We start from the raw sequence: 103,652 nt of genomic DNA on the forward strand, positions 1-103,652 counted from the left end.
GACGCCAATTAGTATTGAAAGGATTCGATTTGACAGCTACATAACGTATACGTCTGCATGTTTAGCACAATGAACATGCAGCATAATGAACTTTCTCTTACTGGAAGAAGCGTTTACATATGAAATTAGACGTAGATAGCAACCGACATTACTATGGGGCTACATCTTTAGAAGCCAATTAGCAGTGCAGTACTCGTCTTAACAAGTTACCATCGACTTAACAATCTATTTACAATCCATAGGTACTCTCAAGCGAAGACTGTATCAAATTAAGTCGCCGTGTAAAATTTTCCGGTTGAATTTAATGGCAGTAGGCAAACTTTCAGAAGTGGTAAAACTATCGGACTGATACATGTTGCCGTTGGAACAAGACCAGCGATAAAACAGGAGGGAGAGCAACTTGGTATGAAAAATAGTGAGATAAAAAATTCTGACCTGCGCCCAGCGTGGTACTTGATCAGCTTCCAAGCAAGACCATCCATCCCACTCGCTTTCTGGTCTCTCCTCTCTCTTTCTCTTTCTCTCTTTCTCTCTTCTTCGATCTGGCTACAGGGTCACGCGTCGATACATACACACGTAATAATATCCGCGGGCAGCACGCGATAGTCGGAGGAATGAGTCAAGAGGACAGCGAAGGGAGTGACGTCGTCATTAAATCGTTACCGCGTAAAGGGGACTCGAAGAGAGTGGATAACTGGTTGGTTGACCGTACATCTGGCAAGTGACGTAAACGTACCAACCAAGTAAGAGATGACGCGCTTGTCGGGTTCTGTTTACTCCAGTGACGTTACATGTTATACTTATATGTATACATGCACAGCCTCACCGATCTCAATTTATTTATTACTCAACGGATGACTCGCTCGGTGACACAAATTGTCACGAGACTTGAAACGTGCGGAAATTTTTACCATTCACGTAATATATAAACTAGGGAATCTGCAAGCGGGATGATTTCGATTCTGATTCTAGACCGTTTCGCAAATTTTCGATCTGGTTGCTGGGAGAACCCTCTATGGTTTCAATTTCAACCATTGGAACCTGATGCTGAACCGTGCGATAGCCGCATTCAAAAAATAATCAAAACTTAATCATAAAATAAATTTTTTAACTATCACAGGATTCTTATTTTTTAATCCTGACAGCATTTCCTTCGGGGCATTCATCTCTAATTATGTTTTATTCGGGTAAAAATTTATGGAATTTTGGAGTATACGATCTATCCTGCAGACTTTTTTGGTAACATAATTACCTTTTCCATTGCCGAGATTCTAGAATGTTCTTTCAACCGCGCTTTTCCTTTCCGCGCTTAATATGCGGCATAAGCATATGAGTCACAGCTCGTTGCTACGAAGTGTGGATTGCGAAGCATGATCGATAGTAGTGGACGGGTAAATAACGATTGAGGCTTTTTGGAATCCACTATGTTCACCTGAAACGTTGAATATTACATTCAGACGGCTTGAATATCGATGCTGCAGGCGGTAACTTGACCAATTGGATACGTAATAACGAAATCCAGGTTACACAATTCCGTCAAAACGATCAGCCGGGAATGAGGCGATAAATTGCGGTACTTTTTCCCACGACAATATAAAATCGTCAAAATTACGGTGACTGTACAGTTTGGAAATTGGCTTGATTGCATCAATTTCCTCGTAATCGATGAAATTCGAGTCCGCCCCGAGCGATTCCATTACGCACTGCAGGTTCCTTACATTTCCTCGCGAATAGTTCCACAAACCGGTCGCTACTTCAGAAAAACGAATGCCAAACTTCACGGTAATGCCCAAAGCGCGTTTCTTGGACCTCGTCCTCCTGGAGGCGAGCATTTTTGGTGTAAATCAAGGCTACACTGGAAAGTACATCGGTCCACGCTCAGCCTGGACACTGGGCATCCTTAATCTTTGCTACAGCCTTACGTTATCGTATTTAGTGATAACTGGGAAGAATTCCACCGACCTGTGTGCCAATGTAGTAAACTGCGTAGTGAATCTGATTTTCTTTGACGCGGCTGTATTAGTAACGCTGTTCATTCAACTTCGCTGCCTGTTTAGAAGAAGTAAAATGGAAACCGTATATCGAGAAGTAAGCGGAGCTGAACTTCAAGTTCCCATTGTGTTTCATTCCTACTAACGACACAGCATATAATCAGAAATGGTCTCAATCGTGGCCTCAGAATCACATTCATTAACCGGCCAACGTTCCATGACTCGAATTGGCCACGTTTCGATGTATCACTGAGGCGAAATATTGCCGATAGATCTTAATAAATTTCTTACTTATCGGTAGCTGGCTCGTTTGGATCAATCGTCCACTTGGGGTGGTGATATATGTGGAACCGTTGGACGGATATTGCTGCACGTAGTGGCTGCCACCCTCCATCAAAGTGCATCCTCGTATCGGAGCGACTGGGAGGTGCGTAATTGGCATTAGAAATAAGTTTATACAATCCATAAATTGCCTCGTGTTTCAGGGCTTTCGTGGTCTAATGATAGCATTTTATTGGCTGAACTTCGTTCCGACAGCAGCCATGGAATTTCTCGGTCAAGCGATGTTGCTCTTTCGGCACGAGTTGAAGGAGCTTCGCCACATACTCCGTGGATACACAGCAAGAAGAAGAGGCTTCGGTGAGGGCGAAAAGATCGAACTGCCATTATTTTATCTGTTTGATCATTACGTTTGGCAATTATGTGCGTTCCTAATTCAGGGGTCGCTGAATTGAGGAGGTTAAACCGTCGCCACGCATCTCTGTTCGCCATTTCTCATAGGGTGGCCGAATTCACGGGCCTCGACAGTATGATAATGATCGAAACCGAAACCCTTATTATCCTAGCAAACTTGTTTCTCATGGTAAATTCTACCAGTCTAAATTCGATCGATTGGCGCAAGGAGTTTTACGACGTTGTGCTGAACATATACAGGTATCAAGTTCCTGATCGTAATCTACGTGTTCCATTGTAAACAATTCTGTGTCGTATAGTTAGTTTATTTATTCAGTACAACTTATCCGAAGTACTCATAATTACCGTGTCGGAATAGAGGAAGCGAAAACAGATAAGCTTTGTAAATAGCTTGTAAATCTGAGGTTTTGACCGAGCGAAAGAAACAGGGAAATTACAAAGTGTTGATGAGGAATTAACTAGCGAGAATCATAGTGGATATGGTTTTACGATGACAATGAGTCAGCCTTATCGATTACACAGTTTGTCGTAAGATTCTTTCACTCCAGAATTGAAATCCTGAAATTCTCGCAAGGCTATACTTTCCATACTCTTCTGCCTTTTACTCGCACAATTCACCAAAATTGGCTCTACGTACACAGTTTCAATTCAAAGTGAGTTGCAATTAGTTGATCCTTACAAATCACTCATTTCCTCTTCCAGAGTGGAAAGAATCACGCAGTATTGCGTTAAAGGATACAAAATTCAGGTGGAAGCTGATCGATTTGTTGCGGCGATAGACGAAATCGATCCACTGGATTTTGAGAAAGACGAATCTTTCACGGAGGTAACAATTGAGTTCCGATTTTGATGTTTGCGATTCTCAAGGTATTCTAACACTTTACCAACTTTCGAACCTCTAGTTCCAGATTTTTCGGAGACAGGTCAGGCTCAGGATGCTACGTTTCGACTGCCATCGTTTCCTGAAGTTAGACGCGAATCTGATTATTCGGGTAACTTATTCAAGTTTCAACATATATATTCTTTTTCCACGATCGGTAGCACGCATTTATCCCGTATGCATTTCCGACCGATTTTCAAATGCAGAAACTGAAGTACGTCATCGCAGTGGTTTTGATACTCGTTCAATTCACGAATCCCGTTGAAAATCGAGTATCATCGGAAACAGCCAACGCAACCGAGGCGGTCAATCTCACTCTTAAAATCCTCGATCACATTTAGGTAACGTATCGTGTGCGTGATAAAATTTTGATCACCCTTTCTTCTCGCCTCTATAAATTACTGGACGATGATAGCCGTCGAAAGTGTAAAGTTGAATGAATTTTTTTACAACTCTGGTGTTTCATTAAAGAAAAAGAAAAATTCGTGTATATCGCGAGGAAGCAAGCTACCGGTGACTCACTCGCTGTATTTATATGTCACCGAACCTCGTGAATCACTTGCTCCAACAACCCAGTAACAGACCTGCAACGAATAAACTAATAGCTTCAGTAGCCTTAGGAAATCCAAAAATCCTAGTCTGAACTTTACATAATACTTTACTTATGATTTGCCTTTTCGTATCCATCCAACAATAAGTGTCAGAAAGCTGCGTTTTAATATAGGTTTGAATCTTAAAAATAAATTGGAAAAAGATTTTATGTTGTAGAAAAATTGCAAACATTCCTTTTATTTTTGTTATATAAATTTATAGCAAAATCCGAACAACATATTATATATTCATTCAACCATTCGCTCACAATGTAAACAAATTATCGATCAACAGGTGAAACAGATTAAAATTGTAAATATAAATCGTCTTTCTTTCATTAAAATTGTTTATCTAACTTTTCTTTATTCATTTTTAAATATTCTCTTCTTCTTCATTCATTTTCAAATAGTCTCTCACTTTAATTTATATTTGTTTCTTTGAACCTTTGTTCTTTTAACGTCTCGAATTGTTTTGTTAACAATTATTCACTCATCTTTTATTACCGAAAGAGCAGATCAATCGATGTTACCCACGAAAAAGAAAATAAAAGACACATATTAGGAAAAGCAATTTTAGACGTGGTGCTCTGCCGATGGTTTCGCAGTGAATGAGCTCGTTTCTGAGAAGAAAAGTGTACACTTACGAAGGCAATTTCAACCAACTACTTGTTTTGGTTTAAGGCGGGGATATTCAAATCGTTAAACTCGTTGATTTGATACCGGTAGCATTTGAATTTCTGTTATAACTACGATGAAAAGAAGGTTTTCCTGTCAAGAAAATTAAGATGCTAAAAATTTAAGATGCTTGGAGCACTATACCCGGCGGCAAAATTGTTGGTATATGAATATGTTTACCGCGAGGTTGAAATTTCCGTAAAAAAAATCGAAACGTATCGAAAAATGATTCGATTACAAAGAGATGACGGTTGCGAAGAAGCTAAATAATTACACATGCGGCGACAATAACAATAATAATATCCCCGTAACGTATAATGGATGCGAGTGATTCATCGAACAAATATCGCGTGGAGCCGGAACTAAAAGTGATCGTTGAATACGCAGAGTGGCGAAGCAGGAATTGTAAATCCTTAAACTCGTGAATGAACTTTCTCAGAATTCCTAGTAAGACTTTGCAATTACCTGACTCGCCTTGTTCACCCGTATGAATGAAACAACCGCAGACAGACTCTTCCCCGAAGATCTCGAGGGACCGGAAATTACCAATTTGAAGTTCTGCGGATGCTTTACCAAATATAATATCACTTGATACATACATGTGTATATTATATACGTAGCTACGCGACACATACATGCAAAATTTACTATCGCACGTGACAAGCCCGCTAAAATTTATGTACGGCGAAGCGTGCCTTTTGTAATATAGTACAGCTAGTGTATAACTTCTGTATAATTTTCACCATGTACTTGTCCGCGTGTGACTCACGAACATTATACCCGTAGAATTATATAATACATGTTGTTGCGGCTAATCGCGATGCAGATTAATTTTTTTCCCGCATATTCTTCTTCTTGCTCGTTTTGTTTTTTATGTTGTTTTCTCTTTTACCGATTGAACTTTAAGCTGGTCGTTCCATTGACGGCGACAATATTTATTAAAAGAAGGAGACAAGTGCTGTAAATCGGGTCTCCTATTCAGGAGGTTTGAAAATTCAGATGCGGCACAACTCGAAGGAGTAAATTACTGAATTTATCGTATTATACCTATTATATCGTACTCCGATAGGTGTGGCATAACTTGTAAAAGAAGTATCCAGACTGCGTACCGTTATTCCATTTAAATGATAATAAGGTCTGATTTATGCACATACTATCACGTGACTTGTAACTAAACTGTTAGTATTAATCACTGGCTATCGATGATGTCGACAATGGATTATACGTTCGTCTGCCATAAAATACCCGCATTCAATACCTCGAGCACATACAATTTCATGTATACTATATAATTCTTCGTTCCCAACTTTTCCCGTCCATTGAATTCAAGCTAAATTTTACAACCCTCAAAAGTATTAAAATAACATATTCTCGATGAATCATCGTAAATGAGTTTCGGAAAGTCTGAACCATTTACAGAAGGTCATAAACACGCATGTGTGTGTATGTGAAAAGGGAGGAATTAAATAGACGCTACCATCGTCAATTAGGAACACATTGTCATTGATGCAATCTAGGTATATAGGTAAATAAATGCATAAACAAAGAGCTGTCAAAGCTTGATTAAATTCGAACAGATTCTCCGCCTTTTCGAGGAGAATCAGTCAAGCTGAGGTTCGGGGCCCAGGAGGTTTCCTCGATCTGATAAAGCCAATCTCCGTTTCCTCATCCTCTCCCCCACCCTTGGTTCTCGGGTGAGAGAAAAACGAGCCTAGAGGGCAAGGTGCGAGGGATGCGGAGGATTCGGCGGATCAACAGGTGGGTGGAAAAGAGGGTTGCTTCACGCTCCCGTGGCGTCCGATGAGTCACGACGTGCACGGAGTTCCACCAAGAATGTTTATCGCTGGCCGGCTTGTACCTGGATGACTCATTCTATCGTCGGTAAGAACAGTTACGGGTGTAAGTCTAGCCCTCGAGGCGCGAAGGGAATCGAGTATACAGCGAGTCGAACATGCCTGTGCCTGCTGCTTGACACCTGATTGCGAGTATGCGTTATTATAACTACACTGAGAAAAATGTGATTTGTTATGGTAACTTTAAAAATTCGGTAAAACAGGTATTGTTAAAAAAAACTGTTTGAATATTGTTGGAATTACGAAAAACGAGGTACGCCTAACCATTTTACGCTATCGTCGATCCTTTTTTGGCAATTGCAACGCAAAATCAGTTTCTGAGGTTTACTCGACTTTTTTTAGTTAAACAAGGCTTTAACGTCAATTTATCGTCGCACGAGTGTTAAATTTTCGCAACGGTTGCAAGAAAATATAGCAACAGCGATCGTAATGAGAAAGAACAGTAACGGATAGAAAAGTAATTTTCATTTTCTACCTCGAACTATATTTTTCGATTGTGGTAAAAAATGAAAAATAGTTAAGGACTCTGTGGTAACCGGAACTAAAAATTTCTCTCAATGTACAGATGCTAAGTATTAGTTACGAGCAGGAAGCTAAAAGTTCAACGTTAAAACCGATTAAGACGTTGATACACGATCAGGACATGCGAGCTCGATTATTGAGTAGAATGAAATCCTTGGACTTATTGTTAGAAATCAAAGAATGACGACGTTGGTCGGATCGAAATGCCGTTCGCTATAGGAAATCATGAATTTTATGGTTGGGAATAAAAATTTACAAGTCTAAGAAATTCGAATGAATTAAATATTCTTGCAAATAATTACAGGAGGCATTTGGCATGGCTGAAATCATTGGCTATCATTGGCCAATCATTAGTAATCGAATCTACGGATAGCGCTAAAGTAATCGGTACAATCGTTAAATCGTTTGTTTGTTATAAGCGATTTTCATTAAATTTGAATGATTTCCTAACGGTTTAGATTATTTACAATTACTTGATTCCAGTGGCTTATTATGACCTGTGATTCTAATACAGTACGGAAATCGATGGAAATCGTATAACTTGGTTTGCTGGGAATCGTCGATAAATCAATGGAAATAATATCATAGGGTGGAGAGTTGGTCAGAAAATATTATAAATCAATATTAACGAATCGCAATCATTCTATTAATTTCGAAGCGAACGACTGACTCCTCGCTTTATTCCTTTTCCTCAGCACGCTGATCGTGACGCAGATTTCTCGTTGCATGCATGCTATATTATGCCGTACTGATACATTTCGCCAATGATGTTATTGGGCAACAACGTCGAATTCTCCAACAACAACATCGTATTTTCTGATACGTCTTTATATACACTCGCATTCTGTTCTTGGATGAGAGACTTAATCAAACTGGCAAGAACAAGGAGGATGATAATATTAATCGAATTTTCAATTGCGTTCTTCTGTTTATTCACCGTCTATGTATGTATATTATACCTATGTAGACTAATATTGCTTTTTTCTGGGAACCCGAGCGGTGACGTGGTTCACGGGACAAAGGGTCAAGGGTCAAGGTCAAAAGATCGAACTTTGCGATAAATCGCGTAGTTATACATATGGTATATGTATGTACAATATGATTTCCCGCCATTAAAGGTGTTTATCTAGTAAATTATATACTCGTTTATCTGTCAATTTATTCTTCATAGGTAAATTTTCAGTTGTTATTTTCAGTTTCTCACCGTTTCGAACTCACCAAATGAACAGAAGGTGCTCCTTTCGATTTTTAATAATGTCTGTACACGCATGACACGTATACGATAATATATATATATATATATATATTTATTTTTTAAACGTAGGTTGAAGATATATAATTATTTGTTTGGTATATTCTTGTCGGAAATCTTGCGTTTATTCGGAGTTGACCTTGAGTATCTACGTAGGTTATACAAATTTTTTTCTTCTTCCACCATGTATTTATCCTGCACGGCACTTAAGCGTATAGAAAACAGCTTACTCTCGCCTGATAAAAGGCATTGCAGATCTTTTGATCAGCGCCTTTTCAAAGCCTCGTGTCTTATTGAGTACCGCACAGCAGCATAAATTTTCAAGGATCGATATACACGCACGCGGACACGTATACATGCATAACAGTAAGACGTAAACAGGTATGCATCGATTTCCGGTTCTGAAAGAAATAGCTGCTGGATATTTACTTGATTCTTTCACTCAATTATAGATAGCGGCATTAGAGATTCTCGGAATCTGTTTTTTCGTACACGCTGCAGTTTAATCGTATTTTAACTACACCGTGACGTGAGTTGGAAACTACCTGTCGCGCAAACTAGGGACGGTACGATACGACACATTCGAATACCGTGCGATCAGGTGGCTTAGTCACTCCAGGAGATTCGAAAAGCTTTCCAGGAAACTCTTCGCTGCAGTAATTCGCCACCGCCGCTACCAATAAGTTTTATACCCTCGGCTGCACAGTGACGCCGAAATCCGATTAGATCTCGTTTTCCGGAATCGGTTACGAGAAACCAACGCTTCGAGGAAAATCCTTGAGCGCTCACGGAGAACGGTTCTGAATCGGTGTCGATCGATCGATTTTAGTTCTCTCAGCCAGTAATGTCGCGGAAAAATAGACGCACTCAACAAACATTCGCAGAGGATTAATATCTTGTTCTATCGATGCACGAAAGTTTCTCATTAATTTCACGATACGTGCAGAATTACTTTTGTAACGAAGCTCAAGTTACTCTAACATTAAACTTTCAAACTCTGTACTCGGATTCTGTATCGAACTTTTACCGACCGAATTCGAGAAACCGGGAAACTACTTGGGTAGAACGAGATTAGATTAGGGAACCTGTCGAATAACGTTATTGGCATTGATTTAGCACGAGAAAAGGCTCCAGAATTAAATTGCATCGTTTGTTTCAGGGGTTTTTCAATTGAGGACAACTTTCAGGTATTGGTACATAATAAACTGAGAATGAATGAAAGTTTTCAAGATAATTGAAACATCGATATACCGATACACAGAGATTTTTGCCCACACTCGCGGACATAAGTTTTGTTTTCATGTCATGGTTACATACGAACTACATATAATAACAGCTGCTGAATCCAAATCGATGGATCGTTCCGATGACCAATACACTTTTAATTCTCAACCCGTTCGTAAAGTTATACACATAAAATCTTAAACGTTGCCAGCATTGCGATTAGATTTATGGACAGCCTGCTGTACACCTATCTACATTTTATACCCGTGTATATATTTATACACCGATCGGCTGCAAGCGATATTCCGCAATTCATATCTCATTTGGGCCAAATCCGGGTTGAACGGATTTAACCGTTCACCTTTCTACGGACACTTTGCGAAAGAATTGTGTATAATATTGTAGAGATCGGTTACTTGTGTAAGTTTTGGAAATCTCCAAAGGTCGATCTAGTAGCTACAATCGCGATACATGCCACCGTACACACGTTTTATACACTATATGTCATACATTCGAAGAGCATTCACCCTACACGGTTGTCTTTATGTAAGCATCGCGAACCTCCTAATTGAAAAATTGAACGCCGATACAGTTCGGCAGAGTTCAAAAGTAAGCCGAAGACACGAGTTGTTATCTATAAATGATCTGATAACAGTAATAATCATTAACTATTATCGTAAAAACAGTGGTCAGAGACCGCATGGCAAGTATTTCCTTCTCTCTCATTCTCTCATTCTATCTCTCTCTCTCGAAAAAAAAGTAATGGATCAAAGTCCGAATCGAAACAGGTGATAAAATTTGGCAAAATTTAATCAATTTTCGTCATTGGTGAGATAAAGTGATAGTGAAAGATTGTCGTTCGAGTTGCGAGGCACATAAGCCAATTACTAAGATTTCTGTAGCAAACAAACGATCCAGTTGAGCAAAGGGGAAGATAAATAGTTTTTTGAAGCGCGATATCGATATTTAATACGCATAATTGTAAAAATTTCTTTCCCACACTGGACCTATGAACAGGTGTTATATCAATATATCATATGTTCAACATTGTACTATGTGGCTGAAATAAATAAATAAATCAATAAGTATAGGCGTCGTTCTTAACTTACCGTAGAAACGTAAATACAACAAACACGCTGTTTGCCTGTAGAAAGATTTGATTAACCAAATGTAAAAATAAAACAGTCAAAAATGCGGTTTGTCCGCTTTTCTCATTATCATAACTCCGCATCAAAAAATTCAAAGCCAGTTTGCGGCATCTGTGGTTTGCGAAATCGCCACTGTGAACGGCATAAATTGATCAAGTTCCTAGCGGCATCTTACAGATAAATTTATAACTACGATCCCATGCTTGAACCGAGGTGCAAATGGTTAAACACAAAATTACCGACTAATGTTCATAACTTTACAGGATAGTATCCGTCGACTTTTTATATACATGCACTCTTAAACGATCAACAATACAAGCAGACAAACATTTTTCTGCAGGAAACAGTGTGGATGTACAAATATTTAAACAGAAGTAAAAATTTAATCGATTTCACGTGAAATCTAGAGGTCCTATATTTTATTCCATACAAAAGAATTCGATATCAAAAGAATAATCAATTTCACGTTCTCTGTTAGCGGTAAATTCGAGAAACTGAAGGAAGAATTGTTTCGGTCGATAATGAAGGCATGCCGCTGAAAGGGTGTCGGCTAACTAAATAGCTAGACAGTGGAAACTCATCTAATGGCGGGATTTTTTTTTCGTGTTACGCAGTCGCCCAACTCGGTATGCAAGTAATCATCGCACAGTGCTGAATTAATGGCCGCCTTGTTCCGAGAGTGCATATTCTGTTTTTCTCTGTTTAATTTATCGTTACACAGTGACTCGTGAGTGAAAAACCGAATACTTGAAGACATACGGTGAGTATCGGTTCAACGAAGAAAAATCACTCGACCGCAAACGCCGAGCGCCCGTAGCTCGAGACGTGGGCAATAATAAACGGTTTTCGAAACGTGGTCAAATATTCACGGCCGGTGATTTGTTTTCGTCAATTCAATCCAGCGCGTTCCTTCTTTGTACAAAAATTCTACTAATCACCCAACGGAAATTACCACGATTGAACCAGCATGCCCGACGAAAAATAGCCACGACGCTTGATCGGCACACGTTTTCACCCTGGAACCTCTTGTCAATGATCGGCTGCATCTTACTCCGAAAAAGAAGAACAGAAGAAAGACAAGAAATTACATGCACATAGATTTACGCTATTTTTTCCTCCACGCCGCTCGTTCCTTCGAGTCACTTTCCTCGGCGATCTTTCGTTTTTGTCACGATATTCCGTCGAGACTCCGTATTGTTACAAAATGCGTAAACACGGAATTGGCCACATTTTTCCGCGAATTTTTACCACCACACATTCCACCATCGGCTATGTGTGCGTGAAACTTTTTAGGACGATACCGCGCTCGCCGCGGATTTTCCGAGTATAACAGAAACAAAGCAGAAGAAAACCGACTGGTAAAAGTAGCGAAATTGACGAGACCTCACCTAATCGATATGTCATTCGATTCGAAATTTATCAGTGGAGCAATATTGTCTATGATAAGGCCGACTCTATTCCAGGGACACAATTGTGATAACCTATTGAGCCACAGCTGGTTATCTGATAATGAATATTGTGACTTTTATTAGTTTCATTCACTCCTGACTGACATAGTAAATCTCACGTTTATATATGTGCCATTCAAAATACATTTCACATCCAAGCAGAGTCATTCGTTTAATTTATTAATGTTATAAACTTTTCGTATGATTTTTTACTAAGTAACCGATACTTGGGAACAACGTCAAATGATACCAACATAATTTGTTGCTCGTGTACTTACAGCACTGCATCTCGGTTGAAGATTCAAGTTGCTTAATAATAGCAACTGTGCCGCAAGCTTTCTCGCAAGTCTATTTTTGGACTAGTTAGAGGTAGTATGACGTTTGGTCGGAGTGTCGGAGTTTGACAGGTGTTGAAGAAAATTGCAATTCACTCTAGATTATCCACCTATTAAATTTCTTTAAAAACTACTTGGCTTGGTTGTTTCTCTTTTGTTCTCGTTCACGCCATATTTATTCCAAAACATCACATGAGCAAGAATTTTTCAACACGAATCATGCCCAGGGTTGTGAATATATTTGTCGAGGAATGTCTGTCGGTATTTATTTATTAATACACTCTTCATGTTTGTCGTTCCTTACTTTAAACTCGCGTCAAAGTTTCAACACTTGTAATTGCACCGAACGAATTAATTATCATCAGAATTACTTCTGTCGTTATCATTGATTATATACAGCAGTCCAAATTTATATTATTTTTCTATTGACTTAGAAACCTGCAGGGGAATGTTTCTTTCACAATTTAGAGTAAGATAGTAAGACAAATGCACCGAGTGAAATGAAAGCGAGATATAGTTTGTCAACTCATTTGTCTATTTTCTGAGTGATCACTGTAGTCTAGATTAGCAAGTACTATCATTGAAATCTAATCTGAAAACCCAAGCATTTGATGCCGATGATAAGTGGTAGTAAAGTCAGTATCGAAGCATCACATGCTCAAGTGGGGTGTGACATCAGTTTGTCTACAAAAATGCATTTTAAAAATTTGAATAAAGTAAAGTTTCTCGTATCAAACGGATGAAATTCATTCAACCAGAGATAACAATGCAACGAGCAATGCACAAGTGCTATATTCTGGTATAATAACGGATGAATTATGGGAAAAAATCCCAATTTCATCATATTTTAGAGGATATTTCGTAACTTGCAAAATGATTTCCAACTGCTCGAAATTGTATATACATCATTTTTTACACACTAGTATTTACGCTTTGGTTATAGTGCTGCTGTGGCGATAGCAATAGCGATACCAACAGCGGCAACACCGGCATGGAAAAAAGCGCAGATGGGCTGTTGATTCGCACAGAGAGAAACAACGGAGTCGACGACGGCGTTATGGGGGTGGTGGGGTTTGACGAACGAGTTGCTATTCTCGACGCGGGTGCTCAGTATGGGAAGGTGATCGATCGCAAAGTTCGGGAGCTCTGTGTTCATAGCGAAATAATGCCGCTTGACACGCCTGCATTCACCCTTAAGGAAAAAGGATACAAGTAAGTATCCGCTGCATTCTGTCCACTTTATACTTTGTACCAAATTTGATACGATACCGACCACCAATTATACATTTTTAGCATTTGCGTTTTTCATACACCAATTGGATTTTTCAGAGCTATTATTATCTCTGGTGGACCGAGTTCTGTTTATGCCGAAGATGCGCCTCGGTACGATGCGGACATCTTTCGAATAGGTATTCCTGTATTGGGTATATGCTATGGTATGCAGATGATGAATAAAGAATTTGGTGGAACCGTTATTAGAAAAGAGGGACGAGAAGATGGTCAATATTCCATTGAAGTCGATAGCAAGTGCCTTTTGTTCAAGTAAGTATTGGGAGTTCTAAATTTTGTAGCATTTTCTACTATGCTGATTATAAAATATGATGATTCACTATTCGTTTTTTCAGGGGGCTGGAAAAGGAACAAATGGTATTACTCACGCATGGAGATAGCATAGACCGAGTGGCAGACTGCTTCCGATCGACTGCTGTATCGGGAAACGTTGTGGCGAGTATTGCGAGCGACAAGATGAACTTGTATGGCGTGCAGTTCCATCCCGAGGTAGATTTAACACCAAATGGAAAAACTATGCTGCACAACTTTTTATTTGGAATTGCCGGCCTCACAGGGAATTATACTCTTCGAGGTCGCGAAGCGGAGTGCATTCAGTACATCAGGGATACTGTCGGCAACAACAAAGTCTTGGTAAACATACAATAATGCGATTTCGTACGTAATCGAAGAAATTGATTTGGACACTTTGTACTCAAATGAATTTATCTTACTCTTTGCAGTTGCTTGTGAGCGGTGGTGTTGATTCGACGGTGTGTGCGGCGCTACTTCACAAGGCTTTGCGTAAGGAGCAGGTCATCGCTGTGCACATAGACAATGGGTTTATGCGAAAGGGTGAAACACCATTCGTAGAGCAAAGTTTAGCTGAGTTGGGACTTAAGTTAAGAGTAATAAATGCCGCACATCAGTTTTTTGAGGGTACAACGACGGTACCAATGGATAATGTCAATCTAACCAACAGCAGTGCTTCCACTAACAAAGTCTGCTTAGGAGGACCAAGAACCAGACTAACTAAGATGCTGTGCGCCACTGCACAACCTGAAGAGAAACGTAAAATAATTGGCGACGTTTTCGTAAGGGTTGCTAATGAAGCAATGATGGAAATGGGGCTTAAACCTGAGGAGGTTTTTCTAGGCCAAGGCACTCTCAGGCCCGACCTTATAGAAAGCGCCAGTAGTCTAGTAAGCGGTGAGTTGAAAAAAATAGCCTAAAAATTCCTCAATTTTACAGCTTTTGTCAGCTACCGCTTAGTTTAGTTTTATATCTCATTGGTAAATATATGATTTTTAAAAAAATTATTCACAGGTAAAGCAGACACGATAAAAACCCATCACAACGATAGTGAATTAGTAAGAGCCTTGAGGACGCAAGGCCGCGTAGTCGAACCCCTAAAGGACTTTCATAAAGACGAAGTTAGGCAGTTAGGATGTGATTTAGGATTACCGTCACCGCTTGTTACACGGCATCCCTTTCCCGGACCAGGATTAGCAATACGAATTCTTTGCACCGACGAACCCTTCATGGATAAAGATTTCTCAGAAACGCAGGTATCATGGCTTGTTTGTGTAACAAAACAATTAGGTATATCTCATTACCTTTCTACTTTGATGGGAGTGCTATAATCTGATTAAATTTTGTACAACGTTACCCAGGTAATAGTGAAAATAATGGCGGAATACGAGCAAATGCTACAAAAAAAACATGCACTGCTTAATCGTGTTGAAGGAGCAACAGGCGAGGCTGAGCGCCAACACTTGAGACGCGTTTCAAGTCGGCATCATGTCGCCGCAACGCTCCTACCTGTTCGTAGCGTTGGCGTTCAGGTATGTTACATAAACAATTGATTATATTCCTTAAAATGATCTATTAAAATGATGAAAAACTTTTAATTTCGTGATTCATTCATGCGAAAGCAATTCAATTTCTGCCCATGTAGTCCATAACTTATTCGATACCTCAGAAACATCTTTTTTTTTTTTTTTGTTTTAGTCTTTATATAGAAGAAAAGTAAGACACATTTTCCGAACTTGGTTTTCTTAACCTAACTACAATTTGGATATCCTGAAACGGGTTCATTACTAATTTCCACAAATTAAAAATATTTAGGGAGACCGACGAAGTTATAGCTACGTAGTTGGATTATCAGTAAAAGAGACTGCTGGAGAAGGAGTAAACTGGGAGGACATGTTATTTTTGGCAAGACTTATACCGCGCGTTTGTCACAATGTGAATCGTGTTTGCTACATATTTGGTGAGTTGGTTCATCACCCGGTGACAGACATTACCCCAACGTACCTGACTGCCAACGTCGTCGCTACTTTACGACAGGCCGACCACCTAGCCAATCAAATTTTGGCTTCTAACGGATGTTTACAAGCCATCAGTCAGATGCCAGTCGTTCTGATCCCGGTACATTTCGATCGGGATCTCGCACTTCGAGCACCTTCATGCCAGCGCTCCATAGTCTTAAGGCCATTCTGTTCCAACGATTTTATGACTGGCCATCCAGCAATTCCTGGCAACGAGTTACCCATGCATGTAAGTTCGTCGATTTTAAATATTCATTCGTTACATTGGGATTTTGTAAAACTATATTCTGATCTGGAAACTTAAGAAACAAAAGATAGCAATTTTAACAGAAAAATGATGCAGATCGGTTCCAACATATCAGACCTAAAGAAGAAAGAACTCAATCTTGGAATTGAATTCTTCCCCAAAATCTAGTTTTCCTTTATACAAAATGAAACAGCCAAATAAATATAATGTTTTCTTTTTCTAGGTGGTGAATAAAATGGTAACAGAAATATTAAACGTGCCTGGTATTTCACGAGTTCTTTATGATCTGACGTCTAAACCACCAGCTACAACCGAGTGGGAGTAGCAACGTTGATTCGACTTGAACTTCTACCCCTTTCTATTTTTTCACCACCCTTGCGCGTAACAACAAGAAAAGCAACAAAGAAAGAAAAAAGAAAAAAAAATACTAAGAAAAGAAAGAAATGAAAAAAATCCTATATTTAAAAAAAAAATATATATATTACAAAAACATATATACGAAGTTAACAACTTCCTGCCAATACATAGCAAGCAATTCCCGTTTTTCTTTTTTTTGTCTTTTAAATTAATATACATGTATAAAAATATCGTTCATTACAATAACTTATGGCTGACAGAATAACGTTATCGCGTTACCTTGAAATTCGTACAGTATTCTGCAAAAATATGCCAGGTAAGTGTTTCTTATGTATATGTTTATATCAAATTTGACTTTCTTTATTAAGATGTATAAGCTACTTTGATTGATCTAATGATAATTCACCTATATTTGACATAATGTTATGTGTCTTCACCGTTACTGCAAGCAACATGTTCGCACTCGATTGATGGTACCATTAAACTGCTGTCATAAGTAGCCAACATGTGATGCTGGACATGTTCGACAGTTTTTCTGTATGCTCGGTGCCAAACACAAAGTTTGCTTTTGCTGATGAATCTATGTAAACAAATAGAAGTTTAATCGTTCTAATACATTTTTTTAAATAACTGGACAAAGTTAGTAAATAATATCAAGGCTTAACAGTTTTATCGACAGCAAATTCTTATAGCAACTAAACGCATCGAAATATTTGTAATCTAGATCGGGTGTATCGGAAAAATGTTTGAAATTTCTTTTCAATTGTTAATTTTTTATCCATTTGTTTTTATTTACCTGTGCATGGTCTTCAATAAAACGTGCAAATCTTCAATACGTTTTTCCTTGGGTAGACTGCTGAGAAACGTGGTAAACGCTAAAAAATCTACCTCGTTTACGGAATCTGATTCAGATATCCAATTTTGAATCTGGATCTTGACCTGAAAGATTTTTCTGAATTAGTAATCATCAATAAGTTGAATTAATATTCGATGTTTTACATCATCAAATAATCTGATTGATAAAACGTAAAAGAAATCATCAATAAATGTTGATCATTGGATTAGTCAACTAGATGATGTTTTCATATATCTATTTTTTCCATTTGTGGAGATATTGATTGAAATTTTAAGTTCACGAGCTAAGATGGTGACAAGAAGACTCTAGCAATGAGTGAATTGAGTATTTTATGATGATAACATATTTTTCTCATGTTTTTAAATTTATTTATCGGTTGCTTTACGTTTCCTAGCTAGATCTATGACCGTAATACGGTAATATATAAAGTTTTGTGATAAATTTTTTGGATTTAATATTATAAATGTGTAGATCGTCAAAGTACGTTTTCCTTTTAGCTTACTAGTTAATTTATATCAATAAAACTGAGTAAGAAATATTTTCACTCAAGCAGTTTCTCTCTTACACACTTACAGAAAAAGCCAGCTGTGTATTGACAGTCGCTTTGATTTTCTTCGAAAACTGTGTTAATAATAAAATAGATAATTGTATGCATGGATGCCTTGATACTTGTATTGCTATTATTACGAAATTATATATTCAACATAGATATTGAACGAGACTTCGAGATGAAAGAAAAAAAACTTGAATATACTACAAATATCTGATAATCCAGTGTAAATATGTAGAAATTGAAGGAAAAAAAAAAATAATAATATTTATTATACTGCAACGTAATCCCATTGAATACTGATATAGTCAGGCCAATATTAGAAAAAACAATTTTAACTTATTAATTATTATCTATCACATCACAATTATTGTACCAATATTATTTTTTTTCTGTCATAATGCATTAAACATATTAAAAATAGATGATTATTACTCTTTGTCTAGCCAAGTGTATCTTCTTGTTTACCTCTAAATATCTATCTCCTAAAAAATCTAAAAAATTTAGTTTGAGAAGTTCCTAATGAAAATTTTGAAATTCCTTGAAACAATGCTATTCAAGTTTGAAAAATATTCCCAATAGATACATACTAGTTGAATTATACCTATTCTTATATTATTCATAGCTACCTCTTTTAATGACAAATCCATTAATTCCTCGACTAAAAGTTTCAGCAATGCTTTCTGATCTTCAGGATCTCCAGATTTTGCTGCCATGCTCAATGACATAATATTATCAGTCGCATTTTCCTTAATCTTACTCTCAATGTCCGGTGTATCAAGTTTTAGCAGCTCTGCTGCAGGGCCAGGATCATTATCTAAAACTTGCTGTTTTGGCTCGGGAGACTTTTTCAAACTTTTAGTATTATTTACTAAGATGTTTTTCTTATTTTTACTAGTCTTACTGCTCTTTCCATTATCACTAACTTTAGATTTAATTGACCGTGTGGCTTTCTGATTCACTGTTGATTTGCTTGTTGCCGTTCCAAACCGTTTAGGAATCAAAACATTCTTGTTATTCATTTGTGCAGACGTCGTATTTTTCTCCAGCTTCTTGGAAGCGCAGTAATCTTTAACGTCATTCTGTATATCTTTTGGCAATGCTGCTAGAACGTCTGGATCAACTTGTGAAATCGATAGATTAGCCTCATCGATTGGTGATTTATCACGAACTTCGTTATTGATTGCATTTGCACTGCACCCTGGAATTGCAAGTTGTTTAGATTCGTTTGCCTTAGCACGATATTCGTTCAATATTTCATTTCTAATTTCATCTGGAAGCTCAAGCAGGACAGCAAGATCAACTTCTTGAATTGGAGGCATCTCAGATTTCTTCGGTTTTTCTATATTCGGTTTCGACTGCTTAAAATAAGCATCCTGTTTTTTCTGAATTAGAGGAGGATTTTCCCGACTTTTTGGAATCGCGGGTGGATGTTTCTGGATGGGAGGTAAAATCTCTTGCTTATTCTTTACCTTCTTTACAACTCGAGACTTGGCAGCATCTGTTATCTCCCTTCGAATTTCTTCAGGCAGTTCTGCCAGCACAGACTCGTCGATCTCCTGCATCAGCAGATGATCTTCAATATTATTAGGTTTACTTTCAGGCTTACTAGATCTTAACTGTTGATCAATAAACTGATTGTCATTTTCACTGATACTAGAAGTTGCTTGTCGCAGACTTTTATTTTCTTTACTGATCGCAGATCCTCCACTTTCAACTGAGTTGGAAGTTGTAACTGCCTTTTTTTCACTAGAAATTGATGGAGTACTCTGCAAAGAACTAGCTAAGCTTGTTGAATTGACCGTACTCTTAGCAATTGGCGTGCATTGCTTAGAAGTAAGGAGAAAGCCATGCAATCTTCCAAGTTTAGATTCTTTTGGGACGTTTTGTATACTCAAAATCTCTGGTTTGTTTTTGGAACCAGGCTGTTGCGTTTTATTAATGAATGCCATTAGATTAGATTTTTCACTACTTTTTGTGGATTCTAATCGAGAAATTTGTATTCCAACTCCCCGAACATCCTCTGGTATTTGTTGAAGTTGATTCCATAGAGTGAGAACTTCTCTACAATAAGAAATATAAAGCTTAATTAGATTCGGGCGGTTTATTACCACGGATTAAATGAAAATTATTTTAAACTTACTTAGCAATGATGGATAAGTCATTAACAGGTGAAATGAGATTTTTAGACCTAGTTATATGATCACAAATTCCATGGCCCATATATTTTGCCGTTTCAACGGGCGCGTTCTTCGATCTAATCATTAGCTTCAAAGTGACGCATCTACCCTTTACATTGGCTTTTATAAGCCTATTGCAAACTTCTTCAGATAATTGTTTCAAAAATTTATCAGCATCTGTCGTACTTTCAAATCTTATTCCGTAATTGACTTCGGCAGAAACTGACTTTCTTACATGCTCCAAATTCAATTTTGTATTATCTATACCACGGCACATATTGTAAACCATTTCTCCAGTTTTTTTACCCAGCTCTTTCTGTAACTCCCGTATGGCTACGCTCTGTAACTCGGCACATGTGAAGACACCCATTCCATTCAATTTGTGGGTCATTGTGGCGCCGACACCTGAGTGAAAAAAATAAATAAAATAGTGTTGTTATGGTTTTGAAAGATAGAAAGTCACGCTGCATCGTTTTAATACATGCCTGGCAAGTCTCTGATATTAATGGTGCTCATGTATCGTCGAACATCTTTATGCTCTAGGTAAAATTGTCCATTGGGTTTAGCTTTCTTTGTTGCTAGTCTAGCCTGTAATTTATTTCCACCAAATCCAGTAGAAACGGGACATCCAGTTTTTTCAGTAATCTGTTTTCTTATAATCTCAGCAAACTCCAACGGTCGCAGGCCGGACTCAGAGATGATTTTTGTGCAATCGGCATACATTTCATCGCAACTCACCGCCTCGATGTCCAAAGTGTAAGTTGCCACTATGTCGTACAAAGCGTAAGAGACTTCTTTGTAGCCTTCGAAGTCATAAGGAATAGTTTTAAGATCTGGACAGAGTTTTAATGCTTGTCCCAAGAACATTCCATTCTTGAGACCAGCTTTCCTTGCTTCGTAAGAACATGACGCAATTTCAGATAGAGAAGCATTTTCGTAATGTTTATCGGCCACAGTGCTCGACTCCTGATCCTTCTCTTCTACCTTCTGCCCCTTGTTCAATTTCTCTTTAAATCTCTCCTTGTACATTTTCATTTCTATCTCACGCGAGCTTGCATTCTGGGGAGCTTTGTTGCCCTTTGCATGCGTCACGGCCACAGGGAGACCCTTTAATTCAGGCCTATTTCTCAGCCCAACAGAAACAAAGAAGCAGTCCATATCAATGTGCATTATGACTGGTTCCTGCTTCGCAAATTTCTCATCTAAGGATGAGTCGATCAGATCTTCATCAGAGTCTGAATTCATTGGATCCAAAGTCTCTGGTGTTCGATTAGGTCTTTTCAATTTCTTGAGACTCTCAAGTCCCGGGAATGACTTGTCACTCTTATCTCTGAGCTCGTTAATGTAATCCTTAAAGACGGCCCCCATTGTAGAAATATGATGCAGCCTTGAATTATTGTAAAACTCTGATAAGAACTCAGGATTTTTAGTGGAGTTGACGGACCGACTTCCGCCCTCTTTTGTAGGAGAGACTTGTTTAGAAACTGTATTTGGTTTAGAACTCTCTGGACCTACCTCCTTACTCTTCGTACTATTATCATCCAGAATTGCTTTGTCTTTGTCGGTTTCCAATTCTGGTGCCAATTTGGCAGAAGTTGCTGCAAAGGCCAACTTGGGCTGGGTTTTAGTGTGATTAGAGTACAGGAGATAATCCTGGTAGTTGAGCAGTTTGCCAGCCTTAATGCTGTCTGTAATCCACTCAGGTTTGCAAATTGGCAACGGGTTTTGGCTTTTTTTATACATCATGATCTTTGAATACGGCAAATTTGATGCTATTATATGCGTCGTTATGCGTGGGCGCATGTAGTGGTGATAGACACCGTTGTGCTCCATCATAAGAAGCCGCAGTTCATCAGCAGACGGCTTCGTATAGCCATTAACGAATATGCAAAGTCCTTGGAAAAGCGTTGAGTTATTTTTGAACTCGACTGCTGCTCTTTCCTGAAACTGTTCTTCCAGCTTCGCCTTTTTAGCCGCCATGTACCCACCCTGAAAAATGTTTGCAAATAATAGATGAATGGAAATGTGAAAGGGTTTTTATCAAATAACTGAAAAAATTGACAAAGAATTAGTTTGCTCACCCATTCTTCGAAACCTGTGGGAGCCCAGGCATCCCTATTTTTTCGCTTTGAAGTCATATTCTCGTTCCCAGTGTGATCTAACATGATCCAGCATAACCATAAGCCTGACGGTACATTCTAGTTTTACGAATAATTACAGGATTTGATTAACTTTCCACTCATTCTGTGTGGGTTTATTTATAGCTACGATATTTAATAATTTTAAAGCGTTAATTGCACTAGCGGGAGTAGTTTTATGGTTAGTGGACCTGACCAAACCTGACTTGTTGAAACTAAATTATCTACATAACCTCTTTATTTACAAAGTTTCAGAAACTGGTTATAATACGTCAGGAGGCACAATCCTCAGACGTATTTACACGTGTAGGTGATAATTCGAGTAACTTAGCGCTGAATTCCATCATGCGATAGATTAAATAACATAAATATAACGTACGCATACTTCATTTCTAGACGCATGACACCTGACAAACTGACGTTTCACGTCTCACTCTGTTCTCACCCTCAGGCAGCTGTTCGTGAAATGAATAACACGACGTAGGAATATGGATCACAATTCTTTTGGGATATCTAATATTTGTTCCTCCGTTTTCCACACCACGTAGAGCAGATCAAAGAGGATGAGGGAGCAGATACCTAATGGAGTTTGATAAATTGATTTATCCACATTTGTCATTCTATTTTATCAAGTGATAAAAAATCGTCCGTAGGATGGAGTAATTGGTAGAAATATGTTAACTTTATCAGTTTACATTCACCCATCATACATTTTAAAGACTTTCTTTACAATTCATAATTTTATTTACGTGGTTGCGCGCCAAATATTAGCATTCACGAGGTTTTCTAAATGAAATATTTATTATATCTTTAACATCCTCCAACATATATGAACATCATGTGTATGCACGCATATAATATATCTGTATATGTACAACAAATGGAAGCCACACGTCTCCCGACTTTTCTTACAACATTGAAATATTTAACAATACATAATATAACGATGAACTAAAAAAATAATCATATACAAAAATTATATCATCGCGTTTTACGCGATATAAATTCTGAGTGGGTAACATTATCACGGGTATATATGTATACATCTAGGCGTTTCTAACACCTAGGCAGTAGCTTATGGTTACAGAATGTATTTGCTTGAAATATATGTGTGCTATAGGATAACAAACATTATATCAGTGTACTGTATATAAATTCAATATGTGTTCACGGAATATAATTGCAACGGGCTTGGAAAATAGTGGATATAAGACGAGTGTGCAACCTTTACCTCCCACCATTCACATCTATGTTGTCAATTGATAAATATATTTGACACTGATTATAAAATCATTGTGTAACTGTATATTATAAAATTCTATTTTTGTGCATAGGAAGTGCAATCTGTATATATATATACAGAGAATAGGAGATGATATTGCAAGAAATTAGAATGGAAATCGAAAATCGAGACTTCTTTGTTTCCGTTTTGGTTGTACATCAAATGATCACTTTGAAAAAGGTAATTACAAATGTCATATGGATGTAATGACATGAAACAATCAGCAAAGAAAGACATGATATTTAAAAACATACGAATTTCAATGTTCTACTCGTTCAGTGTGATCGATAATAACAGGTGAAGAGGAACCGGAGTTTCTAATTTCTGAGTATGTACGATGCACACATACTCAGCTATTAAACACTAAATTACGATAATCTAGATTTGTAGGCAGCAGTCATTTGTTCTAGGAAAATAAACGTTAGAACCGTGTGTGGTCCTAGCCGAGCGTAGTAAGGAAAGAAGCCTTTCCAAAGTGCCAAAGGGCCTTCATTTCGTACAACTTTACCAAGGACATCTAGCGCACCTTTGAATTCCGGCTTGCCATCCACAATCTTCATGTTTTGAATTCTAGAAATAAAAAAATATTAAATAGGTTCTGTAAATAACATTAATTAATGTTCATAAATATATCACAGCAAGTAAACTATTGTTACAAGTTCGCCAAAGATTAGATAGATTTTTAACCTGGTTTTCGCTATGTCGACAGGCATCGATGCGGCTGTGGTGACGAGTCCAGAAATCATTGAACTAGCAAAATGAAGCGTAATATTTTCTTGGAAGTAGCCTGGAAAGATTGGGAGAATAAATAAACGTTATTCAATTTATAGTGGTAAAAAAAAAAAAAAAAAAAGTTTTGAAAAACATAAAGAAATTTGAGAAGTATTACATAATGAAAAAAACAGATTAACTAAAAATAACGTTTCAGGCATTCAACGAGTAGAAGACAAAACTAAAATTAGATTGCCTGAACGTTTCATTCAGCAGACACAATATACTTAAGGTCAAATACTAGTTGAGATAAGTAAATTGATTGGGTAAACTTAAGTTGAACACCTTTGTCAATATAAATATAAATATTGAACCGAATCGCGAAATATCAACACAAAGTGTAAATACACATATGTATTTGCAACGACAGCAAGATCTCTTACCAGTGTCTAGTAAAGCCTGTTTGGCTTGTGAATATGATGCCAGTTGAGCTGCATTTACAACCATAGCTCGCCCCATTGTTGGAATAGCTCCACGCCATAGAGTCAAAATACCTTCGTCCCTGATTATCCGAAACAGAGCATGGAAGACGTTTTTGTAGTTACGTCTTTCGGCTAATGAAAATTTAAGATAGTAAAACAATTATAAATACAACCTAGAATAAAACACTTCAGAAATATATTAATATTACTCTTTTCAACATATATCTCAGTATTACAATTTGAGTCAGGTGCAACATGGACAATTCTAAATCTGTTTCAGGTGATATGATATCAAATTGATATTGAACTTGGAACAGCATTTTGAATCATAGCCTGGGAATCGTTACCAAAGAATTACCTAATGGTAACCTTCCATCAGCAGTCATCCTGATTAAAGCTACTTCAGCAGGTGTTCCAACAAAGGCACCTACGCACCCAGCAGCCATACCCAACGCAGCTTTTGTTACAAAATTTGGTTGGCCATCTTTTCTGCAATAGGACGATATTTTTGCTGAGTTGAAAGTCAAAGTTTGTTTAAATGAAAATACTAATATTCCCGCCAAGTGTACTTTGATACAATTATACTTCGATTAAAATACTGAAAAACAGAAAGCTAAGGCGTGAACTACTGTACTAGAAATAGTTTGCAGAGTAGAATGCTGAAAAAAAAGTCATTGAAATAAAGGAAAACAAATAGAATCTAGCACAGCTGATTATCAATAAAAACTTCATTGCAAGTTGTGAGTATATGATTTGTCATTGAGCGTAGACAACAAGTTTTCTGTATCTTTTACTCTCGTGATTAATCAAGCCAGGTATCTTTTATTATCTAACGTTAATCCATCAAGTTTTAATCTCTACACTTACGAGGCTAGTTCAAAAAGCCATGTGTATATACCAAGCCTGGTAGTAGTATAAGTGGCCTGTCTCATTAAACCGGCGGACAGGCCTGCATAGAATGAGAAAAAACCTTCGTTCTTTATAATTCCAGTCACAACTGACATCGTGGAAACTTTTGTGCCGCTTAGCTGCATACGATTTTTAATCAAGTCTAACGGCTGCACAAAACACGTGGCACCCATTCTGAAATATCAAAATATTACTCAATTTTCTGCATGAACATTCATTTATTATATGAAAATTCAATTAAAGAATTCGAAAAATGAGAAGATGGATTTTAAAACCGAAAAAACAGTTGTTGAATAACAGATAATAAGAATAACGATTCCAAATTTTCATAAATATTACGTAAAAACTGAAAATATACATATAGGATTTATGTTCTGTCCTTGAAAGAAAAAAAAAAGAGTACTGGTTTACAGTAGTTTTTCAAACATAATATCTTCTTTAGTTCTGTCCAGTCAATTTAAAGTTAAAAAGTTCTTGGCACAGTATTTCATATCAACATAATTGCGTTAACTGAAGCAAAAAACGGTTCTTAGAATATTGTGTAACGTGGAACAGACATATCTGTAGCATTTTGAAGAATACATATTACGTATGAAAAGTTACGAAATCGTACGACGACGATTTGATCTTATAGTTACACGTCACGAGATAATAAAACGTAAGAAGAAAAGATAAGCAGAGAAGCCAAAAAATGAATAAAAGCTAACCCAGAGACACCACCGATTAGGAACTTTACTCCATTCGGTATAGTCTTCTGATCGCCCATATTGATGTGTGAGGTGAAGTATCTCGCTTTAAAAAGGCGAAAACGACGAGTCGCGCAGTAGCGGGAATGCCAAAATAATGCTCGATGGGCACACTCTGTATGTCAATGTGACGTCGGTGGGCAAGACGGAGACGAGACGAAAGGGCCAGGGCCGAGACTCTCACAATCAGGTGCACGGAATTTCTTGTGGAGAAATATTCGATGTGTGAATGTGTAGGTATATGGCAGGGCTATCGGACCGTCGCCTTGACTTTCGACACACTCAAAACTACCGGCTGACTGGCTACAAAGCCCGCCCACAACTACTTGCTCGGTAACCGGCAGCACGCGGCTTGCCCACTGAAGTTACGCACACATGCGCAAGCTGATGTGGAAATATGGAATTCAGACCGCCGAGTGGCGCCAGCTTGTTAATACTTTGAGAACTAAAAAAAAAAAAAAACAACTGCCAATTTGAAACGTTCTATTTTCAACGACTCTCATGAATATATGCTTAAATTTTCATTGAATTGAATGTATAATTTGTAGGAAGGAAAATAATAATTAAAGATACAAATAGGTTCCTTCTTTATCTATGTATTATTTCTTTTATTGTTTACCACTACCATTTAACCTTTGTAAATTATTGTACAACATAATGTAGACGCAATAAAAATCTATCTATCTATCTATCTATTCGTACTCAGAGAGCCAGAACCGTTGCGAATTAACTTGTATCAGGAAAAAAAATTTTTTCACTAGGCTATGCAGGTTATTCTAGAAGGTATTGTACTGAGGAAAAAAAAATCGTTAAGTATCAACGAAGGTTCGGACCTTCTGAAACTAATTTTAGTTGATTGTCCTTCAATTGCTCCATAACCTACTTTTTTGATTATGTACTTGAATAGTTCGTGAAAAAATAATAGCTGATGCGTTGGGTAGAAAAAAAACGAGTTTGTGACGTCACCTATGCTAAGAAACATGATCTATTCAGTCGCCTATTGTTACATTCGCAATTGCAACTTTTAACAAAGAAGAAAAGATATGACATATCATTATTTCAACTTGCTCCACCAGATACGCATATTTTCATACATTTTAGGATAAAGGAAAATTAAGTATGAGAAATGTATTTTTTTAAAGATAAAATCCATTACAGGTTATTGCGCAAAAAAAGACGTATTCATTTCACTCGTTTATTTATCCCTGGTCTACATGCATAGACTTGACGTTTCACAAACGTAATTTGCATGTATTTCCAGTAACGTATTTAATCTACCGTAAGTGATATGTCTGCTGTTTACCGGAACTGTTTCATTGTTTCATATTGCGTTTATAAAAGGCTAAAGTTCATGGCTGTCGGAAACATCACAACTGCAGAGTGCATTTGTTCACTTGGCGAAAATCATTAACCTACTTTACCCTTAACACCGTGTTGGCAAATATATAATTTCGAAATAAAATAATTTTTTTCCCTTTGCTTATTATTTTCCGAGTTTTGAGACCGTGCACTTGAAATTTGTAGACAATGTTCCGAGATCACGATCGTATCGATGTAACCGAGCTGGAAACGAACGCGGTAGAAATGTTGCTGCAAGTTCTGGAGGTGCTAGATACAGAATTCGTATCATCAAAACAGAACGCGATGGGCCAATGCAAAAAAATGTGCGAAGACTACGAAAAGAGGTGAGTCGATTGGCTTGTAGGCAAAAAAGTCACGAAGAAACCGCTTTTGTATAGTCGCAATATCGCTACACGAATCGACTGATTAAATTTTCTCCCACTTGGCAATAGTTGTGAACTTGGCGAGCCTAACACTGCGGTGTACAACACCATCCAAAGATTTTATCGCCAAATAATAAACGATCTCACGGAGATACAGAAATTGTGTGCAGAGTACAAAATCCACGAACAGTTAGACTTGGGTAAGGAGTTAGATCTGCGTCAGAAACCGGTCGGCTACAAGGAATACATCAAAGATCTGAAGAAAATTGGTAGATGCTGGAAACCGCCTGACGAAGATGAAGGGGAATCGATTGGAGAACCTAAAACTTATCAAGCATGTAATTGCAAGTGGACCAACGTCCCGGAATCCGAATTAGAACCCACTCAGGATATTCTGAAGAGACCGATCGTACCGCGAAAAACGGCTTTCGATCTAAGCGATTTGAGATTCAAACAGGAAATGACGGTACTTCGAACGAAATTGTTCACCTTGCCTGAGATGATTCCAAAACGAAGGTAGAGTTAATTGTAATACGCGAAACGTGAAACACATCTCGTTAATTACATCATTTATAATTAGTTATAATTCATCTCTTTCAGAAGGATGAGTGGATTCGATCGAGCTTCTTCGCTGCTGGCAGGAATCAAGTCGATGGGTAGTAAGATAGAGTTCAAGGATTCTATCGAGGAATCGGCACCGTGGACAATAGCTAGTGTTGAAGAGGAAGCGGCGAGGATAGGAAGTTTGAAATTCGTCGACGGACAATTTACGCATTGCGAATTATGGAGGAAGCTTCTCGACGTAAGCGGCAATCAACTCAGATCAAAATGGCTTCTGGTACTCTGCCCACAGATGGAAGCGAGGCTAAAAAAGCATATCGTGCCCTCGGCTCACTTCAGTCCCAAAAAAGTCTTCGCTCTGCTCTCTCGGATCCCCGAAAACGGTTCAAAGTACACCCTGTCAAAGGAGGAGATGATCCACATGCTTCACGACGAATCGGAGGTAGCCGAATGGCTCTACGGATGGAAAGTCCAATTCAAACTACTCGCCGGAATACAGATCGCCGCCACAACGATACAGCGATACTGGAGAGGCTACGCGGTGAATGAGACCAAAAATATTCACCGCCGAGAATATCGAGTAAACGTGTTGATTTCAAACCGCAGGTTCGGAGGGACATCCGCAAATCCGAGTGCAGGTACGTAGCAGCGAGCATAATCTGGATGGCCTGGATGTGCGTGAAAAAACGACGAGACATGCATGCAAAGTACTTGAAAAAGATGTTGGTGACGCTGAACGAGACTGAAGAACTTAACGCGAAACTGGCTGCTGACTATTACGAAATAGTGAAAGAGGCACACGTGGTAATCCACTTGCCATCCATCGGTCATCCGCCTGACGTGAGAAACTCAATATCACCGCCGATATTCCGCATATATCAGAACATCCTGGCGCTGAAGATGTCGTTTCTGAAAAACCGTCACGCCGAGGTGATTTACATCCTGCCCGTGGAGCCCTCGGACAGTCTTCTTCGAATGTATTTTGACATACTAGAATCCGTTAGGCCAAACGAAGGTATACAGAACCGCGTGACTTTCCTCGCGTTGTCAATGAGGCGGGCCTTCGATCAGTGCTCGTTCAATACCGCGAGGACTTTGTACTACTCGAACACCACCGTGACTGCTCTGAAGCAGGCGATCGCTGGAAAACCTGCCTACCTTTTGCCCTGGGTCATGGACGAGTGCGACGTGTGGGCCGCTGGTACCCTTCGCGTGCCTTGGCTCGGTTCGTCCATGAGCCTCCAGTCGCGGCTGTTTAACAAATCGGCGAACGCTGAGCTCTTGACGAGTTTGGGTATCGATCAGCCCCCTTACAGTCCGTACGTAAAGGACTACACGACCCTCTGCACGAAGCTGGCGGATCTGATCTGCATGCACAGCGAAGTCTGCTTGTGGCTGATAAAGCTGAACGTTGGTATCGACGGAAATCAGACGGGAGTTTTCTTGATCAATAATGTAAGCGTGCCGTTCATGCTCGAGCTTAGAAACGAGCGAATGAAGTGCGGCGAAGCCTGGACCACTACCGAGGAGCTGAGGAAACCCTACCTCGATCTACTTCTCGAACATCTGCCCAAGGTCGTTTTCACATTGACCAGATTGGCCCCGAACTACAAATGCTGGAAAGACTTTTACGGCAGTCTGACCAAACATGGATGTCTTCTTCAAGCTGTTCCTGACAAAAAGACTTACTCCATACTCAGCGCTGCCATTTTTATCCCGGGACTTCAGTCTCGCCGAAAACCTGTTTGGGTTGGAACCGCGGATCAAATGCACCTGGGTTATAATTCACGCTTGTTTCTTAACCAGCTTCCAGGGATTTTAAACTGGTATCGGTCTTTTTTCTGCAGAAACCCAGTTCACGGCTTTCGGTTTCATGATACCGCAGACTTCTTTTCCCCACGAAAAACTTCGAACGGTTGTCACGACTCTCGCCGAAGCGTTGCAAGAAATGGGGTACTTCGGATACGCGAGTTTCGACCTATTTTGCTACGTTCGAAAGTTCGATGACGTTCCTGTAGCTTTGATCCTTGATCTCGATGCCTATTACGGGAAGGTTCACAACTTTCTGGACTGGTTCTCATTCACGATTAACGGGAAGTATGATCCCGAGAAAAATATCTTCCAAAGCGACGTTAACGTGTCCTCTCAGGCTCGGAAGAAATTTCGACATCCACAGTCGCGAATTGTTCTCTGGGACGAAACGAAGGAAAGATTCGGTATCGCTATGGGACGGCTTCATCATACTGAACTTTATCGCCATCGGTGGCCGAAGTTATATTATTTTTGCAAAAAATGCAAGGTACGCGCCATTCGATCTTTTACATTGCCGTTCTCTTCTTCCTTCACCACAAGGTTGTTAGCTTCAGAGACAAGTCCCTCTTCCAGATCACCTACGACGCGAAAACGAGAGTTGGATCGCACGTTCTTTTCCACGACGGAGAAAGTCGCGCTCACGTAATGATGAGCAATTGTAACGTCACGATGAAACAGTGTCTGGAAATGGTCACAGCGAACTTGAAGAATCTAAGTCAGGCATTGACCATCAGGTACAAAGGTGTTGCCGAGACTAACATATGCGCAGCGGCTTCGTACCTAGCAACATTAACTGCCACTTATCGACCAATGCATAAAGAGATATGTAATCGGTCAAAAATAAATTAACCCATTTGCAAAACTCCGTTCGGTCTTACCGATGTGTCAAATTCATACTAGATGCCTTCCAGGCTACTGCAAGTATCTAAAAAACAGATGAAGCTTAATTCGGTATTTCGTAACGTCAGAAACCAGCGCTAGGTAGGGTAATTTATGATTCCTGTGTCGGTAGAAAGGTCATTTTGTCAACGGGTATGTCGACAGATGAAAAATCACCTTTGGTCAGGCACCAGGTACCAGTCTACGTAAAATTCGGTATTGGAGGTTTGGCTGGGTGAGTGCAAAGCGAAGGGAAGGCTCGAAGTCTAATTGTTTACTTCTTATTTGTCTAGTTACGAAAAACGGTTTATTTAGAGATTTATATGCGCTTTTCGTCGCAACCACGATTCCTTAAATTCATCACCTCAAGCTGCGTTTCATTGTTCCGTTGAAAAATCAAAGAACCAATTCATTACTTTGGCTCTGAAGCTAGACTGGATAACCTTGCGGCAACCTTATTCACACTATCGTGGAATTATGAAATCTGACATTTGCATGATGTCCAAGCTAGCGTGACAGGCCAAGCCCTGACGCATCCAATGGACGTCCTAAAGGTTCGGATGCAAGTCTATAAATCTGAATTATTGAGCACGATGAAGCAAACCACCAGAGCGCAAGGCCTTCTTGGACTTTACACAGGATTGTCAGCCTCGCTGTTGAGACAGATCACCTACACCACCACAAGGCTTGGCATTTTCAACACCATGTCAGAAATATGCGAGTAAGTGAAGTTTGTAACGATCGCCTATTTAATCGACCAACAGTTGTATACTCTTATTTTCCTCCCAGAAAACGCTTTGGGCGTCTGAACTACCCGACTCTTATATCCCTGGGGATGTTGGCTGGAATGATTGGAGCTCTAGTTGGAACACCCACGGACGTTGTGATGGTTCGGATGATCGCAGACGTTGGACTGCCACTTGGTTGTTACGATATCGAATTCCACCTTGCACGATCCAAATAATTCATTACACCGATAAGCGTTCTCACAAATATCGAGATGACATTCGTATTTGCCCAGAGAAACGTCGGAGCTACAAACACGCGATTGATGGACTGTTCAGAGTCTTCAAAGAGGAAGGAATTCACACTCTATGGGCCGGAGCAATGGCAACGGTTTGCAGAGCTGCGATTGCTAATGGAGCTCAATTGGGAACGTACTCAAGGTCCAAGACGATGCTCAAGGACACTGGTAAGCCGGAATTCCAGTGGTATTCGGATCTCTCAAGTACTCCTCAGTGCGTGGTTAACTACTACAGCATTTGTGGTTTGAAAAGGACACTTCGAGGATGGTCTTCCCATGCAATTCGTCGCTGGACTGATGTCCGGGGTAGTAGCAGCGACAGCTTCGTTACCGATGGACATCGCGAAGACGAGGTTGGTGTTTACCGATTGTTAGGAATAATAAAAATCACTGAAATATCCTTTACCCACATTCCATAGAATTCAAAATTGGAAAGAGTCCGACAAACCCCCGGGCACTGGAAAAATGCTTCTCACGATATCCAGGTCCGAAGGTTTCCGATCTCTCTGGCGTGGATTTCTTCCTTATTATGCAAGACTGGCTCCGAATACCGTTATCACCATGGTCGCTATGGACCAATTGACTAGGTTCTACTTAACGCACTTCCAGAGTTGAATCTGTCTTTCTCGTCTTAACATTATGTGAATATATTACATATACCGTTTTACCAAGCCTGAATCTTGTTTACACTGATTTCCACCACTGATACCATCGCGGAAGTATGGAACGAAGTATTAATTTAAGGAGATGAAATTATTTTTCTCGTTCCTTGTACGCATGTATAAGAAAAACGCAAAAACAAGTATAAGCTGAGTATAAATGTGTGTATACTATACACGTATAATATAAAAAGGGTCAAGATTCGTGTTCCGCATTGAACGACTGTTCGGTTGTACGCGGAAAAAACATATCAGACAAAATATTGCCTCGATAGTTTGGTCAGCTGTTCGTTTATCATGAACGTAAGGACAGTGTGAGGTCCAATCCTGCAGTAGGTTGGCACGAATCCTTTCCACAGAGCAGTTATTCCTTCCTGCTGTGCGGTCTTGGTTATTACACTCATCATTGACGGGGGTTTCACCGATACCTTGAGATTTTGTATTCTAAAAAAGGAGATAAAACAAGAGGCATATTTTAATTAAGACCCATTAATACGCAATCACGTCGTCAACTACCTGGTTTTCGCAATATCGAAAGGCATGGAGTTGAACGATGTAAGAAGTCCAGATACCATGGAAGCCCAAAAATGTAGAGGAATTCCCTCCTTAACGTTCCCTGTGCAATTGAATTACATGGCAACGTTCTTCCTTGAATACTCCAGACTGGATATCCTATTTTTAGTCTCTGCATATTAACAAGAATGATACAAACATGTTTTCACTATCATTTTCTTTGCTTGGCTGTAAGTCGCCAATTGCGATACATTTACAACAGCTGCCCTGCCCATTGTCGGGATGCAGCCTCTCCACAGCGCAGTGATACCTTCATCCTTGTAAATCCTGAAGAACGCGTCGAAGACGTGTTTGTAGTTTCTCCTGTGATCTATTCTTCAGTAAAAAAAAGCCATTGAAGTAGCTTTGAACCTCACAGTTCTTCACTCAGACTTGTACGAATTGTCGAAACTTGAATAAACTCATACCTGGTGGCAGTCTTCCATCAGCCGACATTCTCACCAGCGCTATTTCGGCCGGAGTTCCTACGAAGGCTCCGCAAACTCCAGCAGTCATTCCCATTGTACAGAGGACCATAAAACTGGGTGGGGATGCCTTATTCGCTCTGAAAAATTTTCATGCGTGATTGTAGGCATAATTTCAGCTCATTTCCAGTTCTCCATTTACGTACGTACTTCCACATATCCAGCAGATGATTGTAAATCCCTAGTCTTGTGGTGGTGTAAGTCGCTTGTCGAACCAGGCCGGCAGTCAAACCTCGATAAAATTTAGTCAACCCTTCCTCAGCCATGATAGATTTGATCAACATCACGATGGAAGTTCCGTCACGGTTCAATTGCATACGATTTTTCAGCACGTCCATCGGATGCACGACACATGTGGCTAGCATTCTATAATTGAAATGTAGCATAAAGTTGAGAGGATTGATAAAGATGCAAGCATTTACTTTTTATCTACAAACCTTACCCTGATAGTCCTCCATTGATAAAGTTGAATACAGGAGGTACAGACTTTTGCTTCGGTGTCGAGGGTTGAGTTGAATTTTTTTGTTCAGTCATTTTCAATCGTCATACGATTATACTTGTCTTCCAACAAATTTGTTTTTTATTTATTTATTTATTTTTATGTCATCTTTGGCAGAGAGTAAAATTGTTCTTACCAAAGCTCGTGAAGAAATAATATCATCACTGTATTGAAATTAATCACTTCTACTGCCGAAGGACAAGTTTTCTAGAAAGTCAATTACGTTATTCAAACCTCTCGAAAACCGAGCGTGTAACGATATTTTATCGGGATGACGTTTGAAGTCGATTCTACGATCTTGTTATTACGAAAATTTACGGACAACTTCATACACCAATATCAAAATATGTGTCGGTCGATTTCCAGCTGAGTGAAGAAATTTGTACGTTTTATTAGTAACTCTAAATTATCTGGTAAGAGCAGGCAATGTCCTGGACTTCTTTGGACGAAGATGGGACGACATCCTCGAGTGACGAGGAAGAAGATCTCGCGAAAGGAGATAATAATCCCGCACGACGTATGAATAGAATGATCGAAAATATAGAGAAGGAAGGTAAAAAGTTACCGGATTCCGGGCTTGGAGAAGGATCGCAGGTCAAAGAATCTCACAGTTATTTCTCTCAGAACCAGGGCCCGAACCCTTTGATCCAAGTATATTATACGTATTACAAATTTAATTCGTAATCTAACCACGAGAACTTAAAAGCAACCACTTCGAAGTCTCGGCACTATCTAATTCACTGTTGGAACAGAACTCGGACAATGAGATTCTCTCGGAAAAAGCGGCCAGATCCCAGCTGGAATTTCAGACGATTTTGACTAGCAAAGACGAGCATATTCGTACCTTGCAGAAACTTGTAAACGGCCAAAGAGAGCAGCTTTACCATTTCCTGAACATGTCTATGAAGAAAGAAACATTACTCGAGCTAAAGAAGACCGTAAGGATCTTAAACCAGAATCTTTAAGGGCTAATACCGATGATTTGGATAATTTCTTTGATTCCAGTGTCGAGAGACGGAGGCACTGAGTCAAAACGAAAACATGTGCATGGCACTGGACAAGTTCAAATACGACAATAATTTGCCCACTGAACAAACACTGGTCCGGAAAGACGTGTCGAAAACTTTGCTCGGTCTAGAAAGACTCATGAGGCATCAGGTGTGACGTGATTTTGCTTCACAGACACGAATTCGGTCGAACGTAACCCTGCAGTTTTGAAATTTTGTGCTTAGGTAAGGCTTGTGAAAGCTATGGGATTGGGCGTGATTGACGAAGATCTCGAAGGCACGAGTAACTCCGTTCAAATTAGCTGTCTTCGTCGTGAGAACGAGGTAAGATGCATGAGTGTGCAGTCGTTGAAACCCTTTCACTATTTCTGGGACGGTCGGTTTACCTTCGGTCAATGGTCCGGTTTTAAATATACAATGAAAAGCAAACTTAACTGCAGTTCACAGACGTTCAAAGGTTGTCAAAAGGCACGAAGAATATTCAACGCAAGATACGCATGCTGAGGATACAGTTAAAGAAGTTGGCTTTGATCGAGGAAGAGCGCATCGATTTGGTGGAACGTGTTTACTCCATTCCACCTGATCAGCGACAGTATTATGCTCACCTGGCGGTGATTGAGCGTGAGAAAAGTCAGCTCCTATGTGAAATCGACAAACTCAGAGAAAATTATAGAAACCACAAACAGAAGTGTTGCTTGCTGGAAGGAACGGATATGGGCCTAAGCGGAAACAACGATAGCAAGGTGCTGGTGTGCGGCCAAATTTTCCAACAAATTTCGCTTGTAAGCGTGCAACAACTGAGAAATAAATTTCAGATCGAAGGTATTGACCAGAACAATATAAAGACTGGTTCCAGGACGCATTTGGAGCTACCGGACATGGTGAAACGGGGGGAACTGTCCATGGTCGCGATGACCAAAGTAGAGAAAGAAAAATTGAGCTCAGATTTCGTCAAGTTGTACAATGAAAACGCAGGTTTATTTTCCGAGCCACATTGCGGTTTATCGGCATTGAACACGCTGACGTTCTTTTCTAGAAATTTCCGAACGGCTGAAGAACTTCGACGAGGTAAAACAGGAGCGTGATGACTTGAAACGCGAAATCGAGGTACTCGTGGAGAATTGTCTTCGACTTCAGGGCGAAGTAAAAGCGCTTCGTATGGCCAGCAGGTCGAATGATCTACTAGAGGAACTCCGTCAGGCTTGTCTGGAAAGAGAACAGCTCAGAACGAAGCTCGACCGAGTGACGAAGGAGGGTCCGGGTGTTTTTAGAATTTTCGGTGAAACGACGAGCAAAGTTGCCGAAGAAAGAGACCAGCTTCGTCTGAAGGTTGCGGAGCTTGAGGAAGTAAGAGCAGCGCACATAGCTTTGCTGGACAAGAGTGAAAAAAATCCCAACATAGTCAGTACCCTTGACAGAGACACGTACAAATATATGTCCAAGCAATTACAGCATCTGAGGGAAACGGAAAAGCAAAGAGAGCGTTTGGTTCTCGAAGTGAGCGAATATTTATAATGCGAATTGCAGGAATCCGGCAATTTGTTCGGTTTTTTGACCGTGATTTATGCCCCATTCACCGTCTTCCTCTAGATATCTAGATACAAGTACGCTCTTCTGAGGCAAGAAGAGGAGGTCAAAGACTTGGTCGATACCGTCGACAAATTGATGGACCACATAAAGACCCTGAGAATTAACACGGATGTCAATCCTGCGAAAGGAACTCCCGAGGGACCGGAAGTAATTGCGGTATTGAACTCTGCTGAGGAAAAACGGCTCGATATGATTCGGAACAGAATACGCTATGATACTTTAAAAACTGCACCGCCAGATGAAGCAACTTTGTCGGAAAGCACTCCTGAAAAAACTACCTTTATCAATTCTTTGAAGGTAATGTTAGAACAACACTTGACGCAAATATAAACTCGTTGATTGATTATATGACTACAAGCTTGTACTTTCGTCGCAATTGTAAATTTTCAGTCTTTCCTGGGATTGGATAATAACTCGATGGCGAAAACGATCGACTAGATACTTCCTCGGTGAAGTGTTGACTGAAACAAGTTCGAGTCACTCGAGTTGTACACGTAATACTGTGCGTTGCATCAATACAGCGTTTTTTTCTTACATACTTTTGACACTTGTTGTTTTCGCACCAACTTGACGTGAATAAATTTACTACTGTGTCGTGCCGGTGGAACCGCCTTTATGGCCTTAGAGTCTTTTTTTCACGACAGAAAAAAATCGAATACCGACAAGACGTTGAAATACATGCAGAATGTCAGATATGAAAAACATATATTTATACAAGAGACGTCAGGATCTTATACAGAGCCGAAAATTCATATGTAAACAACTTCATGTTCCGGCACTGGAGCAGAGCAAACGGGCGTACGTTTCCTTGGTTTTCTGGCCGGTGCCAAAACGTTATTTTCGTCGCAAGTTTTCCTTGGTACCAGTCCGTTTTCTATCTTGAATTTCTGTAACGATAATAAAATTACGAGTCTTTAATTTCCGCAGACAAGTAACGGATTGTTAAATATTTGTAAAACTTGAAACGTTATCAAACCTCGATTGTTTTTAGTATAGGATACAGCGGTCTAACGCCTTTGGATTCGTTCAGGATTTGCTGACCGTATTCCAATACTTTTTTATTAGTTTTTTCGATAATTGCCACTGCCGAATTTTCGTCATTCTCGTATCGCTTCTCACGGTTTCGTTTCTCCTCGTTCTCGGACTTTAACCAACGAGTGAAATGAAATGAAATGAACTGATTATTGTTAAAAATAAGAATCAATCAAGAAAAGGAAGAATTAGTCAATTCTTAAAACATCATCACCATCTGCTGTCGCAGGTCTCTAGCACTGGTCATTTTCTGTTCCCACTCTCGTTTGCGTTCATTAATTTCAAACTCTTTGTTAAATTCGTCCCTCTTCAGTCTCTGCAGTGTCTCCCAATTGTTGAGCTCCTTCGTCTCGTAATCTCGTCTTCGCTTTTCATTCGCGGCTTCCTCGCCGAGTTTTATGCACTCCATTTTCAACTCCAGTGCTCGTTGCTTCTTAGCCTCAATCATTGCCAATTCTTTCGCTTCGATCTCTTCCCGGGCTTGACGCGTCAGCTCATCTTCGTTGTCCAACCGTTTTTTCGACGTTGCAGCGGCGAACTTTTTTCGTTCCGAACAAAGCTCACCCAAATATTCAGCGTGGCGCATTTTGGCCTGCAACTCCTCCTGCGCCTTGATTTTCCTAATCTGGGCAATCCGCCTTTTTGATCTCTCGAATATCTCGATGGCTCGGTCGCAAAATTCTTTCTCACGCTTCGACTCAATTTCGAATTTTTCCTTCTCTCTAATGGCGTCCGTCACTAACTTCTTCAGCTCGTTCTTGCGATTCAGCTTCTGAAAATCGAATTATGACGCTTCGATGACGAAGTGTTTACAGGCCGGAGGTGTGAAGTGTATAATTATAATTAACTCCCACCTGTTCATCCTCGCATTCTTTTATTTCTCTTATCTCTCGTGCCATATTGATCAGATCTTGTCTTCCCATTAAGTATTCCTCTCTATCAGCCCGTTTCAAATTATTCCTGTCATCGTCGATTCTGAAATCGAGTTTTCAAATTAAAAAACAAAATTCCTCGCGCAGTAATTGATTCGAAAATAGTGAATGATTACTGCTTCTTAAGCTCTTCTCCGTAAGCTCTGTTTTTCTTCTCCCTTTCGGCGGCCTTCCGACGCTCCGCTTCCTCGAAGTCCTCGGCTTCCTGTTTCAGGATTTTCGCGTACTCTTTTTCCTGCTCTTCGTCGACACCTCGAAGAGTTTTCTCAAACGCGAGTTGGGCGTCTCGTTCCCTGAAACACTGCGCGAAATTGCGACAAGTACGAGACGCGTCTTGAGTCGTTTGAAATTTTCCGGCCCATCAAATTAAGGGTTGAAGGAAAAACATTTCACCTCGGAAGTGAGAAGAGCCCCGTTAAGCAGCCTGCACAGAGGCTTTTTATACAGCAACAACCGCCTCGCTTCTTCCACAACTTTTTCCCTCTCCGCCGCGTTTTGCTCGGCAATTTCCTTCGCGAATCGCGCGCGAATTTCGTCTTCCTGTTTTCTTTTGGCCAGGAGCTCGGCCCTCCTGCGCCTCTTCACGTTCTGTCGATACGCACGGATTTCCAATTTTAGTGGATTACTAATTATCCTATCAATTATTAATTATATCATTGATAATTTCATTGGTTCTCGTCTGGGGAATACCAGAGTTTTCCACGTCATTACGAAGAATTAACAGAACCCCGGGCTGATTTGGACGGTAATTTGAGATAGGTATATACCTCGTTTGTGTTGTCCCAATGCTTCGACATTTCGTAGGTTGCCTTCCTAATTGCGGCCAGCTTAGCTCTCTCCTTTTCAGCAACGGCCGTCATTCTTTCCGATTGATTCGTGTAGTCGACGAGCCTCTTGTACTCGCTCCGGGGTGCGATAAGCATCAGCTTTCTCTCGGAGATCTTTAACGGTAAGAATTTGCGTTGCAAAGCGAGAAAAATAGAAGTCCAAGTATTTTGGCGGTTTTTTCAAACATTCGAGTGACCACCTTCGCCTATCTTTCGCAAAATTAAAATCAGATCTCACCTTCGTGCTACTCAGCTTTTGCCCGGGCTCCAGGTAGTAGAACGTACGGATTTTCGATTGAACTTGCTGATTTTTATTCACCATCTTAGAATCGATGACGGTGATGTAAACCAGAGGACGATGAGGTTGGAAAAAACGTTGTAACCCGAGCGCGCCAACTTGACGGATCGCTTGATATCTTAACCGAAATACCAGGTTAAAACGAAACGAACATTGCTACGTTTCTCAAAACGAGCGGAAGCATGGCGAGGCAATGAATCGAATCGTTGATCGTCTCTTAGTTGCCGTTAGAGATGCCCGGAATTTGTTGAATCGATATTACACGCTGCACGATGTGACTGCGTATCAAGTGACAACCATGTAGTCGATATGAAGCGATCAAACTAACGTTCTAAATTGAAAAAAAGTGATTACCGAAATCCCGGTATTTACTTTTTTTTCTCATCTTTCGGCTCATTTCGACTTTTGTCACTTGTAACTGAAATTGAGAATACGCGCCGGAGAATGAATTTGTAAAAACAAATCTTGACCATGAATCATTCACGAAAATTCGTATGACACGATCGTACGCGTCGTATTTGTGATCGTTGTTATCACCATATTCAAATAGTTTGCTCTCTAGAATTTTGAATATTGAAAACGACGATACATAACCGCGTACCCATGTATTTAAAAATCCCCCTAAGTCTATTAGATAATATTCTGTTTTTCTTATACCCATCCGGTTTTAGACCACTTTCCCCTACTCAATTACCTTATTACATCACGCACTTCGACTCAATGGCTGCTAACTATTTAGCCTTCGTCGATAGCTGACGCTGAGCTTGACATTATTATACAAAAAAATAAGAAGAGAAAAAAAAGAAAAAAAAAAAAAAACAAAGAAACAAATTAATGAATAAATAAAAATCACATCGAATCCTCATACGCGGATCGTGAAAAACAGTATAATGATTGAACATTTATTGGTAATTAACCGGAGGAAGCTAAAATCGATCTAAAATAAATGAACGCTCCGAGTTAACGATAGAAAATGGAATGAAGTAATATTCATACGCTGTCGTAAATAACAAATCTGATATTTCGCACCTAATCCCATGGTTATGCGTAGATTGCCCTCACTGTCAATTATCTATGCGTACAAATATCACATGTATGTATATATATACATATATATATATACATATATATATGCATATATATCCATTCGAACACCGTAATTTTTTCCCCTCCACGATTGGCGTACGAGAAGGTTGTATTATAGTCATGTGTACCGGCAGGTTGTTCAGTGGTTGCTGGTCCGTTTGTTAGTGTTTTGGTAGAATTGAGAACTAGTAAGTCCAGAACAAACGACATTTTGACTATCTCGATCATTTTAACGACTGTTCGATAGGTTCGTGCAGGTAGTTAAACGAAAGAGTCAACACGAAGTCAAGTCCGCAGGAAGGACGGTCTCTAGTCGTTAACGAAACCTTGCTTCGCGTCGACCCGGTGAGAAAGCTCTTCTCTGTTTGAAAATAACTGTGCCAAATCGGGTATTGGTCAGATGAGTAGCGGCACGTTTTACACGTAGAAGTGAATAACGAAAATGGTAGCGGCGATAAACGAGGGTTTCGCCAGTGCTCCGGAAGTGATAACAGTGCAGGAGAATGATTTTCGAATGTCGGCTATTCTCGAGAGTGAAAAAACGCTCGGTGAAGACGGTGAGAAAACCGAGTCCGAGGCCGAGATTAAAGTTTACAAACGCCGTTGGCTCCAGCTCGGCCTTTTTTTCATCTACGGTGCATCTAACAACATGCATTGGATACAGTTCACCATCGTTGGAAATATAATTTCCAAGTAAGAAACCCGCAATCATACACCTGCACGATTATGCATATTCAAAGACGTTCCAACCGATGGAGGATGATTTATTTCTTTTCCCTTCTCTCTCGACGCTCTGGGCATTGTAATTAAACTTCCTCGCTTACCCGCCTAACCGAGGTTCCCGGTAAACGGTTTAATACATTTTATACTTGTAAGGTGTATAATAATATCCTAGTCAAAACGTCGCGGTCGGCAAAAATTCATGAAAGAGGTGTTAACTTGCTTCCGAGAGAGAGAGGAAAAAAGAAAAAAAGAAACAAAAATATCCTCTCACTTCTCAACGTATTAACGCTTAATCGTGAATAGAAACGTTGTGAATTTTCAAATATACGCAGGTACTACGGCGTTTCACCATTGGCCGTAGATTGGACCTCGACGATCTTCCACGTGATGTACGTAGCCTTGATGCTCCCAGCTTCCTATGTGATGGACCGCGTCGGTCTCCGATGGGCCTGTCTGATCGGTTCTCTGGGTATCTCGATCGGTTCATGGATAAAATTTTTCTCCGCATCGCCGGACCGTTTCGTCGTCGCCTTTGTCGGTCAAACGATCGTCGCATCTGCTCAGGTCTTCGTCTCGACCGGCCCGGTAAGATTGTCGGCCCTCTGGTTTGGCTCTAACCAAGTGGCCACGGCAACATCGATCGGCTGCTTCGGCCCGTTGATGGGCATCAGCACGCTCTTCCTGATCACACCGATGATAGTGAGGGACCACGAGAACATCGAGGACATCGGGAACGACCTGACTCTGCTCTTCCTGGGAATGGCGATACTATCGACGATTGTAACGGTCGCGTTGTTCTTCTGTGAGTAGCCTTGCAAAGGCTGTGCGTGCATTCGTAATTTGCTTACCAAAGTCTCGCTGTTTACATCATGTTATTACCATGCCACCTCTGTGCGTATTCCATTCGTTCATTAATAATTTATGACTTTACAGTTTTTCGTGACGAACCACGCTTGCCGCCGAGTGAGGCAAGAGCCCTTCAGAAGGCCAACAGCGAAGCCGAGGCCGGACAATTCTGGCCAACGTTGAAGAGAATTCTCAGCAACAAGAGTTTTCTCATGCTGTGGAATTCGTACGGCATCAGCGGCGGGGTTCTGGACATGATATCTGCCCTGGTCAATCCATTTTTGCTATTTCACTTCAAGGTAACTTCAATTACGAATCCAACGATTCGTGTTACACGAGGTCTGTGGGGTATAAATAATCGCGGAATGTCTGGTCTCAAGTGCTACGGTTTCGCGAACGAGTTCAACGTGCGTTGGTCACCCGAAATTTTAGTTTCTAATGCCGTTACAAGTTATATGCGTAGGTATAAATAATTTGAACCCGACATTCCGTGAAAAAAACGAGAAGAAATTTTTAAAATATTCGCTCTACCTAACCGTACAAATACATCTTCGTCACTTAGAACGGGGAAGAAGACGCAGGTAGGCTCGGTCTGCTAATGTGGTTCACGGGAAGTTTCGCCTCGATAATCTTTGGTATGATATTGGACAAGACGAAAAAGTTCAAGTAAGTATCCATGTATAAAATATATATATGTGTGTGTGTGTGTGTGTACGGTGGATAAATTTGAGCAAGAGATTCGACGGTTCGGTAGATGAAACGTTACCGCACTTTACAAACGCGCGCCTTTAACGTTTACAGAGCTCTCAACATTTTCATCTACGCTTTTACTCTCGTCGGGGAAATCCTATTCGCCGTTGGACTGTTGATGGAAATAAGATGGGTGGTTTACCTCGCTATTATAGTATTGGGGTAATCGATTTGTCTACGTTAATAACGTCAATTAACCGCAGGCGATAAGAACATCCGACTAATTGTTACCGGTGCTGGGTTTTTGACGTTTACATTATGACTCTAGGGTATTCGGCGTCACCTATGGAAGCATCGGGTTTGAACTGGCTGCCGAGAGTACTTATCCAGAACCGGAGAATGTGACATCTGGACTGCTCAGAGTGGCGAACCAGTTATACGGTGCGATAATGGTCGTGATTGCCGGTGCATTACTGAGGACTTACGGGGATGTCGTAGCGCACGGTTGCCTTATCATTGTTGTTGGCGTAGGCTTAGCGCTGGTCGTATTCGTTAAGACCGATCTTAAACGGCTAAACGCCAAGGAGCACTGCGACCCTAAACGGAATCGCGTCGCGGAATCGCAAGTCGTCGAACCCGAGACTATCCAGACAAAACTGTGAGACACGGAGCGAGTGTGCTGGTTAAATTTTCTGCCAGTTTTCTGTTTTTCGTAAAAAAAAAAAAAAAAAACAAAAAAAAAACATACATCCCGACGGATACGTGCTCGATTGTCGTATTATTGTACCATGACGCTCCTACCCTCGATAATAGCCAATTGTAAGTGGAATTATCTTACGCCTCGGACTTGCAGCGTACCTGAAATGGCTCTCCATCATTGGTTATTTCTCGTCCGAAGCAGCAGCAGCAGAAGCGCGGAATTCTGCGCGCGTCGAAAGCATCCAATTCTACAGCGTATTGTTTGTTTTTTTTATTCCTCGGAAAGTTTATTGTTATTCATACGAGACATACGACTGTTTAGAGAACTTTCACGGAAGTTATTAGCTATTTCAATACCAGCTGGGCCAACAACGAACTATATAACATTTGTGAAACTCTGACGTGTTAATGAATTTAAACTCAATAAAAGAACGGCAGAACCGTGATTACTTTGCTTGAAGATAGCAGCTCGCGGCAACGTATGAGTTAATTTGTATAAGATTTAGTGAATTTAGATAAAAGTTTTGGTATATTTTTGAAACGGAGGTGGTTGTACAAAGTTTAAAAACTAACCATAATTTTACGTGCCAATATTTGTTTCTACGGTATTATATCTTACGATATAGTTTCGTCATTCGACAACTGTAATTACGGCTATGAATTTTCGGAATTAACAAAGATTGTGAGAAATAACAAGTAACAAACGAAGGAAGAAAATAAAGAAAGAAAAACATATCTGATGATAAGAATTGGAAATAAAAATTTGTCAAAGTCATATCTTGGGACTGAATTCCTGATTTCATCCGCAATCACTTTCCCGCACTCCACGTTACATTACCTGTTTAAAAATGAATTCGAACTTATCTTGATCTGTATTCGGAACACAGTATCCGAAGCGTTTTCTTAACTCCACCGCAGCCGTTCCACACTTGGTGAATATCTGAACGACCTTGATGTTCTCACTTTGCACGATGCCTGAAATATATTATCGTAAATGACATGTGAACAAAGCGCTGAGTAAACCACGCCTGTCGTTTCTCAACATTTTAATCTTCTTTACTTTTCGACGCTTGATAAACTGTTTTCAACAATCCCTTCGGTCAGAGACGTTGCGATTCCTTGTTGCCACTTTGAAATTAACTCTCAGTCAGGCAGCGTCGGCAAGAAGTAAGTTTACTCGGATAAACGAACCGAGACGAAGATCATCTTTCGTAAGATCGTCGGAGGAGCCAATTTCGTTTACAAAAATCATCGCCGAGTATCGTTAAGTTTAAAGAAGATGGTGTCAATGGACGAGGATCCCAGGGCCAGAGAGTTTTTGACAACGTACAACGGCGCTAAAATAACGCCGATTGCGAATCGCGATAAAAGCTCATTGTCGGAAAAGGACGTGGAGAAAACAAGGAAAGCTGAGGAGGACGCGACTGGAGCAAAAATTGAGCTTAAAGTGTACAAGAGACGTTGGCTCCAGTTGGGACTGTTCTTCATCTACGCATTGTCAAACGACCCGCATTGGACGCAGTTTTCATCTATCGGCAAAACGATTTCCCGGTGAGATCCAACGTCACGATTACACGGGAATTTACAAAGGATACCGATATAAGTTTTCACGCGAATCCTCCCGTCGATTTGCTCCAGGATTTATAGAACTTTGTTGTAAATTTTGGGCAGGTACTACAGCGTCTCTCCAACAACGGTCTCCTGGACCTCGTCGATCCTTCAGGTGACCTACGTCGTCATGATCATGCCGGTTTGCTGTATGATAGATCGCGTCGGTCTGCGATGGGCCTGCCTGATCGGTTCGATCGGGATCTCGATCGGCTCCTGGATCATATTCTGGTCTCTGTCACCGGATCGGTTCGTTACGGTTGTCCTCGGTCAGTTGGTGATCACCTTTTCGCAAGTCTTCAGCCTAACCGGACCGGTTAAATTGGTAGCTCTTTGGTTCGGTCCGAATCAAGTAGCCACTGCGACGTCGATCGCATTCTTTGGCGGACCGCTCGGCATTGGTCTGTCCTTTTTCGTCACACGGATGATCCTGAGGAATCACGACAACGTCGAAGACATTGGCAGGGAATTGTCGCCCGTCTTCTTGTCCGCGGCAGCTTTTTCCACCGTGGTGACGATTGCTCTGTTTTTTTGTGAGTAGGCTGATGCTCGCCCTTCGACGAACGTTAAAATGTATGCATGATCCGTCAGTTTTTCAGGACGAACCACTCGTGCCGCCCAGCAGAGCTACCGCTCTTCAAGTAACTCACAGCAAAGTCGAAGATACAAGATTCTGGTCGACTGTGAAAAGAGTCATGACCAACAAAAGTTTCTTCGCTGTTTGGAACACCTATGGCATGGGTTACGGGTTATTCAGCACCATGTGTTACATGCTAAACCCGTATTTTCTGGATCACTTTGAGGTATAACGTAAAGAGAATCTCTTCCGAATTCAGACCACTTGGGATGAAGTACTCCCGATCCTAAAGTTTGAAGTTCAATTGCTACTGAATTTCGTCTTTGGAGGGATTTGGTGCAGTTGACAAAAGTTTTCGGAAATCGCATATTTATTTAACCAATGTTGTCACTTCGTCTTCGTTTTTTTAAGAACGGGGAAGAAGACGTCGGAAGGCTTGGTATCCTGGTTGTAATCGCGGGATACTTTTGTTCCCTCACCTTTGGTATAATCTTGGACAAGACGAAGCAGTTCAAGTATGTTTTAGTAAAGACAAGAAAAAGAGATACAGATAAAACGTAGTAGTTTGTAAAATATTAACAGCAATGTAAATGATACAACGATTATCATTCTTACAGAGAACTCGGTGTCTTCGTCTACATCTTTCTTCTTGTCGGAGAAATCCTGTTTGCCGTTGGACTGAGGATGGAAATCAGATGGCTGATGTTAACAGGTTTCATGATTTTCGGGTAAGAAAATACTCGAAATTCGTCAAAAATTGATCGTTACACAAGGGGATCATTTTCTCTGCTATGGTATGATATATTTTTTTTTTATCATTTCAGTTTATTTGCGGCCAGTTATGGAAGTCTAGGTTTCGAATTGGTTGGCGAAGTTGTTTATCCTGAATTAGAAGACGCGTATGCGGGGCTTTTAATGTTCGGCAATCAGCTTTACGGCGGGATATTTTCAGTGATCATTAGTAGCTTACTGCAAAACTACGGAGAAATAGTAGTTCATGGATTTGCCATCGCTGTTCTATCTTTGGGCTTGGCAACCTCCGGATTTACCGAAATCGAGCTCAAGCGTCAAAATGTTGAAAAACACCCCAACGAAGGGTACAATGTCGATACGCCGTTGAAACCACTAAAGTCCTGACTGATACATCCGGAGACAAAGACTCACTTACGGTACCTACTATGACAATGTTCCTCTCTCTTTTTTTTTTTTTTTTTGTCTCAACTCAAATGTGCGACTTATCTGGTAATATCAGAATTCGATAAATCGTTATGTGCCCGAAAATATCCGTGATCTAATAGTTTTCGGTGCATTAATTGCATACAGATATCGAGGCCTAAGGGAATATTGTGCAACGTATTATTCTATTATTTATTAGGAAAATCAGGAGAATGGAACAAAGCACAGTGGTTTTATAAGATAATTTTTCAACACACGTTTCTTTTCTACAAATCACATCAAAACGTGAAAAAAGTGGCACGAATGATTAAGTATACGTATATGTATATTTGTATATTGTCGAAAATTGTTTTTTTTTATACGGAGTAAGAAATAAAGATTCGTGTAAGCTACGTGCTTTGATATTCGCATATTTATATTCATTGAAATCTTTTCGCCTCAATATCAGCTTTTACTTGGCATATTTTATAGCGCACATTTAGTGTTAAGCGAGGGATGGTAATGAATAAAAATGAAAAGATCATTAAAATCTTATAATCTCTACAAAAATATTTGAACTCCAATTATTGATTGTTTATTATTTTTCTTCCGTGCCGTCCCCGTTCTACTTAGCACAATACTTTACATACGGATTAAAAGCTAATAGTTTTCGGCGAATAATTAATTGCATACAGATTATCGAGGCCTAAGGGAATTTCGTGCGACGTATCATTCTGTTATTTTATCACACCGAGTGGATGTAAATTAAGAAATGTGTGTCAAAAAGAATAACTATTTGAACCGTCTTGGAGTGTATGGTTCACTTTTATCTACCAGTTTCAGCGATTCATTTCGATATACTGAATTTCCAATAGATAGTTAGGATCGAATGTTTTGATCCAGACGAAGGAGAATGGAAAAAAGCACAGTAGTTATTATTAAGATAATTTTTCAATACACATTTTCTTTTCTATAAATGACCTAAAAACGTAAAACAAGTGGCACGAGTGATTAAGTATACGTATATATATATCTGCATATTGTCGAAATTTTTTTTTCTTCACTTTTGTGGCCAATTATACATACATATTATACATATATGTACACATACACAGGAACACAATCATCGTTATACGTACGTACGAGCGATATTTCAAATTGTAGTCTCAAGTTTATGTACCTTGATGTGAAATCTTGTAATAATCTCTGTTACATGCACCGATAAATCGTGAAATCATGGAAAACCGAAGATATCTGAATAAACCGATAATATACGGAGTGAGAAAAAAGATTCGTGTAAGCTAGGAGCTTTGATATTCGTATATTTATATTTATTGAAATCTTTTCGCCTCAATACCAAATTGTACTTGGCATATTTTACAGTGCACATTTAGTGTTAAGCGATGGATAATAATCAATTAAAATGAAAAGATTATCAAAATCTTATAATCTTTAAAAAAATATTTGGACTTCAATTAGTGATTTTTTATTATTTTTTTCTCGGTGCCGTTCTCGTTCCAATTAGTACAATACTTTACATACAGAGTACAATAGGTCAAAAGTTCCGTCATTTTTACTTCAAGTCTCAAATCACATTAAGGCCATTCTCGTAGTACTTCACGTTCTGTACAATAATTACAAACGGAGAAAGGGGGATAAGGTTGAAAAAATCCGAAGGGGGCGGGACTAAAAAATTTTAATCGTCAATCTTTTTCAAACCAGCTTTCAAAAACTTATCGCATCGATGATAATTTTCTTTTGCTCCCCTAATAACTTCTTGCATAATCCGCATAGATTTTTCATACTTTAATCCAGGTATACAATATACAAACCTATACCGCATATTTGCATATATAATAATAAAGACAGCAATAATCGTAATAATAATAATATGTAACTCAGTCTTTCGTAAACATACTAAATCATACTCTCACATTTTTTTTACAAATTTTTTTTTTTTTTTCTACCATAAGTTTCTCTTCTTGAAGAATGTTAACCATGTGGTTTTCTTTTCAATTTTTTCTGATTACTCGTTACATGGGAAAAAACAAAAAAAAAAAAAAAAAAAAATTAAAAAAAATAAATAAATATGATTTACGATCCAACACGTATATTTTTTAAGGTGGAGTCAGACAGAAATTATTAAACCTAATTCGTAGAAGTTCGATTACTATGCTATAAGCTTCAAAGTTGCGCTTTTATCATTTGGTTCTTAATTTTAATCACCGTTTTTCACGATTATTTTCATATAAATTGTAACCGGTTATTTGGCACCTTTCTATCTATCATGAAAATTATTATAATAACGAAATGAATATATTTCCTCGACATTTTCATATTTTTCTCTCCTTTTTTTTTTTAATAGGTACATTTTTCATTATTTAGTCTTGTTTTTGAATTCGTTTCATTATCAATGTTTTAAATTAACTAATCTCTGATAAACTAAAATCACAGATTCTCGTTCGTCTCGCTATTTATCATACAATTGTAGATAATTAGATATATGTATATATATGTATATATATATATAATATATGCTAATAATTATCTGCAACGTATGCATATAATATTACACATTTCAATTCTCGTCGATTCAACTTTTTCATTCATTTCTTTATTCATTTCAGTAATGTTTGCTCAGTTTTCTTCACTACAATTAAAAACACCTTCTACATGTAACTACGTAAATAATATTATCATTCGAGGGAACTTCGCTATTGTATCTCTTAAGTCTGATTTTTGTTTTACACAAGTACAATACTTTTAGAGAAAATAAAGCACAGCGAGTGTTTCGGGCAGTCGAGGGAGAAAATGCAAAAGAACCAATTCAATATCTGTATAACAAAAACCAGCAAATCATTTTAGGCAACGATTTTGATGTATTTAATTCATATACGATGGATTCATTATCAATTGATGACTTTTACATAGCTACAAACTGCTTTTTCTTTTTCTCCCCGAGTCGCCGTACATCAGTTTTTGCAGAATATATTTTTCGCCGCAGATGCATGCTGTATGGTGGGTATATGTACACGTTGTATGTACACAAAGTATACTTATCGATATTGTATTTAACTTTTTTTTTTTTTCTTTTTCTAGTTTATTGTGTTTCTCGTTTCACGATTACACAGACTATAACAGGATATAATTTTTATAATCATTACAAGTCTACGTTACAAATTATTCGATTTTATTTACAAACGGAGATCCATACGTTGGTAGCTTTCTATTTAGAAACTGTCAACGGGGAACTCAAGAGTTATCAAGTTGTGCCCAAAAACAGTCTCGAATCAAATCCAAATTTATAGAGTCAAGGGTTCAAAGTATATAAACAACCGAAGAAAAGTAAAGTGAAGATCTAATTTTAGCGGGAAAGAAAAAAAAGTAATCTGTATAGAAAATATTAATTGCTTCTAGCTCGCTAAGTCAGTACAGATTTTTTCCCTTCTATAACCGCCTGTAATAAACATTTTCAAATTGAATTTATTCTCATATACAGTCAGTTCCGACACTTTGTAACTTGAGACCCATGTAATAATTTTCCTTTTACCTATAACAGCCTAGTTAAGGAATCTATTTACTTTGCGACAGAGTTGCCGTGACACAATTTGCATTAAACTGAGGGAGAAAGTTGAGTAAAAATTCATAATTTCATATATATACATATTTATATATATATATACAAAAAAACAACAACTCATTTCCTGTCTTTCCTTTGTTTTCGTACAACTTAATAAACTCCGATGTTATTATTTTCTATCCAACGTAGCAACATTCATCGAAACGAAGTAGAGAAACTGCCATTATCTCTACGTTAAGAAATATTGTATATACTTTGAATAAAGTGAATTGTATTTTGCTAAATATTTGCAGATCTACCATGATCATCGTATATTTCATGACTCGTTGAACGATTGTCACAAAGGTACGAAAAAATAGGAAAAGAAGAAAGCATTCGAATAGAAAATGAGATGAAAATTGACTAGTGGAAATAAGTTTGGTTGGTATACATACCATAATTTATACATTATTTTACATACTCTCTTTCTCTCTCTCTCTCTCTCTCAACAGTAATTCAGCGAAATGGATGTATAATGTTCATCGTATAAAAAATTTCTTTCAATATTCATTACATTATACATTAGATGTTTGTGTCTGCGGTTCGAGTTCTCTGTCGATTAATCTCACTTTTACACCTCATCTCACCGGATATCTAGCTCCATCTAGGCTACGCACGTGAATGGCCACGCGACATGAACCCGGAGCTAAATATCAGCCCTATATTTCTGCGACGTCATTTTCGAACCGAAATTTTTTCGTACATTCGAAACAAGTCGCCGCGGATTTTGACGGTCAAAACGCAAGCCCCCGTCACTCCTGTTTCAGGATTAGTCGGGGGTAACCAGCAACTCCTAGGCAAGCTCTCTCTTAGTCTTCGCTTCCGCGTAGAATTGGGTCGTAGACGAAGGGGCCGAAGGTGCCTGGAACTGACGAGTCAACACGTAGACCACCGCTTCATACGTTGCCATCATTATGGCTGTGTTTGGAATTTGTCGCACTAGCTGAGTCGCCAAACCCCTGTACATTCCTCTGGGACCTTCCTCCGCGCACACCGTAGACAATGTCTGCCAGAATGTTCTGTACTTTGTACCTTCCTCTCGAAGACGTGTTCTCGCCACCTCTGCGTAGTCCCAGAAAAAATTTAAATTAACAAATTAGTATATGTATGACAAAGAAGATAGGTCAACAAATCAGAACGGAGCAAGAAAATCATGGGTATGATTTAAGCTTATTATATAGTTAAACTTTTTTTTTTCCACTGTTGAAGTTTATCGGTTGCTATAGAGTATACATGTGTTCAATTTTTCTCATATTTCTAATAAAAACTGTTCATGGTTCGTAAAACGTTGTATGATAAAGTGCAGAAATTGGAGAATTGGAGAACATAAAAGTTTCGTATTTGGTACCGGTAATATGACACATTTCTAACTTAAGAACCTTAGCTATCTAAAAAATGATTAAAATCCTAAATTATTGTAACCCAATTACGAAACACTGACGCAATTATTTTTATTTAATTTGTTTTTTTTTTTTCTACATCTATAATACATGCATAATCGTGAAAGATATTGCTTTTTAATTCGAATTTCCTCCTCGAAAGCAAATTACGTCTGTATATTAAATATTACAACGATTGAGAATAAAGAATGAATATTTTTCAGTCAAGTCGATAATTTCAAATTTATTTTACAATACTCTAAATGTTGTCACAGGGTTAAATGACGTAGGGTCATGTTTCGGAACTTTGCCCCCCCCCCCCCCCCCAGGCCGATCAGCAAAAACACGGGGGAAAGAAAAAAAATCAACCGATAATTTTATATACGATATATTACAGCAATATACGTAATAGTTGAGAAATAAAACATCTTTATAGTTATCAGTATAAATGTGTGTGGAAGAAAGAGCTTCTTTTCCCCCACGCGAAGACGGCGTGCTGTACAAAGAGGCATTAATTGTTTTACTGCGCTTAATAGTACGCGACTGTAAAAAAGAAACAAAAAAAAAAAACAAAAAAAAACGCGATTAAAAGTAAACGGTACCGTCATATACTTTGACCGCATCTCCAGCTGTCGGGTGCACGAATATCATATGTCTACATTGTGTTTCTTGGTCTAGACTGTGTGCGATAAGATTTGATCCACAGACGATGCAATGGTAAACATCGTTTTTGGAACGTGTGACGTTTCATCGTTTTATGCGCATATATAATTATTACGATCATAACACCGGGATTGGAAGTATCGAAAGACGCCATCTGAAGACAGAAAATATAACGCTCGCCAACTGCGTCGCATTAAATTATAAATATATCATTTTATCCCGTACTTTATCTCCGCGTTGATTCACAACGTTGAAAAATGTTTGTCTAACATCTTGCGCGGAACTGTTCGTGCATTGTTGTTAACGCATTTCACGTAAGAAAATCAGCTGATAACCCAGTTCGACGCCATCTTGCCCCTGCACACTTTGGACCCCAGCAACATTTATCCTGTTTATACCGAAGAAAACTCACGTAGAGATAAATAAATTGTTATAAAAATGTGTTACATTATTGTCACATATTCATCACGAGTTGTTTTTGCCGCGGTGAATCCTAAATTCTATTTTCAACGAGAGATGTTTGCACAGGAAATGAACTACGGACGTCTAAAAAATTTTAAATCTATATCAGGCTGAAGTCAGTGACGTTATTGTAATGATGCATCTTTAGAAAAACTCGGTCATTTTACAACTTTGGCTCTACCTGAAATTTAGTAAACCGTTAATAAAGCATCAAAAATCGACTCGGACTTTTTAAATTCAACTTTTTCGGTTATTCTAAAGGTAGAAAATAGTCGTCTTTGTTTCAACGTTCCGAAACGTTCGCGTTACTAACTTCAGCCTGGTGAATTTATCTAACAGCGTTCTTGAACTCGAATTATACATCGAATCCGTTATACGTCGCGAATTAATACTCGAAATTTTTGTCACTAGATTAGAAAAAAGAATCGTTTATAGCTAATCGAGGTAAATAATTGTCGCCCATTATGTCAGGCCGCATGAATTATGCATGAATAAATAAACCACGCGTGGAATAGTATAGTTCTGGCTAAGGCGCCACAGATAAATAGCTTAAATCTATCTTTAGATCAACCGGGCGAATATCTACAGGTCTTGTCGTAACGCAAGCCAAGCAGAAGGCATAGAAGAAGGAAGAGAGAGAAAAGACGACGTCCCAAATCATCCAAGTTCCAGTTTCACAAAAGTCATTGGAATTTCATCAACGATTGAATCTTACACAATCAACTCTCCTCCTCGGTCATCAGCTTAGCTCTACGCTAAATGTGCGAATTTTAATAGCAGCGGTTGATTGGTTCAAGGCCAAGATCAAGGTCAATGTTGAACGTGATCCACACCACGGTTATTTCTTAATTCATGGATCCTCACGTGCTGTATTTTTCGCACATTTCACAAGCGTTGTAACGTTTCGCGTGTTTGCATTGGCAGTCGGATACAGAGCAGAAATTCGGTTTTCCGGAACCAGATGGAAAATCGCACGCGGCCTTCAGGATACGCTTATTTTTTGTATTCTAAATATTTCATTCACAATCAACCTGCGAGTGAAAAATTTAGTATTCGCTATAAATTTCGACTGTCGATTTTTTTTTTCGAGAAAATGGTGTCATTGTCGATCGGCGTAGTTTTTTTTCCCAGTAAAATTGGCCAATAAGAATTCCCGAGTTATATGCGAAAGTGTTAATTTTTTTGTTGTCCGAAAAGAACTCAAAAAACCGATCGGCTGATTCAGATAAGATTTGTTCCATTGGTTCTTGGCTTAATTTAGCATGCAACTGATCAGATTTTGAATAAAATCGGCCGACGTTCAAGTTTCCCAAGAAAAAAATTAACATCTTTCGGTAATAACTTCTTATTCGCACAAATAACGTAAATATACATATCCTTCGTATTTTTCTTCTATTTCCAACCATAACAATACGGAAGTATAAAACCGATGGACGATTCGAAAAGTATCGAATTTCCCAATCATTGAAAAGCTGTGGTTGCGATGAAATTAAATTTAGTTTAAAACCGTACATAAAAATTCACTATAAATATAAAAGTACATTTTTTACTATACTCCTCTGCTATTCAATCATCGATCGTTAAGTTCGATCAACTTCTGCGGATTTGAGATGCGAATGAGATGTGATTAACGACTGATCACTATCGCACACACACACACGTGCAGATCGTTAATCGTCGATAGTTTCTTACCATGCGGATATGCGATACAGGAAGCGATGGTTTTAGAAAATGCTCCGGCAGCCATGAACTCAAGAAAGTCTCGCGACGTCTTCGAGTTGGCGTCGAAATTTCCTGATCGAGTCCGATGCGTCGTCAGCCAGGTTTTGACGGCCTCGTAAATAACGAAGTGTACAACGGTCTCGCTAATGCCCATGTAAGAGGCGGTGATTCCCTTGTAGAAGCCGATCAATCCCTGAAAAATAAACGCAAGCATTTTAGCGATGCTCATTAAGATGAAAATAATTGATTGTTTTTTATTTTTTTTTTGAAACGGAGCGTATGAAACCAAAATTTCCTAAACTTCAGTACGTAGTCTTAATAGCGGAAAAGTTTTTCGATAATTTATAGTTTCGTTAAAAATATTTTTCAATTTCAGGTGAAAATATTCATTCGTCTTTCACTCGTCATATCAAATAGGTACTCAGTAAGCAAGACAATGATGATAATTCGTACTTTAATCACATAAATTGATATTTTATCGCGTCGTTTATGGGAGTAAAAAAAAAAACCGATTGTAAGGAAGAATAATCGATCATACTCGATTGATCGTGAAAAAATATGGATTTAATCGAAAATTTTTAAAACACCGAGTTTTAGAATTTTGGAAATTTGATGTGTTCAATTTTCCGAACAAAGTCAGAGTATACTTGTAATATTTATCGGACTATTCTTTTCTTTCACCCACGTTTCGCAGATCATTGAAAATCACGTGCGAAGGCAGACAGCAAACAATTACCACGGGATTGTATAGCGTGCCGTTACGTAAATTCTAAAGATACAACCGTGCATGATATATTGTTAAATAAACAAACTATTATATGCGTCATTTGCAATATTTTCCGTTCGTTTATTAAAATAAGACCGGTTTTCAACAACACTCTTTTACGAATTTTAAGCGTTATTATAAATTACGAGCTTAAGGATTCGTTGTACTTATATTCGTATTAATAATTCATAAATTTTGCGGTCTCAGCGTTGAAAGTGCTAAATCGATAATACTTCGACTCTTATTGCGCAAACGTTCACGTGATTCAAGGCTGTGCAATTTTCTATGCATAATTTGACGATCTAAGTTAATGAGGGTTAAAAATAGATTTGGCACAGGAAATATATGTGCAATATTTCGCGAACACTGCAGTTGAATTAGGGATAAAGTATTGATTTACTCCGTCGTCCGAACGATCTTGTTACCATGTAATTATCTACCTGATAATAATAACTCTGTAGTATATTATTTCCCGAATTTAAGAATTGAGAATAAAGATAATGTAAAAAAGAAAATGTACAAATCGCAATTGAATCATTGCATTTACTTAGAACTTACTTTCTTAGCAGTTTGATTAACTTCCAACAATCGCAAAATTGTTGTGACGTGGTATGAAAACGAATTTTGTACATAGGGGTGAAAAAAAAAAAAAACAAACAATTTAAGACCGACAAATTTTAATTAGAACATCTAAATTGGAGGTGAAAAAAACGCTGCGTAATTTTTTCACGCTGGCCGTTATCTCAAATTATCGTTATTCAATTGATTTCTGAGAGTTTTTTGCAACTGTGACGTCACTTCAGCAAAAAAATATACTCGAACAAGGTACTTCTGATTTTTTTTTCTTTCGAAAAATACGAACGCCAAAATTTTCAATACTACGCCTACTTGACTTGTTAGCACCTAAAGAACGCCTAATTATGCTATAATTCACGTTTGGTAATTTTCAACTCCAGGGTGAAGTTAATACGCGTGAATTTAATTATCGCGATTTACCTTCTTACTTCGAACAAATATTTATTTTTTTTTTTTACATCAACATAGGAAAAACTCCACGTGATGTTTCGATTTGCTAATATTATTGAGCCCTTACCCATGACAGTGAGAAACATGTGAACCAAGATAAGATTGCAGCGTTTAATATTGTTGTATAGTGGCGCAGTTCAAGTTCAGAGTTATAAATATCTAAATATAGGCACATGTTATTATAGACTTTACAGAGCAACCGAATTTGCTCGATCATCAAACGCGTGTTTTTCAATTCCCCGTTATTACTGCGCGGCGTTTGTAACTACATAAAACCTTGTTATACGGTCAGCAAAACGCTTAATTTGGTATTCGGAAATCGATAACTCGCGCTACCGGGGTCAACGAAACAATATTTTTATACATTACCATATTAGCGAACTAGTGAGTCAATCTATGTAAAAATTTTCACCGTCGAGTAGATAAAAGAAATGCGAGAGTATAAAATAAAAACTTGCAACAACAGCAAAAACGACAACAATATCCTGATCGATTACTAACGATATAATTTTCACGTGACAAGCGGCTGCACAAATCTTCTTTCTGATTATAATTAATATCATGCGTGTAGAAAATGAGATAAAATAAAATAATCTCGACAGAATTGCATTCGCGTGGGATTTGCAAATTTCATTTACATACGCGTATCTGTTCCGTGTGTACGTGTGTTATACATGTGGTTATGAGATTGAAGCATGTGTGATGTACGATAGAGATAAGAGATAATTCACCTGGCGTGAAGTTCACGTGAATATACATACATAGACGATGAAAGAAAGAAAAAAAAATCGGCAACGATGATAAAAGAAATGTAAAAATTTTATCAGCGTAAATTCACCACGTAAGTATGTATGATTTTATAATGTATACGTGAAGGTAGAGATTGCGATTGACTGTTTTAATTATTATTAGTACAGGTGATCCGATATTCAACGCTGCTTCTCACTTGATCATTCATATACGTACATACATATATACCGATTAGAATAATCCATCATACTCAATCATGTTATACTTAAAAATTTTTTTTTAAGATTACAAGATCACAGTAGTATATAGTTCTAATACAAACATATCGTAGAAAATATAAGATTCATTCCGTGCCAATTTGATCATATGGTTATAAATATTATGACACAATACTATGGTGAAATCTGTAAAATGAGTAAAACAAATTGTTTCATTTATTACATTCCTCGGCGTTGTTGATAGTGAACAAATTTTGGGACGTGAGATTTTCGAGATGAAAAGAAAAAAAAAAAAAAACAAAAAGAAAAGAAACACACGAAATATGTTATAAACGAGGATTTGAGGGTGAAAAATTTGCAATAAAATGAAAATATAACATCTATAAAAAATGAAATTGTTGAAGAAATGGCAAGATGGGATAGGGTAGAAAAAAAAAAAATCCGAGAGTTCAAAATAATATTCTTAAATTAACCAGACAGAATGCCCCATATAAATGAATTGTGCATATCAGTTTCTATCGGTCCTTATATCTCGTGGTAGATTCGATAATACATCATTTCACACGTCCTCGATGCGTATGCGTGAAAAGTTTCTGATCATTCATACGTTAATCATTAAATATTATCTGTGCTCGTAATATTTCATATATATTTATACATATATATGTATATATATATACGAAGAGCGACCAAGTAAGCCAATAAAAAAAAAAATTTCACACGCGACTACCGCGTGGTTAGACCGAGGTGGCGAATTTGCGGGGTGCCGGCAGTGTGTGTCACACACGCCGCATACGAAGAAGGCACAAGCACGAGGCGACGCAACTCGGTGTACATTTCCATCGTTATACTGTCGCGAGAGCCTCGCGCTCGCCTTTGCCTCTGCAAATTGTCAGGGTATCGCGATGCGATTAGGAGCACCGACCTCGGTACAACATGCTAATTCATTTGATGACCACTTTGTACAGCAATAATAATGACAATAATAGTACCGATAAGAATACTAATTGGAATAGAAATGCAAGTACTGGCAGAAATACTAGCAACAACAACAACGACAACGACAACAACAATAATAGCTATGCTAATACTATAAGCAATGCTACTAATACCAATACTAGTACCAAATACTAGCAACAGCAATAATAATAATACAAACACTAGCAGCAATACTTCTACTACCAATACTAGTACCAAATACTAGCAGCAGCAATAATAATACTAATACTATAAGCAATATTTCTACTAACAATACTATTACAAAATACTAATAGCAGCAGCAGCAGCAGCAATAATAATAATAATGATGATGATGATGATGATGATGATGATGATGATGATGATGATGATGATGATGATAATAATAATAATAATAATAATAATAATAATAATAATACTAATAATAATAATAATAATAATAATAATAATAATAATAATAATAATAATAATAATAGCAGCAATACCAACAATGATACTAACAATACTAAGAACAATACTAGTACTAATAGTAATAATACTAATAATGATATTAATCTGCGAAGGAGACTTGATGCGGGTAAATCTTGCACGGAATGGAAAGAAAACTGTGAGACTTGATGCAGGCACGATAAGCGCGAATAAGATTTTTGGTGAAAGCGAGATGAGAATAAGAATTTTCACCAATAAGAGCTCAGGGCATTGAATGAGAAAACAAAAAGAAATCGAATCACAAACGAGAACTTGGATATCAGCGATGCTCCGTTTCGAATCGCTTCAAGTGTTGATAATTCCTAGCAGATTCGTTTAATTTCACTGTACAATTTTTCGTGTTTTACACTTAGAAGACTATTTTCTACGAAATCACAGAGTTATTTCTTTTCCATCCAGAGAGAAAAGATTCGTGGAAAATTTCTCCGCACAATTTACACAAAATGTACCGAATGTACCGATATTCAGGTTGTAAATCAGCGTCGGAGGTGAGTAAATGAAGCGAAAATTAAACACCCGTAGTGTATATTGTAATTGAAAGAAGTTGATACAGCCGACATTGTAAGCATACCTATGCCACTTGGCAGTTGAGTATATTCAGGGTAGCGCTTGTTTGCGAGCTTGAATTTCGTTTATTTTTGGAGCAAGCTTTTCTATTCGCGAAGCATTGAGTCCATCTTGGCTTCGCTGGCTGGCACGCAAAGAGTAGAGAAGAAAGAAAATTATGCAGAAAGCGATTATGCACGATCATCTTGGAACGGAAATAAAATTTCACCGTCTTTTAACAAGCCTCGAGATAAATTTTTCACGACAAAGTTTTATTCTTAAACAACTGACTCGCTGAACATACTAAATTCTTAAACTCGGGACAATTATGTCATTCGGGTACAATTTCTTCTACAACGTGAATAAGGTTTTAAACATGATCACGGTGTCTCGTTATGAGAGCGGTTGCCGGGGCTGTCAGGGAAACTTAAGATCTTAACGATAGAAACGAAATTATATATAACTTTCCTTCCTTTAACTCAACGGAACGTAATCCTTTTCACGTGGAAATAAATCCTCCTAATTCCGCAATCAATTGTACGATATTTCCAAGCTTCAGCTGTAGAAACAAGTGTTGAAGGGAAAGAAAAAAATGTACGTTGTAAAAAAGAAAGACATTGGATGAGAAATGGTGAACGAGATAAAAAAAATAAATAAAAAAAAAAAAAATTAAAAACAATATATAACGTTGTACAGAAATAAATATTATATCTATTCTTAACCTATAACGTTAGAGATAAATATACACGTAAATATATGCGCATGCTTGGTTAATCGATGAATTCATTCAGTCTTCTAGTTGCGATGTGTTCGTATAATCAACGGCGAAGATGAGAAGAAAAAAAAAAAAAAACGAAGTAGTAGAAAAATAACAAGAAGAACACGGAGTAGATGTGTAAGAAGTAGTATAACTGGTAAGAAGGTTTGCACCAAGCCAGACACAACACGCAGCACGGGGCCAACTATTTAATTACCTACACCTATGCGAAGTACGAAGCACTGTTTGTCATTGATAAGAAAGAGAAAAAAAAAACACACACACACACACACGCACGCATATACATGATACACGAAGCAATATTATCTTGCGAAACAGCGATCTATAACGTAGATCACGTTATTAGTTCGGGAACAGACGATGATAACTTAGAAATGTAATTGTCTGATCGTTGTTACAGCTTCTATAATATAGACACTATTTACAGAGTGAATTGTCAACGACCAATTGTTCAATGCGTATGCGCTAAAATTTTATAACCGGAGAGCGGTCGCTTTGTCAGGGTGACCAACATTTTTGAGGTTACACACGACGCGGCGATATGCGATATGAATTTATGAACGTTGGCCAACCTGACAAAACAAGCGCTCTCTGGCTATAGAATTTTAGCGCATGCGCGTTAAACCATTCAATCGCACATTTTTCAATTCAATATTTTCGCCTGAATTTTGTTACCAGGGGGTTTTTCGGGTCGCTGATCACGAATCTGAAGTCGGAATTTGATTATTTTCAAATCCAAGATGGCGGAGCCAATATGCCTGATATAAAATCGCAACAACTATCGAAATACGATGAATCTGGCCGAAACTTGTTGCTCGGCGGTTTTTTCGAGTTATATATACGAAGAAACGAAGATCATTTGAAATCCTAAATAAATTCTGATAAAGCTAAGAAATGGACATTTTTTAGATGGGACGCTGAGCATCTCACTGTGACCGAAAGTTTTCAACTATTTGGTCGTCGGCAGTTCACTCTGGATATGTAAGATGCAGGGGAAAAACTATTCCAGACTCTTCGCAGATCGTTACTAAGAATGATTTTTATTAGCTACGATTTGGAATCTCTTAATTTCTAGAATGTGATGAAATTTCAGGTTTTTCGCCGTTTTTGTTCGCTAATAACAACGCTGATAAAGAAAATGTTATTATTACGGTACTCGACATTTTAAAGGCCGTACGAAACGAAAGTGAAAGAAAAATTTGAAAAAAAATAAATAAAAAAAAAACATTAAAAACAAAAGAGTGAAAAAATGTAATCGTAAAACTCACCGATTGCTGATATATCGTTTGAACGCATTTCCACGCGGTTATTCGATTCGTATGGTGATCCAGCTGCAACCTCGTCTTAACGAACCAAATTGGATTCGTTGCCGTGCACGCGACAAAACCTGAAACACAAAATGCGCACCACTTTGAAAAAAACGGGCCATACGTGATATTGTAGCATTTCCTTGGGAAGACGCGCAAAAAAAAATATTATTATGGAATTAATATAAGTTTATTTATACAGGCTATTATTATTTATTCTTTTGAAAATTGTACAACAATTCTTAGGATATTTGTTATCGTATATTCGGATGAGAATGAATTTTTTGAAAAAAAAAAAAAAAAAGTTCGCAGATACGATACTTTACAGCATCGAAAATCGTGCGGAACGTAGTTGCGGCGATAAAACGCGAACAAACACAATCCTGAAATTTTTGTTTACAGAAACGTCCGTGAAGTGAGTAACCGAATCTCTTCCTTCACAGCCGTCGAGACGCTAAATACACATTACACGCGAAACTTACCGTACATATAACCTAAATTTCTTCCAGTTCGATAATTAGGCTAACTAAAAATGAAAAGATAAAGGTGAGATGAAGAATGAATGAAAAAAAAAAGAAAAAAAATTAAATTATAATATGCTCGTGATAAAAATGTGCTTTAGATATATTTTTTCTTTCGAACAAGAAAATTTCCCCGGCCTTTAAAAAGACAAAAATTTATGCTCGTATAATTCTACAACTTTTTTCACGTTTCTCAAAGTACGAATACAACGTATGATCGTTGATTTTTGAATAGAAAAACGTAGAGGAAAAAAAAACAGGGAGGGGGGATGAAAAAGATATTAAAAAAAAATAAATAAAAAAAATCTAGAAAATTGATAAAATATCAGTGCGTTGTGTGAAATAAATATGAACCGTATTCAAATCGGTGAAAAAATACCGAGCGTTATATTGTACGAAGAGATTCCGGACAACGAAATAAACATATCGAATCTCATCGCCGGTAAAAAAGTTATAATATTCGGAGTACCCGGAGCCTTTGTACCCGGATGCTCGCGTGTTCACCTCAGAGGATTCATTGAGAAGTAATAATTTGAAGAACGGATAGAAATATAAATAGGACAAAGAAAGACGACAACGAGCCGAAATAACCGAGAATATTTTCTTACCCATCCAGATCCGACGAACTCAGAGCCAAAGGATACGAGGAAATCATTTGCGTGGCTGTAAACGATCCATTCGTTTTGTCCGCATGGGGATGGTCGAAGGGAGCGAATGAAAAAGTAAGTTTTTGAAATGATTTTTTTTTTTTTTGATATCCCAAAGATGTCCGAAACGATTAACATACCGCGGTTAAGTTTCTTTCTGCAAAGGTTTACCGTTTTTTTGTTTTTTGTTTTTAATTCTCTTTTTTGTCTCTAACGTGAAACGAAAATTGAAAATAAGAGAGATAAAAAATAGACACGAACAAGCAAAAGTTCAAGGTTGTATTACATTAGATCGGCAGCGTTGCCATAGGCGTATTGCGATAGTGTAAATCGTTGCCAAGTCGCTCTCGTTATTATTGTTATTGTGGTGTCACAATCGCTAGGTGAGGGTAATTTTGTTGATTGGCAAACGATGCAATTTGTTGATCTATTGATTGTAAAAAAATAGACTTCTTGGCTGTAGTAATTATAGATATTTCAAACGTGTCACACATCCGTGCGTTGTGTTGTTTACATAATTTATAATTACAATCTACAATTGCATTAATTATTAAACGAATATAGATATGTGGAAGGGAACTGATCGTCTCTTTGTGAGAAATGAAAATAAACTCAACGACAACAGTTTATAAATAATATGCATAGAGTGTGATTCGCGTGGAATAACTAAAAATAAAGACAAAGTTTACTAGATTCTTGAAAGTTGTTGAAAAAAAAAAAGAAAGAAAATAAATAAATAAAAACAATCAGGGTTGTTCGATCTTTGTCTTCTATTATCCAAAAATGGGAAAAGTGCCAAAATTACGTAGACGGATGTTTTTTCGTTTCTTCGAGATCAAACGCGGTGATTTCTTACAAATTGTAACGCATAACGGAGGAATATTTTATGAAATATTTGTGATATCGTATATCTATCAAACGTAAGTTGAACGTTACGCGGACTGCTAAGGTCATTTTTCAGCCTCTGCAGGCCTTCGGAGATTATTATGTACGCACAAATGAAGGTTGTTTCATTCGATTGGAAATAACATTTTTTTCACGTTTATGGCACAAATTTGAATTGCCTACAAATTTGTCTAAGCTCCGGATTTTTTTTTTTTTTTGGAAGGTGATGGTTTATCAGCTAGACGTTTTAAGATAAATTTTTATCGTACACAATCGAATGTTTGAGAGACATGCAACTTTGGAATCTTTTTTTCGTTTCATCTACGGACTTCGCTTAACGAACATTTGGTTACAGGATTTAATTCTCTGGAAAATTCTTCCAGGATCAAGTCAGTATCATATTAATCGTGCTTGACGTAGCGTCAAGTGACATTCTACAGAAAAAAAAAAAAAATTCAAACGGAATACATTCGAGTTTCGTGAACGAGCGTTTGTTAAAAATTGTATTTAATTAAGAAATTTACTTCGACCAGAATACTTTTGTTACTGTATTTACGGGTTTATCAGATGCCGCGAAGATGAAACCAAAACAAAAAATAAAAAAAAATAAAAAATAACGAACAAATTTCTTTAAATAAAAAAAACCAAAAAAAAATACCCTCAAGTTTTCCTCACTCCTTGCATAATTGAATCGTCAGGTAAGGTTGCTGGCTGATCCGATGGCGAGATTCACCCAGGCTATGGGAATGGGTACCGAAATGCCGGAATTGGGGGGAACGAGGAGCCGACGATACTCGATGGTGACCATCAATGGAATCGTCAGAGAAATATTCACAGACGCTGATAACGTTAAGCTGATGTGCCAAGGGCCGAAATTTTGCATTTAAGTCGCATGTGAGGAAAATTGTAATCATTATTCGAAACGTTATTAAAATATATATATAATATATAAGAAATGTTTACCTTGTAAAATATAAAACTACAACGATTCGTAAAGTTTGCCTATGTGTCTTATTAAATTACTTTTTTCTTATTATAATCTATTATATCGTAACAAATACATCGACGTTCCATTTAAAGAGAAGCCAAAAAGAAGAAAAAAAAAGAAAAAAAAGAAAAGAAAAGACATGGAATTATTTTTTATACAAAATTCTCGAAGGAAGTTTATTTTTTTTAGCAGCATGTTCGTCGCTGGAGATAGAGGGAACATGAATAGCGGAAAAATCGAAAAATCGAAAACGATCGATCGATCAACGGTCGATTTGATAACCGGGGATATTTTTCTAGTCTATTTTTAATTGTCCGATTGCAGGCGAGACAGGCTTGCGTGGCTGTTTGCCATGTGGATAAGCAGCTTTTCCCGAGAGGCGTGTAAACAATTTTTGGCAAGCGCATCGTGAACCAAAATTTTTCGAAAAGTAGGGCAAGGAAAAAAAAAAAAACATTTGGTCAATTTAGACATTTTTTGTTCCTACATCCGCTAGACGATCGTAAAAAAATTTTCAGAAAGAAGATTACAGCGAAGAATTGACTGATTTATCTTTTGCTTGGGAATTATTCGTTCCTTTTTGGTTTTTTTTCTTTTTCTTTTTCTTTTTTTTAACGTTTTATTTTCTCACGCGTAACATTATATATAACATATACGCATCTGGCCAGATATATCTAATAGTAAAAGTAAAACAAAAGTCGGAAAAAAAAAAGCAAAAACGTTTGTGATTTTAGACAGTGGTACTTTTTTTTAAATTTATTCATCCCCAAGGAAAATGAGATTATCATCATTGCAAAGCGGATGAAAAATCAGATATTATACGTATATGTATACTATAAGATCGTTACGATGCGGTCACACGTTGCATTACAGCTGCTACGTCATATCTTGTCTGTGTATGTAAAAATAGAAAATGTATGGCAAGTCGAACGTTCTTCTATGCATAGACTACAACGTGTGCTCTATGCAAAATAAAATTGATGAGTTAAAGAAGAAGAAGAAAAAAAAAAAGAAATCGATATAAATCCTGCAAACGCGATTGTAGATTTATCGCGATATTTTTTATACAGCGTTTAAATAACAAGATGCAATAATTCAAGAGTCGGCGCGCTACGAAAGTGAAGAAAAAAAGAAAAAATTTTTGAAAAAATGTGTAAACAATGATTGAAAGACCGTCGAGTAAAGATTTTAATTTCTTCCGTAACTTAATTCGTATTTTAATCACCGCTTGTTTAGAGGTGAAAAATCAGTGCAAATTGCTTGTCAAATGTTGCGACGAATGAGATTTGAACACAAAAAAAAAAAAAAATAGGGGTTTACATCTGTGTACGTTTATGTATAGCCATAAGCAATTTGCAGATCAATCGGCGACTCCCTGGAACGAAGAAAACTGAGAGCGAAGCGAGAAAAAAACAAATATTCAACTCGCTCGAGGTATCGACCTACTTCCGACCCGTCCAAAGCACACGGGCCAATGCACCTTGGCAGTTTCTCTCTCGTGTACATATATATATATATATATATATATATATATATATATATATATGTAGGTATATACATCCACATATGATAAATTCTCGAGAATGCAGCAGCTGTTTAGCAGAATTGAGTTTCAGTCAACGAATGGCAGCTTGCTTTGCACATCCGAGTCAAATCTCAATTGAAAATCAATCATTGGATACATGCAACGTCTCGTGAAAGTTTTGGACGATAAATTTATTTGTATTTATCGAGCGGAAAGAAAAATAGGTCAGAAGTGAAAAGAAAAGAAAAATCACATAGCAAATACCCAAGAAATCGATTGTTTTTTTTTTTTTTTTTTTTTTTTTTTTTTCAAAAATTCACATGCTCAATAATTTTAGGAAGAGAAAATGAGACGTCCGTTTTAATTTTGGCCCTTATTATTAATGTTTAGAGCTTCCTGAACGCAATTTTTCATTTTTCATTTGATGAATGTTAAAAAATAATTTCAGTTATTTCGGAAATTTGTAGCAAAGTAACCAGGAAATAAACACAAATATGCGATGCATATTTTTTTTAGGGAATTTAATGATCTACGAAAAAGGTCTCTTGTGCTTTTTTTTCATAACCAAACTCTTTCAAAAGTTACTCATGGTTAAAGTTGAAATAATGTGAAAAATTCACTTTCTTTCGAGATTCACAGCGAAAATACTAAACTTGTCGTAAAATATTGTGGTTCTTTTTTTTTTCGCAAAGCATTTCAATCGCTATAAAATCATGTTGTTCCGATTAATTTTGAACCCAAGCAAATGAATATAATCAGACAGAGTAAAACGACCTTGCATTTTTATAACAGTAAATCGGGCTAAGGGCGTCCAATGTAAACACATATGTATTAACATGTGTACTTACATGTATAATTCGTGATAATTTCATTCCAACATAGTAACACACAATTAGCGTTTAGATGTATGTATACTTTTGATTACAACTGTTTAAACAGAAGAGTAAAAAAAAATGAACAGACGGAAAAAAAAATTGTATATTTAAAAAATTTTTTAAAAAATATTAACTTTGCACATCTCAAGGATAAAACGAATGTTTTTTTTTTATTCCCGTCATTCGTCATTGTACTCCTTCCTGACATAATTATGTTACACGTAACTCGGCATTGATCGTCGTCGGTGTGCAAGAAAAAAAAAAAAAAATTGCTCAACGAGTGTCTATTTTTGGGTTCAGTTGACAATTTTTTTTTTTCATCATTTATTTTTCTTTCCTCTTCATCGTATCGTCTAAGAGGAGAAACGAGAGGCGAGTCAGAAACGTTCGGCCTTGACCTCGATATTTTGCCATTTATACATACACCGAGAGGACAGACATAGATGATACGAGGTAATTAAGGACATATGCATGTATATATAACTCGGATACCTGTGTGTACGATAATTGACGCTGTTATATCAGCAGATAAAATTCTGCTAACAATAACAGCCGGCTGGATTAAGCCTTGACGTGGATTCGTGCAGCAATATTATACATTACAACGCGTTAATGATACTGTAAAACTGTTTGATCAGGAATTTATAATCAATCGAGTCAACGTACCGACATAATTGTTTTACCTACCACCCTTTATCGTTGCGTACACGCGCATATGGATTATATATGAACACACACATGGCGTCGCAGAAGCTATTTTGTATACATTTGTATTTATAACTTATCTAACGATTAACCCACATTTTATTTTCATTATCTTCTTACGCACGCGGTTTATATTTATACATTGTTATACATAGGTAAAATAATTATTGTACAGGATAACAACAACGCGGCTGCAACGAGAAGTTCATCATGCTTGTGCACGTAAACGAAAGAAATTCGTTCTGTTCATTGTACTTTGTACAGTAATAATAATCATAATAATACAATTAAGGGTTAACAAAAATAGTTGGAGAATTAAAAAAGATGGGAAACTACGAGGGTTATATAAGAGAATTGTTCAAACTGTTATGGAACAAAAATTTTCAAATAACATTAGATATTTATATGTTATGGAATTATAACGCACGGCTGGTCGCATACCTATTATAACATAACGTGCAGCGTAACATTGAATAATAAAATGCATGCAAATGCAGTCTGCGAACAACGATGTCTGTGATACAAATAATTGAACTTCACCTGAATACAGGCCCGACAATAAATTTCGTCGGTTAGAGCGAACAAGGCATTGTCATTAAACGGATGTAGTTATACAGTACACGATATATATTTATAGTGTGATTCAAAGCGAGATATTATTAATCGAGTCTGCGGGTTGATACAACGTTGATAACAATAACGACGATAACGTGCTGCAAATTGCTGAAAAAATAAAATCACGATACGTATTTATGTACAATATATCTGTATATAATACAGGTTATGAACGTAGTAATAGATACGCTGAAAGAAGATTTCATTGAGCTCGACGATTTGTATAATATTATACTGTTATGGCGATTGAGGAACATCGCTGGCTGTCGCAGATATTAATTGTACACCTGGCCGCAGTGACTCCGAGACGGCTGATTTTTCCGTTGAGTTGGTTACGTCGGTAATGCGGAATCAGCCGGCAGCGCCACCGCCGGCCAGCCGCTAAACGTGCTCTATCTTTGTAAACGTAACATAACCCAATACATTATGTTCACAAAGATAATCTAACCCTAGGATACAAAAGTCAACGGCCATGTGTTAGGTTATATTTACAAAGATAACCTAAAATACAAAATTCTACGGTCATGGGTAAGGCCCGGATAAATATGTGTATTGAAAATCACAAAATATGTACAAATAGTATAAACTTCGTGAAAGTAAATATGGAGTGGAAAAATAAAAACTATCGTTGGATTGAATACACTTTTATTCTAACATAAATTACGTTGAATAAAGTCTCTTCTACTCGACATTAACTGTTATTTTTGACTCCATATTTTTTCCATGAAGTCTACGTTATATTTATATATTTTGTAATTTTCAATATACATTTATCTGAATCCTAATAATGGGTTATGTTCCGTTTCCGAAAATGAGCCTGTTTCGCGGCCGGCCGTCGGTGGCGCTGCGGGCTGATGCTGCATTGCCAACGTAACGGACTCGTCGAAAAAATGAACCGTCTCAAAATGACTGCGGCCAAGTGTACGCTGCATATATACCTGTATAAGGCGGTGTACAATAATAACGCGACAGCCAGAGAGGAGGTACATAAATAGACGCAACAACGATCGCGTAATAAGACAACGTTTCATATAGTATGAAACTACGTACATAGTGCTACTGGCACTGAAGCGATAGAGGACTAAACCACCGACAAGCGCCAATCAAGCGCCAATCGGTAGTTGCTTGTGTGACAGCGCACAGATTATACGTGCATACGTATATGGTGCCCGATTGCGCATGTAGAAGTGAAATTATACAACCCTCAAGATACGTAGGCTAAAAATATAACCGGTCGACCAATCGCCGTCGCTTAACAACACAATAATTGTTGTTTCACATTCCTAACATCCTGCATTTGCCATTCGATTTATCGAATAACTGCGTAGGTCGCGATTACGATCTTACTCAGCAGTGTAAAATCTGTTTCACCGTATGTATACGTTACAGCATAAATACCGTATCTATGCAATAATTTCTATTATCGAAAAATTTTACGCAATCTATTATTTATCCGAATAATAATTGAACCGTGCAGGTGGTATATTATTTGCTTGGCTGAGTTTAAAATAGATCCGTCCTTGGTGTGCAAAATTTACGAACGTTTGTTGTTTGTCGCATAGCATGCAGTGCACTTAAAAATACACCGCGTCTAATATCCTCTCAGATAACAGCGTAATATGAGTTCCGACATACGCGAATACCGCGATAAAAGGTGATTGAATTCCGTTGCGGTGTTGTTATTGTTCTTGTTAATATCAACAATGATCTGTTAATCATTTCCAGATATGATATAACTCATTTTAAAAGTATAGTTTATCTTGCAACTTTGAAATTCTTGTAGTTGGTGCAAATCGAGGATATTTTGAAACAACAACAACAGCAGCAGCAGCTGTGCTCGGGGCGACAAACTGACATAAGTACCTAAATGTAAAATCGGATCTGTGGGGTCTGAAGGCTGACAATGAATTTTTCGCACGCCTACGTGACTCGCTGAACGTGCGTGTGTAGCAGACGACGCTATTAGATGACGAAAAAATCCGGAAATAACGCTGTAACTAAATTTGTGAATTTCTTCGATAAATCACAGTATAGAATTGGGTTCACAGAATGAACAAATACAAAACAGACATGACGAATCTGTTTTTCCTGTTCTGTGTGTATAGTGTTGATTATAAAAAGTGCAACTCGATAATATTGACGTTTGTAAATACCCGCTGTAGAACGTTGAGAGCTGCTAGAATTCAATCTCAAGAAAAATATGAATAAAAACAGCACATACGTGCGTATAATATGTGTATATAAATAGAAAAAAAAAATAAATAAATAAATTGTGTAACACATGCAGAGGGTTTTTTTTGCATTATTTATTATTAATTAGTTATTATTGCGACGTAAATAAAAGCGTGATATCGACACGGTAAAACTCGGATGTGTATTGGAGGAGGGCAGCTTATCACCACGCGGCGAGCAGCAAAGTGCAAAATCGCGGGATAACAGTGAAACTGGATATTGTACCGAAAACCGGTGAACACTGGAATCGTGACGTAGTAAAAGTCGACCCTATTGCTGTCCGGTTATCGGCAGTCATTCAGTTGCAGCAGTCTAACGGTGCATGTACACAATTATCGCATGTTGTCTGTCATTCGCGCATATTATTTTGTATACACAGGCGAAACAGATGAATAAATAAATAAATAACTAAATAAATGAATAAATAAATAAATAAATGAATAAATAATAATAAACGGTGCGATATTATATGGTTACAGTTTATATACACACGCGCTGCTCATATGAATATCGTAAGCAATTTATTGGCCTTTCTTTTTTCTTCTTTCGATTTTACCCTGACTCGCTGATATTGTATTATTAGTATATAAACGTAATTTATTATCGGCACAACACGCTTTGAGTATGTATCTGTGTAATTTACGCGTAGTAGAATTTACGCCGTGCAGCGTTTCTAATTTCAAAAGGAATTTATCACCTGCGCGACTTTTGCTCAACGATGATGGAGAATGAAGAAGAGTGATGCACAAGAGAACGGTCACAAATCCTATAAGTTTATAGAAACTATCTACAACAACAGCTTGTCTACTTTCATTTAATCTGATATGTACTCACGAAGATTATACATATCTCAAGTTATTTTAGGAGTAATTCAAACATATCCGTTAGTCAATATCATTAGCTTTCAATCGAAGTGTTTACTGATACGTTAAAGCGGAATTTCTCAAGTCTTGTCAGGTTTTACAAACGAATCGGATACATTTTCCGCTGCATCTTTTATTGCGCAATAATAGTTTTTCCTCGACATGAATAGTTACAAAAACGTTACTAACTTCGACACGATTGGTTTGACCCAAAACTATACAGTCAAATACAGGTTTACCAGTTTTTTTTGTTGAACCTAGAAACTCTGTAATCTTTAAGGAAAAAAGGTAGGAAAAAAAAAATATATAAGAAAGATGACACAAAAATGATTATCAATCAGCTGCACTTACCGGCGGCCGATGCGGAACAGACGTGAACTATCGGGCTGTCAGGAGGTAAAACCGAATTGAAGAACGACTTGCTTTGCGAGTATGTGCAGAAGTATATCGCTCTGGAAGGTGCGACGCCGACCAAGTTTGGTCCTAGGCCTTTGAAAAGAGCCCGTGGGCCCTCGTTCTCGACAATAAACCTCAGGCACGCAACGAGGCCCGGCGGCCTGTGTGGAGGAGGAGGAGCGACACCGCAATGAGACAGAGCCACCATGGAGTACCTAAAAAAACGTCGTGTTTCTGTTTGTTGTCTTTGTTTTCGGAGAAAAGTACTTGTTTGCTATTACGACGTAATGTTTCACGTGTTTCTTAGTTAAATTCGATTTGATATTCAACAAAACGTGCACTATGTTCATCGGGAAGAAATACACTTTCCAATGTTTAAAGAATCATCGAAACCGGTTGAGCGATCTTTGAAATAATCGATAATAAACAAACAAATGCCCTTCTCTTATAATAGTAGTGTAGGATGGTATAGAATGAAATAAAATATAGCCTATATTTATCAGGACGTAATACACTTTCCAATGGTGAAAGAATCGTCGAAATCGGTTAAGCAGTTTCTCAGATAACCGATAACGAACAAATAATATCTCGGCTCTTTTCTAACGAGGCTGAAGTTAGTAACGTTGTCGTAACGAAACATTCGGAAAACATCACTATCATCTTCATTTCACAATGATTTTTAAGGAACTATTAGGTGTTGGAATTAATTCGTAGCGTTTTACACATCTGTTTTCATGAAAAAAAAAAAACCGTTACAAAATAATTTCATCACCTAATAAGATTTCGAAATATGAATGTGTTTTGTTTTATTACGGCTTACTGAATTTAGAATAATTCGAAATTTGCGAAATAACGGTTTTTCCTCTGGATGAATGCGTTACGATATCGTTACTAACTTCAATATGATCTCTCTCTATCTCTCTCTATCTCTCTCTGTCTTTTCAAAATAGTAATGCGGATGTAGTAAGAGGCTGAAGTTGGTAACGTTACCGTAACGAAACTTGGGGGGGGGGGGGGGGGGGCAAACAACTATTTCGCAAATTCGCAGTAACTGAGGTAGTTCGAGTTTACAAAACATGAATAGATTTATTCTTGTTATAATTTACCGCATCGTCGGACGTCTTTCTAAAATTGCGAAACAACGATCTTTTCGGACACGTGAATCGGACACAATAACGTTACCAACTTCATCTTCACGATGCAGTTTCATCTACCTTGGATATCCGCCGGTGCATAGTCTCCTCCTTTGCTGGGGCGTCGGGAAACTTTTGCAAGTAACGTGGCCGGATGTCAACTCCTTGTGCCCTGAAGGTGGGTAAAAACCAGAAGAGGATGACTGTAGCCGTGTTTTAACTACTTCCAACGGACAAGTGACTATGGCGCCTACCGTACCGGCCACCCTGCGGGCAGAGTACCATGGGGTGGTTTTCAGTCGTGTTTCTCTCTCAACTCCTTAGCTTTTTTTCTTTCCCTATACACATTACACCCAACTTCTGTACATATGAAACGGATTTGATTCCCGGATAATAATTTTGGGGATTATATTATTTTTCAAAACGAAATTGGAACAATTTTTTGCTGTAAAAAATAAATCTAACTTGCTAAAATACAAGGTGACTCAAAAATTCGTTCAAAATGGCGTCAAGAATTTCTTTCAGGCTGAATAAATGCTCAAATGTCTTTTAAAAAGATCGTATTATTATGATCAGCTGGTTGCTGGAATGCGGGCTGTCGTACATACATAGACGTATGTATATACAATACTGCGAGAAACGAGATGGATTGCGAACATCTGTCACTACCAACAACAATGCCGGCATGTCTATAACTCGATGATAACATACTACGCGTTACGCGTTGTGTTCTGGAAAAATAAACAGGCCGAAGACTTGCGGCGTTTGGAAACAGAGGAATAAGTGGAAAACATACAAGCTTGGAAGATGGAAATGCATAATGATTTTATCGGGTGAAATTGGACGAAGACCCGTGAATTTAAATTGAGAATTGAAATGCTCAGGCAGCAATTTTCGATAGAGATATCATTGATTTACATTCAGATTGATCTGTCAACCGAATCTACAAAACTATTTGCCAAAGTCTTCGCATACTCTGCGTATGTTATACATGGAGTTTGCTATAAACCGGTCCGTGGGCTTCAAAAGTGATGTAACTTGTGTACGCGTCTCACAAGAAAGACGTAGTTCTGTAGAAACTAAAGGGAGAACGAAGACGCCCGAAAAATTTTCGTCTACATTTCTTTTACACGAGTGTGCGGGTTGTTTCAGCTTTATCGTAAAGGGAAAGGAATCCGGATTTCCTTGCCCGGCTATCTGCGTAGAGTTGTAAATTTAGCACGTGAAATTTTGTAAACAAACAATACATACATGTGTGTTTACAGGTATCAGTTCGCATTCCGCGGCGCGGCGCCTCGCCGCACGGCGAAACCTTTCGAAGTACATTTATTGAACGCTGACTAATTTCTTGAGACGAGAACGCGTCGTCGCATTATCTAACTCCCGAGTAACCGCTTTACTTCTTCCTCCGAATATGTGTCGAAAAAATTGAAGCTGGGTTCGCTATCTTTGGTAATTTTCCATCGTCCGTGGTTTACGCGTACAGCTCTCTCGAGAAACGAGTTCCGGGTTTCCAGAACATAACAACAGCGATTTGAACTCTAATTGTAACTCGCTACTTCCACCTATGCATTTTACAAACATCGACGCCACTTTTTCCCCATCTACGACTCATATTTCTCAAATAAACAAGGCGTTTCCGATTTTTGAAAAAAGACCGAAGTTCCGTTCGACTCTATGCAAGATTTGTATGTCAATGACCGAAGAAACAACATCACATCTGGTTCCGTGGCCTTCGCGGTTGCACCCGGCGTATTGCACTTGTTTTTCGATAAGGCTGAAGTTAGTAACGTTAGCGTAACGAAACATCAGTAAAAAAATCCAGGAGTTGGTTTTGCAAAATATGAGCACATTTAATTTACCAATATGTTTACTAAATTTTAGACATTCCGAAAGGTGTGAAGTATCGATTATTTCTCAACGCGCATCGTACAAACACGTTACTAACTTCATTCTCATGTTTTTCGGTCATCACACGCGACCCCGTTCTGGTTTTCACCCGAAACCGGAAATCAGCCGCGGAATCGATGCGACGAGTACTCCTGAACTTCGAGTCAATGATTCGATGATCGAATGTAGGATGCTTCATGGGGTGGGGGGGGATCGCGCCGGAATTTTAATGAAAGAGAAGCTATCTTTAGACTCAGCTCTGGTCCCGCAGCGATGATGATATCATAATTTCACCGTTCATAGACGTGATATTATGAAACGAACATACGCGGATATATGTATTATTTTTCCTACGTCCGTTGCGCACAACCACCACCTACACCCACACGTGCTGCGCGTTTTCATGAAACATACGTTGCAGGCATACACGGAGGAAAAGCCAAACGTGTGTGCGCGGTCGCCACAGGTTTTATCCTAGGCTCGGCTTCACTGCGTAGAAATGACACGACGCACGGATGCCACGATGTTATGCACCGGGCGAGATAGAAAAAATACGCCGGCATTCCGGCGTCGCATTTTTCACGTGTAGCTGAGTTTTTTCGAATCAAGAGCGATCGGTGTTGGGATGAATAAATGCAGTGCGGGACCCACCCTCCGGCAACGAGGTGAATTACTGTGTCGCGCTGCGACATTCTTCGTTCCGTCTTCGTCGTCGTCGGTGGACAGAGATGCTAGAATCCTCCGAGACGCATTCACACGCACTTGATCAGCGTATAAGCAGCACTTTACCCCATAAACAAATGAGAAGATCTGACGATGTAGGAATGACAAATAAAAAAATAATAATAATAGCGTTGACCTAAACCCCCACGGGCCTCCTCGCCCAGGACACTTTGTTATCTTCTATCTGTCTTTTAGGCACTGCTTTGTCTTCTATTTGATATATTTATATTTTTATTCAGTTAAAAAACAGATATTACACTTTGATAATCGACGCACGACCAACACGCACTAGCCGCTGAAAACAACTGGCTCAAATTCTCGGTTCCTGGTTGGCTCTCGAGGCCTCGTTCATCCACGAACACAACAATCGGCAGATTAAACCGTGAATACTACTCGTTGTAGATGTGAGCTCGCACTGGTACCACAGACCCATAAAAGATAACCTAAACGCTCTTATGAGCCGCTTGAAGCGAACATGTAAAGGACAGAAATATGCCGGGAGTACTCCTTACTCTCTCTGACGATATTTGCAGCGGGGATCGAGGCGGTAGAGGAGAATGAGGCGAAATTATGCGCCTACATCTATAGCTGTTTCACTTCACTGTGCCCTTGTCCGCCGGTGTGAAACAGATTGAAAAGAGAGAGCAGTACTCTCGACATATCGCTGTCCTTTATATGTAAGCTTCAGTACCTCTTACAGGAGCGCTCAGTCTATCTGTATAAGTCTATGATTTTTACGAAGGAGCCTGATGGCAGAGCGCAAAGTGGCGCTTGGCAAAACGCGGGAAAATTCAAAATCAATATTCGTCGTTGTTTGCGTTGACTTGAAGAATATACTGTTGGTTGATTTATATGCCGTTCGGTAGAAATAGGGTTTATTGTGTAAAATAACTTATAACGTTACATTGAACATTAATAAATAATACATGTATGAGGCTACGTAGCATCAATGCACCTGCTGTGGCAATCAATGAATTCTTTTCACTTTGCCCACTACAATCATGCAGAAAAAAACAAAACTTCAGGCACGAATAAGCAGAATGAAAGGTTATTTTGGTATAGAATATATATTAGCTGAATAATCAATGCAGCTTTTCATAAACATCTAAGCGTAGAGCTAATCTAAGTAAATATTATTTTCTTAAATTGTAATACCTGTGTGTGTTAAAAGTACGTTATCAATTATGATGTAAAACTTTAAAAAAACGTAATTCAATGGTGAGAATAATTATAGAATAATTTCGAGATATAAAAATAGTGTGGGAGTTACGGAGCATTAATACGTTTGTTCCATGGCATCCTCCTTGTGTTTTGTAACCGCTAAATGCATAGCTCTAAGAAATTGCGATAAATTCGCGGTTTTGGTGCGTAGGTAAAGACTGTGAGCAAGAAACGGTATTTTTCTCAATGCACGACCGCTTAATCCAACACTTTCACGGCTCAGTTCAAGCAGCCTCAGACTATGCCTTGTGGTAGAATTTTCCTCGTACCCATTTGCTTTCAAATGCGATATGTCAAGTATATCCTCATTTTCTATTATTTGTGCCTAAAACCAACAAGAAGGTAAATGTTTACATGGCTAGTCGATTAAAGACCATCGATGATTGCTGTGTGTTTGAAAATCGTTTATACATCTCAAGTTACCTTGGTCAGCTCTTTGATACACGATTGATAAATTTTGTAGATAGCAATTTCACTGGGGTGCCCTATGTATTGTTTGATGTCTGCTCGGTCTACAAAGGCCAAGTCAATTGCCTCAGTCACGTTGCTGGTAGTCAAGATGAGAACATTCTGGTAACGTTTAATGTGGTCCAGCTGGGTGAGTAAGGCATTTACTACACGAATAGAATCGCTCGGCTCTGTTCCAGAGACTGAAGACTTTCGTGCATGTGCCAGAGACTCTACTTCATCGATCAATACGCAAACCAAGGCATCTGGATTTTCGAGTAACTGTTTCAGCTCACCGAACATCTTCATTACTAATTTTCCGCTCTAAAACGTGAAGAATTAATACTCAAATTAAGATTGTTATCATTAATTATTGCAGATTTTAAGAAATGAAGATTATCTGCAAAAACAATATTAAAAAGTTGTCTAATGTTTACAACTGGGCAGCAAAAAATATGACCGTACCTCAGAAAACCACTTTGAAAACAAGCTATGGCTATTTATTTCTACCAGAGCAAAGTGAGAATATCGATCATTAAATCTGATTGCCAATTTCTGAGCCAAAGCTTTGCACAAGCTGGTTTTGCCAGTTCCTGGAGGTCCGTGTAAAAGTACGACACGATTCCAGCTTATAATGTTAGCATCTATCTGACGGTCGGAAAATAATATTGTAGTTTCAACAAAACTAAGTAACTGAAACATGAATGATAACGACTATTAGAATAAGGTAATTGAAATAGAAGACAACTCGTAAAAGACTAGGTTTCTATATCGTCTCTTACATTTTCCTTTATGTCAGAATCATAATACAAACTTTCCCACAAGCCTTTAAAATCTAACGATGGTAAAACCCAGTGAGTAGCGACGGGTAATTCATCTGAGTTGTTGTCGCCATCACATATTGTTTCCATTGCCGGCTCTTCTTCTTGTAATCTATAAACGTGTAGTGCAAGTTCTATCCCATCATTTAAGCTTACATTCGTGCTCTGAAAGTTAATGTTATAAGTTAAATAATATCCGAGACTTTCCAAACAAGGAATGAAAAAATATAATTCTTCATACTTCGTTGATGCTGCGATAAAACGATATGCTTTCAACATGATCCCTCAATACATTGTTAGAGCAATGTTTTCCGATAATTGGTGCGCACAAGTCTAGTGTGTTCAACATTCTCAGCTCATCTTGTACTTCTTTGTTTATTTCCTCGACAGACAATAGACTTGAATGAAAAATTAAATTGATAAATAAGAGGCTTCATGTGCGTTTAAACAAGCAGTTCAAAACATTCTATCATATCCACTCCAACGTCGCAAGACGGGAACAACAGAGCATCTCTAACTGCGTACTGAAATCGGTTCGTCTACAAGTCAGGCAAGAATGGGCATCGAAACATGCAAGTTACCTGTCAATCCGTTGACAGACCTCGATGTGTAGTACGTGACTCATATTTGTGATATGGGGCACGATAACTCGGTGGATGTGAATTGTTCTGATTAACGTTACGACGGTTTAAACAGAATATTTGAATATCACGCTTCCGGTTTCTCACTTGTCCTTTCACCTGACAGCTGACTTATTCAATTTGTATTCTTTTTTCCGCACAACATGGCCGACACGTGCTCACGAAGTCGGGCGTTTTGAAGCGCCGAACGTTGGCGCCAATTTCAAGAACACCGATTGGCGATCTCTGTAGTGTTTCGAGTCATGTGGCGCCACTTCTTAGATGCCAGGGTGCGGGGTGGTGTGGGAGGGGGAGGGGAGTCTTCGATCATTCGAGTACACACGGAGTATCTCATCGAGATGAAAACTCATCCAGCGGCAAGAGCGCTCAGCCAATCATGGCGCAGAGCGAGAGAGATGGAGCGTACTTGGATTACCTTTAACCAGTCTCAATTCACGCCACATGCGAGTTTAGGATGCTACCACTATTCAAGGATCTCTGTTGTCTCTGTGTATAAGCCCATGGCGCGATGTAAAGCGGGAGGGGGAGTATCGTGAAGGGAGCAGGAAGTAAGAGGGCGCGACGTGACGAAACAAAGATGATCTTCGTGGTCAATAATAAACAAACGCACTATATTCTCGACCGAATTGGACAATATTTGAATTAACGTGGGCTGTGACATGCAGACGGCGTTGTTCGGCCTGTTAAGAGCATAGTTAAGAGCCCAATGTAGATTGGCTGTCTTGATATAAGGCACCACCTATGCTCAAATTACACGGACGCTACTTTATCGTAATTTTTGTAAATTACGAACCATCAGCATATCAACGGTCGAGTGTTTAAAGAAAAGTGGTCCGAAATGTAGCGCCGAGAAAGGCATAGTTCATTTTTAATTTGTAACGATATTGCATTTTACGTGAGATTTGGACATTTTTTTATTCGCATAACTAACAAGGATTAGGGAATAATGGACGAGGACGAAAAACGGCAACGCGCTTTGGAGGCTGGCCGGGAAATGGTTTGTACCCTAAACTTTTTTTGTATTTATAATTAGTTCTGGTATTTTTAAACCTAATCTCGACCCGTTAATTCATACGATTTCAAACCCAATTTTAGATCATTGGGGTGCGATTTATTCCGATTCCTACATCTAATCACAGTTTGTCAGTAAAGCAATTACCTCATATCCTAATCTCAATCATTTTTGTTTATCTTCGTTTTTTCACATTTTTTATTACCCCACACCCAAAGCCTTGAGTCGCAGCATCTGCTCTGCCATTCGGTCTAATGTAGCGATATATATGACATTCAATATTCATTTGTTTTATATCTTACATTCACAATTCTCAGCTTGCTAAATACAAAGCGGAACGATTGTACAGTGCTCACAACAGTAGCGGTAATCAATCGGCTGAGCCGTCAGATGCAGAATCTTCACGCAACGAGGCCCAGGTGCGATCTACAGAAACACGGGGTGCTAACGTCAGTGTAAGTAATTCATTTGCTGTATAAGAAAATTTTTAATTTATCATATTTGTCAACAGTCGAGGCAGCTCATCTAATAATAATAATTTTATTTCTTATTTAAACTCTGCTGCAGTATGAAGTGCACCTGTAATCTGATTATCACCCTGATGAATGATATCAATTTTACCCCAATGAGACACACCTGTACAAATTTTTTGCCATGGCTCCTATACTCTGATCTTGTTGTATCAACGATTTGTAGTTTTATTTTGACGGGTTCATTATAAACAGAATTGAGACATGAATTGTGTGAATAACAATTTGTTTATTCAATGTTTAGTTCATGTATACAGATAGCTGTTCTTTTCAATAGTCTGCATATGAAAAAAGTTTATTTCTTTATTGAAATTCTAAAATTTTCATGAATTTTTTAATACACTTTTTCATCCATAATAGTACACACGTGTAATCACTTCTCTTTTATTAGTCATTCCAATATGACATTTTTTTATTCAAAAAAATGTGACAATTTAATATCAATAACTATAGTACTGGTGTCCAAAAATTGCATAAATTTGTTTATAACTTACTTTCAAGGCAATTGAAGTTAATATTAAAATATCTACAAATGATATTTTGGTATTAAGTCAGATTTCCACCTTTTACAGTAGTATTTTTTCTGAAAATTTGGCTGTCGATGGATGTCAAGCAGAAAAAACTGAAACGACTGGGATCGAAGGCTAGATAAATATTATGCAGAAAACTGTTAAAATAGGATTTTACTTTATTTTTTTAATTTTCTGCAAAAACAGATGAACGTGTCATTGAGAGATTTAACTCATAGCAGTGTTAGTATGAGCGAAGGAGAGGGTGAAGGTGACTTGGAAGGAATGGCAGGAAGAGTAGCAGAGCTGGAAGAATTACTTGAAGGGAAAGAGGCGGTAGTGGAGGCTCTTAATGCTGAGATTGAAAATTTAAGGGGTGAAGCATCATCTCCAAATTCATCACAAAGTCGTGCTAGTAGTATTAATTATAAGGATCTTGTGCTAACTTATCACGCCAAGCTTCAAGAGTTTGAAAGAGCTGTCAATCAACGTGACAATCTCATCGAAGATTTAACCGCATCTCTGGAACAAACACTTTCAGCTAGAGACTATCTGTTGACTCAGGTAAATACCTTGAATGCAATGCAGTTGGAGCAGCGAACTACTCCAGTTGAAGACATCGAACCATTTCATGTGAAAATTGAAAAATTAGAGAATGAGTTAGCGAATCAAAAAATGCTAACAGAGGAGTTTAAATTGCAAATGAATAAGTCCAACGAAGATAGGAAGAAGTTGGAAATGGAAAGTGAAACACAGAAGGCTGAAATAAACGACTACAAGCTTCAGATTAATCAGTTGAATGAAAGAATTCGCATCGGAGCAGCAGAAAACAATTTGAACATTACAGAAACATTAGAGCAGCAGAAACAATACGAAGCTCGTGTTGACAAAATTAAACGGGACATGCAAATAATTTTAGAGAAATTTACGACTGAAACTAAGGCAAATGCAGAAAAGCACCAAAATGAGTTGAAGGTAAGTTTATCCGAAATAGGTACTTTTTATGTATATTCTAAATATTTGAATCGTAAGGATTATTCATTAATGATCTTTGATTCCAGGAGTTGTCATCATCTCATAGCAACGAATTGAGTCGGGTTAAGGAGGATTACAAAAAACAGTTAAAACTAGTGATAGAAGAAAATAGAACCTTGTCCGATCATTTAAACAGAGATTTGCCAGATCTTGAAACTAGACATGCTAAAGAACTATCTGTATTTCAAACACAGCTAACAACCTACAAAAAAACTGTTGAAGCATTGAAATTGGAGTTGGTTAACCACTCCGAAGCACAGAGAACAGCCCAGGCTGAAGTTGTATTGTACAAGTCCCGCGTTGAGGATCTTACCTTACAGATGGAGGCGAATCGTCGTCAGCATTCATTGAAGAGTAAGGCGGAAAAAGAAATGTTACAGGAGCAAATAAAGCTGCATAAAATTCAGCTTGATGAAATAACTTCGAAATATGTGGCTGCTTCTAGTGTATTAGAATCCAAGGAGAGCATCGAACGATCTCTAGAGCAAGCTCTGACAAATGTAACCGTCCTGAAGCAGGATAATGAGGCACTAAAATTCAAATTGGATGATCTCTCAGCGAAATATTCGGCAGCGCAATCGCTCATAGAGAATAGCCAAGTTCAAGAGAGATCTATGAGCAGCAAAATATTTGATTTGGAAAAATCATTGTCAAGATTCAGCGGAGTCAGCTTCAACACAGGAAGCGAGTTCAACGAAACCACCTACCAAACCTTCGACGAAGTCGCTTTACAGTTTCAAATGACGAAACAGAGATTGGAGGAAAAAGCATTGATGGAAAAGCAATTAGTTGAGAGGATCAATGGATTGGAAAATGATGTTTCCAAGACTACTGAAGACTTGGTACAGGCTAATGAGAGATTGGAGAAAACTACTCAAGAGTTGCATAAAGTCAATCAGGAGTTGGAAAAGACTAATCAGGTGAATCGGACGTATGAGAAACAGTTGAACGACTTGAAAAATTCCCAAGACAAAAGTAAGGGCAAGTTGGATCAAGTGGATGAGACAACTCCTGGTTCGACCGAACTTTTCCAAGGTTCGTTGTACTTTGGACAAGATGAGGAAACACCCAAGGAAATTACAGATTTGCCAAAGGGAGCGAAATCTGGGGAAGTGCAACTTTTGAAAGATAAAATTGAGTTGTTCGAACGTGAAAATAAAAACTTACAAAATCAGCTTGATCAATTAAAGAACGATAAACTTGAATGCGCTAGAAAAATTATTGCGCTAAATGAAAAATTGAAAGAATCTGAGGAGGAGTCTGCCCAATTGAAGAAAGGACTTGCAGCTGCTTGGGAACAATGTGCAGAGGTTGAGGAAAAGCTGAATCAAACCTTGGCTGCCAACGAAAGTTGCCTTAACGAATCTGCACTGAATATCTCGATTCAGGACAGCAAATTGCCAGATCAATTGGAAACTATAAATGACTCTGCTCGGGCACAGGAAATATTAGATAAGATGGATGTCAAGTTGATTGAAAAAGGTGTGCAAGCAGAAGTGACTAATATTCAAGACTTGGAGAAAAAAATTGATGACTTGAACACGGAAAAGGCAGCCATTGTCAAAGAAAATGAAAACCTAATTAGGCTTCAGAGGAATTACGAAGAAGTAAGTGAGAAATTGGAGAAATTACAGCAAAATTTCGACAAACTTCAGCAGGAGAGACAGAGGTTAATTGAAGAAAATGAATATTTAACCAATAAGCAATCAAAAGAAGATATAAATAGTCTCCAATTGGAAATAGAAAAATTGACGAAAGAAAAGGAGTCACTTGTAAACGAAAAGATTGCCCTGATTAAGCAGAATGAAGGGTTGATAGAAGAACATGCCAAAGAAATGGATGAAATTAAAGCACAAACAGTAAACGATGTACAGAAATTGAAGTCGCTTTCGTTTGGGACAAGTGACAATGCATTGAGCTTGAGCGATTTGAAAGCCGAACTCGAGACTCGTCATTCCAAGGAAATGGAAGAACTAAGGACATACTTTGAGCAAAAGTGTTTACAGATGGAAAAACAGTATTCTGAAGAGGTATTCAGTCAGCAGTCAAAGAAAATGTCTGACAACGACAGCGAGATAGAAGAATTAACTGACGATCTGTACTTTGGCGGTGGTGGCGACTGTCTAAACGTTTTGGATGTTCCTGGGCGAAGTTCAAAGACAGATAGCGAACTTAAGAGCAAAATTGATTCTAATGAGGATGAGAATATCGCAAAATCAATGGCGGAAGGCTCAGAAAAAGTCGCCTCGATACAGCAGGAGCTGTTCTTGAAAGTAGAGGAACTTGAGAAACTGAAATCAGAGTACGAGGAAAAGCTGGTTGAACAACAAAAACTGCATAACAGCATGGTGCAGAAGCTGTCGGAACGAACCGAAAAACGAGGACTAATCAAACTGGTCAATCAGGTGAGACCAAATCCTTTTCCATAACATTGTGCGCATATTATTTTGGCATGAACATGTGCGTTATAATATTTTTGGTGATGCATGTAGTACTTGCGTACGATCGAAATTTTGCAATCAGAATGGAATTTAATTACCTGCATATGAATTTGTAATTGCTGGTTTGTCAACAGTGGCCATTGTCAATTCAGTCGCTCATTTAATCGTGAGCGTTTCCCTCGATCAACCTTTGACATTTTGTTATCTACATTGATGCGAATATTTTTTATACCAGTGCCTTGGTAAGTCGTTAGTTACGAAGGCGTCACGCGAAGCTTAGTCTTTTAATCTAAATTATCGCAATTTGATTACCACAAAAAAGGTAAAAAGAAAATGAAAAACAGTACTACAGTTCACTTGATTCATGCCGACAGAACTTGGCGGCATATAAATCAACATTTTGAAAAGTTCGACTCATTTTAGTTTCAGTTATTTTCTCCAGTATGCATGCGGTCGATGACTTGGCATTTGAGTCTTATTCGTTTTGTGGGAATAATGTAACTTGATTGCTTCAGGAATGGGTTGTCTAATAGTTGAACTCATTTTCATCATACAGTATGTGTATGTACCGTTAGATAGTAAATCCCATTCGTAACTAACATATGTGTTGTGTGGACCTGTGAACCTGCGCATGCAGCCATGTCAAACGGACTTGGATCCAATTGCTGTGGAAAGTGGCGAATTGACCGAATTGAGAGCTGCCTACAGTCACCAGTTAGAGGAACAGGTCGCGTTGGCCAAGCTTGACATCGTCAACGCACTCCAGGAACAGATTCAGGTAGCTTATTGCCACCTGCAACCGCTTTTGCATATTTCAGAAGTTAACGCTACTCCAGATTACCTCCGTAATATTTTGATCATTTCATATTTGTGTATTTAACCGAGGAAGGAAATAAAAATTTATAGCTGGCTGTTGTGATTATATCTACTAAGAATTATATTCAATCATTGCTCGTTCAATTCGTTTGAAAATTTCACCCACACAGCTAAACATCCAGAAAGATTAGTGGAGGATTATGGGTGACTCATTCGTTATTGACATTGACACAGTGACTCAAAATCACAATACAAATCGCCTATTCTTTGGTGGAAGGGATGCTTTTCAAACAAATACAAATACCTTTCATTTGAGTGCAATATTTTGATAGCGTGACATCGGCATTATGCAGGCATTGCTGTCAGCTGATGAAACAGATGCTCAGCAGAGTTGGCCTGCAGAACTGCTCGAGCTACGTGACAAATTCACTGATGGTTCTAAACGTGAAATCCAAGAACTCAAAGAGCAGCACATTGCTGAATTGGCCCGGCTTAAGGAAGAACACACACGTCTTTTAAACCGAACTATCGAACGCCATGAAGACGAATTGACGAAAATTAAAGTGGCATCCAGAGGTGGTGGAAAAACGGGTTCAGAAGACGGAAATTTGAGTTCGGAAAATCTTCTGATTAGAGAAAGGTAATATTGACAATTTTATTGCTGTTGTGCATTTGTGATTTTGATCAGTGATTAATGAAATTTATCCATCATTTTTACAGGGACAATTTGCATAAGACCTGTTTGACACTGAAAAATCTTGTAACAGAGTTGATCAATTACTTTACAATGTGCGAAGAAGAGGTAAACAATACTCTAATATCTGAGGTACTGAAAACGCAGTTGTCAAAGTCCATGGAAATGAAAGACGATCAAGAAGATACGTCGACGAAAGAAACTGGAGATAAAACTGAAGATTTCCAGAACACCACGTGCCCTGCGGAAAAACAGACTCCTTCTAAACCCACAGTTACAAAAATTAAAAGAGTTCATTTCGCGCCTAGGTATTCAGGCATCCAAACGCTGATGAACGACGATAATACCTTGTTCGAATTAATAGAAAGGGATAAAGACGTTACCCACGAGTTGAAAGTTGAGTTGGACAATTGTTTAGATCGACTAAAATCAGAGGCCGCCCAAATATTGGGAGTATCATCGACACCTGAAGAGTCTAAAATCGATATGCTTGCGAAGCAAGTTTTGTGGTCGAGCAAAGTGAACGAAGAGCTTGGTGTGAAATTCGAGGAGGCTGAAAATATGATATTCAACTACGAGCAAGAAAACGAACATCTGAAAGTGAAAATTCACGAGTTACAGCTCAAGTTAACTTCTATAGAAAACAAGAAAGAAATCATCAGCGAAGGTTATGGCGAACATGAGGAGTCGGGTGTCGACGTTACGACGGAGAATTTATCCCAACTTCAAGAAAGAGGTGATGTATTTGTTTCAAATACTTGGACGCTACCTCAGCATTTCCAATTCAATATCGCAGACAATATCAATTATTTAAAATATCATCTACTTTCAGTGAGAACTGTGATATCAAACGGAGGTGGCGAAAATTCCTACCTGTTGCAGTTAATCGAAGATTTGTGCAGACAAGGGGACAAAGCTGCAGATGAAGCGAAGAAGGAGAAAGAAGACTTGCAGTTGCAGGTAATAAAAATTTTATCCGACTGTGTTCAATTGCATGAAAATTGATTATACTTAGCAATAATTGGTATGTGTTGTTAAAAAAATTTTGGTTTATGTGCAAGATGAATGATTACCCGATTCTTAAGTTGTAGAATTGATATTGTTTTATTCTGTAAGTCCAAATCACGGAGAGTTTTCAATAAATTCTCTAAGATTGGTATGATCTTGTACACTTTTTACTCTCTGAACTCTGGTTTTTAAGATTGTTTAGATCTTATTGAATCCATTTTCAATGTTCGTGAAATTATATTCCAAAAGATAGAAAGAGAAAAAAAAAGAACTAATTCCTGGAGCAAAAATTAAACCCCTGTGACTTGGAAGGACAGATTTTCCGAGATTGATTTGCATTATGTTGTCTTGCCAGCAGGTATCTTTTGACCCTACTCCTCCCCCATACATTCACAGGGTTTGCTGCCGAAAGGTAAATCATAGAACTACTAATATTAATACGCATTTGTTGTAGTATCCATAAAGTTTTGCTATTACCCTCTAATTCGAAATTAAAAATTCGTTTGTCATCATCGCATACACGGTCATTTAATATTGCTATATAGAACGCTTGTATATCGGATTTTTTATATCTTTGTACAGCTTTGTTGAAACAGTAAAAATATGAAAATGCTTATGTGACAATCACATGGGACATAATTGTTGAATTTTCAAGTAACAGACGATGTCGTTACAATGAATTTACGTTATTACGGCCTCAAAAAATCATTTGTTCACCTTCTTATAATTCTGTGCTATTTTCCTAAATCCCGACTGAAATTATTACTAAACATCCTTGCCTGGTTATATGATTGCATGGTGGAATGGGTGGTTGTTATCTAGTTTGTAATTGAGCGTTTTTTTTTTTTTTTTGGTTCTGAATTTTTGTAAGATTCGGTTTTTTTTTTTTGATTTTCAAATTCCCCAACATTCTCTGCAATGTATCACTGAAATAATGACCTGCTTTGGGTGGTTTCATTTTGGAAAAATCTGCTACGCTGCTTTATTAATTGTAGGGTCCGATCATTAATACAATTTTTGATTAGATCAGTTTAAAAACTGGCAGAATTCATGATTTTGATCTTAATTAATTCTGCTCACTTACTTATAAATTTTCACGGACTGGTACTTCAATTCATTCTTTCAATATAAGATTGATTACAATATTTTGTTAAAAAGTAATTAGCATGAATCCATTTTTCTTTTCATCTAGCAGCAAATTAATGAATACTAAAATTTTTTAATGAAATATGTTTATGAAAATAGCTTATTAATCACTGCATTTGTATGTATTTTTCAAAGCAATTAAAATGATCCGTAAATCTGATGTTTAGATCGAAGCAGCGGATAAACAGTTGCGTGCTACGCGTAAGTTCCTTGAGGAACAAGCCGGCGAACGAGAAGCTGAAAGAGACGAAGCAGCTCGTAAAATTGAAGTGCTTATTGAGCAGCTTAGAGAAAAGGATCGCGAAAAGGAACGTGATCAACGTATCACCTCAGAGGTAAGTCTTACAATATACATAGTAATGATAGAAATATTTATTTTGGATTCGTTGAAACTATGCATACTCTTGCCATCTTACGATTAAATAAATATGTACATATTTAATTAATTAATAATAATAATTTTGGTGGTTAGATTTGTTGCACAGGTTTTGGCTAGCCTAACGATTATTGCAGATGTAATATCACTTTTTCATTAATATATTGTTTAATAATAAATATCATATACATATGTATAAGTATATTATTATAGAAAAGCTTGTAACACGCATCGCCGCATCGTATTTTAAATAACACACGTTTTTTCATTGTGGTACACATCTATTATTACTTAAATCACGTTTTTCTGCACTGTGGTTTTGGTTTCTCTGTTTGTCACGCAAAGCAGTCTTCGCTATCGCCTGTACCACCATCAACTTATGCAGTCACCCGCGTGCTTCGTCCAACTGACATCGAAGCAACCGTGAGTGTTTACTTATCTTTAACAATCAGAATTTCACATCTCTATACAAATACGAATCGCTCAATTATTGCTCGCCAATAATGAAAGTCTGTGCGAATTTCTCCCTTTTTTTTTACAATTTTACTCGTACTTTCATGTTCTAAATTTTTCATACAAGTTTCGTACTCGTAATCAAACATGGTATTGCGGGTCTGTGCTCGAATAACTAAAATTTATCTGTAAACAAATTAACACAGGCTATGGAAAATGATAAGAGTTCATAATCTAAACGTTGTAAGTAGTTTATTACTTTTCTATCCGTCTTATTTTATTAGTACTCCAAATACATTCTAGAAAATTAATCACTCATCTTTTTTTCCACTGCTGTTGTCATTAATTCTATTTTTTTCAGTGTGAATACACTTTATTCGTCTCATTTAATATAACTCCATAACCAGAATCTTAATTTCACCATGTAAATTTGTACAAATCCCTTAATTCTAGTCGTGGAATTAATAGAAATGACAGTCAACATTAATAAGTATTAATACTGTAGTGATTAAAAATAAAATAATATTAAAATAGTAATAACATAATTTTCGTGTGCCTTAAATATCTCATAAAAAGCTTAAATATGGTAAAATATGTCACCGTTTGCATGCCCATGTAAATATCACTTTAAAAACATAGATCGATTACGGGAAATATAGGTGGAAGCTCTTGAATCCCAGATGCACGAGATGTCTTCTATGATGTCCGAGGCTGAGGCGCGAAAGTCTGAGGTTGAGAGCGAATTGAAGGCAGCTATTGACAAGATATGGGTATTGCGAGATATTATCACTGACTTGGAACAGCAGGTTCAAGCAAAAACGGAACGTGAAGATGCTCTGCAGACCCAGATCAATCAGATGGAAGAATTGATCAATGTACAAACTAAAAATCAACAGGAACTTGCCCAAGAATTAGACGCGATTAAAATGGGCAGCGAGAATGTTCATTTGAATGAGCACATCGATCATCTTCAAGTAAGTTTTACTTCAGCGATCGACAATGATAAGTAGAAAATGTGTATTGAATCAACTTGCTTTTAGGAGGAACTTAGAAAGCACAAATTGAGCACCGAACACTTCGACGTTAATTCGTTGGCTATGAAACAGATCAAATTGGAATTACGCGATATGGACGTACAATTGGACAAGAGAATAAAAGATCTGGAAGCACTGCACATGTGCGGTTCTAACTTGAGCCTAAGCCAGCCCAGCGAGGACGTGTCTGTTAGAGAACAGATTGATGCTTCTCGATGCCCAACGCCAGACGATCCTCAATCGCCTCCTACCTTGCCGCTCGATCATATTCTTAAACTGAAAGAAAAAATGATAAAACACGGTAGAGCCGAAGAGGTCGCCTTCAGGAGAATTAAGGACCTGGAAATGCAGATGACGGCTCTGAAAAATCAGAACGAAGTTAGTCCCTCAATCAGCTATAACTTGTTATATGGAATCGCTTGCTGAAACGTACAGAGCTGTAATTATGAATAATTTACAGGAACTACAGGCTGAGCAAGAAATATTACAGCAAACTAATTCAGAACAATTGTTCCAAATTGAAGCTATGCGTGGTCGATTGGAACAGCAGAAACAGAGTGCTCCTTTTGCTCAGAGACAGGCTACTTCACGCTTGGAATTACAGTTACATGAAGTGAACGCCAAAGTTCACTCCTTGGAACGCGAAGTAGCTGATAAGGATTTACAGGTAAAAAAGTATTGCCACTTTATATAGATCAGATATTTCAATTTATCCCAAATTTAAGAAATACGAAACGAATCTGAATAAACTTCGTCATTGGAAAGTCTGTTTTAGACACGCAACTTGTTAAGAATTACTGTTGTAGTATAATATCGTAAATTTTAATTCATCAGATAAAAGATACTGAAATGCGATTGGAGAGAGCGAATAAATTGTTGCTTGAAAAAGAAGGTGAGATTGCAAGCGTTGTTCAAGTCGAGAACAATACTATTCAGAAGCTTCGAGATCGTCTAGAAGTCATTGAAGGAGAGAAAAAATTGTTGGAGGTAATTTTAATTTATTTTATCTTGTGTCAACTTAACGTTGAGCATCTTTACTTCACATCAAACGCTTCCTTATGGTCAATACGAAATTCATCTTCATCGTATCATCATGTCAACTAAAAGTTGATTTTTGTTTCCAGGAAAAAGTTGGATCACAGGAGCGAGTTCAGCAAGAGTTACCACAGTTGCTTGACTCGATGCTGGAGGATAAAAATGAGGAAATTGATCACCTCAAAGATCAACTATCTAAAAAGGAAAAACAATTAGAAATATACTTGTCGTTGAATTTGGATGAAAGTCAGTTGAAAGAATTGATGAAGCAAGCTGAGCCAAAGAACAGCGCACGTACATTGAGCGATATTCTTTCAATTAATTCAGAGTGTGAAGAATTCCCAGAAGCTATCAGAGAACATGTTAATCTGACGCAAACCTTGCCATACAATATTTCCAATTTACGAACTGCTGGTGATGCTAGCCAGTTGAAATACGTCAGCCAGATATCCCCGATGGTTATGATTGAGCCGAATAAAACTAGCACTGATGTTCCTCGACTGGAGTTACACTCCCAGTCTCGTAGCTTGTCAGAAAGTTGCATACCTCGTTCTCATAGTTCGACCGGTGTTGAATTAGTTCGCAGTGTATCCGAATCTAAGTCGCCGACAAATGAGGAAAATGATGGTTCGAACCACGAGAATCTGAGATCTCGTAACGTCATAGAGAACGAAGCAAATGATGAAAATCTCTCGGTGGAACGATTGTCCATGGAAACTGGTGAGTCTGGTGTATTCAAGGAGGGCGAAACCTCGGCTGAGGGAATAAACGAAAGTGCTAATCAGTGTCCAAGACATGGGAATAGATCAAACGAGTCGCTGAGTCCACGCAAATCCGGCGAAGAGTCAAATCAGAGACTTATTCAAGACATGGAGAATCAATTAAGGAAAGTGAAAGAAGAACTCGAAATTAAGTCAAAGAAATTGACAGAACGAGAAACGGAACTGAACACCATGCAACATGATCTGCTTGAGCTGCGTACGGAATTGAAAGAAACCATAGAAACCCTGACGTGGGATAAATTTTTCTACAAAGAACAGTTTGAATTGGCTCAAGCTTCGGAAAGTAAAATAAAGAGTGACTTGTTGGAAGTTGAAAATAATCTCAAGTTTAAGACAGAGGAACTCATAGAATACAAGGGTAAAATGCAGACAAACGAGAAAATTATCACCGAGCTAAAAAAGGAAAATTCAAGGATGATTGAAGAGTTTGATGAGAAATTAAAGACACAGCTCAAGAAGATTGATGTTACCTTGCAGGAAAAAGCTCAAGAGTTGAAAAACTTGAAGGAAATTATTTTCGAGAAAGATATTACCATTGAAACACTTGGGACTCGTAACATTGAGATAGAAAATGAAAACAAACAGTTGTACGAGTACAAAACTAGGTTTGAAACTTGCAGAGAAGAACTATCCAACTGTCAGATCGAAGTTCAAAGATTAACCGAAGGATTAAACAACAGAGATTTGCTTATAAGAAGACTGGAAGATATGGCGAGACGATCAAGCCTCTCGGGTGCTTCTTCGCCCAGTGAAAATAAAGACCAAGAAATTCATCATCTGCAAGAGCACCTTAAGGAAAAAGATAAAGTTATCAGACAGATGAGTGACGACAGTAAAAGTTTACAAAGAGCTTTGGAAACAATACAGAATAAAATGAAGGAGTCCGGAAATGTTGTTGAATTAAGAAAGAAATTGAAAGATGAAAGAAAAATGAATATGGAACTAAAGGAGGTGGTTGTAAAACTACAGGAAGAACTCGAACATTTTAGAATTGCCTCACATCGTAAGTAAATTAACTACTTGTTGGACAAATTATTTTACTTGTACAGAAACAAATAGGTTTCACTTTTGTTATGCTGCTAAAAATTAGTATTTAATGTTACAGAAGCATCTGAAGACGAGGGCGATATAGAGGACATGGTCCAAAGAGAATTACAGGTGTCTGCTCGGCTAGACAAACAAATAATGAGCGCTATTGAGAGTGAGACAGAAGAGAGTGGTGGAACCAAAAGGCGAATTGAAAGACACGCTTGCAACTCCTTGGATATAGAGCCGGTTGATCAGGCTAAGCAAGAAAAAATCGCTCAAAAATATAACGACGTCCGTTTAAAACTTAAACAAGCCAACAAATCAAACGAGGAACTAACTAAGTTGAAAGACGATTTAGAAATCGTGGTTGATATGCTTAAATCCCAAGTTACAGAGTATGAAAATCGTATTTTACAAATAAAGTGAGTCAAATTCGGTGAGACTGAAACTTACATGAATATGAAAAACAAATAACAATTGCCAAAAACCTATTTCCATTTCAGATCTGACTTGGAAGAAGAGTCTGGAACAGTAACAAGACTGAACGAAGAACTTGCGAAAGAAAAAGACATGAGTCGACATTTGAGAATACGATACGAAAGAGAACAAACTGCTAATCACCAGGCTCAGAAGCACGATTCGGAATTGATCACGGTTAGTATAATATATATAAATATTTTTATATACATTTGAATGTTATATTGATTTTTTAATAAACAAAACTCATCTCTAGACGTTAAGAATGAAGATAGAGGCGTCACTGGATGCAGAAGAAAAATTACGCTCGCAGTTATCGGATATCAGACGTGATCATAAGAGAATAGAAACGGAATTGAATACTGTGAAAGAAAAGTTGAAGAATCAGAAGGTGGCTGACACAGTTGGTCTCAAGGAGCAGTACCTTCAAGAAATGATTGAAGCAGAGCAGAAAAAATACGTCACTGTTGCCGAAAAGTGTGAAAAAGAAGAAAGGAAGAACGTGGAACTGGCCGACAGTATACGAAGAATAGTAAATGAGAAAAGTAAATATGAAAGGGAACTCGAAATGCTGAATGATGATAGAGAAAAGTTGGCTAGTAAACTCGCTTTGGTCGAGGGAATCAAAGAACATCTTGAAACAGACTTGAAAAGGACTAGAGATGAGTTGAGAGCAAGAGAAGGGGAATGTGAGTGGCTACAGAAGAGAATCGATACAATCACTGAAGCTGAAGCAAAGAGACAGCAACAAAGAACTGACGAACACAACGAATTGAAGAGCCTCAGGCGAGAAGTTGCCAATGCGCGAGAAGTTATGGTGAGTGAGCCAAAATTTAAAAATAATCTTACTCTGTAAGAACGGGTATTAACGATTCATCCGCATGTAGTATTTCTCTGTTTTGTACGTTCATTCAAAGGATTATCAAAACAGAAAAAATAATATTTCCATTTTGGAAAATTTCATATTTTTAGGTCGATCTGGAAGCGGACATGTCTCATTTGAAGAAACAATTGGCCAAGTCACACGAAAAACAAGAGCAATACATTCAATGCATTGAAACACAGCGAGTCACTTTAGCTGATTTAATGAAAAAGTTAACTTCAGCACAAGATGAAGAAAAAAGACTGAAAGATGTAATTAATGATATGCAAAATGACCTGCAAATGAGTGTAAAAAGAGAACTAGAGCTTACCAGTGAATTACAGAGGGAGAGACTTTGTGGCGAGAAAAACGTGCCGGTTAAATTTGTACAAAAGATTCAGGTAAGATATTTATACCTATGGTAACTCTGAGTCGATATCATTAAACGGAGTCTTATAAAGAATTTTCATTGTATGATTTCAGGATTTGAACGAGAGTCTGCAGAAGCATTTGAACGAGAAAAGTATCCTCCATGACAAACTAGCAAGAGCTCGAGAAGACAAAGAGCAGCTATTAGCTCGAGTAAGAATTTTGGAACAGAATCAATCGACGAATACCGCAGGTGCCATGAGCGGAGAAATGGTGGAAAAGGTTTGTCGACAATCGCCTTTTTTGCGTTCGGGAAATGGACAGCCGGTTTGCTGCACATGTCTATAACGCTTCTTTTTCTTTCCAGCTTCAACACTTTTACGGAAAATTCCTACGAACTGATAGCCGTCGAAAAGCGTTGGCTTACCAAAAGCGTTATCTGCTCTGCGTAGTGGGCGGATATCAGCTTTCGGAAGAAAATACTCTCTCCGTTCTCGCTCAGCTGACGTTAGTACAGCGGGAGCACACCACAAATCGTAACAATAAGAAATCACCAAGGGTGAGATTCAGATGCGCAGCCCTGGCGATAATCAGTATCCGCAGAATGAAGTGGCTGATCGGACGGTGGCGAACGGGGAGAAGAATTGGCGCTAATGCGGTTCTCGGTAATCCTGACCAGTCGTTTATAATGTTGCGAAAAACATCGTCAAACAATCATTCACCGCCTGTTCGAGACAGGCCGTCCAACCTGTGAGTGGCAGGCTAATTTCTTTCCATTTAAATTCTGCTTCGCATGATCGAATGGTATCAAATAAAGTTTTTTGTAACTTTGTAGGAGGGACGGCGGTCTCGGAGGTTTTCCACTTGAGCACTTCATAGATCGTTTTGTAAGTATTGAAAAGAAGATGGACCATGCTTTGATAGACGTCGGTCAGCTGACCTCGGACTAACAAGAGTTGTCTAACTTTATGCTCACTACCTCAACGTTTTCTTCTTTATCAAGTACAAAGTACCAGTTGTTATTGTATTACGTGTATAACATTGGATTAATTGTGCATCGCACAAATGTCACAACGCAGCCATGCCCACGTATGGCTTGTATGGGATTGCATTCTTCGTCTGAGGGCAGGTTACATTACTTTCGGTTGTTTCTCTGCGTTGGACGGAAATGTCGAGAAAAGAACTGGGCATTCGAACAAGTTTTTTTTAGGTTGTAAATGTAGCTCCATATTCGATTAATTAATTAAGCTGAATGTGTACATACAATGTTTGATATGAAAAATAAGTTCGAAACGTTTTGACTGTTTGCTACTATTATTACTATTAGTCATAAGGTTTTAGTGATAAAAATTTTGTTTGTTCTAATTTTTTTTGTCTGTTTTTTTTTTTAAGTGATTGTCGGACAGGTTTGTTTTATTATGGTGTTTTAGAATTTTATGTTTTGTCAGATATCGCGGCCTTCTCCATATCCGGTGGATCACATTGTTTCACTATATACAAATATTAATTTCTAGTGTGTAACATGACCAAAGGATTATCAAGTTTTATGTAATATGTAGCTTTGATGGTAGAAACATGTGCCTTGTACATTGTATTATATATTTATTAAATGCCTGTTTTTATATTATATATGAATAAAACGTTACCACGCCATCGCAATCTGCAATTTACTATAAAAATTATTTACATTTAATTGAAAATTTTAGCGAACTGAGCAAACGCTGTTAACAGTATTCAATGCGAACGTCTGTTGCTGGTAACTTAACTACTGAGAATTGGCATATTTTGTGTAATAAAGACTTAATATTTTTAACAATGTTTTTTTTTTAATATATGTATATATAGGTATATAATCTTATAGAATATACATCAAAACAAGATATATTATACATCGTATCTACTTTGCACACCTAAGGTACTCGACAAGCATAGAATCATATAAGCTTTTTCATAAATTTAATAGAAATTCATTCAACAATCGTGGGTATTGAAAACTATGCGAAAACTAATGTCGATTTATACATTATACATATATCTGAACATTAATTAAATCTTTCGCTTTAATAATAAACATTGAATTCAGAAAATATTTTTCCAGTTTCGAATGCGCGAAGAAGACTAAACGCAATTTGATCCAATTACAATGATAAATTATCATTGACTGATCTCTAGCAATATTCAAAATTTACATGTACATATATTTGTCGCTTTTCTGAGTATTATATACATATATACATCAGGTATGATAAAAAATATATTACGGCCATCTAAAGCTATTCACCTATTTAACTTTTTTTTTTCAAATACACTAATATATGCTAGAAGACTATTTGTTAAGGCTTTCTTGGATAGACTTTATTGTGTGTTGTGTGTAAACTTGTGACTTAAACAACTTCAACATATACGATCATTTGTTAGTTACTATAAAATATTCTATGAAGTGTTGCATAAGATTTGAGGTATATGTAATATGATCAAACCAGCGGAGACAATCTAATACTTGATTGGTACAAATTTGTCATACTATAAACTTTACTTGGGTTTTGTCAGAATTGGAGCCTATACACTTTTAATTCGAAACGCAAAACAAGCTCTAGTTGAGTGAATTTTTATCAACGTGTGCAAGTTGGTTGTTTAACACAACTTTCTTCACCCATTATAATCATGGCCTAGATATACTGTACAAATCTTTTGGACCGCAAGAGATTACGAAATTTAAGAATTGGCTTAGTTCGGTTTGGACTTAATTCAAAGGGATGAGATTCGCACCTTTTTATCAATATAAAATTGTTTTGTAACGTTTTCCTCCCAAAAAGCAGAGCTAAGTAAAACAAACACCAGTTTTTTTTCTCATATGAAAGAATTTAAGTATATTGTCATTGGAAGCTTTCAATATCCATTAAATTATTTCAAGTACAACTTTTGTAAACTCGAAAATTTTCTTGATATTTTAAGAATTGCACAACACAACCCCCTGCTTGTTTTCATGAGAAAATGCTGGTATAAATTGTACTCATCTTCAGTCCAGTGTCACTAAAAAAGTCAATTCTGTTACAGCAAAGGCAGAGAATCACCCCTCAAACTGAGCGGTTACCCATGTTTTCGTATAGAACATGCATCTTTGAAATTAGTGGCATTAAATGGTGCAAAATAGTCGTCGTGTAATTGTCTGATGATAGCTTCAATCGGACAAAGTTTAGTTTCTGCTTTGATTTTATCAGTTTTATCTGGCCGATTATGAACATTAACACTGAAATAGTTTACGTTTTTGCAGAACGGTATATCCTGGGTAAAATCCTTGCCATTAATGACGACCCGAAAGTAGAAATCGCTTGCTATGTGATTCTCATTCTTCGGATTCATTTTGTACACCTCAATAATGAATCGAGAGGCGTAATGCGACATAGAAAATCGATCGGTGACCAAGCCGAGCGCCGTTGCAAGGTATTCCAAGGTCTTGTCATGTCCCGAATACAAGACTACTTTCGGTTTAGCATCGGAGACAATTCGCAGCATGTGAGACACGATGTCCCTCAGTAAACCATAGGCTCGTAATAAACCGTACTTTCTTTGGCTCCTGCTCTTTGCATGCTGCTTTGCCTCCCATTCCGTATATGCAAAAAGACTCGTGACATGTTCTGTTTTAACGCAAAATTGTTGTACTTCTAGGTCTATACATGGCAGCGGCGCGTTATGGCAGACATAAGTGAGCAGAGCATCCCTCAGTGAATTTGGATCGGTGCTTTGAGCCTGCTCAGGCATTTCGAAGACAACGTTACCAGCCTGCTTAATGAGGTTTGCCACTGCAGGATGAGACCTCAGATGTTCAGCCATTTCCTTTGAGTGCTGTTTGCTGAATTTATCAGCGGCAGAACAGGCGCAGTCTGTATTGCAGAAGGTGAGACTTTGGCTCTCTTGCAAATTGATTTTGGCAAGGTTGCCAAAATTGTCATACTCCAGAAACGTGTAGAGCAGGGCTACCGCACTTTGCACTGTTCTCCTGTATCTTGTACTGTAAACTATGACGTCTTTCGAACTTAACGTGCCATTGTTCAAGTTCAGTTTGTTGTAGTAAATATTCCTCAGCAGCAATCCAGTTTTGAGCAGTTGGTTTACACCCAAACCGGTCAACTGAGCTAGTTTACATTCCTTCGAATCTGCCGGGAGCATAGGAAACCCGTGAAAAGGTCCCAGAAACTGTGTCCATGCTGTTCTCGAGTAGCTTGATACATTTTGCAGGAAACTTTGGTAAGCCAAGTAAACACTTTCCATCTCGGAACTACCGCCGAAGTCCTTTGCACAGTTCACTGTTGTGATATTCCGCACGTGAGTCAGGGGACCTCTGTCTCCATGTCTAATGAATACCAGAATACCTTCCAGAGTCAGGTTGCCATCAACTTTTCCTGTTAAACAAGAGAAATACATTTGTTAATCAAGTGCAGTTATTTGTAGAACATCAAAGTCTGGATCGTTGCAGTACGTCAGTTGTAACGTCTCTTTAAATGGTATAGATACGAGAATAGATGAAATTTGATACACCAGAGATGATTAGCTGGTGTGAAATGTGAAAGTGGTGCTGAATTGAAAACAAGGTATAGATTTTGTACGTGTGCCAGCGTGTATTTGTACATTTGAATATAAATTGACATTATACTCAAGGTGATAGTAAAACTTTACCTTCAGCTCCGGAATTGATATCATCGGGTGAATTGCAGAATCTGAATATCTTTTTGGTTTTCAGATCGAGCTTGAGGTTCCTTGGAAATTCCCTGAGGGAAATATCGCTCGGAGGACGTCTACCCTGAGTGTAAGTTTTCTCGTCGACTCCGATGTATTTGTACATACCTGGAGAACGAACTAGGATTACCGACGAATAAAACAAGCGTAGCCGCGGCAAAGGTGCGTTGGAATTAAGTTGAACAAATATAAAGGACATGAGATACCATGATTACGAAAAATGATTTACTAGAGAATTGATTATGAAACGTGTCCGTGGTCCTCACCAGCGACCAAAAGGAAGATCCATACGCTGAGTATCACGTAACAATAGAACGCTCGATGCTGATAAGAGAGCCGTAGCATTTCCGGCAGCATCTTAGGACGTTCTTCGGAGGTGGAGAATCAGTGGAACGGCGAAATCGCGGTTCGTGGTGGAGGTCCGGGGAGCGATCAGGCGTTGGGATCAGGACCGGCAGCGATAAACGCATCGTTGCGTGCTTCGCCCCGTCTGCATACGATGATACGCGTTAGCCGCGCTCGTCTCGATGAGAGTGATACGAATTTCGTTCCGCAGCCATTTTCGCCGACGAGTTTTATGCGACGTCTGACGCGACGACGATGGCGCCGCGCGTCGAACGGCCACTCCAAGAGCCCGCGGCTTTTACACGGGCGTGAAAATGGACTTCTCGACACTCGCACGGATTCTTCTTTATTTGGAAGGGGTTGCGGCCGCCGAGCGACCCTCGATTCGGCGCATGCGTTCTCCGTTCCCTCAATCCTCATAGCCCACGAGACACCTGAAATTCCAATTTCTCGATTGCACTGATTTCTTTTTCTAATCCTGGGAGGGGGATCCAGATTGGTGGTTTGGATCCGGAGTTTCGAGCGATTAGATTCTGCAGCAGCTTTGACCGTCATCTTGAATTTATCCCTGCCGAAAATGTTCACGTGATAAATCATAAGATGTTATTACATGATTTAGCCTGTGAATTCGAGAAGGTACGGTTGATTACATGATTTTTTATCTAGTATATCCGATGATTCGCGTTTTTGTGACTTCGTTGCGTGATGTTTTATATATTTTTCTAAAATTTACAAGATAAATCGTGTAATCAATTACACGTTGAGTTTGGTCATAACGTTATATGATTTAAGACATGGTCATTTTCAGTAGGTATATGTGTTTTAAGTCGAAAAATATCGTTCACAGTTCAAAAATTGCTGTGACCAAAGTTGTAGAGAATTGAATATCCTACCTTGGCTATGAACGTTGTTAATGAAAAGTTGAAAATGGACAAGTTATTTGACGAAAACAAATTTCGCTATAATTCAAGATGGCCGCCGAAGCTACCGCAGAATCTGGTCGAAATTCTGGATTTAGACTACAAATTTAGATCATCCCTCCAACGATTGGAAATAGAAAATAACGGTATGGAAAAATAGCGATTTCAAATGTAAATTCCCGATTAAGGGAATTCTATTAGAATATTAATTGACGGTTAGAAATAGATGAAAATTGATACATGCGTAGCTCAACATGTGAAGATAACTCGGATAAATTTTTGTGATTCGAAGTCGCCTTGGGCCCCAGATATCATTATACATATATATTTCCAATCATTCAACGTGTACTCTTTCAGCAAACTTCTTTTTCATAGTGTTGAAAATATTCATTAGATATTTAATTCACTATCAAAAATGGTTCCGTTGTCATCTAACCGTTAATTCGTTTTATGCGATAGAACTCCCTTAACGCCTTATGATCTGTCTAAACGTCATTTCCAAGTTAACGCGAATAAATTCCACATGGCGGATTGATTTTCATCATTTTGAACAGAACAATATGGTGTGCTTCAAATACTATAATATGATACAGTAGCCTGCTAAATCAGAAGTCGAAATATTTTTTTTACTTTACATTTGTATAACAATGATCATCACGTTCGAGCCTCCGGCCCAGTGAATTATTTTCAAAGATTCTCATTCTGCGCGTTTAATTTTTCTACGACAAAATTTAATCATCATTTTTGATACATTCGTGGACGAAGCTACGAAATAATTATCTCTTCTACGTCGTAAAAATGTCAAGTCGATACGTATCTCCGTAGTTGATCCGAGGAACAAATGGTCTATAAGAGGTGAACGAGTCCAGATAACGATATTTTATACAGACCATTCCCGTTTTTATATCGCGTTAATAAAGCATATAAGTAAAAAACGTGGTGCGATATACATAATTGACTGCAAAAAAAGATTTGTCAATTATTTCCGTGATTTATGTGTTTGTGTATGTGTGTAAAATGCAAAATGCATCGCGTCAAGAGAGACTGAAGAAGTTCTTAACAGGAACCTTTTTGTTTGACGACGATATTTTGAATACATTATTGTTTACAGAAATATAAACAATAAGAATACAATTGGTATTATGCTACGATTGTCACCGTTGTCATCCCAATACTGCAGAAATTATTAAACGAGCTGGACGACTGACCACGATATAAAAGCTCATCACGAAGTACGATACATATTTTCTGCGTCATTATACGCGTGTAAAGCCAGATTTGCGGGATCTCGCTGACTCGTAGAAAGAACCGATAACGTATAATGAAACCGAATTACGTGTCCGATGAAAAGCCATTTCCCAAAGGAAATATGTATTTTTTCATGAAAACCGAAGATTCGTACATCCATGGTTGGGGACAGCAGGTTTTTTTTTCATTACCGCGTTACTTGCTCTCCTTTTCGAGAAAATAATTAATTTTTCGCAATTTCATTCACCTTTCTTCACTGAATTTTTTTCTTTGGATTGATAATTAAAATTTAACGAAACAAAGTGAAGTAAAATCCCTGGTTCGATATACCCATCGTATAATAGGAAATCATATTATATCGAACTATGACATAATAACGGTCCATTCGGCGTCAAACGAATCGTGTATATAGCCAGTGAGGCCGTTAAAATAGGCGAGGTGGATCGAGATGGATGAATAAGTTCGGAAATTAAAATTGACAAAGCATATGCAGAAGAGAATCACTTTTAGGATTGATCGGTCGGACCATCTGAATCAAAAGTTAGGAAATTAGATAAAATGAGTAAAAAAATCTCACTGTTGTTATTTGAAGAAATGAATGTGAATTCGAATTGGCTCGATATTTTTGAATCGGTTTTTCTTTCTTCCGAACTTTTCTGACTGAGACAGTTTGACGGATTAATTATTGGTTCCTAAAGCGATTTTTGTCATTGCGAAAAGTCGCAAAGCGACGTTCAAGCGTATAAATTACGCCGACATATGCATGCGCGGTATCGTTGGCAATTAGGAAATTTACGAGGTGTTATTTTTACGGTGCGAGTTCCGAGGGTGAAGATTCTATTTCAATTATTCATGACTTATATCCCCAAAAGGCGTATCGATCTCGTACGTCATTTGAGAAACCGGCCAGAGGCGCATATCCGATTCATCATCGGACACCGTCGCGTCATCAAGCCTCCTTTTTCAATCCCCTCGATGCCGGCTCGCAGACTCGAATTTCTTCGTCAGCTCATCTGATCTGCACTCCGTT

General features: G+C 38.1%; 14 protein-coding genes and 2 long non-coding RNA genes across 39 annotated transcripts; 9 read left to right on the plus strand and 7 right to left on the minus strand.

Annotated features, from left to right (window-relative positions):
* The first annotated feature begins 1,785 nt into the window (after positions 1-1,785).
* Positions 1,786-4,129, plus strand: LOC124310298 (uncharacterized). Its single transcript, XM_046774109.1, has 4 exons — positions 1,786-1,974; positions 3,259-3,510; positions 3,587-3,676; positions 3,771-4,129. The coding sequence occupies exons 1-4, from the start codon at positions 1,786-1,788 to the stop codon at positions 3,903-3,905; spliced, it is 666 nt and encodes a 221-aa protein (XP_046630065.1). The 3' UTR covers positions 3,906-4,129.
* A 7,302-nt stretch (positions 4,130-11,431) lies between these two features.
* On the plus strand, positions 11,432-18,665 carry LOC124310093 (GMP synthase [glutamine-hydrolyzing]). Of its 5 annotated transcripts, none has more exons than XM_046774013.1 (9): positions 11,432-11,588; positions 13,555-13,823; positions 13,941-14,153; positions 14,237-14,534; positions 14,624-15,089; positions 15,207-15,448; positions 15,554-15,724; positions 16,008-16,439; positions 16,681-18,665. In XM_046774013.1, the coding sequence occupies exons 2-9, from the start codon at positions 13,603-13,605 to the stop codon at positions 16,780-16,782; spliced, it is 2,145 nt and encodes a 714-aa protein (XP_046629969.1). In that variant the 5' UTR covers positions 11,432-11,588; positions 13,555-13,602; the 3' UTR covers positions 16,783-18,665. The 5 variants fall into 5 exon arrangements, with proteins under 5 accessions (XP_046629969.1, XP_046630006.1, XP_046629693.1 ...); XM_046774050.1 differs by lacking the exon at positions 11,432-11,588 and adding an exon at positions 12,600-12,683; XM_046773737.1 differs by lacking the exon at positions 11,432-11,588 and adding an exon at positions 12,690-12,872.
* On the minus strand, positions 16,105-23,176 carry LOC124307203 (DNA repair protein REV1). Of its 7 annotated transcripts, none has more exons than XM_046772358.1 (7): positions 22,482-22,970; positions 20,886-22,389; positions 20,364-20,805; positions 18,850-20,284; positions 17,611-17,753; positions 17,221-17,394; positions 16,105-16,502 (listed from the first exon to the last, which is right to left on the minus strand). In XM_046772358.1, exons 1-6 carry the CDS (start codon positions 22,563-22,565, stop codon positions 17,238-17,240), a joined length of 3,765 nt encoding a protein of 1,254 aa, XP_046628314.1. In that variant the 5' UTR covers positions 22,566-22,970; the 3' UTR covers positions 16,105-16,502; positions 17,221-17,237. The 7 variants fall into 7 exon arrangements, with proteins under 7 accessions (XP_046628314.1, XP_046627519.1, XP_046626693.1 ...); XM_046771563.1 differs by having other exon boundaries at positions 16,105-16,509; XM_046770737.1 differs by lacking the exon at positions 16,105-16,502 and adding an exon at positions 22,984-23,176 and having other exon boundaries at positions 16,836-17,394; positions 22,482-22,598.
* LOC124310449 (uncharacterized) lies at positions 22,793-23,984 on the plus strand. Its single transcript, XR_006909674.1, has 2 exons — positions 22,793-22,844; positions 22,935-23,984. It is a non-coding gene; the product is annotated as an uncharacterized LOC124310449 (long non-coding RNA).
* Positions 23,321-27,012, minus strand: LOC124310307 (mitochondrial 2-oxoglutarate/malate carrier protein-like). 2 transcript variants are annotated; one of them, XM_046774242.1, is made up of 7 exons: positions 26,765-27,012; positions 26,630-26,731; positions 25,881-26,096; positions 25,372-25,502; positions 24,975-25,145; positions 24,508-24,607; positions 23,321-24,390 (listed from the first exon to the last, which is right to left on the minus strand). In XM_046774242.1, the coding sequence occupies exons 2-7, from the start codon at positions 26,686-26,688 to the stop codon at positions 24,189-24,191; spliced, it is 879 nt and encodes a 292-aa protein (XP_046630198.1). In that variant the 5' UTR covers positions 26,689-26,731; positions 26,765-27,012; the 3' UTR covers positions 23,321-24,188. The 2 variants fall into 2 exon arrangements, with proteins under 2 accessions (XP_046630198.1, XP_046630113.1); XM_046774157.1 differs by having other exon boundaries at positions 26,630-27,011.
* A 1,183-nt stretch (positions 27,013-28,195) lies between these two features.
* Positions 28,196-31,411, plus strand: LOC124310299 (IQ motif-containing protein H-like). The gene is made up of 5 exons (XM_046774110.1): positions 28,196-28,353; positions 28,462-28,908; positions 28,993-29,494; positions 29,560-30,730; positions 30,801-31,411. Exons 1-5 carry the CDS (start codon positions 28,196-28,198, stop codon positions 31,409-31,411), a joined length of 2,889 nt encoding a protein of 962 aa, XP_046630066.1.
* Positions 31,412-31,434: 23 nt separating this feature from the next.
* LOC124310300 (mitochondrial 2-oxoglutarate/malate carrier protein-like) lies at positions 31,435-33,283 on the plus strand. Its single transcript, XM_046774112.1, has 7 exons — positions 31,435-31,499; positions 31,778-31,879; positions 32,156-32,365; positions 32,434-32,567; positions 32,666-32,836; positions 32,922-33,021; positions 33,088-33,283. The coding sequence occupies exons 1-7, from the start codon at positions 31,435-31,437 to the stop codon at positions 33,281-33,283; spliced, it is 978 nt and encodes a 325-aa protein (XP_046630068.1).
* An 89-nt stretch (positions 33,284-33,372) lies between these two features.
* LOC124307334 (mitochondrial 2-oxoglutarate/malate carrier protein-like) lies at positions 33,373-35,039 on the minus strand. The gene is made up of 7 exons (XM_046768936.1): positions 35,000-35,039; positions 34,807-34,925; positions 34,515-34,730; positions 34,308-34,444; positions 34,040-34,210; positions 33,844-33,943; positions 33,373-33,771 (listed from the first exon to the last, which is right to left on the minus strand). The coding sequence occupies exons 2-7, from the start codon at positions 34,896-34,898 to the stop codon at positions 33,579-33,581; spliced, it is 909 nt and encodes a 302-aa protein (XP_046624892.1). The 5' UTR covers positions 34,899-34,925; positions 35,000-35,039; the 3' UTR covers positions 33,373-33,578.
* A 3,152-nt stretch (positions 35,040-38,191) lies between these two features.
* Positions 38,192-41,808, minus strand: LOC124305146 (trichohyalin-like). The gene is made up of 9 exons (XM_046764236.1): positions 41,764-41,808; positions 40,490-40,827; positions 40,192-40,365; positions 39,818-40,012; positions 39,541-39,725; positions 39,347-39,467; positions 38,707-39,264; positions 38,437-38,604; positions 38,192-38,347 (listed from the first exon to the last, which is right to left on the minus strand). Exons 2-9 carry the CDS (start codon positions 40,571-40,573, stop codon positions 38,210-38,212), a joined length of 1,623 nt encoding a protein of 540 aa, XP_046620192.1. The 5' UTR covers positions 40,574-40,827; positions 41,764-41,808; the 3' UTR covers positions 38,192-38,209.
* LOC124305152 (uncharacterized MFS-type transporter C09D4.1-like) lies at positions 41,794-44,697 on the plus strand. Its single transcript, XM_046764249.1, has 6 exons — positions 41,794-42,328; positions 42,691-43,160; positions 43,292-43,503; positions 43,767-43,870; positions 44,006-44,116; positions 44,223-44,697. The coding sequence occupies exons 1-6, from the start codon at positions 42,078-42,080 to the stop codon at positions 44,554-44,556; spliced, it is 1,482 nt and encodes a 493-aa protein (XP_046620205.1). The 5' UTR covers positions 41,794-42,077; the 3' UTR covers positions 44,557-44,697.
* Positions 44,698-45,665: 968 nt separating this feature from the next.
* On the plus strand, positions 45,666-48,706 carry LOC124310414 (feline leukemia virus subgroup C receptor-related protein 2-like). The gene is made up of 6 exons (XM_046774328.1): positions 45,666-46,144; positions 46,265-46,734; positions 46,793-47,004; positions 47,190-47,293; positions 47,396-47,506; positions 47,603-48,706. The coding sequence occupies exons 1-6, from the start codon at positions 45,873-45,875 to the stop codon at positions 47,913-47,915; spliced, it is 1,482 nt and encodes a 493-aa protein (XP_046630284.1). The 5' UTR covers positions 45,666-45,872; the 3' UTR covers positions 47,916-48,706.
* A 2,148-nt stretch (positions 48,707-50,854) lies between these two features.
* LOC124310417 (mitochondrial carrier protein Rim2) lies at positions 50,855-77,036 on the minus strand. 4 transcript variants are annotated; one of them, XM_046774331.1, is made up of 6 exons: positions 76,563-77,036; positions 74,103-74,288; positions 72,844-73,103; positions 62,598-62,716; positions 55,749-55,971; positions 50,855-52,614 (listed from the first exon to the last, which is right to left on the minus strand). In XM_046774331.1, the coding sequence occupies exons 1-6, from the start codon at positions 76,601-76,603 to the stop codon at positions 52,346-52,348; spliced, it is 1,098 nt and encodes a 365-aa protein (XP_046630287.1). In that variant the 5' UTR covers positions 76,604-77,036; the 3' UTR covers positions 50,855-52,345. The 4 variants fall into 4 exon arrangements, with proteins under 4 accessions (XP_046630287.1, XP_046630290.1, XP_046630289.1 ...); XM_046774334.1 differs by having other exon boundaries at positions 74,103-74,193; positions 76,563-77,028; XM_046774333.1 differs by having other exon boundaries at positions 74,103-74,359; positions 76,563-77,028.
* Positions 63,062-65,607, plus strand: LOC124310419 (uncharacterized). The gene is made up of 3 exons (XR_006909660.1): positions 63,062-63,182; positions 63,774-63,879; positions 65,388-65,607. It is a non-coding gene; the product is annotated as an uncharacterized LOC124310419 (long non-coding RNA).
* Positions 77,037-77,492: 456 nt separating the features above from the next.
* LOC124310416 (pachytene checkpoint protein 2 homolog) lies at positions 77,493-80,124 on the minus strand. 2 transcript variants are annotated; one of them, XM_046774329.1, is made up of 6 exons: positions 79,705-80,124; positions 79,365-79,521; positions 79,085-79,288; positions 78,768-78,995; positions 78,279-78,626; positions 77,493-78,180 (listed from the first exon to the last, which is right to left on the minus strand). In XM_046774329.1, the coding sequence occupies exons 1-6, from the start codon at positions 79,746-79,748 to the stop codon at positions 77,911-77,913; spliced, it is 1,251 nt and encodes a 416-aa protein (XP_046630285.1). In that variant the 5' UTR covers positions 79,749-80,124; the 3' UTR covers positions 77,493-77,910. The 2 variants fall into 2 exon arrangements, with proteins under 2 accessions (XP_046630285.1, XP_046630286.1); XM_046774330.1 differs by lacking the exon at positions 78,768-78,995.
* Positions 80,125-80,346: 222 nt separating this feature from the next.
* On the plus strand, positions 80,347-96,999 carry LOC124310409 (A-kinase anchor protein 9-like). 8 transcript variants are annotated; one of them, XM_046774312.1, is made up of 23 exons: positions 80,347-80,761; positions 81,094-81,231; positions 82,023-82,790; positions 82,877-85,255; positions 85,929-86,069; positions 86,440-86,747; positions 86,828-87,537; positions 87,634-87,761; positions 88,165-88,221; positions 89,123-89,290; positions 89,677-89,754; positions 90,444-90,758; positions 90,825-91,196; positions 91,279-91,485; positions 91,653-91,805; positions 91,943-93,638; positions 93,741-94,086; positions 94,168-94,318; positions 94,398-94,958; positions 95,114-95,404; positions 95,487-95,654; positions 95,740-96,122; positions 96,208-96,999. In XM_046774312.1, exons 1-23 carry the CDS (start codon positions 80,711-80,713, stop codon positions 96,320-96,322), a joined length of 9,684 nt encoding a protein of 3,227 aa, XP_046630268.1. In that variant the 5' UTR covers positions 80,347-80,710; the 3' UTR covers positions 96,323-96,999. The 8 variants fall into 8 exon arrangements, with proteins under 8 accessions (XP_046630268.1, XP_046630269.1, XP_046630270.1 ...); XM_046774313.1 differs by having other exon boundaries at positions 89,680-89,754; XM_046774314.1 differs by having other exon boundaries at positions 88,168-88,221.
* Positions 96,765-100,799, minus strand: LOC124310413 (2-phosphoxylose phosphatase 1). 2 transcript variants are annotated; one of them, XM_046774326.1, is made up of 3 exons: positions 100,376-100,799; positions 100,050-100,217; positions 96,765-99,775 (listed from the first exon to the last, which is right to left on the minus strand). In XM_046774326.1, exons 1-3 carry the CDS (start codon positions 100,464-100,466, stop codon positions 98,463-98,465), a joined length of 1,572 nt encoding a protein of 523 aa, XP_046630282.1. In that variant the 5' UTR covers positions 100,467-100,799; the 3' UTR covers positions 96,765-98,462. The 2 variants fall into 2 exon arrangements, with proteins under 2 accessions (XP_046630282.1, XP_046630283.1); XM_046774327.1 differs by having other exon boundaries at positions 100,339-100,443.
* Between the last annotated feature and the right edge of the window lie 2,853 nt (positions 100,800-103,652).

The sequence above is a fragment of the Neodiprion virginianus genome, chromosome 1 (assembly GCF_021901495.1).
Source record: "Neodiprion virginianus isolate iyNeoVirg1 chromosome 1, iyNeoVirg1.1, whole genome shotgun sequence".
Taxonomy (NCBI): domain Eukaryota; kingdom Metazoa; phylum Arthropoda; class Insecta; order Hymenoptera; family Diprionidae; genus Neodiprion; species Neodiprion virginianus.

Bases quoted from the DNA above. Each gene is read 5' to 3' on its own strand.
- LOC124310298 (XM_046774109.1), top strand. From the start codon at position 1,786: ATGCCCAAAGCGCGTTTCTTGGACCTCGTCCTCCTGGAGGCGAGCATT. The intron at 1,975-3,258 runs GTAGTAAACTGC...AATTCTCGCAAG, and splicing joins CCACCGACCTGTGTGCCAAT to GCTATACTTTCCATACTCTT. The intron at 3,677-3,770 runs GTAACTTATTCA...TTTCAAATGCAG, and splicing joins ACGCGAATCTGATTATTCGG to AAACTGAAGTACGTCATCGC.
- LOC124310093 (XM_046773737.1), top strand. From the start codon at position 12,804: ATGAGCAAGAATTTTTCAACACGAATCATGCCCAGGGTTGTGAATATA. The intron at 12,873-13,554 runs GTATTTATTTAT...CTTTGGTTATAG, and splicing joins TTGTCGAGGAATGTCTGTCG to TGCTGCTGTGGCGATAGCAA. The intron at 16,440-16,680 runs GTAAGTTCGTCG...TTCTTTTTCTAG, and splicing joins GCAACGAGTTACCCATGCAT to GTGGTGAATAAAATGGTAAC.
- LOC124307203 (XM_046772358.1), bottom strand. From the start codon at position 22,565: ATGTTAGATCACACTGGGAACGAGAATATGACTTCAAAGCGAAAAAAT. The intron at 22,390-22,481 runs GTGAGCAAACTA...AACATTTTTCAG, and splicing joins CCACAGGTTTCGAAGAATGG to GGTGGGTACATGGCGGCTAA. The intron at 17,754-18,849 runs GTAGCTATGAAT...AAAATCTTTCAG, and splicing joins TGGATTTGTCATTAAAAGAG to GTCAAGATCCAGATTCAAAA.
- LOC124310307 (XM_046774242.1), bottom strand. From the start codon at position 26,688: ATGGGCGATCAGAAGACTATACCGAATGGAGTAAAGTTCCTAATCGGT. The intron at 24,608-24,974 runs GTAAGAGATCTT...CAATCTTTCCAG, and splicing joins ACAGGCTTTACTAGACACTG to GCTACTTCCAAGAAAATATT. The intron at 24,391-24,507 runs GTTAAAAATCTA...TTTTATTTCTAG, and splicing joins GTCGACATAGCGAAAACCAG to AATTCAAAACATGAAGATTG.
- LOC124310299 (XM_046774110.1), top strand. From the start codon at position 28,196: ATGTTCCGAGATCACGATCGTATCGATGTAACCGAGCTGGAAACGAAC. The intron at 28,909-28,992 runs GTAGAGTTAATT...CATCTCTTTCAG, and splicing joins GAGATGATTCCAAAACGAAG to AAGGATGAGTGGATTCGATC. The intron at 30,731-30,800 runs GTTATAATTCAC...TTTTTTCTGCAG, and splicing joins CGCGGATCAAATGCACCTGG to AAACCCAGTTCACGGCTTTC.
- LOC124310300 (XM_046774112.1), top strand. From the start codon at position 31,435: ATGAAACAGTGTCTGGAAATGGTCACAGCGAACTTGAAGAATCTAAGT. The intron at 32,568-32,665 runs GTTGTTACGATA...GTATTTGCCCAG, and splicing joins AGACGTTGGACTGCCACTTG to AGAAACGTCGGAGCTACAAA. The intron at 33,022-33,087 runs GTTGGTGTTTAC...CACATTCCATAG, and splicing joins ATGGACATCGCGAAGACGAG to AATTCAAAATTGGAAAGAGT.
- LOC124307334 (XM_046768936.1), bottom strand. From the start codon at position 34,898: ATGACTGAACAAAAAAATTCAACTCAACCCTCGACACCGAAGCAAAAG. The intron at 34,211-34,307 runs GTATGAGTTTAT...ACTGAAGAATAG, and splicing joins TGATGGAAGACTGCCACCAG to ATCACAGGAGAAACTACAAA. The intron at 33,944-34,039 runs GTTTGTATCATT...TCAATTGCACAG, and splicing joins GAAAATGATAGTGAAAACAT to GGAACGTTAAGGAGGGAATT.
- LOC124305146 (XM_046764236.1), bottom strand. From the start codon at position 40,573: ATGGTGAATAAAAATCAGCAAGTTCAATCGAAAATCCGTACGTTCTAC. The intron at 39,468-39,540 runs GTAATCATTCAC...ACTCGATTTCAG, and splicing joins GGAGAAGAGCTTAAGAAGCA to AATCGACGATGACAGGAATA. The intron at 39,265-39,346 runs GTGGGAGTTAAT...TTCGATTTTCAG, and splicing joins AAGAATGCGAGGATGAACAG to AAGCTGAATCGCAAGAACGA.
- LOC124305152 (XM_046764249.1), top strand. From the start codon at position 42,078: ATGGTAGCGGCGATAAACGAGGGTTTCGCCAGTGCTCCGGAAGTGATA. The intron at 43,161-43,291 runs GTGAGTAGCCTT...ATGACTTTACAG, and splicing joins AACGGTCGCGTTGTTCTTCT to TTTTTCGTGACGAACCACGC. The intron at 44,117-44,222 runs GTAATCGATTTG...TTATGACTCTAG, and splicing joins CTCGCTATTATAGTATTGGG to GGTATTCGGCGTCACCTATG.
- LOC124310414 (XM_046774328.1), top strand. From the start codon at position 45,873: ATGGTGTCAATGGACGAGGATCCCAGGGCCAGAGAGTTTTTGACAACG. The intron at 47,005-47,189 runs GTATAACGTAAA...CGTTTTTTTAAG, and splicing joins ATTTTCTGGATCACTTTGAG to AACGGGGAAGAAGACGTCGG. The intron at 47,294-47,395 runs GTATGTTTTAGT...TCATTCTTACAG, and splicing joins GACAAGACGAAGCAGTTCAA to AGAACTCGGTGTCTTCGTCT.
- LOC124310417 (XM_046774331.1), bottom strand. From the start codon at position 76,603: ATGTCGCAGCGCGACACAGTAATTCACCTCGTTGCCGGAGG. The intron at 74,289-76,562 runs GTGGGTCCCGCA...CTCTGCCCGCAG, and splicing joins ATTCACCTCGTTGCCGGAGG to GGTGGCCGGTACGGTAGGCG. The intron at 73,104-74,102 runs GTAGATGAAACT...ACGTTTTTTTAG, and splicing joins TGCACCGGCGGATATCCAAG to GTACTCCATGGTGGCTCTGT.
- LOC124310416 (XM_046774329.1), bottom strand. From the start codon at position 79,748: ATGAGTCACGTACTACACATCGAGGTCTGTCAACGGATTGACAG. The intron at 78,627-78,767 runs GTACGGTCATAT...TTCACGTTTTAG, and splicing joins TTTCAAAGTGGTTTTCTGAG to AGCGGAAAATTAGTAATGAA. The intron at 78,181-78,278 runs GTAACTTGAGAT...TGTTGGTTTTAG, and splicing joins GTATCAAAGAGCTGACCAAG to GCACAAATAATAGAAAATGA.
- LOC124310409 (XM_046774312.1), top strand. From the start codon at position 80,711: ATGGACGAGGACGAAAAACGGCAACGCGCTTTGGAGGCTGGCCGGGAA. The intron at 81,232-82,022 runs GTAAGTAATTCA...CTGCAAAAACAG, and splicing joins CACGGGGTGCTAACGTCAGT to ATGAACGTGTCATTGAGAGA. The intron at 89,755-90,443 runs GTGAGTGTTTAC...CGGGAAATATAG, and splicing joins CAACTGACATCGAAGCAACC to GTGGAAGCTCTTGAATCCCA.
- LOC124310413 (XM_046774326.1), bottom strand. From the start codon at position 100,466: ATGCTGCCGGAAATGCTACGGCTCTCTTATCAGCATCGAGCGTTCTAT. The intron at 100,218-100,375 runs GTGAGGACCACG...TTCGTTCTCCAG, and splicing joins GATCTTCCTTTTGGTCGCTG to GTATGTACAAATACATCGGA. The intron at 99,776-100,049 runs GTAAAGTTTTAC...CTTGTTTAACAG, and splicing joins TATCAATTCCGGAGCTGAAG to GAAAAGTTGATGGCAACCTG.